Genomic DNA, 144,179 nt, shown 5'->3' on the forward strand with positions numbered 1-144,179 from the left:
GGTACCAAAAAGATTTTGCAGCATTGAAGGTCCCCAAGAACACAGTTTGCCTCCATCATTCCTAAATGGAAGAAGTTTGGAACCATCAAGACTCTTCCTAGAGCTGGCCGTACGGCCAAACTGAGCAATCGAGGGAGAAGTGCCTTGGTCAGGGAGGTGACCAAGAACCCGATGGTCACTCTGTCAGAGCTCCAGAATTCCTCTATGGAGATGGGAGAACCTTCCAGAAGGACAACCATCTCTGCAGCACTCCACCAATCAGGCCTTTATGGTACAGGGGCCAGACCGAAGCCACTCCTCAGTAAAAGGCACATGACAGCCCACTTGGAGTTTGCCAAAAGGCACCTAAAGGACTCTCAGACCATGAAAAAATAGATTTTCTGGTCTGATGAAACCAAGATTGAACTCTTTGGCCTGAATGCCAAGCGTCACGTCTGGTGGAAACCTGGCAGCATCCCTACGGTGAAGCATGGTGGGGGCAGCATCATTCTGGGGTGGATGGTTTTCAGTGGCAGGGACTGGGAGACGAGTCAAGATCAAGGGAAAGATGAACGAAGAAAAGTACAGAGAGATCCTTGATGAAATCCTGCTCCAGAGCGCTCGGAACCTCAGACTGGGGTGAAGGTTCACCTTCCAACAGGACAACGACCCTAAGCATACAGCCAAGACAATGCAGGAGTGGCTTCGGGACAAGTCTCTGAATGCCCTTGAGTTTCCCAGCCAGAGCCCGGACTTGAACCCGATTGAACATCTCTGGAGAGGCCTGAAAATAGCGACACTCTCCATCCAACCTGACAGAGCTTGAAAGGATCTGCAGAGAGGAATGGGAGAATCTCCCTAAATACAGGTGTGCCAAGCTTGTAGCATCATACCCAAGAGGACTCGAGGCTATAATTGCTGCCCAAGGTTCTTCAACAAAGTACTAAGTAAAGGGTCGGAATACTTATGTAAATGTAATATTTCTGTTTTTTATTTTATATGTTTGCAAAAATTTCAAAAAAACTATTTTTGCTTTGTCATTATGGAGTATTGTGTGTAAATTGACGAGGGGAAAAAATATTTAACACATTTTAGAAAAAGGCTGTAACGAAACTAAATGTGGAAAAATTCAAGGGGTCTGAATACATTCTGAATGCACTGTTATTTAGACTGCTAGCATGTTTACTTTCAAAAGACACATCATTGGCCCGAAAGGTGAGTCCAACGAGGCCAGGCTTTTCTAGTGTTAATCACTGGCACGGCGACCAATCAAAGTAGATCAGCTTTGTATTAGGTTACATGCTGCATATTAAAACACCCTAAAAGGAAATTTAGAGAATTGCCTAACAGTATGCTAATACACACAATAAGGTACGAGGTTGTGGTATATGCCCTATATACCACGGCTAAGGGCTGTTTTTGGCAGGACGCAACACGGAGCGCCTGGATACAGCTCTTAGCCGTGGTATATTGGCCACATACCACGAAGCCCTGGGATGCCTTATTGCTATTATAATCTGGCTACCAACATAATTAGAGCAGTAAAAATAAATGCTTTGTCATACCCGTGGTATACTGTCTGAAATACCACAGCTGTCAGCCAATCAGCATTCAGGGCTCAAATCACCCAGTTTATAATAATAATAATAATAATAGGCCATAGCCTATATAGACTAGAACATTGGTCACCAACCTTTTATTTGCCGAGATCACTTTATGAGTCAAAATGCAAAGATTATTCAAAGTAGCCACTTTTCCTTGATGACAGCTTTGCACATTCTTGGCATTGTCATCTTCTTTTACTTTCTTTGCTTCTAGCCCCTCCGGGAAGAGGTGGTATGGAGAGGGTTTTTCTGGGGAGGGGAGGCGGGACTGAAAAGCAACCCTAGTTGCTATTGAAGGGTTGGGAAGGGGTTGAAAACATGGTTTCTGGGTGAGGGGGTTATTGAAGGGAAACATGCTGGATGGGTGGGGTTGGGGGAATGGGGTAGCATGTTCTGGGTGAGGGGGTTATTGAAGGGAAACATGCTGGATGGGTGGGGTTGGGGGAATGGGGTAGCATGTTGGGGTGGAGGCTCACCTTTTCCTTTACCTACCTCACCTTTACATACTAAATGTGTTGATACTTTTTGTCTCTGTATGGTTACTTTTTTACTTATAATAATTTGTGTATTGTGCATGTGTGTAATGCAAGCAGAGTGCAATTCTCTGCTGGGCGCAAGAGATCAAGTGCACCTACCATGTATTGTGTGATATCAATTAAATTATCAATAGCCTATAGGGCCTAACTATAGTGCAAAAGCACTGGGCATATTTATATTTCCAATTTAATTACATTTCTACAAACTATGAGCTATTTACACTGACTGGAAATATTGTTTCATGCATTTGCCTATTTTCATTTACAATAAGAGGTCATATTTTCTTAATGTAGGCCTTCCCCTTAATATAACGTAGAGTTGCTTATATTTCAAAACTTGAGTCTCAAACTAGACGATATGAAAACACTGGTAATAGGCCATTTTTTTCACTGGACAGGGAGGGAGAGTGCGAATTGAAGTGGAGAAGAGTGTTTCATGATTTCTTAAAGTGCTGAATAAAAACAGCATTGTCGTGCTGATCATTGTCTCAATGTCCTGGAACTGAAAAAAATTGAAGTGAGATTTGTTTGCCCACTTGTTTTTGCTAGTTTTGTGAGTATAGCTAGCTAATGTGGAGTAACCTACACAGCAATAGCTACTGTTCACCGCACATGATACCATGTGAAGTGACAGAACCCAGATATTATTAAAAAAAGCATTTTTAAAATGTTATATTTTCCCTGTAAATAATAAAGCAACATTCTAATTCATTATAGGCCTAAATCAAATAGATTTAATATATAGTACCAGATTTGATGTAAGATATCCTTAAAATGTATTATGAGTGTCCTGAAAGGCATCTGCCCAATAAAATGTATTATTGTCAATATATACCATATCCCTTTCCCACCCCTCCTAGCTATGAATTTTACCAGACTGTAAATGCATCTTTAGGCCAGTGCTTGATTTGACCTGAAATAGGTGCCAGTACTCATTTATATTTAGTTGCAGGAATTCAATACCTTCGAGATATATGAGGTGCAGCAACTCAGAATTAAATCTGAGGTGCCTTTACTCAGTTCAGGTGACCTCCCGCCCAAGTCAAGTACTGTGCTTAGGTAAAAAGACAACAAATTACCTGTTTAACCACACTGCTAACCTTAAAGACCAAAAAGCTCTTTTGTTTTCACAAAAGACAATGTTGACTTTGTGGCTATGCTGTCTAGTGTAAACCATTCCTGGGTGCAAGAAGGTGAAACAGAGAGATGTCTGGTGTCATGAAGAGCAAGTAACAGTCATGCTGGAGGTAATAGAAAATGGTGCATGCAGTATTGGTCCATTTTCATAGCTCTCCCTGATGTGGTGCTGAAACCCTTTGGTTGGTTTTGATATGAATTTGAGACAGCATAATTACCATACATCATCCCATTTTACATTGTCAGAGCAGGTTATTCCCCCCCTCCACATGAAATGCCCCCCTTTCGTCCATTCAGCAGCTTCACTATAATTCATTCAAGACTTTCAGTTATTTGTATCCTACCAGTGCTAGCACTGGTAGGATACAAATAACTGAAAGTCTTGAATAAATATAAATATAAATAAATATAAATAAAATAAATATATATATATATACACACACACACACACACTATAATCACTATATCTGTCTATCCACAGATGAAACTGACAGCTGAAATAAACAAACATCAGTTAGCTAGTTTATTTGTTGAGCATTTTTTGCAGTTACATGTTTGAGAGTACAGTAAAATGTGTAAAGTAAAGAAACACAAAAAATGTCAGTCTAAAAAAAAGAAAGAAAAAAGTTTAGATTCGTATCCGTCAAGATGCAAGTAAGGGAAGTCATGAGGACATAAAAAGTGGAGGTGGTAGAGCGCTGTAGGGCAGATATGGACCCGGCTTAAAAAGCTTCCTTCTTTCCTCTCATCCCCTGTGTCATACTGACATACTTGGATAAAATAAAAGGTTCCACTTCAAAGCTTTCACCAATCCAGACATGTCAGATCAGTGATTACTTCAAGGGGAAGGAAGGATACATTTTCAAAGTATTCAAACAAGGCCAGTGTACTGCCAAGCAGGATGTATTTTTCGGGTTGTGCTGAAGCATGGGTAAAGCACGACTTAGGCTATAAATGGAGTCCCATCTGCTGACACCTATGGGTTTTTTAGGCCATGAGTGGAGCATCTACATGGCCAGATCACATCTTCCAGTTGAGCAGGCTGGATGACTTTACACACCCTGCAGCATCCAGTTTTCGACCACTGTTGCACATTTTCGCCAAGTTCTGTCGATTGCAGAGAAGACGCCAGTCAGTTAAAAGCAAATGACAATAAGATGAATATTATTGGAAATTCACACATTGTTATGCTCACATTAGTTGCCCTGGCAATGCTGTTGGGAGACTTTAAGGCAGCGAGCTCATTGAGGATCCTCTTCAGATCGTTGTTGTCAGGAGGTGCTGAAAGGAGATATAGAGGAAGACAAAATTACATTTGTTGCAATTCTTGTTCTTATTAAAAAAATATAATAAAAAACACTTGGTATTATGGCAGGTATAAATTAAAAATATGCATAATGTGTGGGCATTTATGTACCTGGCCCAGGTGACTGTTGCTGAGACTGAAGCTTTAGGTATGAATGCTCCAGCAGCTCTGCGATGGAAATCCGCTCTCTTGGGTTTCGTACCAAGCACCTCTGGTGGTAGAAAAACAAAACAAAAAAACATATCCCCATCATATCCATGTAATTCACAGTAAATCAAAACTCAACCAAAACGCCAAATACATAGCGGAATCACTCACCTTCAACACATCTAGCAGATCCTTCTCTGCAATGTCAGGGAACTCTATCTCATGGGTCGGGTCAATGATGGCGTGTAGCTTGGTGATCTGGTTGGTGATGGTCTGGAATGGAGTCTTCCCATAGGTCATGCAGTACATGATGCAACCAAGGGACCACACATCACCTTTAGTACTAATCTATGAATCAAAGAAACAAAAATATTTATTATACATCATTTCACATGCATATACTTCCAGCATTGATACAAATGAGTCCATAAGGAATATGCATGTAATTAAAAATACATTGTTTTGGAAGGACGGGACATCAGCTCACCTTAAAGCGTGCCTTCCCTGGCTGGGATGAAGTGTCTTTGATGGCTTCGGGGGGCATGTAGTTCAAGGTCCCCACCTGTGTTTCGGATATTTTTCTTGAAGATCAATATCCTTATTTTGGCAAGCTTCTGGTTATGCATACATACATTATGAACTACAGTTAGAGATGGGGGTTGTGCTCTTACCTGAGAATCTTTCATAATGCTTGTCACATCAGGCTGGATGCGGTTTGCAATGCCAAAGTCGATCAATTTCAGCGAGGCATTCACAATCACAAAATTGGCAGGCTTCAAGTCACTATGGACAATACCTACACACAAAAAAGTTACTGAAAAAACTAAAAAAGATTCTTATAGAGTGCAATGTTTGGGTATGAGGAACTTAGAAAACAATTGTTACTGATGAAGAGAGATAAGAGTTCAAGACAGATGGAGAGATAATAACCATGTTTGTGGATGGTCTGGACTGCCTCCAGCATATTCTTCCAGTAGAACTTCCTCTCCAGCGGGTTGACAGTTTTACGGTTCCGTAGCCAGGTGTTGAGGTCCAGGTTACCACATTCCATTAGCATGTAGATGTAGCTGTTGGTTATTTCACTGGAACACAAGAGAACTCGACTGATAAAATGTACTGCTCACTGGGAATCCCATGACATGTATAGTGGGATGGAACAGAGGACCACAATCAAAATACATTGTGTTGGGCCCTCCCGAGTGGCACAGCGGTCTAAGGCACTGCATCAGCAGTGTTGAGGCATCACTACAGCCCGGGGTTTAATCCCTGCAAGCTGACTTCACTTGTCAGTTGAACGGTGTTTCCTCTGACACATTTGTGCGGATGGCTTCCAGGTTAAACGAGCAGGTGTTAACAGTGCAGGTTAGCGGGTCATGTTTTGAAGGACGCACGACTCGACCTTCACCTCTCCCGTTTGGGAGTTGATACAACATCGATGAGACAAAAAAATGTAAAACTTAAATAATAGATTTATGTTGTTATCTTCCTTTTTTTTTTTTTTTTTTTTACATGTAGGCCATATGACTATGTATTTCATTTTTTATGTATGTATCAGTACCACCAGTTTTTGTGTTTTGGATGTATAGTGTATGCATTTTTATAAAAATCCAAATAATATATTGCTAGACCCTAGCAGAATAAGTCAGTAGCAAACACTGAACACTCACTAATCATACAGCTTGATGATCTGATCACTGTACTGCTGAAGGTGATTGAGATGCTCGATCTCATTCTTGTAGCTCTCCACTGTCTGGGGATCAGCCTCCTCCAGGTTCACATACTTCACAGCAAACAGCTGATTCCGTTGGTCCAGAACCTGGTACACCTGAAATGACAGAGGACCTACCATCAAACCAGCTGGCTAATCGGCCATCCAACCACCTGTAGTACTTCCCTGGTATCTTAAATTGTCCAACAAGTAACTGTCTTTCGTTTTCCGTTGCACAATGTTTGAGAACTTTTGTTACATTGTGCCTTAATGAACAAGACAACTGGACCCTACCTTACTGGATCCACCTCGGCCAATCATTTTCAGGACGAGGAACTGTTTGCCTTTTATCACGATGGACTCGTTTGAGAGAGCAGTGGTGGAACCCTGAAGTAAGGGACAAGTGCAGAGTCATTCAACCATCAAGTTCACATTTCATTTGACATAGGCCTTTAACTTAAACATAAAACTCACAAATAGAGAACATAACTAGCTAGGGACATGAGTTAGTTCCTCCTGACCTGACTGAGTCTCAAGTGATCAGGGAAATCCCATGGATGGCGTTTGTGGTTTACCTGGTGGGTCTGTTGGGCATAGGACACCTGGCTGAGGGGGGTGCACGGCTGCTGCTGGGCAGGGCCGGCTTTATGGGCTGCTGAGAGAGGGGCCGCAAACGGGGGGTTCCTCTTGACCACGGGGGTAACGTAACTGAGGAGAAAAGGGAATTCAAATGTCAAAGAAAGTCCTATTTTCTGCACCACTGCTTCCCATCATTCCTCTTGATTCCAAGACAAAACACACTCAGATCTCACCACACTGTCTGCCGTGACTGTTACTTAAGCCACGTCACAGGATGGATGAGTCTTAACTTTGCACTATGCCAGTTCAGATTAAAATATGCTCATTTTTCAAGAGGTAGTTCTCAAAGTAACCTTTTCAAAATATATATTTTTTTATTGAGGGTAGCTTTACTGTAGCGCAACTTCTTGCAGTGGAAAGTAATATTTTCAGGTTAGCTTCCCCAACACTGACAATACCATTTCCTAATATATCTCAAGAGCTGAAATAGAATCATTAGATTATGGTTATTAGGATCATTGCACAAGAGCTTTTATGTCAGATGTATGTCCACTCCAGCCCCCTCACCAGTTGGCCCTGGGGTCTTTGTAGTTGGGCGTCTGGCAGGCGACGGGTGGGTTTAGTCTGGACGGGAGAGGGAGGGATGGGGTGGGCAGAGAGTCCACCAGACGTGGAATGGGCCTGAGATCAGGAGGGGTGTGCTTCTCCTGATGACGACCAAACACACACACAGATAAACCCAAAGGTTAAAATAGAAGAATCCAAAAGAAAACAAAAAAGTGTTAAGTGTCAAAACAGAGGCAAAAAGAGAGACAGAAATGTAGTTAACTCCGCCATAAAAATGAACAAACTAAATTGGAGATTGATGCTAGCACTTTTCATGTTGATGACACAGTAGAAACACCAAAAATAAAATAGCAAGCCAAACCTCTGGAGACACGACTCGGCTGACACGGGCTGGCATTTTCCACCCTGAAGACAGCTCCATGCTAGAGGGTTTGGGCTGTGTCTGGCTCAGAGGTAAACGGGCGGGAATCTCCGGCTCCCTATCTCTACCATAGTTTGACAGACTCAATGACCCGTGGGACTGTGGCTCTGTAAAAAGAAACACGTATAAGGAATCTATTAACTAAAACTTACATCAGGTTTGCAAGCTTGAAGCCGTTATCACTTTGCAGTCAGGATGAACAGGGTCATGTTCATTTAGGTACCAAACAGGAGAAAACAGAGGGACTACATTTTCCATTGTATGCCCTAACGAACACCACCAAGACATACAGCATAATTGACTAAACTTAAATTAAACCTACCTGGGACACTCTCTCGGTCTTCTGCGGGGAGAAACTGGTAATTCCCGGCTTTTAGCTTCTGCATTGCCGTCTCAATTAGTTCAGTGGGCTTTGCGTTCACCTGAAGGGCTTTCTGTAGTATTGAGGTGCCTTTCTTGACCTGACCTATTGGAAGAATATGAACAAAAATCTCTTTAGTATCAGAACTCTATATTACGCACAATCGTTTATGTAAGATACAAATACAAATGGGCAATCTACCTTGAGCCACCTCAAACTGAGCATGTGCTATGTGCACAAAGGCAAAGCCTTTGCAGTTGGATCTCACAACGATGAAGTTGTCCCGAGCATCATCTGGGTCATCAATACTACAGAGGACATTTTTAGACAGCCATCAAACCAACAAACCAATACTAGAACACTAGAAACACATCTGAATACATGCATGTTTTTTAATTGACAAAAATATCCTTTAGTACACTCACCCTTTGAGTTCGGCAAATCGGACCAGCATCTTGGCATAGCTTTCGTTTTTGCTGTACATTCCCAATGGCAGTCTGGAGAAGACTCTGGAATAGCAGTCCTTCAGCTTTAGGAGAAGGTTGGTGTCCGTCTGAGGATTGCCCCTCTTCTCCAGCTTAGTCAGATAGAGCCGGCAAGCCTCAGGGGAGTTGGAACCGATTATCTGGTTTATATTGTCAGTGGTATCTACCATTGAAACAGCAGAGAACATATGAGTGAGGAACTTTTTTTTCTCACAAGTTTACCATTCGGTTAGTGAGCACCTCTTTGAATATGTGGGTGTGCACCAACTAATGCTTTTCACTAAACAAGCTTTTTGTACCGTCAACTACTAGGTCAAAATGGCTTCACTTCAATGTAAAAGGTTTTCACCTTCCACCCTAGTGGCATCTCTCCCGTCTTGCCTGTGCAGCAGTGTCGTGGTGGAGTCTACCATTCCCATGTCCTCCCATGGGCGTGGCTCAGGGCTAATGATCGGTGTCTGAGAGAGCACATCAACAACGATATGATTGTCCAATCAACTCATCTTTAAAATAGGATTATGTGAGATATCATATGCTCTTGCTCTCCATGTTATTTCAACAACCCCCCCCGCAATCTATAATTACAACTGAAACAGTGGGGATTTTCATTCACAGACCTTTAGATTGAGGAAGTCCCCATCTTCAACACGCTTTTGGGCTGAGGACAAGGTAAACATGGCACTTGAACCAGATGTTTGCCTAAAAGAAAGTTCCATTCATCAGTTTAGGCTTTGTAATCCTGTGTTCTGAACGCGTTTCCTTGAAATAGGGAAAAAATAAAGATGCTTACCTGGACAAGCTACTTGGGATGAGAGCCTCCCTCTTCTTCACCTGTCTTCCATCACTGTCATCATCATCCATTTCATAGATAGAGCGATGGACTACAGGCACTCTCCCTGGCTAGAAGGGCAGGATAATAACGAACAAGAGATGATTTAAAGCCAGAGAAGTGATGGGGGGAAAACGACTTTAAAACTAGGGCTCACGACATTATATTCTCACGATACTTAGGTACCGATACGACATGTATTGCGATATGTATGTATCTATATGTATCGCGATTCGATACTGCGATTTGACGTTCCTAACGTATTGCTCACTATATATGTCTGCTGCAGAGACAAGAGAGTCATAATGAAAACAAGGTTTGATCAGGCATGAAAATAAAAGTGCAAACATGTTGGCTAACAATTTAAAAAGATTGGAGAACAAGCTACAGGATGAAAAATACCCGGGTTTGGCGCAGATACAACCAACTGGAGCTAGCTAACGCTACCTAGCAAAAAACACTATCGATACTTGGAGTCAAAGTATCGATACAATATCGTCCATAGTAATATTGCGATATGCAACTGTATCAACACCCCCCCATTTAAAACTACTACTAATAAAATCTAAATGTAAATCTTTAAAAGAATAAAATCAAACTTTACTATGCCAACGGCTCTCTTTCGTTGAGACCCAGAACTCCAAGCTGGAGCCTGGTCCTCTAGGGGTCCATTCCGTGGTTCCATTGTTCTAAGGGAACGAGAAGAACAGTGTCAACAACAAAAATTTCATGAGACAGAATAGAAGAATGTAAATCCAAACAGAGAGAAACTTGGTGTGAGAACATGGCACTGTAAAAAACACACAAAAAAAACACACTTGTTTTTTACCCTGAAGAAAATATACTGGAGAGCTGCAAGTCGCCTGTACCGTCGGAGTTTCTGGAGACTTTGCAAAATTCTTTGCCATTTTTTGCAGATCCATTTATATTATACGTTGAGACTGAAAGAAAAATTGTTTTAACAACACATTAAGACAATCAATATACAGTACTAAAACCCTACAGTAGCATAATAGTGATTTCATTCAAATCTAGGGAGAAGAAACATGTTCATGTATTATATACTATTTTTTTGTTTTTGACGTAAAAAAAGAGTTTAAAAAAAAAAGAGAGAAAATGGGCTTCCGGTTAATACCGATCTCAAATGGGATTGGAAATTGGACATAACTAACCTGGTACATTTTCCTTATCCTCAGAGGAAAGAAGTTCTGCTTTGCCCAGTGTCAAGTTCTGCACAGCAGCCTCCAGCAGGTCATTGGGTTTGGCATTCAGTTCAATTGCCCTCTGAAGTATCCAAGTACTTTTCTTCGTGTTGCCTTTTGAGATGGGATAGTAAAGAAATAATAATCTTACTGACTAGATACCAATAATACTTTCCTGCAGCAGTATGGAGTTCCTGAATGGGAGTTTCACAGATTGGACTGATGCATTCATCATTGGCATGATACGAGTAACATGTTAGAGATTCAATAGTTGCTCTGTATTGGGTGAATATGAAAAAGCTTGTAAAACCATGGAGCCAAAGTTGAGTAAATAACCCAAATTGTGTTGCCTGTGTGTATAAATCATCTATGCCAGTCGAACCAAAGATAGTTGTACATCACTCTACCTTGTGACAGTTCAAACTGAGCGTGTGCAATGTGGACAAAAGCGAAATCCTGGCAGTGTGTAGTCGCAACATTGAAGTTGCCCTCCGCCCCACTGGGGTCTTGAATTCTGAAAGAAATTAAAGGACTCATTCGACAATGTGAAGGAAATAAATAAATACCAAAAGGTTGTCTGTTAAAGGGGCAATCTGGGATTGGTACATACATTTTTAGACGTAAATTCTGGAATAAGCCATTGATTTTTTTGAATAAAATAATTTACCGGTATAAATGCCTCCAGAGCTTAGTTCAACTGTCGGAATCCGTCAGAGACCCCCAACATCTAAACTTATTTCACTTCCATTATTTGTAAACCATGTAATTGTAAACAAACACCGAATAGCTTCAACTATTATTTTGAGCTCATGGATGGTCAGTCCTTGCATCCGTGAATTTGAGAATGGTTACCTTTTCCCTCAGCTGTTAACCAAAAAGTGGCAATGTGGCCACTTTGTAGTTTTCCCAAATCCTAGATTGCCACGTTAATATTATTAATACACACCACACTTTGTATTTAACCAATGTAGCGAAGTACAGTCAACAGAGGAACATGTTGCAAAACAAAGCTCAAGCCTCTCATGGTACAGCATGATCATGGTTCACTCACACATTCAGCTCTGCAAATCTGACCAGCATTTTGGCATAGCTCTCATTTTGGCAGTGTTTTCCCAGTGGCATAGTTGAGAATACACGGGTATAGAAGTCTGTAAGCTTTGTGAGATGACTAGCATCCAAGTGAGGGTCTCCTTTCTTCTCCAAGACCATCAGATATGCGAGACACGTTTCAGGCGAATTGGTGCCAATGGCCTGGTTGATATTATCAGTGTCATCTGCATGAAAATGGGAGAGAAAAAAAAGACAATGAGTGACCGTTTGCAAACTCTGTGGTCTTATATGGGCATATCATTATGTACAATATATGAGGCACGTTGTCTTCGCCATGGAACGAATGAAATGGTTTTATTACCTTCGATTAGACATCTTGTTTTAATTCGGTCGAGCTTCTGACACAACATGGCAAGTTGGTGCTGTCTGTCTGTATGTTCCTCCTCCAACATCGCTGCAAAGAATGTAGCTAACGTCACCGTCGATACGTTAGCTAATGGATATTGAGGCAGTTACTGACAGTAAGCCTAGCTAGCTATTCACACATATGACATCTACGCTATAATGCGATATATACTCCTGATGTGTGAATCAACAAGCATTACAACGGACCCTGATGTAAATAACCAGTTCGCTGGGATATGTGTTGCTAAATTAACGTCCTTAGCTAGCTAACCATTTGCATCTCGTCTAGCCAAAGAAAAGCTAGCTTAGCTAATAACGCGTTTGCTACTCGTTCTAGCTAGTTAGCTACCGGATTATGGCGTATGCCGTAGCACAAATATTTGCAAGGAAACAAAGCTATAAAGCAATCAAAACATTTTTTAAAAAGTCGTACATTAGATTAAATCGCATCTCACCTTTTTATCAAATGTAGTTTCACGTGAAATAATTACACTTCCCAGCTAAAAAAACAACAACAACGTCAGTCTGTCTGTTTATAACACACTTTCAAATCTACCACGTCCAAGTACTTCGTCAGCTCATTGGCCAGTTTGTATGGATGACTACGCCCCAAATATTCAAAATACTTCGCCCACTTCGATCAAAATTATTTTTAATTTTGTAATTATGGAATTGCTCAAATGTACTTAAGTATCAAAAGTAAAAATATAAACCATTTCAAATTCCTTACATGTTCTATTGACGGATAGCCAGGGGCACACTCCAACACTCAGTAATATGTGTTGGAGTAAAAAGTACATGATTTTCTTTAGGAAAGTCGTGAAGTAAAAGTTGGCAAAAAATATAAATAGTAAAGTACAGATAGCCCAAAAAACGACTTAAGTAGTAATTTCAAGTATTTTTACTTAAGTACTTTACACCACTGGTTAATGGTCCTAATTATTTACTCATAATAAATCTATAGTTTGCCTGGATGACATTTATACGTGTATTAACCAAATGCGTTAAATGCATTAAAAAATGCCTATAACATTTCACAGAACAGCTCAAATAAAGCCAAAGTCATATGATATGTTCTACCACTGGGGGGCAGAAGGCCAACGCCTACCATAGCCCAGAGATACTTAGTGTGCCTCTTGCCCCGGCTTTGGTTCCACATCCTCTCCCCAGTTTCAAGATGGCAGCCATGAGGCTATGAAGAAGCGACAAATATTTATGGAATAAATAATGAGAACGGATGCTAGGTAGCAGCTGTTAGACACATACGCTTGTGATATGACTGGTGTCATTATTACAAGTGTGTTGTTTCGAGAGTGAAATTTACAAGGAAAAATACGCTTGCATATCGGTATGCTGTTTAGCTAAGTTAGCGCTAACTAGCTAAACACATGAATTCTGGGGACGACATCTGATTCGCCAGCTGTCAGCTAAGCAAGTATATTGAGCTGTACGGTGAGTGTCTGTATTTTAGCAATGAAGACAATGAACTAACTGTCTATATCCGTTTCAGACCCCCCAAAAAAAAAAAATATATATATATATATATGTATATATCCAACGTTACCTAGACTTGATTAGAATGCCGCGTTCAGAACAACTGGGAACTCTGAAATCTCCGACTTAATTGCGTCCAAAACAACTCGGAATACAGAAATAAACGATCTTCAATGGAAAATCGATATGAACGGTAATCCAACTCGGATTTCCAACTCGGGAACTCGGACCTCTTTCTTGAGTTCCGACTTTCCGACCTGCATGATTTGAGCTCGTATTTGTATGAGTTCTCAGTGGTTTTGAATGGGTGCATTAGATGATGCAGAAATTGAGCCTCACGGTGGTCTCATAATATCCATAAAACCTAGCGTTCAAACAGGGAAATGGTTCCAATAGTTATTCAAACAGAAATTTTACCCATAGAGATTTTCGAAACAGTTCTTTCATTCTTTCGTGTAGGCTTACCCTGGCGTGACGTTTTGATAACCATGGAAGTCTCTCGGACAAGGTGACTTATCAAATACATTTATTTTTTAACCATTATTTAACGAGGCAAGTCAGTTAAACAAATTATTATTTACAATAACGGCCTACCAAAAGGCCTGTGTGGACGGGGGCTGGGATATAATTAAGACAAAACCCATCACGACAAGAGACAAAACTACATAAAGAGAGACCTTGCTGACAACAGCATGGTAGCAACATGGCAGCAGCACAACATGGCACAAACATTATTGGGCACAGACAACAGCACAAAGGGCAAGAAGGTTGAGACAACAAAATATCACGCAAAGCAGCCACAATTGTCAGTAAGAGTGTCCACGATTGACTCTTTGAATGAAGAGATTGAGATAAAACTGTCCAGTTTGAGTGTGTTTTTGCAACTCGTTCCAGTCGCCAGCTGCAGCGAACTGAAAAGACAAGCGACCCAAGGATGTGTGCTTTGGGAGCCTTTAACAGAATGTGACTGGCAGAACGGGTGTTGTATGTGGAGGATGAGGACTGCAGTAGATTTCTCAGATAGGGTGGAGTGAGCCCTAAGAGGGTTTTATAAATAAGCATCAACCAGTGCTTCTTGTGACAGATATACAGAGATGACCAGTTTACAGAGGAGTATAGAGTTCAGTGATGTGTCTTTGGGTACTCCCTTGGTGATGGGCAGTGGCTGAGACAGCAAATGTTCTGACTTTATACACTGCACTCTGAGAGTAGTTAGTAAAACCAGGCCAAAGACCCCTCAGATACACCAATATTTCTTAACCGGCCCACAAGAATGGAATGGTCTACCGTATCAAAAGCTTTGGCCAAATCAATCAAAATAACAGCACAACTATTTACTCTCAGATTTGAAAATGCTAAGTAGCATCAAAGTAGACGACATGCTAAACTACAAATCCCTGCAAGCTCCTGCACATCATCTCTAGCTGACACCTTTGCTAACAGGCATTGTCAATTTAAAACTTGCACAAGACGGTTCACATAATTGCCCATTTAAAGAAATGTAGCCAATTACTACATTTAGCTAACGTAGTTAATCCAGAGATGCTTACCTTTGCCTCGATTCGGCAGTCTCGTCCAGATCCTGGCATTTGTAGTTCTTTATGATGGCCACATTAGAAGCTAATTAGCATTTCATTTGTTGGTGTTAAATACAGGCAGGTATTTTGTTAGTCACATTGTCCTAGAGAGATTTACACAGTTATCAAAATGTCACACCAGGATAAGCCTACACGAAACGCAGCCCTTATTTTTCAAAAATATCTCAAATCCCTTATGGTAAAAATGAATGGTGTAAAAACAATTGGAACCATTCATTCCCCTGTTTGACTGCTAGGTTTTATGGGTATTATGACTCATACTGTGATACTTTTTAAATTGCCAGGAGGAAGTAGTAACCTGGAAGAAAATAGCTAGCTAACTTTCTAGCTATGCTAATGACAAAAGCTATTACAGCTAGAAAACGTACTCATTTATTAGATGGATGTTGATGACAGTCTTGCTTGACAATTCTGATTATAAATCAAATTAGCTAATAATGGTATGTCCTCCTTTTAGCTCAACTTCACCATGGCCATCTCTCAGTTTCGCCTTTTCAAGATTTGCACATGGCTTGCAAACTTCCTTTCATTCTTCAGAAGGTTAATATGCAGGTAAGGAACAACCATTATGTTGAATTGAAAGAAGCAAAACTGATCTAGAACCCTTTGCTGTGTCAGATTCGGTCAAATCTGACAGCCGTAGTCTGTAAGCTTTCCAGTCACTTTACTTAATGTTGAAATTAATGATATAGAATGCCATTCCTTGAGCACTACCAAATACATTAGCATATAAATCAAATGCTATTTGCATGTGAAAATTGCTTCCCATGGAATGCCTTTGCTCTAAAAATGTCTGTTTTTGTGGTGGCCCACAGTTTTGACGGTAAGCACATTTCCTGTTTTGACATAGATCTGGGAGGTTGCGTAAGCTAAGTGGGGATCAGATATCTCTTCCAACGACGGTTGATTTTTCATCAGTACCCAAACCGGTCAGTGATATACACGTTTATAAGATGCATCATGTTAGCAATAATGTGCTGTAAGTGCTTAGTCGATTCGCTTTACATCCCTAACAAACCTGCTTTCCCCCTATTGTCATTAATTACATCATCAAGCATTTATTGTGCAACCAACAGTCAATTTTTACTTTGTGGCACACTTAAATCCTTTCTCTTTATTTTCGTCATATTATTTGACCAAACCCTGTGCAGGCAGAGATTGAAGAATGGAGCTCGTGGGATGAAGATGGTCCCACAAGTATCAAGATCGAGGGTGGTAATGGCAATGTGCCACCACAGCCCGGCGAGGAAGTGGAACCAGACTACTTCAAAGACATGGCTCCCACCATCAGGAAAACACAGAAAGTAGGCTTGGTCTTCATTTAAAGCTGAAATCTGTGCCACTGTTCACCCCAGTGTCTTTTGTTGTTGTGTTTGTTTTGTTTAGTTGATGAAACTCAGGAGGGGAGTGTCAGACAGCATGATAAAAAAAATCGTAGTACTGCACATACTCTAGTATTATATGTGCATGCAATGATGTCCAAGGGGGAAAAGGTGTTTGTTGTGTGACTTAACTTCTTTGTTGAAATATCCCAAATGGATTAGGCATTTTCACAAATTATGGATTCCAACTTAAAGTGCTTTTCTCAACACTAATTAAAGGTAGACTCAGCAATATACTTTTACCAGAAGGGAGGAGCAGGGTAACTCCCAACACAAACATAAATTGTCTAAAGGGCGAGGCTGCACTGTACAACATTTGTTTTCACCGAGCTATCACATGGCATGAGAGGGCGAAGCAAACTCCCGTGTACATGCACTGATGCTTAACAGTATTTGTTTTGGTGATGAAGAGTGCAGCCTCTTGCCTCACACTCTGTCGACAATATCGCTGGCCACACTGCTGCTTGTTGTCGCGCCATATCATATTGTTGAGTCTTAGTAGATTTAACTTGTCTCTTTTCTCTCTGTCCCCACCCTAGATTGTACTGAAGAAGAGGGAGCCACTCAACTACTTGGTACCCGATGGCAGTGCGGGCTTCTCCAGCAGACTGGCAGCCACTCAGGACACCTCCTTCATTCAGCCATCTGTGAGTTTGTGTAGCATCGCCCAGAGTACAGTGCCTATAGAAAGTTTACACCCTCTTGAGCTTTTTTTCTCACATTTTGTTGCCATAAAATGTAATCTAAAATTAGATTAAAAAAATTCAAACAGCGCTACACAACCTAGTTCACATTTTCAGAGTGAAAGAAAGTTATAGAAAATGTTCTAAATTAAGAAAACACAAATGAAATATCATAGTTGGATAAGTCTCCTCCCGCCTGTGTTAATACTTGGTGGAAGCACACCTTTGCAGCTGTTAATAATTTGGAATGAGATTCCAACAACTTTACACAACTCTTAGGGCTACAAACTCAGCAAAAAAAGAAACGTCCCTTTTTCAGGACCCTTTCTTTCAAAGATAATTTGTAAAAATCCAAATAACTTCACAGATCTTCATTGTAAAGGATTTAAACACTGTTTCCCCATGCTTGTTCAATGAACCATAAACAATTAATGAACATGCACCTGTGAAACAGTTGTTAAGACACTAACAGCTTACAGACGGTAGGCAATTAAGATCACAGTTATGAAAACTTAGGACACTAAAGAGGTCTTCCACTGACTCTGAAAAACACCAAAAGAAAAATCCCCAGGGTCTCTGCTCATATGTGTGAACGTGCCCTTAGGCATGCTACAAGGAGGCATGAGGACTGCAGATGTGGCCAGGGCAATACATTGCAATATCCCTACTGCGAGACGCCTAAGACAGCGCTACATGACGGACAGCTGATCATCCTTGCAGTGGCAGACCGCCTGCACAGGATCGGTACATCCGAACATCACACTTGCGGGACAGGTACAGGATGGCAACAACAACAACTGTCAGAGTTACACCAGGAATGCACAATTTCTCCATCAGTGCTCAGACTTTCCGCAATAAGCTGAGAGAGGCTGGACTGAGGGCTTGTAGGCCTGTTGTAAGGCTGGTCCTCGCCAGACATCACCTGCAAGAATGTCGCCTATGGGCACAAACCCACTGTTGATGGACCAGACAGGACTGGTAAATGTGCTCTTTACTGATGAGTCGCGGTTTTGTCTTACCATGGGTGATGGTCGGATTCTCGTTTATCGTCAAAGGAATGAGCGTTACACCGAGGCCTGTACTCTGGAGCGGGATCGATTTAGGGGTGGAGGGTCCGTCATGGTTTGGGGGCGGCGTGTCAAGATTTTGACCCCCTGTTCATGGACACATTATTCCATTTCTGTTAGTCACATGTCTGTGGAAGTTGTTAAATTTAGTTATGCTCATACAAATATTTGCACATGTTAGGTTTGCTGAAAATAAACACAGTTGACCGTGAGAGAACGTTTCTTTTTTTGCTGAGTTTATATCCATTGTTTTTGTTAAAATTGCTCAAACTCATAACATTTGGTTGGGGATCCTTTACAGACAGCAATATTTAAACTTGGACTTATTTTACGCCGATTAAAGTTAGGACTGAGACTAGACCACACAGGAACACTCAGCACCTCTTGGAAAGCCATTCTGGTGTGTCTTTGGCATTAAAATGTGTGTAATTGTCTCGCTGAAAAAATGTATCTCAGGTTTAGGTTTACAGAAGACCGAGTCGTTTTTTTTTTATCCTGACAAACTCTGCAGTCCCTGCTGATGACGAGCATACCCATAAAATTTTGCCACCACATTACTTGAAAATATAGAGGGTTTCACTCGGTTGTATTGGATTTGACCCAATCCTGTAGTTTTTAATATTACTTATCAGCCCTGTTGCAAACAGAATGGATAATTTGGAGTGGATTATTTCTTATTTTTTAATTTTATTTTTTAAATACATTTTACACAGGTGTATTTATTTCCACTTTGCATTCATTCCATATTACTGGCCTGTATGACAATTGTTGTTGCGTTCAGTTTTCTGAAAACCTGACCGTGGGATAGACCCACTAGAAATACTTTTTAGTCCTGAATGAAATTTGCTTGAAAATCTGATACCAGTTTTTTTTTTTTGGATATTGCTGTCCGTCAAAGATTTCCAACCAAATGTGATGAGCTTGAGCAATTTTGACAAACAATGGATTTTTATTGCCCTAAGAGTTGTGCAAAATTGGTAGAATCTTATTCCAAGTTATTTACACAGCTGTAGTGGCTGCCAAAGGTGCTTCCACCAAGTATTGACTCAGGGGGGTGGAGAATTTCAGTTTTGCTTTCTTTCCCTTAATTTGGAAAATGTTCTATAACTTTCACTTTAAAACTATGGAGGAGGTTGTCTTAATTGAATCTCTATCTCCTTGTACGGTGGATTAGCGGTACTTATTATTTTGATAAATACTGATTTTTGCAGGGGTGGTGTTTGAAGTTAGGGTGGGGTTTTTAACTTGAATGTTCTAATGCACACTGCTAACCTCTGAAATTGTTGTAAACCGGTGTCTTTTGAAAGGGGACGGGCTGGTGAGGGGCTTTGAGAGAAGTGGTACTGCTCTATCCACTGTCCAGATTTCAAAACCTCAGCCACCAAAAAACTGTGCAGCTAGACAACACCTGTCCAATTTCCTGTTTCAAGGATTACAGACAATCTCTCTATGGCAATATAAGGAAGTCTGCGTCTCTTTTTAGTTCACCATCTCAAATGTCTGTTTTAGTTGGACCAGTGCTCTGACATTGTTCATTCCCAGGAGTGCACAAGTCCTCCAGGGCCACAGTTCTCTGTATTCATGTTGAATAAAGGTTTTATAGTGTTGTGAAGAAGAGTTGCTAATGGAGATTAGGTCCCACTGCCATCCTATACTGTGTCAGCGATCGTGTCCTGACTGCATTCCTGTCCTCCTCTGTGTCCCACAGTCTGAGCTTGGAGACATGGATACCTGGCATGAGGACGCCAACGCCTGGGAGGATGAGTCGTCAGATGCTGCCTGGGAGGCCGATTTGGTGCTCAGGTGATAGCACTTTTAATAATGTGAATAGCAAGGGTATTCAAATCTTACACTACAGGTCCAGAGCCTGCTGGTTTTCTGTTTTATCTGACAATGAATTTCACCTAACTGGTGTCCCAGGTCTAAATCAGACCCTGATTGGAGGGGAAGAATGGGGGGGGGAGCAGTGGAACTGGCTTCGATGTAGTCTGCGCGGGACTGATTTCTTCCTCCTGCTCCCAACTGCTATCCGCATAACTGGTTCTGAACCCAACCGCTGTCTTGTGATGTTATTTTAGGCGTATGTACGAAGCTCACTTGCCAGCCACAAGTGGCCCGTTTATATTAAGCTATCCGTATTAGTGGGCTATCGGCCAATATGCTAGACGTAGAGAGACTTGCACTTTCTCTTGAGCTATTTTCATAGCCTATCTTTTTAGGAGTGGGAAAATTTTCAGACAGAGACAAATATGGGTTATAAATGTCTATTTATAGGCAATGTAGTGAGATAGCCTAATCATATTCAGGTAGTACATTTCCTTGGAAAGATAACTGCCAGTGATTCTCCGCCCATGCATTGGCAGCCTACTCTATTTCAATGAGACCACACCTATACACTACATTACCAAAAGTATGTGGACACCTGCTCATCGAACATCTTTCCAAACTCATGGGCATTAATATGGGGTTGGTCTCCCATTTGCTGCTATAACAGCCTCCACTGTTCTTGGAAGGTTTTCTACTAGATGTTGGAATGTTGTTGAGGCTTCCATTCAGCCACGAGCATTAGTGTGATCGGCATTGATGTTGGGCGATTAGGCCTGGATCGCAGTCGGCGTTCCAATTCATCCCAAAGGTGTTCAATGGGGTTGAGGTCAGAGCTCTGTGCAGGCCAGTCAAGTTATTCCAAACCGATCTCAACAAACCGTTTTACTGTATGGACCTCGCTTTTTTGCATGGGGGTATTTTCATGCTGAAACAGGAAAGGGCCTTCCCCAAAATATTGCCACAAAGTTGGAAGATCAGAATTGTTTGGAAATGTCACTGTATGCTGTAGCGTTAAGATTTCCCTTCTCTGGAAATAAAGGGCCTAGCCCGACCAATGGAAAACAGCCCCAGACCATTATTCCTCCTCCACTAAACTACAATTGGCACTATGAATTGTGGCAGGTAGCTTTCCCCTGGCATCCGTCAAACCCAGATGGGTCCGTCGGACTGCAAGATGGTGAAGCGTGATTCATCCCTCCAGAGAATGCGTTTCCACTGCTGTGGAGTCCAATGGTGGCGAGCTTTACACCACTCAAGCCGATAGTGATCTTAGGCTTGTGTGGTGCTGCTTGGCCATGGAAACCCATTGCATGATGCTCCTGACGAACAGTTCTTGTGCTGCCGTTGTTTCCCTTGGCAGTTTGGAACTCTGTATTGAGTGTTGCAACTGAGGACAGACCATTTTTATGCGCTTCAGCACTCCTGTTCTGTGAGCTTCTGTGGCCTATCACTTTGCGGCTGAGCCCTGGTTGCTCCCATCATATGGCGGTGGCATCATATGGAGGTGCCACTTTGAAAGTCACTGAGCTCTTCAGTAAGGCCATTCTACTGCCGATGTTTGTCTATGGATAATGCGTGGCTGTGTGCTTGATCTTTTTATACACCTGTCAGCAACGAGTGTGGCGGAAATAGCAAAATCCACATACTTTAGTGTACAAGTCGTGCTTGATCTCACGTCCAACGAGATGAAGCAGCGAATTCTGAGTGTGTGTGAATGTGACAAAGATGTGCTTTTAATACAATAGGAAGGCTAACGCATACAAAGAAGAACGATGACCGTTTCCAAATAATCTGTGCAACAACAAAAATAATTTAATCCAGAAGTCATCTGTCTGCCTACTCCCACCCATAGCATGAAAAAGGCTGACCTCACCGCAATGATCTCTGTCGGGACCCACAGGCAGCCCTCTACTTTGAGGTTCAGATTTGAGTTTGAGGGGTCTAGAGAATATTTGAAATGCAATTCCGTTTTTGAAAATATTTTTGAGACCTATACCATGTAGATATGGCTCCTGATATATTTGTGTATTGGGAATACATAGACTCTCAAGGATACAGTTGAAGTCGGAAGTTTACATACACCTTAGCCAAATGCATTTACACTCAGTTTGTCACAATTCCTGACATTTGATCCTAGTAAAAATTGCCTGTCTTAGGTAAGTTAGGATCACCACTTTATTTTAAGAATGAGAAATGTCAGAATGATAGTAGAGAGAATGCTAATTTCGGCTTTTATTGCTTTCATCACATTCCCAGTGGGTCAGAAGTTTACATGCACTCAATTAGTATTTGGTAGCATTGCTTTTAAAATAGTTTAACTTGGGTCAAACGTTTCGGGTAGCTTCCCACAATAAGTTGGGTGAATTGTGGCCCATCCTGACAGAGCTGGTGTAACTGAGTCAGGTTTGAAGGCCTCCTTCCTCGCACATCCTTTTTCAGTTTTGCCCAAAACTTTTCTATAGGATCGAGGTCAGGGGTTTGTGATGGCCACGCCAATACCTTGACTGTGTTTTCCTTAAGCCATTTTGCCACAACTTGGAAGTATGCTTGGGGTCATTGGAAGAGCCATTTGCGACCAAACTTTAACTGATGTCTTGAGATGTTGCTTCAATATGTCCACATAATTTTCCCTCTCATGATGCCATCTATTTTGTGAAGTGCACCAGTCCCTCCTGCAGCAAAGCACCCCCACAACATGATGCTTCCACCCTGTGCTTCACGGTTGGGATGGTGTTCTTCGGCTTGCAAGTCTCCCCCTTTTTCCTCCCAACATAACGGTCATTATGGCCAAACAGTTCTATTTTTGTTTCATAAGACCAGAGGACATTTCTCCAAAAAGTATGATCTTTGTCCCCATGTGCAGTTGCAAATCGTAGTCTGGCTTTTTTTATGGAGATTTTGGAGCAGTGGCTTGCTAATTCCTTGCTGAGCGGCCTTTCAGGTTATGTCTATAGGACTCGTTTTTACTGTGGATATAAATACGCTTTTACCTGTTTTCTCCAGTAGCTTCACAAGGTCCTTTGCTGTTCCAGGATTGATTTGCACTTTTCACACTAAAGTACATTCATCTCTAGGAGACAGAAAACGTCTCCTTCCTGAGCGGTATGACGGCTGCATGGTCCCATGGTGTTTACTTGCGTACTATTGTTTGTACAGATGAACGTGGTACCTTCAGGCATTTGAAAATTGCTCCCAAGGATGAACCAGACTTGTGGAGGTCTACAATTGTTTTTCTGAGGTCTTGGCTGATTTCTTTTGATTTTCCCATGATGTCAAGCAGAGGCACGGAGTTAGTCGACTGGTCGATTGTTTGGGCGAGATTTCTTTAGACGACCAGTAGCAAAACAAAATTAATCATGGTGTACAAGACACCTGTCAGATTTGCGCCTGTCTGAGTGGACTGTGTGGAGGCTGTGGGGATGGCACAGTTCATCACTCTAAAATTTGTTCTACTGGAAATGTATATGGTTATATTACATAAGAACAGTGGTGCGACACTAATAACAATTATTATTTTATAACAAATGTGCTTTCTCCCGCAATAGCGGTCGCTCTCTGAGGAAACACATCAGTGCGCTGTTGAATTGGCGCCTTTTCCTCGACCATGTTGCTATGTGAGTAATATCAACGTTAAACAGCATATTGGTGTTGATAACCAGTGATGGAAAAACTACCCAATTGTAAAAGATAACTTAAACCTATTGATACTACCCATCCTGGGTCCGTGAGCGTTGTGTCCTCCTCCCAGAGCGCTAAGAACCTTGGCATGATCCTGGACAACACCCTGTCGTTCTCAACTAACATCAAGGCGGTGGCCCGTTCCTGTAGGTTCATGCTCTACAACATCCGCAGAGTACGACCCTGCCTCACACAGGAAGCGGCGCAGGTCCTAATCCAGGCACTTGTCATCTCCCGTCTGGATTACTGCAACTCGCTGTTGGCTGGGCTCCCTGCCTCTGCCATTAAACCCCTACAACTCATCCAGAACGCCGCAGCCCGTCTGGTGTTCAACCTTCCCAAGTTCTCTCACGTCACCCCGCTCCTCCGCTCCTCCGCTCTCTCCACTGGCTTCCAGTTGAAGCTCGCATCCGCTACAAGACCATGGTGCTTGCCTACGGAGCTGTGAGGGGAACGGCACCTCAGTACCTCCAGGCTCTGATCAGGCCCTACACCCAAACAAGGGCACTGCGTTCATCCACCTCTGGCCTGCTCGCCTCCCTACCACTGAGGAAGTACAGTTCCCGCTCAGCCCAGTCAAAACTGTTCGCTGCTCTGGCCCCCCAATGGTGGAACAAACTCCCTCACGACGCCAGGACAGCGGAGTCAATCACGACCTTCCGGAGACACCTGAAACCCCACCTCTTTAAGGAATACCTAGGATAGGATAAAGTAATCCTTCTCACCTCCCCCCCCCTTAAAAGATTTAGATGCACTATTGTAAAGTGGCTGTTCCACTGGATGTCATAAGGTGAATGCACCAATTTGTAAGTCGCTCTGGATAAGAGCGTCTGCTAAATGACTTAAATGTAAATGTATGCATGAAATCACAAGTGAAATATATTGAAACACAGCTTAGCCTTTTGTTAATCACCCTGTCATCTCAGATTTTGAAAATATGCTTTACAGCCAAAGCAAGACAAGCATTTGTAAGTTTATTGATAGCCTAGCATAGCATTATGCCTAGCTAGCAGCAGGTAACCTGGTCACAAATCAGAAAAGCAATCAAATTAAATTGTTTACCTTTGAGCTTCAGATGTTTTCACCCATGAGACTCCCAGTTAGATAGCAAATGTTCCTTTTTTCCAAAAATATTATTTTTGTAGGCGAAATAGCTCCGTTTGTTCTTCACGTTTGGCTGGGAAATCGACCGGAAATTGCGGTCACGACAATGCTGAAAAATATTCCAAATAAGCTCCATAATATCGACAAACATGGCAAACGTTGTTTATAATCAATCCTCAAGGTGTTTTACAAATATCTATTAGATAATATATCAACCGGGACTGGTGGCTTCTTAGTAGGATAGAGAGAAACAATTGCCACATTTGTCCTTTACGCACAAAACACTCTGAGAGACTTCAGCTGACCACTGACGCAATGTTGACGTTCAGGCTCATTTTTCTAAATAAAAGCCTGAAACTATGTATTGTGACACTAGACACATTCGGGAAGCCATAGAAAAAGGAATCTGGTTGATATCCCTTTCACTGCTCAACAGGGACTTATAGGAACGCAGAGGTTTCTAAATAAGAGTCACTTCCTGATTGGTTTTTTCTCAGGCTTTCGCCTGCAATATCAGAACTGTTATACTCACAGACAATATTTTTACAGTTTGGAAACTTTTAGAGTTTTCTATCCTAAGCTGTCAATTATATGCATATTCTAGCATCTTGTCCTGACAAAATAGCCCGTTTTACTTTGGGGACGTTATTTTTCCAAAAATGAAAATAGTGCCCCCTAGATTCAAGAGGTTTTTAATGGTACTTTTTTTGTTGTATTAAATTCTTATTTTTTAGGATAGCTAGGGCACACTCCAAGACTCAGACATCATTTACAAACCAAGCGTGTGTTTAGTGAGCCCACCAGATCAGAGGCAGTAGGCTGACCAGGGATGTTCTTCTGGAAATGCCTATCAGACAATAGTTCAATTAATTAAAACCCCATCTTAATGGGAAAAAGGATCTAACCAAGACATGCAGTATGGCCCGTGAGTTCTCAGACAAATGTCCTAAACAGTAGAATGGGTGGAAGTGTGTGTGTGTGTGTGTGTGTGTGTGTGTGTTAGACCATTTCCTGTCCTGCATTCAAAACGGAACAAGTTCTTTTGGGTGTCAGGGAAATTGTATGGAGTAAAAAGTACATTATTTTCGATTCGGATGTAGTAAAGTAAAATTTGTGTAAATATAAATACCCCCAGAAATGACAAGTTGTATTTTTACTTAAGCAATTTACACCACTGTTGAGAACAATGGTTGGCGACAGCAGCGGTGTTAGGAGACGAGAACAGCCCTTGCCTTAATTTTCTAAGAAAAGTGAGGCGAGAGGAAACCCCAACTTAATTAGGTCTATAATCAATAGCCTAACTGTTAAATGTGTATGTGGTAAGAATAAGTATGTGAACCCTTTGGAAATACCTGGATTTCTGTATCAATTGGTCATAAAATTTGATCTGATCTTCATCTAGGTCACAACAATGGACACAGTCTGCTTAAACTAACACACAAACAATTACACGTTTTCATGTCTTTATTGAACACACCGTTTAAACATTCACAATGCAGGGTGGAAAAATGTGAACCCTTGGATTTAATAACTGGTTGACCCTCCTTTGGCAGCAATAACCTCAACAAAAAGTTCTGTATTCAGGAGGAATTTTTGGACCATTCCTCTTTACTAAACTGTATCAGTTCAGCAATATTCTTGGGATGTCTGGTGTGAACCGCTCTCTTTAGGTCATGTCACAGCATCTCAATCGGGTTGAGGTCAGGACTCTGACTGGGCCACTTCAGAAGGTGTATTTTCTTCTGTTGAAGCTATTCTGTTGATGATTTACTTCTGTGTTTTGGGTCATTGTCCTGTTGCGTCACCCAACTTCTGTTGCGCTTCAATTGGCGGACAAAGAGCCTAACATTCTCCTGCAAAATGTCTTGATAAACTTGAATTCATTTTTCCGTCGATGATAGCTGGCTGTCCAGGCCCTGAGGCAGCAATGCAGCCCCAAACCATGCTGCTCCCTCCACCATACTTTACAGTTAGGATTAGGTTTTGATGTTGGTGTGCTGTGCCTTTTTTTTCCTCCACACATTGTGTTGTGTTCCTTCCAAACAACTCAACTGTAGTGTCATCTGTCCACAGAATATTTTGCCAGAAGCACTGTGGAACATCCAGGTGCACTTTTGCAAACTTCAGATGTTCAGCAATGTTTGTTTTTTTGGACAGCAGTGGCTTCTTCCGTGGTGTCCTTCCATGAACACCATTCTTATTTAGTGTTTTACGTATCTTAGACTCGTCAATAGAGATGTTAGCATGTACCAGAGAATTCTGTAAGTCTTTAGCTAACACTAAATCAAATCAAATTTATTTATATAGCCCTTCGTACATCAGCTGATATCTCAAAGTGCTGTACAGAAACCCAGCCTAAAACCCCAAACAGCAAGCAATGCAGGTGTAGAAGCACGGTGGCTAGGAAAAACACTAGCATCCTTCTTAACCTCATTGAGCATTCTGCGCTGTGCTCTTGCAGTCATCTTTGCAGGACGGTCACTTCTAGGGAGAGTATCAACAGTGCTGAACGTTCTCCATTTATAGACAGTTTGTCTTACAGTGGACTGATGAACATCAAGGCTTTTAGAGACACTTTGGTAACCCTTTCCAGCTTTATGCAAGTCAACAATTCTTAATCTTAGGTCAACTGAGATCTCTTTTGTTCGAGGCATGGTTCGCATCATGCAATGCTTCTTGTGAATAGCGAACTCAAATTTTGTGATTTTTCTTTTTATAGAGAAAGGCAGCTCCTAACCAACATCTCCAATCTCTTCTCATTGATTGGGCTCCAGGTCAGCTGACTCCTGACCCCAATTAGCTTTTGGAGAAGTCATTAGCCTAGAGGTTCACATACTTTTTCCAACCTACACTGTGAATGTTTAAATGATGTATTCAATATAGACAAAAATACAATTTGTGTTATTAGCTTAAGCACACTATTTTTGTCTATTGTTGTGACTTGGATGATCAAATTTGATGACTAATTTAAGCATAAATCCAGGTGATTCCACAGGGTTCACATCCTTGTGACTTCTTGCCACTGTAAATAATCCATATATATCAACAGAAATAAGACAGATCCTGCTTTTGATGCTTTTTTGTGTGTTTGTTCCATCAGCACCAAGCCTCACGCAACCTGTCGGATAAACAATTTCACATTCGTCTGTTTTTAATCTTAGCTATGCTGTCATAAAAGCTTTACACTTTTTCCCCCTGTTAGAACAGCCTCTGGTATTATTTTGTTTATACTGTTCCAAATTGTCAGAAGAAATAATATTTGTAATAACCCTCTTTTTTTTCTCTTGATCTCCTTATTGTTACTATTATTATTATTATTATTATTATTATTATCATCCTTATAATAATAAGTAATGTTATTATCATTAGTAGGTTTGTATAACCAAGCTGTAGGCCTAAGAGTGCATCCTGTTTAGGCTTAATACAGTAACTTACTTAGGCCTGTATTTAAATACTTCTGTAGGCTACTGTATCCATTAATCATTCATTCATGTCAACACACAGCATACGAGTCATTCATGATTTGAGATGCAATCCAGCATTTTCGTTTTAAAATAAAGCATTCCTTGAGTAATTGGCGTAAACAATAAATAAACAGTTTCATTTCGGAAATTGCATTCATGAATGAATGCGACTGTTTTTGAGTCTTTGCTCTAATAAAGGCTTCACAAAAAAAACTTTACTTGACCTCCAATATTTTCCACAAAAGGTTACAATTTATTCCACACATCTGACTTCTTCCTGAGCATCCATTAAAACATTTCCATGTTTCGAGTTTATTTGTCACGTCCTTAGCATCCAATTGGATGTCACGTGTTTGGAGTTTGTTATATATAATCATATTGATGTGATTATGGTATAGGTCAGTCCCTAGTGGTCACATGCATGCACTGCATACATTTGTCACGTAAATAGAGTAAGGGTTGAGGGAATAGGGAATGTTTTTGCTAAACAAATGAAGGATTTCGGTACCAGAACCTTTCAGCCAGAAATGGCTGTAATGTTGTAGCTTCAGCAAAAAAATAAACAATAGATTGATGTTCTGTGGTCACTGCAGCAGGGAGGTGAGAGACATAGTCACTCGCTGTCATTTTTAAAAAAACCAGTGCAGCAAGTCTGAGCCTGGCCCTACACAATCAAATCAAATGCGGTCATACTCCCTGTAGTCATTTGTGTGTCTTAACTATTTCATCAAACGGTGCGCTTAAAGCATCAGCCAAGCTCAGTACATATAGTTGATTTGATTAAAACACATAGGATGTCATTTTATGGGGAAAAAACACGTTTAAAAATTTGGACCAGACGAATTGTCGGGGACAGCCCTTGTTCAATGTGAAAATCCTGTCATGTTCAGTGTCATTACTGTCATATTGTCAAGAGATCTGCAAGTTTAGTTGTTATCCAGCAGGTGGCAGTATATTAAGAATGTTCAGCACAAAGTCTACATGAAAGAAAGGCATTGTTTGCACACAGAAAATTCAGGGACTTCAGGGAAACTTGGTTGGCAGTACTTTTTGAGTTTTTTTTTCTCTCTCTACCTCCTGAACGATCACCTTTGCTCTATCAAAAAGCTTAGTAATGAGGTTTGTTGCAATCCTTTTAAACTCACACCTTTTTGTGTTTCCCTGTCTACCAGACAACAGAAGATGGCTGAGAGAGAAAAGCGTTCCATGGAGCAGCAGAGGAAGAAGATGGAGAAGGAGGTTCAAAGGATGATGAAGAAGGACCAGAAGATTGCGGTTAAGCTCTCGTAAAATTTTTTTAGAACACTCACCCCGTGAGCCGGAGGGCAAGAAAAGGAACACTTAGACAAACGTCATCACTCTATCCTCTTAGTCATCTCCACACGAAGATCATCTACTCCACACAGCGGTCATTTAAAAAAATCTCTGTCCACCAGCCATCATTCGAGACATGGCTTGGCCAGTGTGATGTTTGTTCAAAGACGGTTGCATTTAGTTTCCGGAAAGGCACGGCATACCTGGGATGTGTTCATTAGGGCACGCAACGGAAATGAGCGTTTTTTTAAAAATCTAACAAGTTCAGGAAGTCACCCCCTGTATCAGTTCTTTCTTTATTTTTTGAGCCAAATTAACACTACCCTGATTTACAGTTGAAGTCGGAAGTTTACATACACCTTAGTCAAATACATTTAAACTCAGGATTTCACAATTCCTGACATTTAATCCTAGTAAAAATTCCCTGTCTTAGGTCAGTTAGGATCACAACTTAATTTTAAGAATGCGAAATGTCAGAATAATGGTAGAGAGAATGGTTTATTTCAGCTTTTATTTTCATCACATTCCCAGTGGGTCAGGAGTTTACATACACTCAATTAGTATTTGGTAGCATTGCCTTTAAATTGTGAGCTGGTGTAACTGTGTCAGGTTTGTAGGCCTCCTTGATCGCACATGCTTTTTCAGTTCTGCCCACAAATGTTCTATAGGATTGAGGTCAGAGCTTTGTGATGGCCACTTCAATACCTTGACTTTGTTGTCCTTAAGACATTTTGCCTTAACTTTTGAAGTATGCTTGGGGTCATTGTCCATTTGGAAGACCCATTTGCGACCATGCTTTAACTTCCTGACTGATGTCTTGAGATGTTGTTTCATTATATCTACGTAATTTTCCTTCCTCATAGTGCCATCTATTTTGTGAAGTGCACCAGTCCCTCCTGCAGCAAAGCACCCCCACAATGTGATGCTACCACCGTGCTTCGCGGTTGGGATGGTGTTTTCTTCGGCTTGCAAGCCTCCCCCTTTTTCCTCCCAACATAATGATGGTCATTATGGCTAAACAGTTCTATTTTTTTGTTTCATCAGACCAGAGGACATTTCTCCAAAAAGTATGATCTTCGTCCCCATGTGCAGTTGCAAACCGTAGTCTGGCTTTTTTATGGCGGTTTTGGAGCAGTGGCTTCTTCCTTGCTCATCCGCCTTTCAGGTTATGTCAGTATAGGACTTTTTTTTCTCCTGTGGATATAGATAGTTATGTACCGGTTTCCTCCAGCATCTTCACAAGGTCCTTTGCTGTTGTTCTGGGATTGATTTGCACTTCCCACCAAAGAACGTTCATCTCTAGGAGACAGAACACGTCTCCTTCCTGAGCGGTATGACAGCTGCGTGGTCCCATGGTGTTTATACTTACGTACTATTGTTTGTACGTATGAACATGGTACATTCAGGCGTTTGGAAATTGCTCCCAAGGATGAACAAGACTTGTGTTTTTGGCTGATTTCTTTTGATTTTCCCATGATGTCAAGCAAAGAGGCAGTTTGAAGGTAGGCATTGAAATACATCCTTGGATACACCTCCAATTGACTCATGATGTCAATTAGCCTATCAGAAGCTTCTAAAGCCATGACATCATTTTCTGGAATTTTCCTAACTATTTAAAGGCATAGTCAACTTAGTGTATGTACACTTCTGACCCACTGGAATTGTGATGCAGTGAATTATAAATTAAATAATCTGTCTGTAAGCAATTTTTGGACAAATTACTCCGAACCGACTTGCCAAAACTATAGTTTGTTAACAAGAAATTTGTGGAGTGGTTGAAAAACGAGTTTTAATGACTCCAACCTAAGTGTATGTAAACTTCCGACTTCAACTGCAATTGCAGTTCGTGTGACAATACTTTGAGTATGAAGGGTTAAATAAATACTCTGCAATGCCCTTTGGCATTGCCCTATATCAAAGACTTGCTATCAAATGTCACTCTGGCTAGGTATGACTCTGGATTCAGTAATTTAGATTTGAGTTACAGAAAACAAACTGTCCATTTGTATTTCCCAGGAATATGTGTAAATATTCTGGTATCTATAGTACAAGTGAACTCTCAAGAGACTTATTTCTCTGGCATTGTCTTATAACAAGAAGGACGAAGGTATGTAATTAAATGTAAGTCTCACTGTATATCAGTTACATACATCCCTTTCTTGCCTTGGTTATTGTGCTTTTTAATTATGTTTCTCGTCTTTGTTCAAAAACATTCTCTCATTGATGTTGCTTGATATTCCTGATGTACTTTTACTGTACAGCCTTCAATATACTGGAATTGCACTTTTTAATTGAAGGCTTAAAAATAAGTTTCAAACTGAGTGTGGACACTGTCAAAGGGATTTGGGAATTTAATTGAGCCATACTCAAGAGTTGACTGTGGGTTCCTATGGTAATCCTGTGGTTACTGATCTGCCTGGCTCAACATCTCTGATATCTTGAATAATCCAAATGTTCCTGCTTTTTCTTATCCCTGATTTTTAATACACCAACATAGAAGCGACTCCTCTTTAATGACTTATGCCTTTGTTATTATGTTGAATGATTTTTTTTTTTTTTTTTTACACTTTCAATGTAGCATAACACACACAAACTCTGTCTCTGTGTTATCTGAGACAACTTGGTGATCAGACTTGGATGGCCAACTGACATCCTTGATCGGTGATCATAGCAAATAAAAAGATGCAAAGCCTCGTGCTTCCCTCTGTCATTTGTGGACCGTTAATACCAGAATCGGTCAATAGATTTCAGAAGTCAAAGCCTTTTGCATTGACTGGACTAAACCTGTTATGTATCAATATGATTTTGGTATGGTCAATCAATGTCGAATCAATTGGAGCTTTTTGTGATGGAAGTGTGCGCTTTTGTGCGAGTTCCCAGCAGCCGGTGTATGAGACTGGAATGTCAAGCAGAAGGGTCTAGTTGCCATGGAAACATATATGCAGAGATGGAGCTATAAGAGCTGACATGCATTTGCAATTAAACAGACCTGTTGGATTAGTAACTGATAGTCCCTTTTTACACATTTGTGTTTTCCTTGTTCCGTCACTGGGGTATCCTGTATATAATATGGGGACTCTGGCAAAAATAGTTATATAGAATGTCTAAATGAACGATGCCTTTGAAACCGTGGTGTTTTCATGGTTATTTTAGGTGGGGCTTTGTGGTAAATGAGGGATTAATTTATGTTTTTCAGACTCTTGATATCGATAGTATTATATTACCCATTGCATGGAACATTGGATTGTGAAGAAAGAGGTTGTTAGCCACAGAGAATTATGAAAATAATACCGCTGACAATTGTCCTTTTTGCTTTCTTTGCAAATACTTCTTCCAATTGTTATCAAAGTCAGCATGATGGGGATATGTGCTTATGTTTATCTTTGTCAAATGTCTTTTTTTGCACATTCCTTAATTTTCTGTAATAAATCTCCGGGTCCCTTTTCAATTGTGTCTGTTAACCAATATTAGAGTCATGACAGAAACAAAGGTACAAAACCAGTTAAGCAAGTGGATTTTAAGATTAAATCTGCATTAAATTACTTTTTGTTTTTTTCAGACTTGTTTGTGATTGGACATCATTTTTAGTATTGGACTAAAATGTCCTCCCGAGGTTCACTCAAGTCATATTTCTCTGCACCACCCACGATTTATTGCATTAGGAAAAACTACCATTCTGAATAAACCTTTTACGTGCATGGAGCCCAGTGTCATTAGATATGCTTGTTCTCTTAAGTAGATTTAATAGGGCATTTTAATCTCGTGCAATGCAAATTCCTTTCAAATGCTTTTCAAACCCAAAACCTAGTTGTCCTGACTCTCTTCATTTCTGGCCATAACATGTAACAACATTGTCACAAAGTCACTATCTGTCTCCAAAAAAACACCACTGCTTGACCAAACCACTCAGACTGATCATGACCTACTTCTTGGAACAAAATGTCTCACTCGTCAGTTTTTCAGCAAGAGTTGGGGTAGAGGGATCGCTGAAGGATAATCTGCTCTGTTCCTGCAGAATTATAATTTTTCCATTGTAAAACTGAAATTGTCTCATTCTGTGTCAATAAGAGCCATTCGAAGTGAAGTATCCATAATTTATTCTGTTGGTATCTCAATCCATCTCTCCTTGATTCCTCACATCTTACTGCCTCGCCTCCTCAGAATGCATTGGAGAAGGTCAGAGGGGAGGGACCTTGGTTCATCATCTCCAATACAATTGAGAAGGATGCAGGGAGATAGGATGCATGGAATCAAAGAAAGACAAATTGAGGCAGCCCTGAACTCAGCTAATGCTGCATTCGTAACCAAGTGGGAGGTGGGAATTGACCAGTTGTGAAGTCATAAATAACAGTTGGATGCATTCACATGCTATGAACCCGTTGAGAAACGCCAGATGGCTAATGGCCAACCAGCTGAGCAAACCATAATCTAAAAGTTCAGCTATCAAGGATGTAAACAAATGACATTCAAAAACCATATTAATAATAGATTGCCTTTTATAAAGTTTTATAGCATTTAACTGCTGAAAATGCTGTTATCAAGGTAATTTCCTTAGTAGTTGATGTCAGAAGTCAGCAGGTGAGACAAATGAGAGAGCTCAGGAGGATAGACGAGTTCCCCACTAGTAATTACCTGTTGGAGGGCCATTCGTCTGTGGTAAATTCCCACTTCCCACTGGTTACGAACGCAGCATGACTCCATCCCCCCTCCCCATATTGATTCAACCTTCTCTTTTCTACCAGGCCTGGTTGCAGAGAGAGATTACAACAGATGGAATGATTCATCAGACTCCTTGCACTCTAATGAACAGAGCATCATGGTTATGTAATGCAACATCCCCATATGGCAGTAGGGGAAATGGGTTATTTAGCATCGCATGGGACTTCTCATTCCAACTCGTCTCATTTCATCAGTCTGCCAGCTGATTAGATTTACTTCAACCCTCACACAAACATAGATGTAACGTGACAAGTGAAAACATTGTGTGTGTGTAAACAGTCACTGCTGATCTGTGGCATGACCTTTCTTCGAAGATGGTCAGTCAATTGAATACATGAATTAGGCCCTAATCTATGGATGTCACATGACTGGGAATACAGATATGCATCTGTTGGTGACAGATACCTTTAAAAAAAAGTTAGGGTCCTGGATCGGAAGACCAGCCAGTATCTGGTGTGACCACCATTTGCCTCATGCAGTGTGACACATCTCCTTCGAATAGAGATGATCAGGCTGTTGATTGTGACCTGTGGAGTCTTGTTCCACTCCTCTTCAATGTGCTTAATTGCTGGATATTGGCAGAAACTGGAACACACTGTTGTACACGTAGATCCAGAGCATTCCGAACATGCTCAGTGGGTGACATGTCTGGTGGGTAAGCAGGCCATGGAAGAACTGGGACATTTTTCAGCTTCCAGGAATTGTGTTCAGATCCTTGTGACATGGGGCCGTGATTTATCATGCTGAAAAATGAGGTTACGGCGGCGGTTGATTGGCACGACAATGGGCTTCAGGTTCTCAACACGGTGTCTCTGTGCATTCTATAAAATGCAATTGTGTACCATAACCCCGTACGATAACCCCACCGTCACGATGCACAACACCGACATCGGCAAACTGCTCGCCCACTTGACGCCATACACGCTGCTATCTGCCCAGTATAGTTGAAACCGGGATTCATCCGTGAAGAGCACACTTCTCCAGCGTGCCAGTGGCCATTGAAGGTGAGAATTTGCCCACTGAAGTCAGTTACAACGTCAAACAGCAGTCAGGTCAAGACCCTGTTGAGGAAAAGACAATCCCGCAGGTGAAGAACCTGGATGTGGAGGTCCTGGGCATGCGTGGTTACACGTGGTCTGAGGTTGAGGCCAGTTGGACATACTGACAAATTCTCCACAACTACATTGGAGGTGGCTTATGGTAGAGAAATTAACATTGAATTCACTGGCAACAGCTCTGGTTGACATTCCTGCAGTCCGCATGACAATTGCATGCTCCCTCAAAACCTTATGCCACTGATGTGACAAAATTACACATTTTAGAATGGCCTTGTGTCCCCAGCACAAGGTGCACCTGTGTCATGATCATGCCATTTAATCAGCTTCTTGAAATGCCACACCTGTCAGGTGGATTTATTGTGTCAAAGGAGAAATGCAAACTAATTTGTGCACAAAATGAGAAGCTTTTTGAGCATATGGAAAATATTTGAGATCTTTAATTTAGGCTCAAACACTTTACATAATGCATTTTTATTTTTGTTCAGTGTATTATGCAGTCATATGGAAAGGCTCAGACAGAGCAGTTTATTAATTCATTTGAACTTGTTCCTTAGTTAAGAGCTGTTGTGCGGATGCAGAAACATGTACCCTCGTGTTTGGGGCCGGGAACATTGTGTTCTGCTGTTCTCAGAGTTGGCCTCTGACATGTGTGGCTTTGCAATTAAGGATTCCCCCTCTACTCTGGAGATTAGAAACGGTACATCCGAGAAGTCTCTTTAGTTTAATTTGCTCACTGAAATATCCTTCTTGTTGGAATTTAAAGAGAAACTATGAAAATAATCCATTGAAATTGGCACCCATGACAAGAGCTGAACGATGCATCTCAATTGGTTGTAGAACGAGACAACGGTTGTGTGCTGTTGCTAGGTATGGCATGTAGAATGTATGGTCACTATAGAAATGCTTGGGATGAAAGTCTGCTCAACCCTTCCCACCAGAAAATGCCCAAGAGGAATCAAACATGGATTGGATTATCATGCTTTAATAAATATATTAGGACATTTGATGTTATGAGGATTACACAAAGTAGCTCAGGCACAAACGAGTATGGGATGTTTCGAAGCATTGAGCTCATACTCCCATCAACAATTTATTACACACGTACGTAAAAAGCTCTACTCCCAGGTAGAAAAATAAACATTAAGAGTGAACGTTCACTAATGAAGCTTTGGCTGCAGGTTTAAGATTGGGGAACATAAACCATTACAAACACGGGCTTAAACTAACATTCAATTTCATCCCCACCCTCAGAAGTCCTAATACTTTCAGAAAAATAACATAGTTGCTTTAAGTAGGGGTAACTAGTGCCAGCCCAGGACATCAATGATGCATAACCACCTACTCAGATTATCCATTTAGACACAATTATGATAACAGAACAGATGGAAAGTAAATAAAATCCCTTCACCATAAATTTCACATAACTCACAACAACTGTACACAGTGCAAAGTAACTGCGTGGGAACCTAAATGAATAACTGTAGCTTTAATATTCACAAGTGTAGAAAAACTAAAGATTTTCACAAATACTCTTTGATTAACTGATGTTTAAGTGCTTCAAGTTGAGGGGTCGGGCTGTGCATGCAGGGGTCAGAGGCCGTTCGTTACACATCTGCCCCATGATGATGAGTGACATGACGGAGAGAGTGCAAGCCCATCATGCAACAGCCACGGATCAGTGCTGCGATGTTGTAGACTGGCGCCGCCCCATCCACGCCATGCCGGGAATACAGCCAGGCCACCGTGGGCAACACTGGTACGGCCACAGCAACAAGATCGACAAGGAAGCTGCTGCTCCAATAGCGTTTGTTGACCACGTCCATCTCAGGGGCCCTGCAGGGCTCCTCACTGCTCACCTCAAAATCCAGCTCCTCCATGAAGCGTATGGAGACCATCACCTCAGGGTCTGAGCAACACAGGCCTGAATCACTGGACATGTCAGGGCTCACTGGCAAAACTGGTGTGGGCTGGCTGGGGCTAGGCAGGCTTAAGGTGGACTGGTTAGGGCTGGATGGGATAGGGGCCGAGGCTGGGCCCTGCAGTGCTGGGATTTCTAGGAGGCTGGTAGAAGCTGGGAGGAGAGCATCTCCAACTGCACCACCATGGAGCTTCAGCAGCTGCAGCAGGAGGGTGTGCAGGTCTGGAGGGAAGGACACCACCTCGGTCTGAACGGCCTTGTCCTCTGGAGCAGGGAAGGGGAGTGTGCTGCAGCAGAACGTGTTGGAAGGTGGTGAAGGCAGTGGTGTGACCTTCTCCTCCAGACTGTGGAGTAGAGTGGACACCCCTGGACCAGCCTCTGGGTGGCAGCGCAGCTTACCGCTAGAGTCGTGGCTGGAGTCCACCGCCGTGGACATGAGCACGTGCTCCAGGTTGTCATTGACCAGCAGCCCACTGTCCGCCATCTCCTCCACCGCCTGATCACCCACCTCCCCCTGCTGGTCGTTGACAGGGGAGTCGGAGTCGCCACAGATGAAGTCCATGGTTGGCTCGTCTTGCAGCGTGGAGCCGCTCTGGGCCATCTCCATGCTGTGCAGCAGGGACTCCAGCTTGCGGTTCTGGATGTTGATGTCGACAAAGTACTTCTGGATGCCCTTGTCCTTCTCCATCAGGCTGCTCTTCATGGTCTCCACAACCTGCCGGAGCTGCTTGATCTCCTTTCGTGCCTCCTTTAGGGCCAGCTGTGCCTCAACGCGGTGGCACTCCTCCTCGATCCAGTCCTCCCTCATCCGTCCCAGCTGGGATTTGAGATTCTCAATCTCAGACTCCCTGAGGGAGAAAAGACAGGGTCAGCTAGTAGCTACAGCTGTGTGGGATTGCAATGTTTGGCTACACTGTAGGTGGAATGCACTCTATGGGATGAATTTAGGAAATAAGCGAAACATGTGATGTTCACTGAGAAGGTAACCTGTCGTGGACGGTGTTCTCCACCTCCCTCAGCTTGCTCCTCAGGTGGCGAATGGCCACCTCCTTCTGTTGCAGGGGGGTGAGGTACTGCTCTGGATTGGGGGGTCTGATGCCATGGTTGTCCCCACAGGAGTGGTATCTTCTGGGGGTCATCCTTCTGGGGAGACAAGACAGGAAATTACACCTTTGCCCAGAGTCACATACTGTATGTTCTACTGGTCAGACGCCATCTTTTTCTCAATATGGATACTGATGAAGAGGACACCACGTCTATTATACACACCATCCTGTATTGTGCCCCATCTAAAGTACGCTCCCTCAGTTCTGTGGGGAAGAAACTAGGCCATGCAAAAAAATAAAGGGATTGGTGCAACTTGCACGATGCAAAGTTCAAAGTCCGACTGGGACACAAGCTAACCAGCCAGCAGACTTCATGCTGCAAAAAAAAAAAAATTCTAAAATGCCAGGTTGGTCAAAAGCTTGCAGGGATAGATAGGAAAACAATAAATTGGGAGGGAAAGCCCAAATTACATTTGCTCTACAAGGTAAGTGTTTTTGCCTGAGAATGACCTGAAACTCCTACATGTATCACTACAAGCACATTAACCTTCAATTGTACATTAGCAGTTCTGGAATATCCCTGTGATCAGGGCTCAGGTTTTTTTTTTTTTTTTAAAGGGTTGATGAAACATTTGTTTCAGAGGATGGATTTGGCTAATATGCAGAGCAGCCCCTCTTACAGACTTAAAAGCTAGTGCTATATCCTAGCAACAACCTGGGACTTGTTCTTTGATGCGAGCTCTCTGCATCCCTGCCAGAAATAGAACAGGCTAGCAGAAGGTAGTGAGAGAACTAGGACGTCACACGAAACCCAGCCAGGCAGAAGAGAGCGGAGGGGAACAAGGACAAAAATCCTGTAGCAATAAAATGACTTGAGAAACAAAATGCAGTCGTGGACGTTTTCACGTCCGCATAAGATTCATAAGTATATAAGTATTCTGGGTTGCATAGAGAATGAATCACGTTAAGCCTGTGGGCTGAATTCAAGAGGACTCTGGTTAGTTATTTTTACAGTCCGAGCAGAAAGGCAAGGTTGAGCTTGTTTTAGCAGTGCTGCTGTCATGGCAGCACAGGAACCCTCAAGTGAATATTCTGCCACATAGCAACATGAGAACCCAGAAGCGCGACCACAAATGTCAGACAGTAAGTGAAAAAGGCAGGGATGCAGCCAGGCAAGCACGTCTGGCTAGCGACTGAAATAGAGTTCATTAATATTTCATCCTTCCTCTCCTATAAACCCAAGGTTGACACCCACACACCAAAATAATCCTGACTGTTTATAAAATCTAATCTAATCTCAGTATAGCCAGTATAGCCCAATCCTGACCGATATAATCCCTCAGGAGGGAGGGGAGACGACAAAAAAGTCCCAGCATAGAGCCTAATCTATCCAACCTTGCCCCACCTAAGTGAATGCCCACCCCTCACAGAGCAACATATGCGTCATTACAAATGGATCCCTAACCCCTTCTTCCTAGGGCATTTCATGTTGATCGGAAAGGATAGGAACATGGTAGTTGCTTGTGTCCTTCGATAGGCTAGGTGGAATTATTGACATGGCTGTTTACCTGGAGGGTACTGTGGGGCTAGAGTTGCTGCTGCTGTTGGTGGTGGATGAGGGAACTGTCCTGTACGGGGCATAGAGCTCTGCATCACGGGATGCTGAGGGGATCCCTGCCAGCTTGAACACAGGGAGGCTCCTGATGTGGGCACCCCGACTGTGGGGTTAAGACAGGCAAAGCTAGAGAAGACATTTTCCACAATACCAGTCTTGTAATGTTGTGCATTTATCATTGAAAAAACAAAATACCAATGGGGGCGGGGAAATATACAGCAATAAAAAAAAAAATAGCATGGCTATTATTGGAACAGTTTCCCAGACCCAATTACATTTTTTTGTTGAAAGTGCATTTTAGTTTAGGATCAGGCTGAATCTGGGTCAGGGAAAACAGGCCCTTTAAGTATAACACCCACTAGTGGGGGAAGATAAATGGCAAAGGCATATGGCGTGTCTGCTTCTACAATGGAGGCAGTAAAGAAACAGAGCCACCTCATACATCACCTGCGTGAGGAGATCTTCTTCCCTGTGGAGCTGTGGGCCAGGCTCCCCCCTCGCTTTAGGCTGCCAGTGCTGCTGGAGGAGCTGAAGTCTGCCTCACTACCTGCAGAGTCAGACAAACACATCAGGATATTACTACTGACCTGGCATCAGCAGGCAGGACACACTAAACACTCATGCCATACATACACACTTGCATTCTGCTTTTCCATGACTACACATCTTGCAGTTGTGTTCCATGTCTATTTCAAGAACCAACTTCTCTGCATTCAGATGTCAAAAACATCATATAATTTTTTTTAAACACCATGCGAGCCACTTTAAAACGGTAAACAAACCGAATAGCGTCATCCTGCTGCAAAGCCCTTCCTTGTTAGAGGCTATGGTGCGTTTGTGGTTGGAAACAATGGCATGATTCAAGCAGAGGCTATTAGATTACACAGCTGCCATAAAATAAGTAGGCCCGATCGGTACAACCTTGCACGAGAGGGTACCTAATAAATGCAGCCTCACCCGCTAACCCATTCATAGACACGAACGACCTTTAGCGCCTATTGACGATAGTGGCCGAGCGAGTTTATTATGAGCCCCAACGCTCGTACTTGAACGTTAACATGCGTCGCTTACGTACTGTAAAAGTTTGGAAACATAATAAGGAACGAATCTTTATTTTTTTCTCGCTGATATAAAGGTGTGTAGCAATTGAACCTTTCACAGATTTCCCACAAGGACATATTTCCATGTTATAGGGCTTGTTTACGGAGGACAGACAGAAGACAGCTAAGTAGCACTGGTAGTTGACTGAGTCTTCGAACACCTGTGTCATTGAACAATACTGTCAGCTGCAATTTAAAACAGTGTACAGCAAGTAGATTTTGTATTTGTGATATGAAATTAGAGGGCAAAGTTTAGAACCGAATCAATTTAAATATCGTATTTGGCTGGCAGAGCCAATTCACCTCTGAAACTGAACCTGTGAGTTGATTGGACTATAAGGAATAACATCGGGTTCCTTTAGTCCATTATCGGGCAAGGCCATTAGATCCGTCACTCACCTGTCTGGTGGCTGCAGGACAGGCTGTGGCATCCCTTGCCCTAACCTCTCCCTCCCTCCCTCCCTCATGCACTACAGTAATCTACTGACATGGAGGGCCGATACAATTTGTACGTATCGTTTTGCATCAACCACTTCATAAAAGACATTTTAAATCCAGTTAATCCCTAGAAAACCAAACATAGTACATTTAAGCATCATATCACCTAGTAAAGATTCAGACCAGATTATTAATGAAAAGAACAGGGCCAACCTAACGTACCTACAGTAGAGCTGTACCAAATCATGACAACCAATTTTATTCCATAAATAACCTCTGAAGACATGTTGCTAAATTAGTGCAAAAATACTATTGCAATATTGCATTCTCAAACAAAATAAACACTCTCAGAATAAGCCAGCGTGGCAACTCAATATGTGGGTAGAACATCATTCTCCCTAATCAGTGATGGGTAAACTCCTGAAATAAATGACATACCTGAGTAGCATCTCTTCCCATTCGATAAAACCATAATAAAGTGCTCACAGTGAATTTGTGATTAAATAACAACAAAACTGAACCTTCAACACTGGGTGGGTGAGTGAATCAAGTGCAAGTACAACGTGAAGTCTGACTACTACTCGGCCTAATTGGAAAACCTCACGTCCAACATTATTTATCCAATCAGCAGCCTCTCTGGATTTGAACCTTGATTAAGGCGTTTGGTCGGATTCAATTATGCTGAGCCTCGGGTTGCGTGACGTGAACGGGCAAAAGGAGTAAGGAAGGATGCCCATCTCAAATCAAACAGTAATCTTCGCTTCTCGGTCATGTCTTCAACAAGGCAGCATGGCGAATCGTCCAGAAACATGCATCTATTTTCCATACAGTATATATTTGAATGTTCAAACTTTTTTTCAAATTTAGCATGTGAAAACACAGAATCCTACTCATTACTCCACATGCTTAATTCCATCACTTTTGTTTTGAGCCAACTTCAATGTGGGCTTTAAACGGGATCCTCGGGCCAGATTAATCGAATCCCCTCATTGTTGGCATTCTTCTGCACAGACCTTGCTGACACATGCCAGATTTTACAAAGCCTAGATAAGTATTTTATACATCAGCTAACCACATCATATGTCAGCAATCTGGTGCCCAGATGCAATGTCTGAGCAGCGGAACACAACCATTGAGTGCATCCCAATAATATCTCCTTCTTCCTGCATTTGTTCATTATTCCCCAGAAATGTAAAAGCATTGGATTGGTGTAGACATGGGCTAGAGGAAGTTTCTATCATATGTCTTATACCAGTCAGTTCCTTTCAAATCCATGAAGGGAAGTGAACAAGTGTACACAGAGGTAGGAGAGATATTTGGGATGTAACCATAGGGAGAACCTCAATTGCATACTCATTAAAAAAAAGGTTTAGCGTCTCGCCTCCTACTCAAACCCCATTGGACGAGAAAGCCAGAGGTCCTGCAGCTCTGACTGTCTCCTCCTATGGATGTTTTGCAATTGAGATTCTCCCATTCTCCCAAGCAAATCATTGTTGCTTGTGTAACAGTTTAGCTTCCGTCCATCTCCTCACCCCTACCTGGGCTTGAACCAAGGACCCTCTGCACACATCAACAACTGCCTCCCATGAAGCACTGTTACCCATCGCCCCACAAAAGCCACGGCCCTTGCAGAGCAAAGGGAACAACTACTTCAAGGTCTCAGAGTGAGTGACGTCACCGATTGAAACACTATTATCGCTCACACCGCTAACTCGCTAGCCATTTCACATCGGTTACACTCACCCCCCCTTTTGACTTCCTCCTTTTCCACAGCAACCAGTGATCCGGGTCACGGCACCAATGTAACAGTTTAGCTTCCATCCCTCTCCTCACCCCTACCTGGGCTCGAACCAGGGACCCTCTGCACACATTAACAACTGCCTCCCACGAAGCATCATTACCCATCGCTCCACAAAAGCCACGGCCCTTGCAGAGCAAGGGGGACAACTTCTTCAAGGTCTCAGAGCAAGTGACGTCACCGATTAAAACACTATTAACGCTCACACCGCTAACTAGCTAGCCATTTCAAATCAGTTACACTTACTTTCTACTGCTAAAAATACATGAAAACAATACTATGCAGATAGTGTATACACACAAACCATGTAGAAATCAGGGTTGGGCTCAATTTGAATTAAAGGCAGTCAAGTAGGAAATTATTAGAATTTAAAATGCAGACATTTAAAAACAAAATGAAATAAATAGCTTCTACTTTTGAGTTTATTGAGAAGTCATTGAAAATAAATGCCATTTTTTTCTATTATTGGATTGTGATTTTTAGTTTACTTCCTGAATTGACTGCTTTCAATTCAAATTGAGCCCAACCCTGGTCTACAAGAAACCATTTCACATGGCTATTTCATATATATATTAATCTGATGTAGATGTATTTTGTAGATATATTTTAATTGACAGTTAGACAAGTACTGAAATCAAACAAATACACAGAATGAGCATTGAGAGAAATGCCTAAGACAGGGTTGCCCAACCCTCTTCCTGGAGATATACTGTCCTGTAGGTTTTCAGTTCAACCCTAATTCAGCGTATCTGATTCAGCTCGTTAAGGTCTTGTTGGGCAGCTAATTAGTGGAGTCAGGTGTGTTAAATTAGGGTTGGACTGAAAACCCACAGTACGGTAGATCTCCAGGAAGAGGGTTGGTCAGCCCTGGCCTAAGATCTACTAGGACAACGTATGTATGATCCTCCTAACCCCACCTACAAAAAAAAACTGAAGCCATTCCCTGCAGTAGCCTACCTCTGGGCAATGTGGACGATCGCTGCTCCCTCTTGTGCCTTGGCGGGGGTGTGTGCCACTCTTCCATCACCCTCACCCTCTTCACCTTGGTCTTGCACTCGGCGGTGGGCGTGGGGGAGCCATGCGGACTGTTGTCTGAGCCTGATGGGGTTTTGGAGGGGGACACAGACTGACTACTGGGGCAGCCGGTGTCATCTATGTAGACAGGTATAGCCAAGAATACGCATGCAGCATGGAACACACAGCAGTCAATCAATCATACAGAGCTCGAGGTTCACTCCCTCGTATCTGTTCATACTGTAACTCGTCCAACCAACAGTGTTCATGTTACCATCGCCACAGCACTGTGTTATGGAAGCTGAAGGGAGGCGAAGGGGGTGACGAGGAACTTCCATGACGACTTAATGTTATTCAATATACGTCAATATGTTGTAACCTCATTTTGGTTAGGTGTAACTGTTGTCAAAATAATGTCTATAGAGAAAATAATCTAGGCCTACTACAGACGGCTAGGTAATTTCTGGAATAATGCCAACTATTATGCAAACTCTTATGCTTGCCAACTTTGTTGTTTGTGGTAGGTTAGTAGCCTTGTGTAATTCAAATTTGTTGCAACAGTATGTTAGTTGTTTGAAACAACAGTAATCAACAAGCTTTCATGTGATATGATGAGGACTTCTCTTTACATAATTTGACTTGGCAACACTCACAAAATCTCCAATGCATGATTATGTAACCAACGCCCTGACTAGTATGTGATAAGATGTGGATTCGGCCTACTTGGCCTACCAATTCGGTCTACCATTGCCAGAACTGCCCTGGCAGCCATAGAAAATGTGACAATAGTGACAGGTGAAAGCAAATTCCTATCAATTTTATGTTTTCAGCTACATTTAGTGAGGTTAGAAGAGGAAACTACTTTAGACTTTTAGGATGTACCCTAGCCTCGATCTGAAACATGGGAACCACATACCAGAGCAAAAGCTGTTGGTGCTGATGGTCCGTTTGGAGTTGTCCGAGCTGATGTCACAGTCCTTACCCTCCTCCTCTGAAATGGGTGATTCGGACAGGGGCGACCCTTTCTCATTAGGCTGGAAAGGATGGAGGATCAAGCGTGGGATGCGGCTGCGGGGGCTCTCCTTCCCTGGCGACTTCTTTTCCTGAGCACCATACAAGTATCACAACTATGCTCGCCACTTGAATTTTTGCCACAAGAACAAATCAGATTCATATCAGAATCGGTGTGCACAAAATGCAACTTTGAGCATTTTGTTTTTGTCTCACTAGCTCTGTCACAGCAACACAGTCAGGAACTAATTTTGGTCTGCTATTGTGACTGTGACAGTCTAGATTAGATAACTATCATTCTCATGATGTGAAATTTTAACCAAAATATTAGCTGTTAAGATTCAAAATGATAGCCTAATATAGCAAGAATGATTGACTTTGAAAGTGTTGCAACGACACGCACCTCATATTCCTGGAATGGTCCCATGGTGCTTAACGCTGCCTTTTCCCCTTTGGATCTGTGAGAAAAGTAAAACTAGATGAGATGTATTTCTGTCCAAGGCATCAAGACGTGGCACACTGGCACTGAACCCTTTACGAACAAGGGGCGACTCTGTCTGGAATCTGTTATGTAAAATCATGTCACCCCCGCCCACGTCCACCACTGCCTGGCACAGATGGCACAGACACTGACCGGACATTGGTCATTAAAAAAGTGAGACCCACATCAAAAATAGGCTACCAGATGGAAAATATTTTTGTTTTACTTGAAAATACTCTGCATGTATTTCCTCAAACATGGAACAAAGGCATGAGACCGTTTCTTACATCCAATAAAACCAAAGCTTACTGTCCTTCACATGCAGGTGCCACAGAAAAATGCAACAACCTAAAAACGCATTATCCGATGACATATCGATGTAATTGAATGATGATTGAAATCTAGTTGTGAATGACGCTGCAGAAACTGGGTGGGGTTCTAACTCTTAATGTATTCATGTATTTCTAAATGATGTTGTCCCACCAGGTGGAAAACAGACAGCAGCATCTTCAAACGTCTATAAGAAAGAGGTTGACTAAGTGCCATGAGTTATTCTGCCAAGACAAAAAAAAAACACAGAAATATGACATCATTTCTTCCTTTTGGGATCCTGTGCCAAATAGCCTTTTTCCTGCCAAATAGATGACACCAGAGAGTAACACACCGGCAAACCGCTCACTGAATATTGAGATAAGAATTACAGAATAATAGTGTACAATGTTTTGGTTGTATATCGATTTTCACGGACCCTATACAGGTAGTTCAAGTCACCCTCTCCATTTTTGACTTAGACATGCAAAGGCCTCCAGGCTCCAGTACATGCACAAAAGTGTTTGTTTTATTGATGTTTGACGGCTTAATAATTCAAGGTTCACATAATGCCCGACTGCACATTATAACATACCTCCATTCTTTATCCATTCCCTCTCTCCTGTTGAATGTTGTGCCACTTAGCATCATCGCTTAAAGGAGTTGGTTATGTAAGTGTGTCCGTCTTTGGCCTTCTCCTTTTTTATATCAAGAATGACGTAATTGACCCCTAAGGTCGTTATCGCTTTCCTGAATCCAGACTTCTTCCCCCCCCTTACAGTTAAACCACAAAAAAATAATACTTGAAGGCAGGTTTTACACCAGATTGTATGCACTTTTAGTCTTCTTGGTCCCCCAGCCCTGATAGGAGAACACCCCAAATGTTCTCCTGAAATTAGTTCAGCTTTTTGTACCTCTTAAGGCAACTGAGAAGTGTGTCATTAGCATCACAATAAAACAGCAGTACGCCAGCATTCTATGCCTCGATATGTTTTCCTTTTGTTTCTACCCGCCTCTGGATAGCTGGCACACAAGCACACAGCTTCAGAGTGGAATCAGATTAGGCAGTCACAGAGCTACCCACCAAACAATGCCCTAGCAACAGACTTAGCAACAGAGGAAAATTACTGCAAGGAAGAAACAGGCTAAATTGGGCCAATTAAATTTGCAGACAGTTCTATGTTCAGCATCTTCCGAGAGTGCAATAGGAAGGTTTTCCTCCTGCAACATAAAACATGTCAATGTTGTTTACTTTGGGAGTGGCCTATGGCAGTGTGGGGGGAGTGTTACAGACTGGAACAAGGTCAGGTGTGCTCCCATATGAGCAAGTGCACGTGAGCCGTTGTCTCTGTGCACATCAACAGCAATCAATGTCAGGAAAATGCTATCAAGTTTGTGCATTGCTATACTCAATAGTTGTTATCGTATCATGTCCATACAGTGTCTCAATGCTGATTGAATCTCAGTAGTGCTTGTAAACCTCCTCCTGGGTCATGAGGAATGACCCAGGTAGAAGAAAAGGTCAAAGGAAATGGACTGAAACGGTGAGGGACTACCTGGACTTGTCAAATAACAAGCACATATTTTCGCTTTCCGTTACAAAATATTTTAAAACATTTCATTTTCCATGCAGGCAAATGTAACCCTGGTGGTCCCTTAGAAGATAGAGACCTGGGAGGAGGGTTGACAGCCTCAGATTCACGGAGAGATGTTTTCATCTAAGCCTTCCCATGCATGCTCTCGGTAGATAAGATGCAAAACAACATGAGCATCTCCACAGCGGGAGCCGTATGGCTGCAACAAGCTCTCACGGTCTCACGTTAGAATTAGAAATCTAACGCTTGAGAAAGATGGACGAACATGGACAAACGTTTAATTCTAACAACAGCCAGAGCGCCAGACGGCTCCCGCTGTGGAGATGGTTACGTTGGTCAACACCTCTCGGTGAATCTGAGGCTGTCAACCCTTCACCCAGGTCTCTATCTATCAAGGCACCTCCAGGGTTACATTTGTTTAAGGTTAAGTTCAGCCATTAACTCTGAATTTTTAAGGTTAGGGCCAGGTTTAGGCATTAACTCCAAAATCTTAAGGTTAGGCATTAACTCCGAATGGGCTAAGGGTTAAGGTTTGGGGGGAAAAAATCTAAAAAAAAACAACTTTCTATTGCGAGATTCAAAATTGCAACCTGGCACCAGAGGCAGATGCTTAGGCATTAACTCTGAATGATTAAGTTAAGGGACAAAAATCTAAAAAAACAACTTCTACAGCTGGATTTGAACATGCAACCTTTGGCACCAGAAGCAGATCCTTACACCCATCCCTGTCCACCTCAAAAACATAAACCTACTTGAAACTAACACCGCTCACTGTTGCCCCTTGTGGATGGTTTCCACATAATCCCCTGACGTCCTCAGATATGGATTTACGTCTACCACTGATTTGGCATCATGGGTGACCTGGCTGTGTTGTTCACAGTGTTCCTGGCTTTGGTCCTATGGCTGGAACTTATGCAATCAACTGGGTATCAAACCCGGGTGTTTTGCACAACACAAGATTATGTTAGCTTACCAAGCTAAAGTCTATAGACCTCAGCTCTGGAAGTTAACAGTAATTTTCTGTTCTGCAGGCAAGGTTACTCAGCGAGTGGTTTGCAACCGTTAATCTCAATATCAAATAATTTCTGGGTAATAATGATGTACCTTGCTGTAATTGTTTTAAATTAAAATGGTCAAAAAGAAACAAAAATAGCTTCTTAGCAAAGAGCAATTTCTTAAAGAAGAATTTTGCTAGGACTGTCTGGTAGTGGTCTGAGTGGGAAGGGGGAAACTGAAATTAGCTGTCATTGGCAGAGAGGTTTGGAATACTCTTTGTTATTGGTCTATGAACACATTTACCACCTGGTGGTGTCACCAGGCAGGCCAAAATGCCATCCCACCAAAACAGGCTGACATTTTAGGTGGTCTATTCAAACAGCTCTTACACTAAAAGGGCATTATAATAATTTTCACAATTTCACAGTATTTTTCTAACCTCATAGTGTGGAAATATATAAGACCTCTGGGCCTTTAAATAGCTGCACAGATCTGCAGGGTATGGCAAGCTCATATTTAACAAGATAACTCATTTAGTTATGAAAGCTCATTTAGTGGGTATGATGGTTTCATTTACTTCGTGTTGTTTTATTTGTTATTTGCACTACACTTTATTTCTGAGCTGGGAATTACTTCATGATACTGCATCCTCATTCTGTTCAATCTGTATATTGTCTGCCTGCTTGGCTTTGTTATATAATCCAATCTCTTCCTCTGAGTGGGTTGACATGTGGTATGGCACATAATAATTTATTGAAAGCCATATAAAAAAAGAGAACATAAGCTCATTGGACACGTTGTGTATGTGCAGGTATTGTGTATGGTTTGTGTGTGTTTGTGTGTGTGTGTGTGTGTATGTGTGTGTGTGCGTGCGTGCGTGCGTGCGTGTGTGTTTGTGTGTGTGTGTGTGTGTGCGTGCGTGTGTGCGTGTGTGTGTAAGAACATGCAAACGTGTGTGAGCATTCAGCAGGATGATAGAAACTACGTGTTTCAAGGTGTCTACTTTTCTGTCTTTTGAGGATGTTCTCAAACAAATACATTACAGTTTCTCCAATAAAACCACATCTAAAAATGTCCAGCTCTATAAAGTGCTTTGATAGATTTCCCCCAAATCCAACATAGATTTTCCTTATCATCCTGAACCTTATGGTGTGCATAAAATACCCATAAAAGACCCATAACAATGGCAAGGTTGCTTTTTGGTGGTTGATAACATTCAGTTATCAACAGTTATCCCATTCAGTGCACTCTAAATACACACATTATGTACAGAGAGAATACAGACAACCAATTTATGACGGCAAAACGTTCCTTAATATCCTTATAATATCTGTTTCTTCAAATGCTGACCATGTTTGTCCATGTTTAAGTTACATTATGTGATGTGCTTCATGGGTTTGGATGAAGGTCTCCCCCTTTTTAACATCAAAGGTAGGCCTAATATCAAAAGTTATCCGCCACATGTATAAATTCTTAATATTGACGGTTTGAAAATGATTTTAGACCATTCTTCTAAAATCCAACAACGAAGGCAAAACATATAGTCTAGCCCATAAATGTACTGAAATATGGCTACCAAAACATGCATTGTCGCTCTTGTAACCCCAGAAGAAAGATATCAAAGCATTGGGGGGATGGTCGCCCATGGGATTATCGTAATACGCAGTTGAAATCAGTGGCGCTGTCCACTGTCTCGTGGTGCTGAACATGAGTTCAAACTTAACCTGACCATCTTTTCAACCAGCCCCACCTTTAACATTTGGTTAGTGCGAAATGGGAAAGTAAACAACACCATAGGCCAGCTAGAAATCAGATTTACATGCGTATCGTTTTTCCTATTCATATTTTTTCCTAAATCTTTTCATCAAGCTATTTACATAAACATATAATTATACTTGCTTGGATGTTTGGTGTTGATTCCCCCAGTCGCAAAGGATGCGCGTGTAGCCTAAACCACGGACACCACAACGAGTCCCGCGTTACTCCAGTGTTCCTCACGAGTCTGACTGTGGAGCCCATCCCACTCTGTGTTTTGATATGAGGAAATTACACTGTGCACACAGGATTGGACGAGGATGAAGCTGCTAAACACTCACCACCAGTGACAGCGCGTGCTCGAAGTCAAGTATGACCAATGTTCCAGCAGTGTAGGGTTACATAACGCAGGCATGATTGTTCCGACCTCAAATTGCCTTCTTCCGCCTCCCATAGCCTATGTAGTGAGATTCAGATTTGAATTTGTTCCCCCAAAATGACACAGACAATAAGATCAGGATGTGTGACAACAACAAATGCATGAAATAACAACAAATATCTACATTTTGAAACAATATAGTCGCATCTCAGGCAATGTCAGTACGATTGAGGCGCAGCATGGGTTTCCTGTCCATGGTGCTGAAGTCACTGGGCGAGTCCAGGAATTGAGCAGTAGCATCATTAGGCCTGGGCTTTTTGCTCCAGCCCCCAACCTTCTTACATTTCAGTCTGATATGAGTTTCCATAACCACACATCACTTGCACTATGCAGTATTTATAAGAAAACATTTTACTGACACATTTTGTGTGACAAAAATAAACAATATAATATAATGCGCTAGGCAGAAGGCACTGAAAGGAGCCCCTAGAATGACACAGTGCCTGCTGTGATCGATCGAGATTTCACATCGCAATGGACCACTCACGTCCCTTGACCCCTTGACCACCCTTGCGGCACCGGTTAGATGTCAATCTCGTCACTCAGCAAAACGCCTGTCACTCAGTCAGAATCTGGATATTCGGAACTTCTTCCAAAAGAGTGCAAAACGGTTGAGCAAGTTGAGGTAGCAGTGAATGAGGTAGAGAGGTTGCAGAACAGCCATGAAGTCAATGTGCAGCAACAGCAGAGTTGTAGGTTTGTGCAGGGTTGGTAGTAGCTAACTGAATTGTCTCTCTCGGTATAAGGGTTGGCTAATGCTAAGAAGCTAGAATTAGCGCTATGCATCCTTAAGCTATTGGGTGTCAGTCAGAGTTATTTAACAGTATATGTAGTGAATGGGCAAGCAAATGATATTGATGTAAGTCGTGATGAAAAGTGTTCATTTTCAGCTAGTGTATTTGATGGGTTTTGTTTCTGTAGCTAGCTTGGCTGGCTATACACTTTGGTAGCTACTGGCTGGTTTTCATGGTTTGGGCTAGGCCCCTTAGTTCCAGTGAAGGGAAATATTAATGATACAGCATACAATGACATTCTGGATGATTATGTGCTTCTAACTTTGAGGCAATAGTTTTGGGAAGGCCCTTTTGTGTTTCAGTATAATAATGCCCCTGTGCACAAAGCGAGGTCCATACAGAAATGGTTTGTCAAGATCGGTGTGGATGAACTTGACTGGCCTGCACAGAGCCCTGACCTCAAAACCCATCGAACACACCCATCGAACACACACCCCATCAGTGAGCGACCTCACTAATTATCTTGTGGCTGAATGGGAGCAAGTCCCCGTAGCAATGTTCCAACATCTAGTGGAAAGCCTTTCCAGAAAAGTGTTATAGCAGCAACTCCATATGAATGATTTTTGATAATGTAGTGTACATAGACCCTTAAATGATGCATCTACGATTAGCTGGTGGAACTAATTAAATTAAATGAATAATATAGGTCTTATAACTTATTCCACTCTGCAGGTCCACGTTTTGGCTCATTTATCGTTATATCCATACACAGTGCATTCGGAAAGTATTCAGATGTCTTGACTTTTTCCACATTTTGTTACATTACAGCCTCATTCTAAAATATATTTTAAAAATCCCCCCTCATCAATCTACACACTATACCCCATAATCTACACACTATACCCCATAATGACAAAGCAAAAACTGTATTTTGCAAATATATAAAAAAATTCTCCCATTCTTCTCTGCAGATCCTCAAGCTCTGTCGGGTTGGGTGGGGAGTGTCCCTGCACAGCTATTTTCGGGTCTCTCCGCTCTGAATGGACCACACAAGGACATTCATAGACTTATCCCGAAGCCACTCCTGCGTTGTCTTGGCTGTGTGCTTAGGGTTGTTGTCCTGTTGGAAGGTGAACTTTCACCCCAGTCTGAGGTCCTGAGCGCTCTGGAGCAGGTTTTCATCAAGGATCTCTCTGTACTTTGCTCATCTTTCCCTCGATCCTGACTAGTCTCCCAGTCCCTGCCGCTGAAAAACATCCCCACAGCATGATGCTGGCACCACCATGCTTCACCGTAGGGATGGTGCCAAGTTTCCTCCAGACGTGAGGCTTGGCATTCAGGCCAAAGAGTTCAATCTTGTTTCTCAAGGTCTGAGAGTCGTTTAGATGCCTTTTGGCAAACTCCAAGCGTGTTGTCATGTGCCTTTTACTGAGGAGTGGCTTCCGTCTGGCCACTGTACCATAAAGGTCTGATTGGTGCAGTGCTGCAGAGAGTTTAAAAAATTAATTTGCAAAAATGTCTAAAAACCTGTTTTTCACTTTTTAATTATGGGTATTGTGTGTTGATTGATTATGACTTTTTTTATTTAATCAATTTTAGAATAAGACTGCAACGTAACAAAATGTGGATAAAGGGAAGGGGTCTGAATGCACTGCCTAGGACAGGGATGGGCAACTCCAGTCCTGATTGGTGTCACACTTTTGCCCCAGGCCCAGTTCACAAACCCGACTCCAATAATCAACTAATCATGATCTTCAGCTCAGAATGCATTTAGTTTAATCAGCTGTGTATGCTAGGAATGGGGGAAAAGTGTGGCAAGACTCCAGCCCCTGAAGACTGGAGTTGCCCATCGGTGGCCTAAGGGCCAGTTAGGGACCATTGGTAAATTACACAATGTAAATGGGACAATATGTTAAAATTCCAATAGCTCCGAATGTCAATGACTTAAAAACCTCAAACACACTATAAATTGTAGAAATTCATATACAATTATTGAAAGCATTTAATGAGTAAACTAAAATGTGTGCAACATGGAAATATTGTCTCATTTACATTGTGTAATTTAATGTCTGTCAAAGTCAGACAGACTGCTGTAGATAATTGGCAAAATAATTTGGCTTACTCTTCCCATCTGCGAACAAACACACCAGACACCTACATCACACTACACCCCAAAACCAACTCATGTTTGAATTCATTCATGGCCGCTAGCATTTCTTAACTTAATTAACCAAATCTAAAATGAAGCCAAATCAGGAAGTTCTGTCTCCTTAAAACTAACTAAGGACATGTTGCACCTCTACCTTCCTACCTTTCAGATGAGCCTAGAAGGAGGACAGATGAGAATTGGAGGCCAGTGGAGTTTTGGGAAATACACGGTAGATGTATGTATTCCAGAGTAAAGATTGTTCTATAGTAGAGAGACCCACAGCAGCAACTGTAACTGTCCTGTAAACTGTCTTAGTAGTCCTAAATCTCGATTTAGCCTGAGCAAATTTTAAAATAAATTATTGCTTTTTCTAAAAAAAATAATACAAATACAATACTACAATCTCATTGTCAGTTCAATGTGTTTTTTTTACTGTACTCTTCCATAATGTATGGTAAAGCATAAATACATTAACCTTGTTTTCTTTCTTACAACCTTCAACAGCACAGATAACCTTCCATCATCTTACAAAGAGAGAAAAAACTGTCTATCAGAGATTTTCTGTACTCCGACTTTCTATTAAAATATTGTCAAATCTGAGGGTAATTTGAAGCACTCGAAGCCTAGTTTATAGAAAACTAAAGTCTTTAGTTATTCTCGTTGACTTTGCAAAGGATTGTAAGCGTTCATTTGAAATGACGTCACATACTACTCTGCTTATCACCTAGCGTTCATTTGAAATGACGTCACATACTACTCTGCTTATCACCTTTACCTGCAGATCAGTTTCGCGCCTGGCGCGGTGGCGCATGCCTGTAACCCAAGTCACCCCGGGGCTGAGGTTGGCGCATTGTGTGAGCTGAGACGCTCTATGTCGAACGGGTGTCTGCACTAAATTCAGTATCGATATAGTGCTCCTGGGGAGGCCGGGCCCTCCATCTCGTCTAAGGAGGGCTGCACTGGCCCAGGTTGGAAACGAAGCAGGTCAAATCTCAGGTGAAGTCCAGTAGTGGGATAGCGTCTGTGAGTAGACTCTGCAGCGCATCCTTCGCAAGACTTCACAATCCAATTTGTATCATCCCCCCCAAAAAAGTGTTTAAAAAAATCTGCTTTATGGTGAGAATTGCTTCTACAGCATGTTTAGTAACCATTCGACCAATTTAATCAGGTGCTCTTCTGAGAACTATACTGACGAAAGAAGTGAATAACGTAATTCAGCAGGGCCCGTTGAGAGCAACATTTATTTGAGGACAAGTACCTGCCAAAGCTCTCCAAACTCAATGTTCAGATTGCAGAGATCAGCAGACGGAGGCTGTTAAAAAAACCCAGATCAAAGAGGTGGGGAATACTGAGTAGCTTCACACTTGTGGCCAGAACATTCACGTAGCCTACCCCTGTGACCAATGGCTACTTAATTGTGTGAGACATCAAAGGCCTATTCTCATGTGAAACATTTGGAGTAAAATACTGACCCTGCCCATGTGTCTTAGAGTAAACTTAAAGAGTGAAAGCTCCATGTCAAAGCGACAGATATCAGGAGGTGGTGGACAAATGCTGCCCTCTGCTGGAGTGTACTGCAACACAATGGAATAGTAAATCATGCAATTTCAACCACATGTTATTTTATGGACTGAATTAATCATGTTTATTTCTCCACATACCAATTTATAGAAATGCAAATAGATAATCATTCACATTAAAGTTTTAGATAATTGTAATAAACGCATTTAAAGGTTTTAAATCCTAATTTAAAACCTCAAATATGCCATATACACTACCGGACAAAAGTTTTAAAACACCTACTCATTCAAGGGTTTTTCTTTATTTTTACTATTTTAGTGAAGATGTCAAAACAAGAAATAACACATATGGAATCATGTAGTAACCAAAAAAAGTGTTAAACAAATCAAAATATATTTTATATTTGATATTCTTCAAATAGCCATCCTTTGACTTGATGACAGCTTTGCACACTCTTGGCATTCTCTCAACCAGCTTCATGAGGTAGTCACCTGGGATGCATTTCAATTAACAGGTGAGCCTTCTTAAAGGTTCATTTGTAGAATTTCTTTCCTTCTTAATGCCAATCTTCGTCTTTGAGCCAATCAGTTGTGTTGTGAAAAGGTAGGGTGGTTTACAGGAGATAGACCTATTTTTTTTTTTATTATGGCAAGAACAGCTCAACTTAAGCAAAGAGAAACGACAGTCCATCATTACTTTAAGACATGAAGGTCAGTCAATACGGAACATTTCAAGAACTTTGAAGGTTCCTTCAGGTGCAGTCGCATAAACCATCAAGCGCTACGATGAAACTGGCTCTCATGAGGACCACCACAGTAAAGGAAGACCCAGAGTTATCTCTGCAGCAGAGTATAAGTTCATTAGAGTTACCAGCCTCAGAAATTGCAGCCCAAATAAATGCTTCACAGAGTTCAAGAAACATCTGTGTGAATCAGGCCATCATGGTCGAATTGCTGGAAAGATACCACTACTAAAGTAACACCAATAATAAGAAGAGACTTGCTTGGGCCAAGAAACACGAGCAATGGACATTAGATGGGTGGAAATTTGTCCTTTGGTCTGGAGTCCAAATTGGAGATTTTTTGTTCCAACCGCAGTATCATTGTGAGACGCATTGTGGGTGAATGGATGATCTCTGCATGTGTATTTCTCACCTTAAAGAATGGAGGAGGAGGTGTTATGATGTGGGGGTGCTTTGCTGGTGACACTGTCAGTGATTTATTTAGAATTCAAGGCACACTTAACCAGCATGGCTACCGCAGCATTCTGCAGCGATACGTCATCCCATCCGGTTTGGGCTTAGTGGGACTATCATTTGTTTTTCAACAGGACAATGACCCTGTGTATGGGCTATTTTACCAATTTCCCCCGACCTCAACCAAATTGAGATGGTTTGGGATGAGTCGGACCGCAGAGTGAAGGAAAAGCAGCCAACAAGTGCTCAGTATACGTGGGAACTCCTTCAAGACTGTTGGAAAAGCATTCCAGATGAAGCTGGTTGAAAGAATGCTAAGAGTGTGCAAAGTTGTCATCAAGGCATAGGGTTGGCTATTTGAAGAATCTCAAATATAAAATATATTTTGATTTGTGTAACACTTTTTTGGATACTACATGATTCCATATGTGTGTTATTTCATAGTTTTGATGTCTTCATTATTATTCTACAAAGTAGAAAATAATTTAAAAAATAAAGAAAAACCCTTGAATGAGTAGGTGTTCTTAAACTTTTCACGGGTAGTGTAGATAAAAGCTAAAACTTTACATACCACAAAAAGAATCTGCATCCGAAATGGATTTTGTGGAGTTCTTCAAAACCGGGTAAAGTATTTGGTTGGTGAATCTTCTGTATGCAATCTTACCCAACTGTCATTAGAAATAGGGCCTGCATAGAGGTTGGCTATAGTCCTAAACATACACAGAGTAAAAACCATGGCAGACACACAATTCGTGAATGCATCAACACCTGCATGCATTATAAATCACTGTGAAGTTGTTTCCTGTCTCAAACTATTTAAAATCTTATCACTGTGAAGGACCTTGTCGGTTTGTTGACCTACTAACACCACAGTTAGTTAATATGTTACTGACAAGGCCTATGCACACATCTTATCTCTGACTAACCCGTTCAAGATCGGAGATTTCCACAAGGGATTTTCATTGTCCTTTATCTGGAGACATGATGGCCTTATCATGAACTGAATGACACATTTTTGAGGATACATTATTATCATGTCTTCATCAAGTGGGCCTAGATATTTAGAGAAGTACGGGTCGTATGATTTTGAAGCAACTTGCAGTTCATGGCAATGCCATTGGAGGCCGGTAGAGTACAGCAAAAAGAGAGGCTGAATAGCGTAATGAATAGTGAGAATTTATTTTATTGAACGGAACACATTCTCTTCTAGTACTTTAAGAATCTATTGATACCCTTTGCCAATTTGGTTTACGCACAGAAATACAATATATATAACCGAGGCCACTTGTCTTGAAAAGTAAAAATTGCACCTGTGACCTTCGTTAGGGATGTAGAACATCGCCCCAAATAGCTGAACTATTGCGAAAGGTTTTTATAAAGTAAAACAAGATGGCCCCAAATTCTTTGCATGTTTGAAATAAACAAACTGTTTTCGTGTCTAAAAGTTTATTGGGGGGTCTTAGATAATTGGTTACATCCATGAATATAGGCCAAGAGGCTACTCTCTCAACTGGTTAGGAACGTTCCATGACCTCTGCTCTGTTGAAATCTTTGTCCAACTCTTGACCCATGCCAACGTGTTATTGTACCTTTAAACTTGACTTCCTGTGGCGTTACTTATGGCGATGAGACACGAATCCTTGGCCGTCGGAGATGTCTCCTCCGTCTTAACGTCCATAGAAAGACTGGGAAAAGTTCTCCAATAAGTAGGCTACATGAGCGTCTGCAAGTGGGCGTGTTTCTCTAATGATTCAACAGTCTCCGCTCTTGTGTGAAGTCGAGGGCGCGAACGCACTTTTCTGGTGAGAAGGGAACGCAGAAGTCTAACTGACGCGCAGTCTATCTTCAGCTCTTGCTGTCTAAAATCGCTTCATTGTGGAGAGGGCTTCGAAACATCTTTGGGACACTATCACCATGGACGCATTTCAAGTACTATCGTTATATTTGTTACTCCTCTTCATTTGGAATATACCATGTTTTCAGTCAGCTGCCATCATATCCCCCTCTATGCCAAGGAGAAACAAGGGAGTGAAGATACTTCATGATGGACAAAGGTCAACCACATTTCTCAAAGAGATCTTCGCATCTTCCCCTATGTTAAGCCGTCACCGAGAAGACTTTAATAAGGACGCAATTGTGCCCCACGATTACATGCTCTCCATATACAGAACGTACTCGGCTGCAGAGAGAATCGGACTAAACGCAAGTTTTTTCCGCTCCTCAAAGTCTGCAAACACCATAACAAGTTTTGTGGACAGAGGAACAGGTTGGTCTCATCTAAAATGACTTAGCTATGTAGTCTACTACCGTTGCATACGACCAAGTAATAATAATATAATAATATATGCCATTTAGCTGACGCTTTTATCCAAAGCGACTTACAGTCATGTGTGCATACATTCTATGGGTGGTCCCGGGAATCGAACCCACTACCCTGGCGTTACAATCGCCATGCTCTACCAACTGAGCCACAGAAGGACCACAAGTAACAATCTTGCTACGTTTGTTCTAGATTTGCACACATCGCTGCAGCCATGGTATGCATTTTTTTTTAATCTAAAAAAAACCACCCCCTTTCACAATAGCATAAACTATTAATTTTACAATGGCTGTCTTATTGAAAGAAATGCTGGAGTTGCAAGTTGAAATGTGGAAAAATGGTGTGCCTGTTCTACTCTTGACCCATAAAGAGTGCCATAAAATAAAATAACCACATCAAAATAGAGTGTGCTGGCCAATCTAAATATGTAGAAGTTTGAATTGTAAAAGGTACTATTAATGAATGCATAAAACGATATATCACAAGCTAAAGTGCAATTATCTTGTCAGCCTCAAACTCGCACTGGAGCGTTATCACCGTTTATGAGGGACGCATTACGTTTTGTTGTCGCATTCAGTTCACTTTGAGCCCTTGGGACACATTTTAAAGAGCCATAGGCGTACGTCAGTTTTGCAAAGTAAAAAGTTATATTATACTTACATTGACCCCCAGGTAAGACGACAATAAAACACTAATTGAGGCCCTATCTAAATGAAGGTAGTAAATCATTCTCTATTGGTCCCCGCGTGCACCAAACCCATCCTGCTCAAACCTTGCCTTGTCGTCCTACTAGACTATCTCAAAACAGAGCCAATTGTGATAATCATAGAAAAAGTTATATTTCCAAAGAACTTGTGCATTCATTTACAAATTGGTGTAGGACTATGTAAATCAGTGAACACGTCAAACAGGAAATTACAGTTGGCTTGCATCAAGATAGGAATGAACAGTTTGTGTTACAGATCATCATGCAATCTGTATGGCCAACTCTGCAGTTAATAAACGGATATATTAGAATGGGTTAGGGTGGGCTACAGGTGATTAGGGACAGTTAACTGTGTAACAAGGTGATTTGACGGATTTGATTAGACAGACAAAGGAAGATAAACACCAACAAACCGAACACATGTACGTCTGCTTTATCATTAGAGGATACATGCAATCAGTTAACGTCATTGTTGCCATTATTCCCCATCTGTAACATAGAGATGATTTGGTGAAAAAGCCTCACTTTCCCCCTGATTTTGATTTGATGTGTCACTGGCTCTGACCCTTCTCTGGACTCTCTGAGGGTTGCTTAGCATCGAACCGCTGATTGGAGTATTTGAACTCGTGATCTAATTGAGTGTTCATGTCATAACATATCAAACACTGTCTATTCTCCCATAATGACCCAGCTCAGCCAATGGCACATCACCAAAAACGAAGGAAAAAAATGTAAGAGCACGTCCTTCGCTATGAAGTGGTTAGTATTTTACTGTGTACCTCCCTGAGCGACCGCCACTTTAATTACTGACAATATTTTTTCTTCCGTTCTCTTAGCACATTGGTAGTGGTTTCTGTTAAGATTCTACCAGGCCCTCGAGTGTTGAGTTGTATTGTTTAATAGGTTACAACATAATGTTTTTTTGCACTTTAAAAAGTCCGAAAAGTAATATCCATGCGACGGCGTCCGTGCGTAATATATGCATTTTGTGCTTTTTCAGCTATTACGCACATCTCTTTTTGGAAACACTTGTACGATAGACGACACTTTTGTATAAAACTGAAATATTTTATATTGTGTAGCCTTTCCCCTCTGCAGGTAAAATAAAAACAATTTATGCAAAACAGATTAGGAGACGTCCCTATGTTCGTTAAGGTCGCAAGGTCAGACAAGAATAAACCAAATGTATAAAAATTACTCTTGGCACTTGAAGTAACTCATTAAAACGCAGATGGTGCTTGCTGGCCTCGGAAGCCACAGCACTAGAAATCTCTCTCTCTCTCTCTCTCTCTCTCTCTCTCTCTCTCTCTCTCTCTCTCTCTCTCTCTCTCTCTCTCTCTCTCTCTTAAATTATATATATATATATATATATATCACTCCTCTCCTCTTCGGTCTCTTTCTCAACCTTCAGAAAGTTGTAGCCTAATAAATACATAAAAGAAAGCGTAACATCAATGTTATATGTTGTCCACAAACTCAGATAATACAACAATAGGCCTAACATAAATGAATGACGCCGTATCGTTCATATTTTGGACAGATAAATATGTAAATTACATATTATTTTAATTTGTCGAGTCTTATCTCCAAATCAACAAACTGTAATGTCTTTAAATGTTCTTTAAAACAGATTCCCGCTGTAACTTAAAGTCAGCATAATCAGGCCAAGCACTTTTGAACCGGGAGTGTTGTCGTTGGCAAGAGGAGATTAAATATAAGCGGGTAAGTATTTTAATGAGGAAGAGGGGAATTCAGAACTGTTAATTATTTGGTGACCTTGTATACGATTTGTTTGAGGTCTTATAAAAAACCTTAATGTAGACCATACGTGCAATGTTACTGAAACAAACACAAGGTTTCACTCTACTTTTACTATTAAACTCTGCAGGGTTCACAGAGGGGGGAAAGTTCTGGCAACCATGTTCAAATATCTATTTAGAATAAAATATTATTTTGATATATGGCATCTATATTGGAGTAATAGATTAATAGCCTACACACAGGGCGCAATTGTTTAGGCCTCGAACAGGCTACCAAGAGTTGTTGTTTTTATTCAATAAAATGTTTTTCAGTGCATTTAATTTGATGGACAAATGATAAACGGAATCACATTTGGTTGATATTTCAGAACACCACAGATTAATCTGTTTTATGTAGGCCGAGTATATTCCTGTTATCGTGAATTGCTAAAGAAAATCGCATTTAGTTTAGGGAAATAATTTGTTCATGGTAGCCTTTTTACTTCAGCCTATTTGAGTATTTACCCTATTATGAATAAGTATATTTATATTTGACTGATGAAAGATGAGGAAAATCAAAAGTTCTGTGTTTTAAAAAAAACTATAATGTATTTTATGAAATCTTGGGTTTTAGATATAAAAATAAAACACTGCATACCGCCGGTATACCCTTCACAGAAGAAATGAACAATATTCTAACTTATATGAGAGCACATTGACTCGCTGGGATCAAATATGTGTGGCCGTGGCCTCGTGGGTCTCGAGCAGGGAATAATGTATTAATTCAGTTGAGTGTACAGTAGCCTATGTCGCCTTTGGTCGGTTGAGTCTGGCAGAATCCCCTTCCGTCATGTCACTAGGCCCCTCGTTTCTTTGCTTCACAACGTTGATGATCGTTTCAGAAATGATTTTTCCCAAGCAAAGAATAATGAATAAACTTGTTTGATAAAATATTCACTAATTTAATCAGGATCTTTGTTTAGTGGTGATAGGCCTACATTGAAAAAGAAAAGTATTCTCAGAAGGGATTCATTTGGGGTGTTATTAGAAAACAATAGCCTAATATAATTAACATTTAAAATGAATGATACGATTCAATTGACAATTCAATTGAAGTTTGCTTCTGAATTTCACATTTCTCTCCCAATAATAATTACATGACATAGGCTATATTTCGATTATGTTCTAATAATAAAAAGTGACAACATTTAAAGTACAGGGCAAAAGTATAGGAATATAGGCTACTGAACGGTATTTTGCACATAGAGAGAGAGAGAAAGAGAGAGAGAGAGAGAGAGAGAGAGAGAGAGAGAGAGAGAGAGAGATGTAATTGCCTGTTGTTGTATTGTGATCATAGCCTTAGCCTACAATATTCATAATATATATACTGTCTCAACAATTATATCTGAGTTTCATGGAAATAAAGTTGATTCAAACAGGTGACACCTCATATATTAGGCATAATGGGCTAATCTAAATAATTGATTATTATGGTCGTTGTTTTGACAAGTTTGCACCTGTTGATTATTGATGTTAAGAGTGAAGATGGTTTATTGTACAGTACCAAAATGAAAATCACCCTTTCTGCTCAGAAATTATATCAAATAGCCTATGATGTTAACTACGAGACCTTTAAAAAAAATCTAATTTGATGACGTGCCAGTCGTAGTTTGTCTCAGCTCGACATTGGAGTGGGCACAGAAAAACAAGAGAGAAGGCCAGCGGATCTGGCCTCTTTGTGAGAATGTGAACCCTCCTCCTCCCTCCCTCTCTTGAACACTGTACACCCTAAGTGAATCTGACTGCAATTATTTCTTTTTATCTTGCAGACGATCTCTTGCACTCCCCTTTGCGAAGACAAAAGTATCTGTTTGATGTCTCAACCCTTTCAGACAAAGAGGAGTTGGTTGGAGCTGAATTAAGGATATTTAGAAAAGTGCCCGGGGATTTGCAAACGTCCCCGACAGGTCTCTATGACATTCAATTACTCTCCTGTCGATCAGAACGGCTACTGGATTCCAGATCCCTTGATCCTCTGGATTCCCGAAAACCAGGATGGGAGGTTTTGGACGTGTGGGAAATGTTTAAAAACCGGCATCACTCTGCCCAGGGGAGCCAGCTTTGTCTCCAGCTCAAGGGCACTCTTGGTAAATCAGAAATGGAAATCGATTTAAAACAGATGGGATTTGACAGAACCGGTCGAAACCAGCAAGAGAAGGCCATCTTGGTGGTTTACACCAGGTCCAAGAAAAGGGAGAACCTGTTCAACGAAATGAAAGAGAAGATCAAGTCGCGCGGATCGGGGAGCAGGTCGGAGGAGGAGAGGGGCCTGCGGTTCAAAGCCAGGCGCCGACGGAGGACTGCATTGAACAATCGGCATGGGAAAAGACATGGCAAAAAGTCCAAATCTAGATGCAGTAAAAAGGCTCTGCACGTTAATTTCAAAGAGCTAGGGTGGGATGACTGGATCATTGCGCCATTGGATTACGAAGCGTATCACTGCGAGGGCGTGTGCGACTTCCCTTTGAGGTCGCATTTAGAGCCAACTAACCATGCCATCATTCAAACTCTCATGAATTCAATGGACCCCAATAGCACACCTCCTAGCTGTTGTGTTCCCACTAAACTAAGTCCCATCAGCATTCTTTACATAGACTCGGGTAATAACGTTGTGTACAAACAGTACGAGGACATGGTGGTAGAGCAGTGTGGCTGCAGGTAGCGTCCTTTTCTTCTGCGACACTTGAACGTATTTAAACCCCTTAAAAACAAAGATTAAGTCAGTCGGCCCAGGTCAGGATATGAAAGCTGTGGCATATCTTAAGCATATAGACCCATGCGTTCTTGCCATATCATGGTGCACCTAAACTTCACTCAAAAGGGATCCACGAGAGACATTATTTGCAGTGTGGGCCTATGCAAGCATATTTGTGTTGGTCACATTTAAACTCAGTACAATCTCACATAGCCTTATCTGTCCAATTGTTGTGTTAAACTAATACATACTCCTAGTCTACATTGCCGTCCATATGATGTTTTTCAATTGCATAGTCTATTGTTTCGCTAGGCCTCGACATGGATAGACAGTTCGTTATAAACCATTAGTCCGCAGGGGAGGAGTGGCTATCGACAGGCTAGTGATAGGCTATCATTTGTTCTTTTCTGAGCAGACTTGGAATTGTTGGTCTCTTCCATCAGTGAATTACGTCCGAAATGGGCACAGTGGAATGCACCTGTTCAAACTAGGCCGCAGTCACGGGATAGCCCTTGTGCATTGTTGCAGCTCCCTGCAGCGGTCTTGCAAAGAGGACTCATTTGTAGCGGGTGTTTCCAGGCTCACTGCCAGCATCCAGCTGAAACTATCGAGCTCTTCTGATGCGTTATCAATCGGCCCTAGCACCCCCCCCCCCACCCTCTCTCTCTCCAATTTCTCTCTCTCTCTCTCTCTCTCTCTCTCTCTCTCTCTCTCTCTCTCTCTCTCTCTCTCTCTCTCTCTCTCTCTCTCTCTCTCTGTGTCTCTCTGTGTCTCTCTGTCTCTCCCTTTCTCTCTCTCCAAAAGGTGAATGTAATCTACCAAACACACAATGGGCTCTGAGGAAAAGAGATAACGCAGGTATGCCTACAAGAGATGTGTCTGTGCGCCCTGTTTCAACCGAATGGAGTGCGCGCTCGAGTCACCACAGCCGGCGGGAAACGAATGCAAGACTTTAACAGACGATTCTAAACATGGGCTCTGTGGACATAGGCATTCATATTGTGCCTGTCATTTTACAGCTGACTGTATCTCGATGACTTGCTGAAGGCAACACTGAAAGGCAGTTGTACCCGGTTGCGCACAGGAGCACGTGGGGACACCAGAGGCCACGATAAATAACCAAGACAAACATTTGCATCTCCAACGCATCTTACAAAAGGCACTTCCACAACTGACTGCGGCAATGTCATGTAGTCAGGAGGACGCCTTTTTTCGTGATAAATCGACTGACCTGAAAAGACTCGCAAACGAGATATTTAAATGCACATTAGCTTTGAATGCACTGCTGTTCGTTATTTGAGCTGTAAATATTTGTATAGTTAAAACTTTACAAGTGCAACGAATGAAGAAATGACAAAATGCATTTCTTTGTACATGTACATACTTTAAATGCACTCAAATCGTTATAATATCTATTCTATAATTATTTTATTAATGGTGATGTACAGAGTTTCATGATAATCATATATTTCTTACATTGATAAGAGTAATTTAAGCTGTATAAAAACTGTTGAGGGTGGAAATACCATTATTGATGTCTACCTCATAATTACCTAGGTTCTGAGTTCTGAGGTGCATTCAACTGTGTTAAATTCTTTTAAAATGATATATGAAATTATACATTTATATAGGCCAATATATATATATATATATATATATATATATATATATATATATATATATATATATATATATATATATATATATATATATATATATATATTATAGGATATTATTCCACACTATTACTGTACTAATAAAGTGAAGAAAACACATCCAACACTCTTGTTCTTCGGATGACTTAACTCCCCTTTCTGTGAGCTGATCCTTTGTGACAGAGAGAAAACATCGTTTTTAAGTGATTTATAACTCTGCTTGTTTCCAATGAAGTTACAGATATGAACCACACTAATTACAGTACCTAACGTTACTGTAAGTATAATGCTAACTCAAGTGGTCTACATGGATTTGATTTGAATAATGGGAAAAACTCACACTTCAATCGGCCCTTTGTGCATTTTTTCATGTTGACCAAAATAATAAGTGAGAAGAATGTCTCCTTTGATGATTGGATTATATTAACTATAGGAAAAAAGCATTTGTTTTACCCTTTCTTTCAAAGCCTGTATATAAGCAGAGATGCTATTTGTTTGTATAGTGTTCTGTTGCTCAACAATATCTATGCATATTTCAATAATATCAGTCTTATTGGATCACAATGAATCCATGATGTATTTCCAAATTTTAACCATTAAATGTGCTTGAATGACAAAACTAGCTTATAGCAAAGCATGGTGTTTTTTTTCTAGTAGGGGATACAGGACATTCTACCCATGTAGGATGTTAATTAGTGCTGCTGTTTACAGCACCGAAATGCCTGACTTTGAGAGTTGTAGTTGTTTACAAACTTTTGCAGTAGAACTCTTTGGTGGTGACAATGGAGTTCAGCTTCCTTTTAAAAGTTTACGCAATGCAAACAAATCATTCATCTTTATTGGTAGGAGTTGATATACTGTGCCTTCGGAAAGTATTCAGACCCGTTGACTTTTTACACATTTTGTTACTCTGCAGCCTTATTCTAAAATTGATAAAATGGTAGTTTCTCCTCATCAATCTACACACGATACCCCATAATTACAAAGCAAAAACAGGTTTTTAGAAATGTTGCTAATTTATAAAAAATAAAATATCGAATTTGCATAAGTATTCAGACCCTTTACTCAGTACTTTGTTGAAGCATCTTTGGCAGCGATTACAGCATCAAGTCTTCTTGGGTGTGACGCTATAAGCTTGGCACACCCGTATTTGGGGAGTTTCTCCCATTCTTCTCTGCAGATCCTCCGAAGCTCTGTCAGGTTGGATGGGGAGCGTTGCTGCACAGCTATTTTCAGGTTTCTCCAGAGATGTTCGATCGGGTTCAAGTCCGGGCTCTGGCTGGTCCACTCAGGGACATTCAGAGACTTGTCCCGAAGCCACTCCAGCGCTGTTTTGCCTGTGTATTTTGGGTCGTTGTCCTGTTTTAAGATTAACCTTCACCCCAGTCTGAGGTCCTGATTGCTCTGGAGCAGGATTTCATCAAGGATCTCTCTGTACTTTTCTCTGTTCATCTTTGCCTCGATCCTGACTTGTCTCCCAGTCCCTGCCACTGAAAAACATCCCTACAGCATGATGCTGCCACCACCATGCTTCACCGTGGGGATAGGTCCAGGTTTACTCCAGACGTGATGCTTGGCATTCTGGTTTCATCAGACGAGAGAATCTTGTTTGTCATGGCCTGAGAGTCCTTTAGGTGCCTTTTGGCAAACTCCAAGTGTGCTGTCATCTGCATTTTACTGAAGAGAGGCTGCTGTCTGGCCACTCTACCATAAAGGCATAATTGGTGGAGTGCTGCAGAGATGGTTGTCCTTTTGCATTGTTCTCCCATCTCCACAGAGGAACTCTAGAGCTCTGTCTGAGTGACCATCAGGTTCTTGGTTACCTCCCTGAAAAAAGACCCTTCTCCCCTGATTGCTCAGTTTGGCCGGGTGGCCAGCACTAGGAAGAGTCTTGGTGGTTTCCTAACTTCTTCCATTTAGGAATGATGGAAGCCACTGTGTTCTTGGGGACCTTCAATGCTGGTACCCTTTCCCAGATCAGTTCATCGGCACAATCCCGTCTCTGAGACCTACGGACAATTTCTTCGACCTCATGGCTTGTTTTTTTCTCTGACATGCACTGTCAACTGTGGGACCTTATATAGACAGGTGTGTGCTTTCCAAATCATGTCCAATCAATTGTATTTCCCACAGGTGGACTCCAATCAAGTTGTAGAAACATCTGAAGGATGATCAATGGAAACAGGATGCACTTGAGCTCAATTTCAAGTCTCATAGCAAAGCGTCTGAATACTTACGTAGATAAGGCATTGCTGCTAGTTTTTTTGTATACATTTGCAAATATTTCTAAAAACCTGTTTTCCCCTTCGTCATTATGGGGTATTGTGTGTAGATTAATGATATTTTTTATTTATTTAATCAATTTTAGAATAAGGCTGTAACGTAACAAATTGTGGAAAAATTCAAGGGGTCTGAATACTTTCCGAAGGCACTGTAGGCTATGGTTTATCTAATGGTACTGTGTAGGTCATGAACTTATTGGAAGTCATAGGGCTCTCGGCTTCAAGCCACAGGATCATTTAGTGTTTTCACTAACATGTAAACAGACAATGAGTGTTATTGTTCAGTGTTTGGCTGGCTCAGCGCCGTGCTAAAACTATGTTAACATGTGGTGGCCATTCAAGTAGAAGGAAATGCATTGACTGTCACTGATATGGTACTGAATGGATGAACCACAGCTATTTCCCAATGAATTAGCCACCCCCCTGGGTCAAGTTTACTTAACACTTTAATGTTTCACAATCTGAGGATGAAAAAAAGTTTGAAAGCAGGGATTGCTTCCATATAGGCTATCGACCTTGGCCTGGAAACAATTAGGAAATGGCTTTGAAATGTTATATGTTGTCCAGGTTCTTGTACAGTATCATGTCACTCCCCACATGGTCGCTGTGGGAAAGAGAGGACACTAAGTGCGCTCTTTAGCTGCCCCTGCAAATGACTGACACAGCAACCACTCCCCTGAGCATAACCAAATGGCCCTTCAGGCTATGTCTGTGTGTCAGCATTGAATATAAGGATGCTATGTGGCTAATGCTAGGTCCACTAGCTAACTCCCCACAAGTGCAGCGCGTTGGTGACACCCATAGCCTGGTGATACCTTACTAGCAGACGTGCAGTGCAAGTGGAAAGGAGCAAAGACACAGGGACAGACAGGAAGTGTGTGACAGGTTGACTGCCATTAGCCAAATGTCCTCTACGCTCTTACCTTACCTGTGAGATTACGTATGCTGCTTCTGTGAAAAATGAGGGCTTGGAATTTCAATTCCCCGTACATTTTAGGTCCCTTTATTTGATTGGATACAGTGATGATATCTCTGGTTTTGACGCCCGGGAGGAAGTTTTGAGAATGGTTACATGCCGATGAAAGGGAAGGAATGCTTTAGTTTAGTCGTCTTAATCATTCACTCTTTAGCTTTAATGGTCTCATAAAGAATAACAGGTTCGTCCTCATAGTTGCATAACTGTCTTCGTCACCATTATGGCGAAGCCATTCCGAGAGACTGCTTTGTTTAACATTTCTACCTATCATCTATCATTTCTATCTATTTCTATTTATTTAGCCAGTGTTGTATTGGCAAAGGCACAGCTCCTTTTCATCAGAATATGTGGAGAATGTTTAACACAAATAGCCTTGACACCCCACATCTGTGGACCACTGGGTTGTGCCTGCCTCTTCATGGTCCGTGATGATGCCTGATAACAAGGTTAAGATCTACAATGTGTTTCTCCAAACCGTCCGGGAGTCTCTCCAACGTAAAAAACCCCCCACAAGTTGGCTCCTATAGAGACAGACATTTCCCCCATACCTAACCCCACTGTTATCAGTGATGTCCTCACAAACTGTGCAGTGAGGAGATAAATCGAACTCAACATTTAGGCTGCGAGCAGCTTTTAAGCGAGTATAAAGGGAAATGGGCATAGTGAAATATGATATGATTTATTGTTAACTACGAGAACTCTCATTGTGATTTGTTGAATGGCTGCATTTGGGATGCAGGGAAAGGGAATGCTTGGACAGTGCAAAGGCCTGAGCTCTAACTGTTCTTGAGACTATTGATTTCAAATTGGAATTTCTTTATCAAAGATTTTCAGTGTCTGTTTCTCCTCTCAGAGATTTTTTTTGTTAATCTCTGGAAAGAGATCCATCCTTTTGAATTCCTTGCATCTAATAGAGCCTGGCTGGGTTGTGGCTCATTCCCACAACCTCCCCTTTTACCTCACAGGACAGTGCAAGGGGGTTTCTGTCCCTATAATAGAAAATAAATACTCAGAACCCCAGATGTGTGTGCGGGCACACACAAATTGTGTTGGTTTGGAGTGTCCAAGTATATTTAAATGTGAGAGTGAACATGCATGTATATTGTATAATGTGTGTGTGTGAGCGTGAGCGTATGCTAGAGGACAGAAGGACAGCAGCATACACAGATGAGTGCTGCAGAGTAGCGGCAGATGCCTGGACTGACCCCCACTGCCACCCTGCATTGAACCACTGGCCTGCACACAAAGGCAGGGACGGATCCAAACATTAAATATACTTCCTTGTGCCTTAATGCCAGAGGTCCCATTTTGTCCATATACAGTTGAAGTCGGAAGTTTACATACACTTAGATTGGAGTCATGAAAACTTGTTTTTCAACCAAGTTTCTTGTTAACAAACTATAGATTTGGCAAGTCGGTAAAGACATCTACTTTGTGCATGACAAGTCATTTTTCCAACAATTGTTTACAGAGAGATTATTTCACTTAAAATTCATTGTATCACAATTCCAGTGGGTCAGAAGTTTACATACACTATGTTGACTGTGCTTTTAAACAGCTTGGAAAATTCCAGAAAATGACATCATAGCTTTAGAAGCTTCTGATAGGCTAATTGACGTCATTTCAGTTAATTGGAGATGTACCTGTATTTCAAAGCTTACCTTCAAACTCAGTCCTCTTTGCTTGACATCATCAGAAAATCAAACAAAATCAGCCAAGAATTCAGAAAATAAATTGTAGACCTCCACAAGTCTGATTCATCCTTGGTAGCAATTTCCAAATGCCTGAAGGTACCACGTTCATCTGTACAAACAATAGTACGCAAGTATAAACACCATGGGACCACGCAGCCGTCATATCGCTCAGGAAGGAGACGTGTTCTGTCTCCTAGAGATGAACGTACTTTGGTGCAAAAAGTGCAAATCAATTCCAGCAAAAAAGCAAAGGACCTTGTGAAGATGCTGGAGGAAACAGGAACAAAAGTATCTATATCCAAAGTAAAATGAGTCCTATATCGACATAACCTGAAAGGACACTCAGCAAGGAAGAAGCCACTGCTCCACAACCACCATAAAAAAGCCAGACTACGGTTTGCAATTGCACATGGGGACAAATATCATACTTTTTGGAGAAATTACCTCTGGTCTGATGAAACAAAAATAGAATAGTTTGGCTATAATGACCATCATTGTGTTTGGAGGAAAAAGGGGGAGGCTTGCAAGCCAAAGAACACCGTCCCAACTGTGAAGCACGAGGGTGGCAACATCATGTTGTGGAGGTGCTTTGCTGCAGGTGCACTTTACAAAATAGATGGCGTCATGAGGAAGGACATTTATGTGGATACACTGAAGCAACATCTCAAGACATCAGTCAGGAAGTTAAAGCTTGGTCGCAAATTGGTCTTCCAAATGGACAATGACCCCAAGCATACTTCCAAATGGCTTAAGGACAACACCGTCAAGGTATTGGATTGGCCATCACAAAGCCTTGACCTCAATCCTATAGAAAATGTGTGGGCAGAACTGAAAAAGCGTGTGCGTGCAAGGAGGCCTACAAACCTGACTCAATACACCAGCTCTGTCAGGAGGAATGGGCCAAAATTCACCCAACTTATTGTGGGAAGCTTATGGAAGGCTACCTGAAATGTTTGACCCAAGGCAATGGCAATGCTACCAAATACTAATTGAGTGTATGTAAACTTCTGACCCACTGGGAATGTGATGAAAGAACTAAAAGCTGAAATAAATAACTCTTTCTACTATTATTCTGACATTTCACATTCTTAAAATAAAGTGGTGATCCTAACTGACATAAGACAGGGATTTTTACTAGAATTAAATGTCAGGAATTGTGAAAAACTGATTTTAAATGTATTTGGCTAAAGTGTATGTAAACTTCCTACTTCAACTGTACTTCTTTTTTTCTGAGGCAGACAGTTGAGCGTGTTGAGCGGGACAACCATAAGGGAATGAGAGAGAAAAGAAGAAATGAGTGAACCCTTTTCTATCTATCATGATTTGAACCTTTATATGAGGCAGTGATGCTGTAAAGAAAGGTGGTTGCACTTGGCAGCTGCTCACTAAGTGAAAAAAAAAGAAGGAAAACACAGGAGTAGCATAACAATGCACTATGGTGTTCTCTCTGATAGGGCATCTGCTAGGCTTCTTTTTTTTCCAGCCCTGCGGAGGACCCTCTGTGGCCCTATGGTAGCCCACCTTACCCCACTATCAGGGATACCATCAGGCCATACGGGGGACAGACTGGCGGACGCCTCCACTTCCCTGCAGATCATCTGCTAATTGTATTAAATCACACCCTTTGAGGCCGTCGTTACTTTATTATCTATCCTATCTCAATATTCCAAATCGAATTGGAGCATGGAGAGATTTTTGCGAGGGGTGCTTGTAAATTGGGGCGAGGGAGTAGCTTTTGGGACACATGATACTGGGGAAAGGTTTTAAAATAAAAGCACTGACTGAATACTGGGTAGCCCCAATTCTGACTGGTGCTCTGATATCTGCTTCACTGCTTTCTGCTCTCGTAAAAGCCTGGGTTTTCTGAACGTTAACACGAGAAGCTTATTACCTAAAATGGATCAATTGAAAGTGTGAGTTCACAGCTCCAATCCAGATGTGTTGGTCATTACTGAGACATGGTTAAGGAAGAGTGTTTTGAATACTGATGGTATCCTATCTGGTTATAACCTTTTTTGGAAAGACAGATCTTCCAATGGTGGAGGAGAGGCAATCCTTACCAAGGATCACCTTCAGTGCTCAGTTGTCTCCACCATGTCTGTCCCCAAACAATTTGATTTGCTGGTTTTAAGCATTAAACGTTCAAATAGCTCTTTGTTGACTGTTGCTGGATGCTATTGTCCTCCCATTAGCATTGGCCTGTACCCTACCTGCACTAAGCTCTCTCCTGGCCCCTTACACTAAGTCTGAATTTGTCTTGCTAGGTGATCTAAACTGGGACATGGTTAAATCACCTGATCAAGTCCTAAAGCAATGGGACTCCCTAAATCTTTCTCAGATTATTACCAATCCCACAAGGTACAGTATGACTCCAAACACCCAGAAAAAGGCTACTCTCCTTGCAAATAATCATGATAGGTATCAGTCTGGTGTTTTCTGTAATGACCTTAGTGATCACTGTTTACAGCCTGTGTTCGTAATGGCTGCTCAGTGAAACAACCTGCCCTGATTTGTCATGGACGCTTGCTAAAAAACTTTAATGAGCAAGCCTTCATTCAAGAACTGTCCTCTGTAAAATGGTATAGAATCAGCTTGATCCCCTCCGTCGAAGATGCTTGGACCTTCATTTTTAAAAATATTTTCAGTGGTATTGTTAACATACATTCCCCCATAAAGAAATGAGAATTAAAAATAGGTTCAGCCCCTGGTTCAACTGTGATCTTGCAGTTACTCCACCTCAAGAATTGCATTTGGCGAAAGCCTAGGCACACGCATACTCAGGCTGACTGGCTATCGTTCAGGCAAATGAGAAATAAGTGCACTCAGGCTATCCGGAAGGCCAAAGTTAGTTACTTTATGGAGCTGTTCTCTCTCTGTGGGTCTAACCCAAGAAGAAAATGGTTAAAGGCCTGGAGAATAAACCCTTCTCCTTACAGCTGCCCATGTCCCTTAACGTTGATGGTGTGGTTGTTACTGACAAGAAGCACATGGCTGAGCTCTTTAATCACCACTTCATTAAGTCAGGATTCTTATTTGACTCAGCCATGACACCTTGCACGTCCAACATTTCCTCATGTCCCACCCCTTCTAATGTGGCTATCCCCGATGCTTCTCCCTCGTTTTTCCCCTGCCCTGCTACAAAGTTTCTCCCTGCAGGCAGTCACTGAGTTTGAGGTGCTAAAGGAGCTCCTTAAACTTGACCCCCCAAAAAGATCTAGGTCAGATGGTCTAGACCACATATGTCAGAGTCAAGGCCCGCGGGCCACATCCGGCCCCGAGAAGGTTTTTTTACGGCCCCTGGGATGATCTTGATTTATTATTAGAACCGGCCCGCAGACCGCAGCAAGCCGGCAGCCCGCAGATCTTTTACACGCACCAATACTACATTTCCCACAATGCAACGGTGACGCACCGAGCAGTAGGCTGCTTCATTTCAATATTTATTGGCACAGCAGTTGTCAGCATCACAGTAAAATTAACTTTCAGATACCCATCAAAAATGGCAAAACGGAAGGTGGACACTGAGAACCGGGGTTTCAAACAAGGTGGGAGTCGGAGTATTTGTTCACGGAGGTAGCTGGAAAACCTGTGTGTCTTCTGGGTGGAGAAAGTGTGGCGGTACTGAAAGAGTATAATCTGAGACGACATTATGAAACGAAACACGCGGACAAAAACAAGAATATGGACATGGAACAAAGGCTACAAAAGGCAGAGGAATTAAAACGAGGCCTCAAATCTCGACAGGCTCTGTTCAAAAAGCCAAATCACAAGGCCAGGCTGCTGTCAAGGCCAGTTTTATTTTGGCAGAAGAGATCGCTAAATCAGCCCGGCCATTTACGGAGGGGGATTTCATCAAAAACTGCATGATTAAAGTTTGTGACGAAGTTTGCCCAGAAAAAGGCAACTCTTTTTAAATGTGAGTCTGAGCAGAAACACCATTGCCGAGAGAGTAGACCAGTTGTCCATCAATCTAAAAGAGCAGCTTGTGAAAAAGGGAAAAGATTTCATTGCATATTCCTTGGCTGTGGATGAGAGCACCGACATTTCTGACATTGCCCAGTTGTCAATTTTCATCCGCGGAGTGGACTCCAGCCTAAGCGTGACAGAGGAGTTTTTGGCTTTACGTCCTATGCATGGCACAACTACGGGGCATGATTTGTATGAAGAGGTGTCAAGATGTGTAAATGAGATGGAGCTGCCTTGGGAAAAACTCGTGGGTTTGACAACCGACGGAGCACCTGCGATGTGTGGACACAGGAGCGGACTGGTGGCGAAGATACGGGAAAAGATGCAAGAGGAAAACGCGACAGGTGAGCTGACAGCTTATCATTGTATCATACACCAGGAAGCGTTGTGCGGTAAAGCCTCGAAAATGGAGCATGTAATGAGCATCATCACGCGCACAGTTAACTTTATCAGAGCCAAAGGTTTGAATCACCGCCAGTTCAAGGCATTTCTGACGGAGTTAGAAACGGAGCATTGATTTGCCTTATCACACAGAGGTGCGATGGCTAAGCCAGGAAAGGTGCTTCAAAGATGTTTCCTTGTCTGTTCTTGGACAGCAAAGGGAAAGACACAACACAACTCCGAGACGAAATGTTTCTGTGTGAAATGGCTTTTCTGTGTGACATTACGAGTCATCTGAATGCAATGAACTTGCAGCTGCAGGGTCGGGATCGTGTCATCTCTGATATGTACAGTACAGTGAAGGCATTTAAAACCAAACTGACTCTGTGGGAGACGCAGATGCGGAAAGAAAATTTGAGCCACTTTCCCAGCTGCCAGACCATGAAAGAGAAGCTCTCTACCAGTGCGTTCCCGAGCGCACAGTTGGCTGATAAAATAGGTATGCTTGCCGCTGACTTTCGACGCCGATTTGCTGACTTTGAAGCACAAAAAGCAGGTTGGAACTGCTCGGTAACCCATTTGCTGTTGACGTGGAAAGCTCACCACCAAACCTCCAAATGGAGTTGATTGACCTCCAATGCAATGATGCACTGAGGGCAAAATATGCGGCAGTGGGTGCTGCGGAGTTCGCCCGTTTCCTCCCCGACACAATGCCCCAGCTGCGCATCCAGGCTGCTCAAACGTTGTCTATGTTTGGCAGCACATACCTGTGTGAACAACTGTTTTCTTTGATGAACTTGAACAAAACATCACACAGAAGTCGACTTACTGCTGAACACCTCCACTCAATTCTGAGGATTTCCTCAGCTCAGAGCCTTACCCCTCTTGATGAACTTGTGGAAAAGATGGGACACCACCAAGTATCACCCTCAACCTCAAACAAGTGAACATTACTGTGCAATCACATATTTAGAGTTTTTACTCAGTTCAAGTTTAAAAGTTAAAGTTTAATATTTGTTTTCACTGCATGTTACTTCTCCTTAAACAAAGTGTTGTTTTGATTAATAGATTTTTGCACTTTATTTTATTGTATTTCAATCCAATTATATTTTAAAAATATTTCAGTTGAGTGGATGATAGAAAATTGCTATTATTGTTTTTTTCTTTGAAGTAAATTTAGCCCACTTTTGCTAAAATAGAAAATATAGGCTACTGATGGTGCCTTGAATACCGGTTTCTTTCATTTAATGTTCATGTTATGGGGATTTTTATATAATGGAAATTTGTCTTTTGTGTCTGTTGAAAATTAAAGATTACTGACAGAGCCATAAGAAAATATTGCTTTATTTATCTGATCATATTGGAATATATTTGTTAGGTTTTCAGTAGGTTCAATTAGGTTCACTAGACTATATGCGTCATTTAAAAATTTTTCAATGAACATTCGAACAGTCCGGCCCTCGGCTTGTAGCTAAATTTTTTATTTGGCCCTCCGTCCATTTGACTTTGACACCCCTGGTCTAGACCCTTTCTTCTTTAAGGTTGCTGCCCCTATCATCGCCAAGCCTATCTCCAACATTTTTAACCTGTCTCTCCTTTCTGGGGAGGTTCCCATTGCTTGGAAGGCAGCCACGGTTCCTCCTTTATTTAAAGGGGAGATCAAGCAGATCCTAACTGTTATAGGCTTATTTCAATATTGCCCTGTTTATCAAAAGTGTTGGAAAAACTTGTCAATAATCAACTGACTGGCTTTCTTAATGTCTATAGTATTCTCTCAGGTATGCAATCTGGTTTCCACTCAGGTTATGGATGTGTGACTGCAACCTTAATGGTCCTCAATGATGTCACCATTGCCCTTGATTCTAAGCAATATTGTGCTGCTATTTTTATTGACTTGGCCAAAGCCTTTGATACGGTAGACCATTCCATTCTTGTGGGCCGGTTTAGGAATATTGGTGTCTCTGAGGACTATTTGGCCTAGTTTGCTAACTATCTCTCTCAAAGAGTGCAGTGTATAAAGTCAGAAAATCTGCTTTCTCAGCCACTGCCTGTCACAAAGGGAGTACCCCAAGGCTCGATCCTTTGCGCCACGCTCTTCTCAATTTACAACAACAATTTACAACAACATAGCTCATCTATTTCTATGCAGATTATACAGTCTTATACTTGTCTCTCTTGTCTCTTTTGTTGTGATGTATGTTTTGTCCTATATTTATATTGTATTTTTTAAATGTTTAATCCCAGTCCCCTTTTGCCTTTTGGTAGGCCGTCATTGTAAATAAGAACTTGTTCTTAACTGACTTGCCTAGTTAAATAAGGGTTAAATAAAAATGTCTACGCTAGTAGGTTACAGAAACAACCACATTTAGAGTAAGGTTTCCTTTTCAACCTATTAAAATGATTGAACGTTGGCTCCTAGTATTTCATCTATAGTATATTGGATGCTGGTTGAGATATGGTCCTATACAAAATATGATCAATTGAACATTTAATTGACTCTGTGCCAAAGCAGCGGAGAGCAAGAGTAAAATAAAAAAGACCAGAAACAGAATGTCAATTGGGTGAGGTTGATTGATCTATATGGGGGCACCTTTCAAGCTCCCGTTTATTTTCTCAAGGAATGTCCCAGAGAGCCATTTCATCTCTCTTTATCTTGTTGCTACTAACCAGGAGTATGCCTCTGATGGTGAACTGTCTTATTGAAAGCAATATTTCCTCAAATTGACAGTGTATCAAAGGCTTAAGCATAGGCTTTACCATAGACTATAAGCACCTGCAAATAGATGTACCTCACTGAGAGCTTTCCTGTGTGTGCGTACAGATAGTTTTTTTGTGAGGGCATGTGTCTGAGTATCTGTGTGTGAGACTGCCTAGTGTTTGTGTGTGTTTGTATGTGAATCTGAATGTGCTGAAGACCAGAGTAAATTTGCTCAGTAACTTTGACAATGCTTATGTTTGGGGGCAAAGCCAGGACATGGCCTCCCTGTCAATTCACATCTGTGATGGCAACGGGAGTGGTGGTGGCAGGAGGATGATGATTGGCCAGGGGGCTGGGCATGCCTTTCATTGGTCAAGACCTCCAGGACATACCATAAGGGGGGCTTGTCCAACCCAACAGTGTGATTTGGAAACCATACATCAGGTAGCCATATCAAATCATTTCAACATAGAACATTAACCAGGTTTGATTCGTATTTAGTGAGAACATAGCCCCTGATTAAACCAATGGACCAGATGGGAGAAACAGACAGAGGTCTTTGTTTTGTACTGTAAAACGAGCATGGGTCAGGGCCAATGAGGCAGGAAGACTAGGATCGCACTGAGTAGGAGATGGAGGGGCAGGGTGGTGGGGTGTTAGGAATACTTGATGGACAACTCCACAGCTCTGCGAAGGCAAAACTTTCACTTAAAAATGGTGCCTGGGGTATCTCAAAAGGTCAGGGCCCAGAACACCACCACACTACATTAATCATGAGCCGTTGCGGCTTACCTGTCTAGCGTTTCAGCCACACCGTACAGTTCACCTCAATTACGCTTGATTACGAGGTGTGGAAGACACAGTGCCCAGGCCCAGCCTCCAGAAAAGATCAGACATCAATAATGCAACTTCACATTGGATGAGCCTGTCTGTTACCAAAGCAACAAGGCAAGGGGAACATACACCATACACTTGCACGCGCATACACACACACACACGCACACACACACGCACACCCCTACACACACACACACACACACACACACAGTCTTTCTAGGCAAGGCTCAATAAGCATTTGGATGTGGAGTCTTTGAATTCTCCGACTGTGTCTGTTTTATAGCTCTTGTGTCATGTGGTGGTGGGTTGGGTAGCAGGAGAGCACACACACACACTGCATGGTGTACAAAAGAGAGTAAAAGGCTTCACGCTGTCCCAGCCCCCTCACAGCAATTACCCCATTACGCGTTGGTGGCGGATGGAACTGTTACAGATGTTTTATGATGGGGGCCCTTTTCATTTTGTCTTCCCGATGAGAGACAGATTTATGGTGCAACTCTGTCCTCCATTCAGGAATGCCATCCCCTTCCCACCCCCTTTTACACACATACACATAAGGATGAGAAGTTCCGGAGTTGTTATGTTTTTGTAGGCTTCTCCCCTGAAGTGGATGAAACATGGAAAAAAAAGCTCATATTCAAATTAGGAGTAGGTCAAATGTTTTGAGAACAGTTTTCTCCTCCTACCAGGCTGGCCTATATGGTCGCAGAGGTTGTTGGCAGCAGTCTAAAAGAAGAATAAATGTTTGATGGCCCCTCCAATAGGTAGGCTTCCAGGCTGGCCGACAGCCTCTTCTCACGGGAGGGAGTAAACTGTGGAGACCTCCTCAGAGAGCCCCTGGTCTGTGGACAGATAGCAGGCAGAGAAACAAACCAACTATGACAAATTCACACCAAATGTTATTCTACTGAAAGTAACCATCAAAAAAAGCCAACAGTAAAGACTGGTTCACTTTTTTTCAAGAGTAATCTCTTTGGATTCTCAGTGACGTGTTTGATGTGCTGAGGTCTCTTGCTGTGGTTTCTTTTCAGAGGCTGTTTTGGTGTGGTTCCCCCAAAGTTGGACTGTGAATCAAATCAACAGTTCAGTAGCTTTTATGCCTTAACAAAATATTGGTCATAAATTGATGGATGAAATGCAGTCTAATTACAGGGCTACATACTAAAAAGCCCCCCACCGAGTCTTGGCTACAATTATTAAGGATAACAAAATAGACTATATGGCAGGCAGTGGAGTCCCAAAAAGCTTTAAAGTGCACAACTTATTTCACAACTCATAACTAAGACAAGGAGGCATTTTGAAATGGGAGAAGGCTTGTGTTTGTCACCAATAGTTCCTCTTTCGAGAACAAACTGTGGAAAGTTGTCAGGTACAAGTCTTTTTAACAAACAAGGTCAGCAGAGGAACAGTCGATATGAATCATTTACCAGAGGGAGACAAAGAGGTCTGGCGAGACTAGATAGCCCAGAGGACCCAGAGGCCTTTGTGACCTAAACACAGGCTCATCATGTTACACACAGAGACATCACGGTGGCATATTTGACGCCACTCTCCAATCAATCCTGGGAAAAAACTTTCAGATTGCTGATTGATTTTTCTATTGTGACCTGATATTTGAGATGTCAGGCCTTTTTTTATGTCACTAAAAATGTCCCCATATGACATTACTTACACAGAGAGACTGTAGCACTGCTGTTCTCAGATCTTCTTTCTAGACGACATCATACCTCATGATCATTTTGGCTTTATGTTTTGACATCCAGCATGGTTCAAATTGTGCATTTATTCCAAGTTGAATTTTATGTTATGTAGTTGCCATAACTTTTGATTTTGATTTGGATAAATTCCTGAAAATGCCACTTTCTGTTGAGAGTGACATCAATTATTGTGGTCTTTTATGGCATGAGGAATGCAGTGAGTTTTGTTTGACCAAATGTAACCTTATCAGGTACTTACTCTTTTTTTCTATTCTTGTGTCTCTCACATCTCTTAGCTTAAGCAAACAAAGTGAGCTCACACACAATATTTCTGTTTGCTCTAGTCTGACCTCTTTGTGAACTGCGGTTAAGTGAAAGGCACTTTCAGCCGGTGGAATCAAATGGCAGTAACCATATGCCTTTCAACTGATACAAAGGTGGGATAAATGGGGTGGGGGCAGGGACTTGCATGCTAGGGTGAAAAGGAAAGTGCCGTGCCGTATCTTTTTGTGCTGGTAAAGTGGTGGTGGTGTTAGGGTGCGGGGTGAGGGGGGTGGTAAAGGGGCAGTGTTAGCTGGACATGCCGCGGAACAGAAGGAGAGAACAGAAGAGAATGTCCGACTGAGATGGACATTTCTCATGGGCGAGTGCAATGAGCAAACAGTGTGCAAACAGTGAGCAAACAGCATTCCTTTCTCGCTCTCTGTGTGTGTCTGCATATGTGAGCCTGTGTGTGTGTGTGTGTGTGTGTGTGTGTGTGTGTGTGTGTGTGTGTGTGTGTGTGTGTGTGTGTGTGTGTGTGTGTGTGTGTGTGTGTGTGTGTGTGTGTGTGTGTGTGTGTGTGTGTGTGTGTGCGTGTGTGTGTGTGCTCGTGTGTGTGTACATGCGTGCATGAGTGCTCGTGTGTGTGCGTGTATTGTGCCTGGTTTCAGTGAAGATGTTCAGAGCTCCAGGTTGGTCTGGATCTGATGTGTGATTTGCTCCACTTGACCCTGTGCTCACTGAGGTCTGACTGACAAACCTCATCCTGCTCTTGAAGACCACGTCTGTGTCAGACTGGGCCAATGACTCACCAACCACCTCGGCATCAACTGGAAGCTAGCTACTCAGTCACAATGCTGCTGTGATACAGAACAGAGTCTTAAGGTTATCTTTAGTGTTTATGTCTGGTAAAAAAAAACATTGGTGTATGTGGTACACCACTTGGTGTAGGCTTCTTGCATGGCAGGATAGCTACTTTTGATTGCATAAGTGACAAAATACAAGTTCTAAGGTGTAGTTGTAGTTAGAATGAACTGCCATTTGTTTCTCTGATACAATATACGATTTTGATGGCAAAGAGCCTCGCAAAACCCTGATGTGCTCAAGAGTTGATACACAGGGTTGATAAACGTGCCAAATGAAAAATGATTTGCTGCCCCATTACAATACAGCCCTATAATCTGTCTTTCAGTTCCATTATGAAAGGGGGATCAGACATTCTTTGTAGCAGGGGATGTGGAGGACAGGAAGTATGTTTGTACAGAAGCAACATTAATTCATTCCTCTCTGCGCTCTTTGAAGAGCACCAGCAGCTATGACAGGCTAAATGTTTCCAGAGATGTCACATTTCCACAAAATCTAAAAAGGCTCTCGTGAGCACTCATCCTTTCATGTTTGATCCTGTGTTGGAGATTGTATGATAAACAGACTGGGGGTGGTTGCTGGGATGTTGGTGGGGGGAGGGGGACGGGCGTTGGATGGGAATGTACACCATGGTATGGCCCTGTCTGGTCTGCCACAGGATCCAGATGCCTTCGCAAATTAGCTCTTTGTCTACTTCAGAGGGGGCTTGAAATGCAAGTCTGAATTAAGATCTGGAGTTTCTCTTCAACCTTCTAGGATTGCAAGAATATTGCACTGAATCAGATTAATTTGGGACTACTTCCACGTCACCCCACCTTCCCTGGCCTTAAACATGCACACACACACCCCACCCCTAACAGACAATTAACAGATGCTGTGGAGTTGCTCTACATTAAACCATTAGTTGTGTTACTACACTGTCACAAGCTAGTTTAGAAATATACATGTTAGTAGCTGGGTTTCCATCCAATTGGCGGACATTTTTCACACAAATATTCTAAGAAAATATGCAAATATTTTCACGAGTGGTGTGTTTCCACCAAATGGACTTGTTGCAGATAAAAAAAATCTGTGAGTTATGATGTAGTGCACACTAAGTTTTCATATAGAGAATTAAAATCTAAAGTTCAATGTGTTTCCATTGCATTTTTGACTCTACCTGTAGTTTTGTCACAAAACTGTAAATAGCAAATGTGCCTACTCTGGTTTTGGCACGTGTGCTCTGGTCAACAGCTCGCAGATAGCCTACACTTGCTAGTAGACTGTGCGGGTAGGCTAGTCTACATGATGAGCTTATTATGGATAAGAGCGAGAGTATTTGCATTTGTCAAACGGCAGTCAAGCGTCGATCATCATGTCACCAGAATAAGACCCGCAACATTTATTGGAAAGGAGCATCAGACTCATGCACTTTCACCTGTGAAGTTCATCATGACTTATTTTATCCGTAACCTAATAAACTGCATGTTTTCACAAGTCGTAGTGGGAGGACCACACACCATATCATTGTTTCTAACGCCATTTCTCACATACTTAATTTAACCTGCACAAAAAGATCCCACCATGTTGAACAAACAGGCATTTATAAACGTGTACCGAAACTTGCAGTTTCCATCACAGCTGCACCAAGCATAAAAACTGTGGATGGAAATGTGGTTAGTGATATGAAAACATCCAGTGGCGATCGGTGCTGTTTAAGATGAGAGAGGACGATTTTTTTTTTCATGAGAATGGCCTTATTTCTATAACAACATATTGGATGACTGTCGTTCATATTCCATTCACCCAGCTCAATGTAACATTGATAGGGTTAGGTTACTACATGATACACGAATTTGCCCTATAATCATCATGAGGTTGCTACAACCTAGCCTATGAATGAAAGTTTACAATGTAGGTGCATACAGGTCGAGAGAAAAAATTGTCCAACAGTTGCAAACTAGAGTTTCTATTAGACAGATTCTGGTATTTTTATCACTGTTTCGTTCCTTTTGCTTCCATTTAAGAAATGTTTTTTTCAACAGAATTGGCGGCATGAATACAACCCTGATCACACATAAAAACAGATCACTTTCATAGCAGCCACGTTGTGTTCCTTCTTGCATCTACACGCACTCCTTTTCCCTTTGCTTGTGGACTTAATGTCACGTTCTTTCAAAATCGAACCCAGAAGCAGACCAGGACAAGGAGAGTAGGAAGAAGGTGAGTATTTATTTACAAGTGAATGTGAATGGGTAGATATATCCAGGTGGCGTAGCGGGCAGCGGTGGTGAGTTGATGGGAGTAAATAGGTGGATCCAATGGGGTAGCGGAATCCTCCGACGACCAGGCGGGAATGGGGTAATTGATCCGGGTGAGTAACTGAAGACAGAACAAACGGAGGTAAGTTTAAGGCAAGCAATACGTAAAAAACAACAAAACTAATTCTATCCAACTTGAGGCTGATACTATGGCACAACATACTGTTCATGGCTAACGATCCGGCAGGGAATGGACGTCAGGTCAGAGCTTTTGATGGGATACAGGTGCGGGTGAACATCGATCTCCCAACAAGCTAATTCGCCCGGCCACCAGACAGGGTGCGTTCCAGGACACCGGAAACACACTCCAGGACAGAAACACGGTCAAACACAGACTCAGGAAGCGGGATTCGTGACACTTAAATGCACAACACATCAGCTGTATGTGAACAGTCAAAAAAAACTTTCCGAGCCAAACCATATCATATCCACTTCACAGCCTACATCATTGTCACCATATTAGCTAAAGTAACGTCATAGTTAACATAACTAATAGAACTAACACGTCAATAAACCCACTAGAATAATGCAGTACAGTGTACAGCAGTTTAGCAGTTACACCTGCGGGCTCCGGTGGCAATAAATTAGTAAAACCAAAAGCTTACCCTGACTTGGAAAAGTTCCAGTGTTGTGTTGGATAGTCATTGCCAGCTAACTAATATAGCATCCCTCTGGTTGAGCCGGGTGTTTGAGTAGTCTAAACTAGATAGCTGTATTTGCTAGTTAATTATGTGAAAGTTAAAAAACAACTAAATATATGCACTACCAATAAAACGTTTTAGAACACCTACTTATTGAAGGGTTTTTCTTTATTTGTACTATTTTCTACATTGTAGAATAATAGTGAACACATCAAAACTATGAAATAACACATGGAATCATGTAGTAACCAAAAATCTAAATATACTTTATGTTTGCGATTCTTCAAATAGCCTCCCTTTGCCTTGATGACAGCTTTGCACACTCTTGGCATTTTCTCAACCAGCTTCACCTGTAATGCTTTTACAACAGTCTTGAAGCAGTTCCCACATATGCTGAGCACTTGTTGACTGCTATTCCTTCACTCTGCGGTCCGACTCATCCCAAACGATCTCAATTTGGTTGAGGTCGGCGGATTGTGGAGGCCAGGACATCTGATGTAGAACTCCATCCCTCTCCTTCTTGGTAAAATAGCCCTTACAAGGCCTGGAGGTGTGTTGGGTAATTGTCCTTTTGAAAAACTAATGATAGTCCCACTAAGCCCAAACCAGATGGAATGGCGAATTGCTGCAGAATGCTGTGGTATCCATGCTGGTTAAGTGTGCCTTGAGTTCTAAATAAATCACTGACAGTGTCACCAGCAAAGCACCCCCACATCATAACACCTCCTCCTCAATGCTTTACGGTGGGAAATACACATGCAGAGATCATCCGTTCACCCACACCCTGTCTCACAAAGTCACGGCAGTTGGAACAAAAAATCTCCAATTTGGACTCCAGACCAAAGCACAGATTTCCACCGGGCTAATGTCCTTTGCTCGTGTTTTCCAGCCAAAGCAAGTCTGTTCTTCTTATTGGTGTCCTTCAATAGGGGTTTCTTTGCAGCAATTCGACCATGAAGACTTGATTCACACAGTCTCCTCTGAACAGTTGATGTTTTAGATGTGTCTGTTACTTGAACTCTGTGAAGCATTTATTTGGGCTGCAATTTCTGAGGCTGGTAACTCTAATGAACTTATACACTGTAGCAGAAGTAACTGGGTCTTCCTTTCTTATGGCAGTCCTCCTGAGAGCCAGTTTCATCATAGCGCTTGATGGTTTTTGTGACGACACTTGAAGAAACCTTCAAATTTTCTGTATTGACAGACCTTGATGTCTTAAAGTAACGATGGACTGTCGTTTCTCTTTGCTTATTTGAGCTGTTCTTGCCATAATATGGACTTGGTCTTTTACCAAATAGGGCTATCTTCTGTATACCCCCCTACCTTGTCACAACACACACTTTTTCAGTTACTACACGATTCCATATGTGTTATTTTATTTACATTTACATTACATTTAAGTCATTTAGCAGACGCTCTTATCCAGAGCGACTTACAAATTGGTGCATTCACCTTATGACATCCAGTGGAACAGCCACTTTACAATAGTGCATCTAAATCTTTTAAGGGGGGGGGGGGGTGAGAAGGATTACTTTATCCTATCCTAGGTATTCCTTAAAGAGGTGGGGTTTCAGGTGTCTCCGGAAGGTGGTGATTGACTCCGCTGTCCTGGCGTCGTGAGGGAGTGTGTTCCACCATTGGGGAGCCAGAGCAGCGAACAGTTTTGACTGGGCTGAGCGGGAACTGTACTTCCTCAGTGGTAGGGAGGCGAGCAGGCCAGAGGTGGATGAACGCAGTGCCATTGTTTGGGTGTAGGGCCTGATCAGAGCCTGGAGGTACTGAGGTGCCGTTCCCCTCACAGCTCCGTAGGCAAGCACCATGGTCTTATTTTATAGTTTTGATGTCTTCACTTTTATTCTACAATGTAGAAAATAATACAAATATACAAAACCCTTGAATGAGTAGGTGTTCGAAAACTTTGGACTGGTAGTGTATATCTCTCTCTCTCTTGCTTAGGTCTTTATTTTTGAAGAAATGAATTTGTTCAAAACTGTTCAACTATTGTCTTTCTCTCTCTTAGTGGCAACTACTCACCTGATTTTATGCACTGCAGTGCTAGCTAGCTGTAGCTTAATATTTCAGTACTACATTTATTCTCCGATCCTTTGATTGGATGGACAACATGTCAGTTCATGCTGCAAGAGCTCTAATAGGTTGGAGGACATCCTCTGGAAGTTGTCATATTTACTCTGTAAGTCTATAGAAGGGGGTGTGAACCATGAGCCTCCTGGGTTTTGTATTGAAGTCAGTGTACCCAGAGATGGATGGAAGTTAGCTTTCCTCCGGCTACACCATGGTGCTACCCTACAGAGTGCTGTTGAGGCTAATGTAGACCTTCATTGCAAACAGTGTGCTTTAATAAATTATTTGGTAACGTTTTATCTGAAAATGATAACTTTTAAAAGCTTCATTATTTTATTTTCATGAAATTCACTGAGGAGGATTGTCCCCCCCTTCCTCCTCTAAGGAGCCTCCACTGCTTAAGTTGGTACATAGATATATGTACATTTAACAGTACTGAACTCACCGATTCTGCATTTGTTTTTCTGCTGCTCATCAAGAAAAACAAGATATCAGTCTTCGGAGTATGGTTTGATGTGGGTGTGTTGTCATACCCTGGTAGTTACTTCGGTTTGTCCCTCTTGAGGAACCACTGCAACAACATAACCAGTACCACTTCATGAAAATAGTCAGAATTCATCTAATATAAATCAAGAAATCAGTAATTAATTTAGATGTTTTTCCCGTGGAGATTTTAGTCGTGCAATTTTACATCTAGCTAAGATGTTTGGTGAGGTATTTCTCAAGTAAAAACAATGTGTGACTTGTTGTCTTATGTGAACAAGTCCGAGGCGCAGAGCACAGACCATGAGACAGACCTGTCCACATTACACAGCATCTCAGAAGATAGAGAGCAATCACTGCAGCTGTTTCTCCGTGCATGACAATTCTCCCTAGGCATTGCCAACATGTGTTACTGGGCAAAAGGGGGCATGATTGTTGACATACTTGTATCCAACCCAACATTCAAGTGTAACCTTTTTCCTGACTTGCCCTTTTTTCATAACCATCTTGCAAATCTCAGTTTTGGACTATTCTGACTTTATGACCAAAATGATCCTATTTACACTTTTTAGTCAATTTTGATACTAGAATAAATGTTTCTGACTCATATCGATGTCACATAACTCGCGTTTTCAACCTAAGAAGTTGGTTCTTTGGTTCAGTTCCCCAACTTCTCAGTCAAGTTGTTAATTAAAACTTCTTTGGGATCGGTGTCCCATCCATGGGGTGGTTGAGCTAATGTAGGCTAATGCGATTAGCATGAGGTTGTGAGTAACAAGAAAATTTCCCAGGACATAGACATATCTGATATTGGCAGAAAGCTTACATTTTTGTTAATTAACTGCACTGTCCAATTTACAGTGAACAAATACCATGCTATTGTTTGAGGAGAGTGCACAATGTTGAATATGAAAAGTTATTAATAAACAAATTAGACACATTTAGGCAGTGTTGATACAAAAGTTTGAACAGAAATGCAATGGTTCATTGGATCAGTCTAAAACTTTGCACATACACTGCTGCCATCTAGTTGCCAAAATCTAAATTTCACCTGGGCTGGAATAATACATTATGGCCTTTCTCTTGTATTTCAAAGATGATGGTACAAAAGAAATACAAATGAACGGTTGTTTTTTTCTTAGTATTATCGTTTACCATATCTATTGTGTTATATTCTCGTACATTCCTTTCACATTTCCACGAACTTCAAATGGTACCAAGATTATGCATATCCTTGCTTCAGGGCCTGAACTAGTCACTTAGATTTAGGTATGTCATTTTAGGCGAAAACTGGGGAAAAGGGGGCGTATCCTTAAGCTCTGAACTGTATTTTACATCAGATCCTTCCCTGTTGCTGTCACTTGGGCGTTGATCTTGGTAGATCGGTTAGCATCTCTCTGCAGAGAGAGCCAAGTTCTCCATCAAGATACTGGATGTGGACCAGTTTGACATTTGACATTTTCATTGTTTTCATTGTTATGCTTGTGTTGTAATCCATTTGGCCCAATTTGTTACAAGCAGATTGTTTTTACAATGAAATGGAACACGTTATTGGTTTAAATGGATGGCTTTTTGCAAATCCAATCAGTTTCCCACGTTGATTCAACGTCGTCACGTTGAATTTATGGTTGAAATGATGTGGAAACAACGTTGTTTCAACCAGTTTTTGCCCAGTGGGAAGCTTGTTGAGTATTTTGAGTCCCAACACTCCGTTGGTGAGCAATAAAAGGCTCTCAGAGAAAACAGAGCATTTCTAGTTGAACTCCAGAACAGAGGCAGTAAAGTGAATGTAAACTGAAGCAAGTAAGAAAAGAGAGAGACAGAAAAAAAAAATCTAACTCTCGTAAAAATAGAACATAAAAATACCAGAACAGTAGTGAAACATCTTTTCATTTTTCTTAATAAAACCCTTAAACCAGCCTGCATTAATGGGTAAGGTTTCACAACACAGGTCCATTTAAATGTCTATGAGTCCCATTAAATTGCTCTGGTCATATGTAGGATGCTTAACTGCTAGCCTCTCAGACCTGATCAATGGAAGTATACATTTATAATGTGGGTGACACTTCTTGTGGGTGACCCATTTTGTCACCATAAACAACTATAACAAATCAATTCAGAAGCAGTATAATTTGTCAAATGGATGGTATATCACTGGATCATATTTCATTTTTTTTCCCTCCATGGGTCTCTCCTAGGAGGAGCAAGTGGACAGTGGCAGAGAGACAGCGGGTGTGTGGAGGAATGGATCTGTCAATCTCTAGTTCACAAACAGCCCAGAAGGAAAAACAGAAAGAACTTGTGTCAACATAACAAAATAATTCCCGTGGAAGTTCACATACTACATCCGATTACCACAGTTTATGTGTGCCTGGGTGGGAACGCTTCCTATTGCACAATACCTACACACGCACAGATGCCAAACGAACACATGCCTCCATCCACCTTGGAGAAAGCAGTGGTGGCTGTATTTTCCCAGGGGCTAGCTAGCCACAATGATGGCATAGGCTAAGAGCTCCTGGTGGGTTTGGTATGAGCCATCAGCGAGGAGGGCATTCCAGAGTTCCCGCCAGGCTGATCGGCAGTGGCTGCTCTTCTCGTCCCTCCAAGGCAATGCATCACTGCTGCCAGCAGGGTGCCCTCTGACGGGCACATCTCGTTAACATGGGGGGAGGTGGGGGAGAGATGGATAAAGAGAGGGATGGAGAGAGAAAGAAAAATGGGGGATGGAGAGAGCGAGTGAGAGAGGTCGAGATCAGTAGTACCGCCTTCCAATAGCTGTACACTGAGGAGCTTTGCACGTAGGCCATGTACGTCTAGTGTCTTCTTTCCCTGGCCCATAGAGATAGTGACATGTGGGACCACGAATGATGAGAGGTCTAATGATGAGACAGAATAATGTGACAGCATATTGGGAAACGTAATTCGAATCGGCAACGATTGATGTGGTTATGTGAGATGCCTTGCAGCAAACTGAAGCATGATATCCTGAACCATCATCGCTATTACACAATACGAGGTCACATCCTGAAGAGGATAGACCAGAGGGCCTGTGAGGACTTTGAGATACATTGTTAGCTATGACTATTTGGCTTGACTCCCTGACCCATGGGTGACCATTGCACTTACAGCTTGGAATTTCTATTCAGCGTTTAGCCTTCTCTCCACTTCTGATGGAAGATGTTGCAATTTGCTACCTCAAATAAAACTCAGCTCCAAAGCCAAAGAACCATTGCCAAAAATGCGACAAGCATTTCAGAATTATTAGAAAATAACAGTAAACGAACTGACAAAATCATTGGAGCCATTCAATTGTGTCAATAAAAGCGTGGATTTATAGACATGTCGATTTTACAACTCTTCAGTCCGAGGACCAACACTATCCACTTACTGCTGGTTGGCCACGTAAAATGGCTCAAGTGTTTATGCTATGCAGCCGGTGGCTTGTATCTGCTCTCAGTCAGAACAGCTAAGGCATGACATGTTTGCCTGGAGGATTCTATGTCGGGTAAAGAAACCATTAACATCAACTTGTGGGAAGTATGGCAAGCAGGGCAGGGTATAAGAGATGCTGCATGTGTGTGTTTGTGTGTGTTTGTGTGTGTGCGTGAGTGCATGGGTGTTTGTACAAGTTACAATTGTCCCATTAGAGCCAAGCTCAGATTGACAGCAAAGGATTTGTTTGGGTTTTTACAACATTACATTTCGTGAGTGTGTGTGCGTGCCGGAGTGAGTGCATACTGTATGAGAGTGAGTTTGCAAGTTACGAGAGGTGCGTTAAATCAAATCAGATCAAAGTTTATTGGTCGCATACACAATTTATCGTGTGCAGCGAAATGCTTGTGTTACTAGCTCCTAACAGTTCAGCAGAAATGTCAAACAGTACGCAAATAATAATCAAAAACTAGGAATGAGAGCTCAGTGCTCAGTGACAGCAATGGATTGTTATTTTATTTTTTGCAACATTCAGATCACACATAAAATTTGAAACATATGCATGCAGATGTTTTAGGTATTATCTTATAGAATTTAGATTTCTTTCTTCTCCAAAATGAGGTCACATTATTTTTCCCTTTATTCATCTTTATAAAAACAAAATTACACAAGTAAAGGAGTAATCAATTGTAAAGTGAGTTTCTCCAATATGGCAAATGTTTTTTTTACTGAGGCAGATTCATAGCTCTTATATACTGTACAATATACTCTTTATTTCCCTGTGAAGAGGGATAACTGCATGTTTTTCCCTACACAAAAAAAAACATATTTTGCTCTTAGCCAATCAGATTATGAGGTGTCTATTCGAGTTTGTGATGTCATGGGAGGGTTTGCAAGGGGTGGGAGAACAGTGAGACTGCAAAGGGGCTGTGGTTGTACTCGGGTGGGTGGGGGTGTGTGTAGGAGGGTTTCATCTTAGCCAGGCACTGGGTTGGATAAATAAACCCGGAAACATTAAAAGCCCTTTGCCCCTTGTGCATTAGATTGTGTAAACATACATTTAGAAACTACTTGTCCCGACACTGTGCTACACACTCTGACAATCATCTTCCTCCTCGCCATTCACAAGTCACCCTTTATGTTCAGAGTGCCATGGGTCATACGTAAAGCAACACAATAGGTATGTGCACACACACACACACACACACACACACACACACACACACACACACACACACACACACACACACACACACACACACACACACACACACACACACACACACACACACACACACACAGTTCTACTTAACTTCTCATAGAGATTTGGATTCAAAACTATGATTTTAAATACTGTTTGATTTGCATTTAGGTTGCGGTTAATCAAAGGAATCGCAGAAGTGCCATATTTGAGTGCACAGAAGACGAAGTTACCACGGAGTACTTTTGAATAACTACCTGGGTGGGCAGAGAAAACCCTGCACATGGCAGCAGACACACAAAGGGATAATGTAATAGAGACAGGTACTAGATTAGGAAAGTTGTTCTGAGATTCGGCTTTAGTGCTTAAGTTTTACGGATGGATTAAAGCATTACACTCACACACACATGCACACACACTCACGCACACACAGACGCACGCACGCACACACGCACGCACGCACGCACGCACGCACGCACGCACACACACACACACACACACAACCAACTGAACAAATCAATAAATGATCTGTACTAGACCAAGATGTTATCCCTCCCCAGTGGGCATGGGTTGTCATTAGCAAACATTTCCTTAACAACATATCCAAGGCGTAAAAAAACAAACAACTGTTGTGTGGTGTGGTCTTCCAGTTAACTAGGTTTACTGGAAACTCCATGTTATTGAAACCCAAAGGTCATAAATCCCATAGACTATGTACTTACTACCTGGATGAGTACGGACCATAGAATGTTCACAAACACAACACTATTTCTATACTTTTGAATTTGTTGGAGACTGTGTGTTTACATTTGTGTGTAAACACATGTATGTGTGTGTGCGTGTTTGTGTGTGTGAGAGTGTGTGTGTGTCCATGTGTGTGTGTCCGTGGGTGCATATGACCTGCATTATCCCCTTTTCTTTGGTTACAGAGTCTTCCACGTTTTTGACTCACGATCGGAGCCCTGAGGCAGACAGCAGGGGTTCCAAACTTAGTTTCCTGTAAAAAATACCTCCGCACTCCACATCCTAATTAATCTGAAGGGCATGCCCAAGATCCCTATAAAATCATACAAGACTATACCAATTTCCTGGTAGCTTGCTCGCTACATGTGCTTCTTGTTCTTCAACATAACAGTTTCCTTCCCTGCAACCCATACCAGGGAAGATTTATGCCCCCTCTTTCTTTCCATTTTCCTTCGGAGTGATTTTGACATTATAGCACGATACCGAGAAATTGTATTTTCTGTCCCCTTTACTCTGAAATAAAACATGGAGAATTCATGAAGATCGACCATCAGACAAACGTTGAAAACATGTGGCTGCCCCTGGTTTAATTAAGCAATAAGGCACGTGTGGGTGTGGTATATGGCCAATATAACATGGCTAAGGGCTGTTTTAGGGCACAAAGTATTGCGGAGTGCCTGGACACAGCCCTTAGCTATGGTATATTGGCCATATACCACAAACCCCAGAGGTGCCTTATTGCTATTATAAACTGGTTGCCAATGTAATTATAGGAGTACAAATAAAGGTTTTGTCATACCTGTGGTATACGGTCTGATATACCACAGCTGTCAACCAATCAGCATTCAGGGCTCGAAACACCCAGTTTATAATATCAAGTACATATCGGATAAGATTAAATCATGGGATAACATTGGCAGAGGCATTTCTGTGTGTGTTGTTTCTTTGCATGAGTGTCTGTGATAATGTCTGTCTGTGTGTATGTATTGAGTTACGGGGGGCCAACAACAGCCTGGCTCTAAAATGTAAAGAAACATACACTGATTGCTCACATTGCTCCACCCTAACACTCAAAATCAGTCACAAAGCCATCTGTCTGAGACACAACAGATCCCTTATTACAGACACACACACTCACATGTACGCACGCACGCACGCACGCACACACACACACACACACACACACACACACACACACACACACACACACACACACACACACACACACACACACACACACACACACACACACACACACACACACACACACACACACACACACACACACACACACACACACACACAAACACGAGCACATGCACGCACACAAACCCACACACACACACACATACTCAGATACACAGCCCACTGGGAACACCATGAGATTTCAACGTGGAGAATTGGGTAATATGTGGTTTATATGTTCACCAATGACATTACAACCTATTTTCACCAACTCAAAAAGACAGCCAAAAGTTTGTTGAATTTGCAATGTGTTGTCACTATGATTTATTATTTCAACAATTTAAAACACATCAAACTTAAAATGGGAATACAATGTGAGACATTGTGTTTATTTATACAATGACTTCATGTGTAATCATTGGGCTTCATCTAACAGCACAACCAAATGACCTGGATTGCAGATGAGATTACATTAAAGTACATGGTGCAGGTGATCAATGCCGTTGCAGATTATTATAGCATTTTGTGAATATTTCCACAGATCTCGACCTTTGCATGCTATATTGAACATGCACACTTTCTATTTATTTCGTGAGAAGACATTTGTTGTTACGGTAACCTCAAAATGTGTCCACGATCTGTTCCACATCTTAAGGTTGAATAAATACTGTTATATTAGTTTGTAAGATAGCCTTAACTGTAGGTAATATTGAGTTTGGTTGTATTTGGTTGACAATGCAATCAAATATCAACATTTAAAGGTGATGTATCTATTGCTTAAATAGTTCTATCTGAGTGACTGGCTTAATCCTATTCGTTAACTGTAATTTTTGGTTGAGATGGAGAAGTGAGTCCAATATAACATTTGTTAACTTTTCGAAGGTTAATAGGCTATTTACTGTATTGCCAAAGTGATATTGAATATTGTTTGGTTGTTAACGCAACCAAATATCAACATTTTGAAGGAGATGTATCTTCCTCTTGGATAGTAACGTCTTTTCCAATTACTTAGTCTGGCTTTAATTCAGTATGTCTACAAATTAATAATTGATATGTTGGATTCACATACATTTTAAATACAGATTGATTTGATTTAGTCCTATTCTTTCATTTCGATTTTTCGTTGAGATGAAGACTTGAATCCAACATATTTATTATTAACTTGTAAATTCCATTTGATATCAACCTAAGCTTGAAACGCTAGGCCTATATGTATTGTCTATTTTTAGTTTAATCCTGGGCTGAAAGGCTATAAAGGCCGAAATCGCATCATTGATGTTACTGTATATTGTTGAACAGTATGGTTACATTTAATTTGCTCTGTCAAACCTAGCCTTTGGAATGACTTTGACAGCAATAGTGCATCTATTAAGTGGAGATTTCTCAACAATCATTCTCACAATAGCATATACAGTTGAAGTCAGAAGTTTACATACACCTTAGCCAAATACATTTAAACTCAGTTTTTCACAATTCCTGACATTTGATCCTAGTAAAAATACCCTGTCTTAGGTCAGTTAGGATTACCACTTCATTTTAAGAATGTGAAATGTCAGAATAATAGTAGAAAGAATTATTTATTTCAGCTTTTATTTATTTCATCACATTCCCAGTGGGTCAGAAGTTTACATACACTCAATTAGTGTTTGGTAGCATTGCCTTTAAATTGTTTAACTTGGGTCAAAAGTTTTTCGGTAGCCTTCCACAAGCTTCCCACAATAAGTTGGGTGAATTTTGGCCCATTCCTCCTGACAGAGCTGGTGTAACTGAGTCAGGTTTGTAGGGCTCCTTGCTCGCACATGCTTTTTCAGTTCTGCCCACAAATTGTCTGTGGGATTGAGGTCAGGACTTTGTGATGGTCAATCCAATACCTTGACTTTGTTGTCCTTAAGCCATTTTGCCACACCTTTGGATGTGTGTTTGGGGTCATTGTCCATTTGGAAGACTGATTTGCGAACAAGCTTTAACTTCCTGACTGATGTCTTGAAATGTTGCTTCAATATATCCACATAATTTTCCCTCCTCCATGATGCCATCTATTTTGTTTACCCCCACAACATGATGCTGTCACCCCCGTGCTTCACGGTTGGGATGGTGTTCTTCGGCTTGAAAGCCTCCCCATTTTCCCCCAAACATGTCAATGTTAATTATGGCGAAACAGTTTGATTTGTGTTTCATCAGACCAGAGGACATTTCTCCAAAAAGTATGATCTTTGTCTCCATGTGAAGTTGCAAATCATAGTCTGACTTTTTATGGCGGTTATGGAGCAGTGAGTTCTTCCTTGCTGAGTGGCCTTTCTGGTAATGTCAATATAGGACTCGTTTTACTGTGGATATAAATACTTTTGTTCCTGTTTCTTCCAGCATCTTCACAAGTTCCTTTGCTGTTGTTCTGGGATTGATTTGCACTTTTCACACCAAAGTGCGTTTATCTCTAGGAGACAGAATGCGTCTCCTTCCTGAGCGGTATGACGGCTGCATGGTCCCATGGTGTTTATATTTGCGTACTGTTGTTTCTACAGATGAATGTGGTACCTTCAGGCGTTTGGAAATTGCTCCCAAGGATGAAACAGACTTGTGGAGGTCAACATTTAAAAAAATGATTTCTTTTGATTTCCCCATGATGTCAAGCAAAGAGAAAGAATAGAAGATCTACTTTGTACATGACACAAGTAATTTTTCCAACAATTGTTTACAGACAGATTATTTCACTTATAATTCACTGTTTCACAATTCCAGTGTGTCAGAAGTTTACATAAGCTAAATTGACTGTGCCTTTAAACAGCTTGGAAAATTCCAGAAAATTATGTCATGGCTTTAGAAGCTTCTAACAGGTTAATTGACATCATTTGAGTCAATTGGAGGTGTACCTGTGGATGTATTTCAAGGCCTACCTTCAAACTCAGTGCATCTTTGCTTGACATCATGGGAAAATCAAAATAAATCAGCCAAGACCGAAGAAAAAGAAATGGTAGACTTCCAGAAGTCTGTTTCATCCTTGGGAGCAACTTCCAAATGCCTGAAGGTACCACGTTCAATAGTATGCAAGTATAAACACCATGGGTGTCACGTTCTCACCTTAGTTTTTTTGTTTTGTCTCTGTTTTTGTATGGTCAGGGCGTAAGTTGGGGTGGGCAGTCTATGTTTTTCTATGTTGGTTTTTGTGTTCGGCCTCATATGGTTCTCAATCAGAGGCAGGTGTCGTTAGTTGTCTCTGATTCATACTTTGGTAGCCTTTTTCCACCTGGGTTTTGTGGGTGTTTATTTTCTGTCTTTGTGTTACGTGTGTATGTCACCAGACAGGACTGTTTCGTTTTGTTCGTTCATTTTGTTATTTTTGTATTGATTCAGTGTTCAGTTTTTCCTTTAATGTCAAATTATGAACACTTACCACGCTCTGCTTTGTTCCGATCCTTTACTCCTCCTCCTCAGAAGAGGAGGAAATCCGTTACAGAAACACCCACCACAAAAGCACCCAGCAGCGTGGTAACGGGCAGCAGCAGCAGAAGCAGCGATCGCAGGACTCCTGGACTTGGGAGGAGATTCTGGACGGCAAGGGACCATGGGCACAGGCTGGAGAATATCGCCGCCCCAAGGCGAGCTGGAGGCAGCGAAAGCCGAGAGGCGGTGGTATGAGGAGGCATTACGGCGGCGCGGCTGGAAGCCCAAGAGGCAGCCTCTTGGGTGGGGGCACACGGGGAGTGTGGCGAAGGCAGGTAGGAGACCTGCACCAACTTCCCGTGCTTACCGGAGAGAGAGAGGGACCGTGCAGGCACCGTGTTATGTGGTGGAGCGCACGGTGTCTCCGGTGCGTGTGCATAGCCCGGTGCGGTACATTCCAGTTCCTCATATCAGCCGGGCAAGAGTGGGCATCGAGCCAGGTGCCATGAAGCCGGTTCTACGCATCTGGTCTCCAGTGTGTCTCCTCGGGCCGGTGTACATGGCACCAGCCTTACGCACCGTGTCCCCGGTTCGCCAGCACAGCCCAGTGCGGGCTATTCCAACTCGCAGCTCTGTCCTGAGCTGCCAGAGCCGCCAGTCTGTACTGAGCTGCCAGAGCCGGCAGTCTGTCCTGAGCTGCCAGAGCCGCCAGTCTGTCCTGAGCTGCCAGAGCCGCCAGTCTGTCCTGTGCTGCCAGTCTGTCCTGAGCTGCCGGAGCCGCCAGTCTGTCCTGAGCCCGCAGTCAGCCAGGACCTGCCAGAGCCGTCAGACAGCCAGGAGCTGCCAGAGCCGTCAGTCTGCCAGGAGCTGCCAGAGCCGTCAGTCTGCCAGGAGCTGCCAGAGCCATCAGTCAGCCAGGAGCTGTCAGACCTGCCTTTCACGCCAGCGATGCCAGAATCACCCTTCACTCCGGAGCTGCCGGAGTCTCCCGCCTGTCCGGCGCTGCCGAAGTCTCCCGCCTGTCCGGTGCTGCCGGAATCTCCTGTCCATTCAGGACCCGTGGCGAGGGTGCCCAGTCCGAGGTCGGCGTCGAGGGTTGCCGCTCATAAGAGGCCACGGGGGCGGTTGAGGAGGCGGACAAAAACTATGGTGAAGTGGGGTCCACGTTCCTCGGACAGACGCCCACCCAGACCTTCCCCTATAGGTTCTGTCACGTTCTGACCTTCCTTTGTTTTGTCTTTGTTTTTGTATGGTCAGGGAGTGAGTTGGGGTGGGCAGTCTGTTTGTTTTTCTATGTTGGTTTTTGTGTTCGGCCTAGTATGGTTCTCAATCATAGGCAGGTGTCGTTAGTTGTCTCTGATTGAGAATCATACTTAGGTAGCCCTTTTCCACCTGGTTTTTGTGGGTGTTTATTTTCTGTCTTTGTGTTATGTGTGTATGTCACCAGACAGGACTGTTTAGTTTCGTTCGTTCATTTTGTTATTTTGTTTTGATTCAGTGTTCAGTGCTTCCTTTAATTAAAATTATGAACACTTACCACGCTGCGGTTTGATCCGATCCTTACTCCTCCTCAGACGAAGAGGAGGAAATCCATTACAATGGGACCACACAGCCGTCATACCGCTCAGGGTGGTGACGCGTTCTGTCTCCTAGAGATGAACCTATTTTGGTGCGAAATGTGCAAATCAATCCCAGAACAACAGCAAAGGACCTTGTGAAGATGCTGGAGGAAACAGGTACAAAAGTATCTATATCCACAGTAAAACCAGTCCCATATCGACATAACCTGAAAGGACGCTCAGCAGGAGGAAGGACGCTCATCATGTTGTGGGGGTGCTTTGCTGCAGGAGGGACTGGTGAACTTCACAAAATAGATGGCACCACGAGGAAGAAAATTTATGTAGATATATTGAAGCAACATCTCAAGACATCAGTTAAAGCTTGGTCGCAAATGGGTCTTCCAAATGAACAATGACACCAAGCATACTTGCAAAGTTGTAGCAAAATGGTTTAAGGACAACAAAGACAAGGTTTCGGATTGGCCATCACAAAGCCCTGACCCCAATCCTATAGAACATTTGTGGGCAGATCTGAGAAAGCGTGTGCGAGCAAGGAGGCCTACAAACTTGACTCAGTTACACCAACTCTGTCAGGAGGAATGGGCCAAAATTCACCCAACTTATTGTGGGAAGCTTGTGGAAGGCTACCCGAAACGTTTGACCCAAGTTAAACAATTTAAAAGGCAATGCTACTAAATACTAATTGACTGTCTGTAAACTTCGGACTGAATGTGGTGAAAGAAATTAAATATTAAATAAATCATGCTCTCTACTATTATTCTGACATTTCACATTTTTAAAATAAAGTGGTGAGCCTAACTGACCTAAGACGGGGAATTCTTACAAGGATTTAATGTCAGGAACTGTGAAAAACTGAGTTTAAATGTATTTGGCTAAGGTGTATATGAACTTCTGACTTCAACCGTATGTTATTTATCATTCTCTAGGAGTTAGAAGGTCCAGCTACAAAGAGACCTTCCCACTCCCCTCCCCGCATACCAGTGGTGTACAGGCTGTCCTAATCTGTGACCCTGCACCTTCCCCCTCACTGGGTGTCTCCTGAACGACCAGGACATTTTTATTAGCCTTCTGACCAGCAGGCAGGAAAGAGAGAGCAGTTGCCGGACCTTAGCAACAGACTGGCCTGTGAGGAAACAACTGTTGCTCAGGAGAAGTAAAGGGTTTTTACAGTGTGATTGATGAGGCAGCTGAAAGAGTATTGATAAGCAACTATTTGCGGGGGAAGGGGAGAGGGGACCCATAGAACAATGTCTGGGTTGGGCTCAAGGAGAGGAAGTGGACATTTGCAGCAATAAACTTGTTTTGGTGTGAAATAAGTGTTTGTACACGTCTCAGTCAGTTCAGAGGGTCGACATTATTTCTGATTGAGTAAGCATGGTTGTACAATTGCGTATTTATTTGTAGTAGTTTATAATATAAACGTACCTATATGTGCATATAGTATTTGTGCATGGCTATAGTATTTGTAGGCCAATCTATACCGAAATGAACAACCATTACCTACCAGCAAATGCACCCCTACCTCGGCACCCCTACCCAGGCAAATACTGACATGATACAAGTCAGTATTTGATGTCCATCCATGTCTGAGGATGTCAGGAGATTACATGAAAACTGGCCACTAGGGGCAACAGTGAGAGCTGTTACCTTCAAGTAGGCTTTGGTTTTACTAGGTAGTGGTGGACAGTGATGGTGGTTGGGTGTGATTATCTGCCTCAGGTTGCATGTTTGAATGCAGCAACATAAAGTTGCTTTTGATATTTTAGTTTTAAGCCTAACCCAAACCTTAACCCTTACCTTAACCATTTAGAGTTAATACCTAACCTTAAGAATATACGAGTTCAAGTCTAACCTTAAGAATTTGAAGGTAGTGCCTAAACTTAACCTTGGAACGATACAGAAAAGTAACCAAACACTTAGAAATATAAAAAAATAAATATAGTATTTGCATGCTCTCGCGGAAACAGAAGTTGTTTTGATAAGCATCTCAAATCTCAATCTGGGCGGTAGGTAGCCTTGCAGTTAAGTGTGCTGTGCCAATAACCAAAAGAACGCTGGTTTGACTCCCTGAGCCGACTAGGTGAAAAATCTGTAAATGTGCCCCGTGAGCAAACCCTAATTTCCCCTGTAAATCAATCTGGATAAGAGAATATAGTAAATGCAATATCAAATCAACACAGGGAAAATAGTCAGTCATGTGACTGGAAGTCCTCTCTGCATGTAGGCCTGTATGTGCTGCCGCTCAGACAACTAAACATTTGACCCTATTGTGTTAGTTAAAATGTTACGATTCTTTGCTTCCAAGTGGTAAAAAGCCCTTTTGTCTAGTGAACAACAAGACAGATATTGGCTATGTTTTTGGATGGTTAGTGAAAGTTTTAGTCTAAACTGAATAGGTGGGTATTGTTTATAGTAGGCCTACTATTTGTTTACTTAAAGGGATACTTTAGGATTACAAACAGCAAATATGTTTCAGAACCAATAAACTTACCCCTGATGTTTATTGAACTCTTATACAAGTATTCCCTCCCTTTTCCGCCAAATGCCCACTCCCATCTCCTACACACACACACACACACACACACACACACACACACACACACACACACACACACACACACACACACACACACACACACACACACACACACACACACACACACACACACACACACACACACACACACACACACACACACACCATAGAGATTTACCACACCACTGGGTTCCACTGGCATTTAATTTCAGAATAGTTTTTTCTCCAACAGCAGGGAATAGCTAGGTGCCCATACTCATCTCCCCTCCCTTGGGCAAATCCTTACATAATGCCTCAACTGAGAGGTGTAGGGTGGGTGACCAGTCCTCAGATTTGAACTAGAAAATCCTCTATTTCATATCCCTGACACAGATATCTGGGAACGCTGCAGTAAAACCACCAACAGTTATTCTGCAGGGACTCTTACTCTGCAGAGCGACAGGGCGGAGAAGGCAACATACTACACCTACACTGTGCTATAAAGTTAGACAATTTACACATGGACTGAGACCTGGGGGAAGCTCGTGGATACCATTTTTATGTATCTGTGTCCAGTTGGAAGGAAGTTGCTAACTTGCGCTAGCCCAACTGCTAACTAGTTAGCATTTGCTCACGAAACTAAGTCTAACTTCCTTCCTACTGGACACAGATTAATAAAAAAGGACATCTACGAGATTATCTGACACTGGGGATGTAAATAAAGAGCCTCATTGCCAAAATCCTGAAGTATCCCTTTAAGTTTTATACATTGCTCTATGCAAAACCAACCTTTTAATCTTCAGTCCACATTTTCATGTCGTATTTTCATAGAAAGAACTACCAAAGACAAAGTGCGATGTTCAGGTAAGCCCAATTCTCCCATGTCTCAGCCAACGTGCAAATTGTCTACCTTTATAGCACAGTGTAGGTGTAGTATGTTGCCTTCTCTGCCCTGTCGTTCTGCAGAGTAATATTATACACAGAATCATTACTGCCAGTTACCTTTAGTGGTTTTACTGCAGCATTCCCAGATGTCTGAGTCAGGGATATGATGAAACAGAGGACTTCCAGGTCAAATTTGAGGACCCGTCACCCACCCTACACCTCTCATTCCCCAGTGTACCCTTCATACACATGAATAGCCTGGCATATGATGCCTGGGCAGGACTGTGTTAAAGTGACTCTTAGTGCAGTCAAAGGTTAGATATTCCAGAGCTCTTTAATCAAGCAGTGTTCTCAATTTCTTCCCTCTGTGTTCCTCTCCCTCACCTCTCACCGTCACACTAAGCTTACCCATGTACTGTAACGCAGAACATAACATCCCTTTAATCTTCTGTCCCTCATTAGAATTGCAAATACCTTGTGGCCGGTGTGTGTGTGCGCTTGCATGTGTGTATGTGAGTGTGTGTGTGTGTGTGTGTGTGTGTGTGTGTGTGTGTGTGTGTGTGTGTGTGTGTGTGTGTGTGTGTGTGTGTGTGTGTGTGTGTGTGTGTGTGTGTAAGAGATGGGGGTTGGCATTTTGCTGAGAAGGGAGGGAATATTTGTATTACAGTCCAATAAATATCAGGGGTACGTTTATTGGTACTGAAGCATATTTGCCGTTTGTTGGGAAACACTAAACCAAGGAAGGTTCCTGGCGAAGTGGAAGGGTGGTGCTCTTTTCTGGGTTATAGAGAACGCAGAGGAAATTCGTTCTGACATTAACAGGCTGCTATAGGAAGTGTTGTTGGATTAAATTAACATGGTGTGGCCCGGGCGGCTGGTTGGTGAGGGGGTGGAGGCAGATTTTTTTTCGCGAGGTGGGGACAGGGGGTATCAGATTCAGGACAAATATGATTTGCCTGTGGTACTGTTGGTGCCAGTCGACAAGCAAGAGAATCAGAGCGAGAGAGCCTATTGGTGAACAGGAGATGGCTCAGAGTAAGAGAGGTGCGTTCTGTGTTGATGCAGCTGCAATCTCATTCACTATTTTGAAAACGTTATTTAATTATGCCCTGGGCACAGGGTGCGTCATTGAATGGAGATGACAGAGTTGAAGAATGAATCACTGATGGACTGACGCCGAGACTCGTTGTTTTTGAGTGGAGGCGAAGAAGGGTATTGGAAGGTGTGGCCGGACTGGTAGATATGACACCAGTTTTCCTGTGACTCCCTCATAAACTCTTAGCGAGTTGAGGCATTATGTAAGGATTTGCCCAAGGGAGGGGAGATGAGTATGGGCACCTAGCTATTCCCTGCTGTTGGAGAAAAAACAATTCTGAAATTAAATGCACTTCGTGAGAACCCAGTGGTGTGATAAATCTCTATGGTGCCTTAGTGCCGACCCTGTTTGTCTGTAAGCACCAGGTGCAGACTAACAGTGAAATGCTTACTTATGGGTCCTTTCCCAACAATGTAAAGTTAAATAAATAAATAAATGATATATTGAAATAGTGACACAGGTATTAAATACAAGGTGAATAACAAATCACAATAACAAGTAAAAATACTGTTATATACAGCTATATACTGTACAGTGAGTATCAGTAACATCACTGAGTCTTTGTAGGTAGGGGTAATGTGACTAGGAAACAGGATAGATAATAGACAGTAATAGCAGTGTATGTGGTAAGTGTGTGTGTGTGTGTGTGTGTGTGTGTGTGTGTGTGTGTGTGTGTGTGTGTGTGTGTGTGTGTGTGTGTGTGTGTGTGTGTGTGTGTGTGTGTGTGTGTGTGTGTGTGTGTGTGTGTGTGTGTGTGTGTGTGTGTGTGTGTGTGTGTGTGTGTGTGTGCATGTTATGTGTGTATTAGGATGTCAGTATAAGTGTGTGAGTGTGTGTCCAGTGTGAGTGTGTAGGCAGAGTCCAGTGTGTGTGTGTAGGCAGAGTCCAGTGTGAGTGTGTAGGCAGAGTCCAGTGTGTGTGCACAGTCAGTGCAAGAGAGGTAGTGCAAATAATGGTCAATGCAGGTGGTGTTTGGTTTCGAGGATATTATACAATGCATAGCATATGTCAACAACATACAGAATGTCTCGTGGTTAGATGACTGGCAGGATGAATTGTCCTCTGGTGGATGAGTTGCTCTCTGGATCTCTGGTGAATTTCCCAGAGCAGAACCTTGATTTCAAATTCAGCAGGCAAATCCAAAACGAGACGAGGCTAATAAAGCGAGCATGCTAGCTCCTCAGACTCAGCGTCACATCATACAGATCAATATTAGCCTGCTGTTTGACAGCATCCCCAGAGGATCGAGCTCTGGGTTCGAGCCCAGGCTCTGTTGCAGCCGGCCGCGACAGGGAGGTCCATGGTGCGACGCACAATTGGCCTAGCGTTGTCCGGGTTAGGGAAGGGTTTGGCCGGTAGAGATATCCTTGTCTCATTGCGCACTAGCGTCTCCTGTGGCGGGCTGGGCGCAGTGCGCGCTAACCAGGTCGCCAGTTGCACGGTGTTTCCTCTGACACATTGGTGCGGCTGGCTTCCGGGTTGAATGAGTGCTGTGTTAAGAAGCAGTACGGCTTGGTTGGGTTGTGTTTCGGAGGACGCATGGCTTTCGACCTTCGTCTCTCCCGAGCCCGTACGGGAGTTGTAGCGATGAGACAAGATAGTAACTACTAACAATTGGGTACCACAAAATTGTGGAGAAAAAGGGGGGTAGAAATTCAAAAGAAAGAAAATAAATATTTTCAGTCTTTCATCATTTTTATTTGCTCTGCAGTTGAACGTGATGTAGCTAAAGGTCATTAGGGGGTGATATCTGTGTGATTTATTTCTCCAATTAGTAACAATAATTCCTCATATAGGCATTCTCCATCACTTTGTGGAATCTCAAAGACTCGCCCAATTTTCCAGATGAAACATCTTGCATGAAACATCTGCAAGCCAGCTCTTCAAATATTGCCTGACAAAATATGACATTTCATTCCAGACTTTATTTCAGACTCACTGCCATGATATTTTGATATGGGGGGGGGGGGCATTAACCCCTATGATTCACGTGGTCTCCCTTACACCCTGTGACTAGGGGAGAAACTCCCCCTTCTTTCCCTTCTCCTTCTGAATCTTGAGGAAATAAGAAAGTGTTCTAGCTCTTTGTCCTTGAAGTAGGGTCACAAAAACCTGGAATGTTCAGGAAGGAAGTCACGGAAGCAAGGCTATCTGAAAGGGCCCCACTCATTCCCCCCTCCTCCTTCCTTTCTCTGAAAAACGGAGAGAGGAGGGGAGCACGGGCACAGGTGGTACCCCGTATGAGTGGGGCCATGGGGTGGGGGTTAGGAGGTTGGGTGGAGGGCGGGTGGGGGTAAGCGGTTCTGAGGCAGCCGTCTCCTCATGGCTGTCTCTCATCATGCCGTTGACCCCCCAGGAAGCTTTAGATGCCTGGCTGGGTTTATAATTCTCTTATCGAGGCTAATCTCAGAGATAAGGAAGGGGGAGTTGAAAGTGTAAATGGAGCACCGTGGCCCTGGAATCCTGTTGCAGGCCCATTCTTTCTTTACCTGCCTCCTGTGAGATTTGTTAACTGTTTGTGTCTACAGGCCAGCTACCTCTGCTCAGTGAAGTGTGTCCCAGCAGTTTATTTGTGTGTGTGTGTGCATGTGTGTGTGTGCGTGTGAGAGAGAAAAAGAGAGAAAGACAGATAGTGTGCAAAGGATGTGTGTGCGCGTATCTGTGTGTGAGAAATAGTTTTTAGTGGTGTGTGTGTCTGTTTAGTGGAGAGAAGAGTCTCCTCAGTCAGCTGGTTCTGAGGCTCAGTTCACTAACCCAAACCAACCCCATTAAGGGTCTGAACCCTGCCCTGTGCATCTGGGTCCTGGACTTCCTGACAGGCCGCCCCCAGGTGGTGAAGGTAGGAAACAACACCTCCACTTCGCTGATCCTCAACACAGGGGCCCCACAAGGGTGCATCCTCAGCCCCTTCGTGTACTGCCTGTTCACCCATGACTGCGTGGCCACGCATGACTCTAACTCAATCATCAAGTTTGTAAACGATACAACAGCAGGAGACCTGATTAACAACAATGACGAGACAGAGAGGAGGTGTGAGCCCTGGGAGTGTGGTGCCAGGAAAATAACCTTTCCCTCAACGTAAAAAAAAAGGACCTGTTCGTGGACTTCAGGAAACAGCAAAGGGAGTACCCCCCTATCCATATTGACGGGACAGTAGTGGGGAAGGTGGAACGCTTCAAGTTCCTCAGCATACATATCACTGATGAACTGAAATGGTCCACTCACACAGACAGGGTGGTGAAGAAGGCACAATATAATCTCTTCAACCTCATGAGGCTACATTTCTTTTGGTTTGGCTCCTAAAACCCTCACAAACCTTTACAGATGCACAACTGAGAGCATCCTGTCAGGCTGTATCACCACCTGGTACGACAACTGCACCGCCCACATCCGCAGGGCTCTCCAGAGGGTGGTGCATTCTGCCCAACTCATCACCGGGGTCAAACTTAATCTGAAGACAAAACTCCCTAAATTCTATCAGCATATCAATTGTGCTCGGCGATGTCATACCCACAGCAACTATTAAAACAGTCCCAAACCAGAAACCGTGGATTGATGGCAGCATTCGCGCGAAACTGAAAGCGCGAACCACTGCTTTCAACCAGGGCAAGGCGACTGGAAACATGACCGAATACAAACAGTGTAGGTATTCCCTCCGCAAGGCAATCAAACAAGCTAAGCGTCAGTATAGAGACAAAGTAGAGTCACAATTCAACGGCTCAGACACAAGAGGTATGTGACAGGGTCTACAGTCAATCCCGGATTACAAAAATAAAACCAGCCCCATTGTGGACCAGGATGTCTTGCTCCCAGACAGACTAAACAACTTCTTTGCTCGCTTTGAGGACAATACAGTACCACTGACACGGCACGCCACCAAAACCTGTGGACTCTTCTTCACTACAGCCGACTTGAGTAAAACATTTAAACGTGTTAACTCTCGCAAGGCTGCAGGCCCAGACGGCATCCCCAGCTGCGTCCTCAGAGCATGCACAGACCAGCTGGCTGGTGTGTTTACGGACATATTTAATCAATCCTTATCCCAGTCTGCTGTTCCCACATGCTTCAAGAGGGCGATCATTGTTCCTGTTCCCAAGAAAGCTAAGGAAACTGAGCTAAACGACTACCACCCCGTAGCACTCACTTCCGTCATCATGAAGTGCTTTGAGAGACTAGTCAAGGACCATATCACCTCCACCCTACCTGACACCATAGACCCACTCCAATTTGCTTATCGCCCCAATAGGTCCACAGACGACGCAATCGCAACCACACTGCACACTGCCCTAACCCATCTGGACAAGAGGAATACCTATGTGAGAATGCTGTTCATCGACTACAGCTCAGCATTTAACACCATAGTACCCTCCAAACTCGTCATCAAGCTTGAGACCCTGGGTCTAAACCCCGCCCTGTGCAACTGGGTACTGGACTTGCTGTCCAGTATTCTCATTCATATTTTTGTATTTCGCAGTAACACAAGCATTTCGCTATATCCGCAATTAGATCTGCTAAATATGTGTATGTGACCAACAAAATTTGCCATGTCAATAAAGTCTAATGAATTGAATTGAATTGAATTGAGAGAGAGAGAGAGAGAGGTACTGGTCACATCCTGGGCTATATTTGATTTCCTCTGGCTTCAGAACAACACCGGTGTTAATCATAGGTTCAGTGTCATGTTTGTATATTTTCAAAGATCACTGCTAAAAAGGAGGGTGGTCAGAGGGTATTGGAGCAGGGATTCAACTTGAGATGGAGGGAGAGAGAGAGAGAGAGGTAGAGGAAGGGGGAGAGAGGGAAAAAATGTCTGAAGTTACAGCACCCTCTCCCAGGCATAAATCTTTGTCAGACGAAGCGGATGTAGCTACTGAGGGAAAGTGCTAATTGATCCACAGAAGTCAAGCGGTTCTGAATCAAACCAACAGATGTGTATATGATTCTGTCACCGACAGGGGCCCCATTTTGATGTAGTGTTCTCTCTCTTTACCGCAAACACAGTTCTCATGTTTCCTCCCATGTCTGTATGATGAGGCTGTTGATCATCATTAAGCATTCCCTCCAGTATTCTACCATTCTGTGATTGCAATTTTTCTTGCAAAATCAACAATTCGCTGTGTATTATGTGAGGGCTTACAAATTGGACCAATCACCACAGTTTTTCTGCCTAAAAGAGTTAAATCATCGCAATATTATCACATAAAACTGACACATCACTGACCCATTACCGCATAATATGGGTCAATCAAGCCAAACCCCAACAAACTTTTTCCCTCGTCAGCGCAATTGGACAAATCAGCGCATATCACCATGCAAAATCTCAGAATTGCCTCAGCAAAATCAAGGATTTTTGCCTGCAAATATCACATGAAATCTCTGCAAAATCCCGGAGGGACTGGTTAAGATAGTTGTTACACAATCTTCCTGCCCTGGTGTGATTTCTCAGTGTAACCCGTTTCCCACGGCACATGGTTCTGAATCACTGAATGAGCCAGTCCATCACCGGACGACGTGGACACAAAATTGGTGGGTTCCTCTTTGGTAATTCATATTTAAAGATGTAATTTAGATGTTCCCGGTTTACGAGGCTTTTAATAAGGTTCGATCCTCCCACATGCTGCATGAGTCATTCTCTCAAAAGTGATATTTGATTGTTAACCTGATCTGACTGTTATATTAACCTTTGTTTACATTTAACTAGTTCGTTTTAGATTTTTTTTTTTAAACTTGTGTGTGTAACTGATGCTGTCATCTTCATATTTTAAGGCTCTTCATTATTTTGGTTCTCAATGGCTTTTATCACTCGCAAGCTCTGTATGAGGGGGTGGATGTGTGTGTCAGGGGGTGTGGAAACGGTGTCACTGGAGCCTCCTATGTTCCCTTTCGGGCAATTATATCATGTGTACACTACTTACAAAACTCTCTTGGTGTTGCGGTATGCTAGTGTGTTCTAGTGTGTACCACTCACACAATTCTTTCACTGAGTTCCATCTACTCACACAACTCTCTCAATCTATCATAATAGTATGTACTCCTGACAGTGTGAACTCTCTCAATCTATCATAATAGTATGTACTCCTGACAGTGTGAACTCTCTCAATCTATCATAATAGTATGTACTCCTGACAGTGTGAACTCTCTCAATCTATCATAATAGTATGTACTCCTGACAGTGTGAACTCTCTCAATCTATCATAATAGTATGTACTCCTGACAGTGTGAACTCTCTCAATCTATCATAATAGTATGTACTCCTGACAGTGTGAACTCTCTCAATCTATCATAATAGTATGTACTCCTGACAGTGTGAACTCTCTCAACGTACTGTGTCTGTTTATCCCTTAGTTCCCCTCTTTCCCGCCAGTGTTTAGCCTGGCCAGATTATAGACCTGGCCTGACTGTAGCATTTCTTGGTTATCACAAGAATAGAGTAATCACGTGACATGACAGGATTCTCCCCTCTAATTATCTCCTGGCAATTTTGACTGGGCCAGTTTTTCCCCCCTCCTTTTCTCTCCCTCTCCCTCTCCCTCTCCCTCTCTCTCTCCCTCTCTCTCTCTCCCTCTCTCTCTCTCTCTCTCTCTCTGCGGTTGCTGTCTCACTCCTTTCATCTCCGTTCCTACCTGATTCTGGGCCGGTGTGAATTTGAGGGTATGGCACACTCAATGACCAAATGACACATCGTCAGTGCTGGGCTTTGACACGCCACTCTCATTATGTAATGAGACTTCAAACCCTTCCTGTTCAGTCCTTGCAGGCATAGATGGGATGAACGATCCTCCATTCATCCCCAGTGATTCATATCTGACATGTCAAAGCAGACACATTTTAAGCTGGTAGCTAACGGGATCTCTCCTCTGAGTAGATCGTAGGTAACAGTAAAAGGGAATGTATTATTATTGATGTACTGCCTACGTCTAGAATTAACTTGCAATCTGTGTCATCTAAAGGCTTCCCATGAAGTTTAGTTTTGAGGAATAAGCAGTATTTTGGGAGTAGAGCCCCTATGTGTTGTGAGGAAAGGCATTTGAGGATGGGAAAGTGGAAGGGTGTTTCATATTAAGATGACTTTATTGGTCATTTGCAAGCAAAAGAAAGACTCACATGCATGCTTTTGGAAAGGTGCCCAGTGCTGCCACACTGGTTACCTGGGGGAGCTGTTCTTTTGAAGGGTCAAGTACCATCCTCAAGGGTGCAACTGTTGCTGGCTCGCCTCACTAACTGCTAGGCTACCGGACACCCATATTAGTGACGCTCCCCACCCTGCTTAACTACAGACGGTCTTCCCATGACCAGTTTTCCCCCTGTCATATACTGTACCTTCAGACTGATTGTTAGCTCAGTAGGTGTTTGGAGAGAGTGTGTGTTTGTACATGTACATGTGTCTGTGTGAGTCTTTGTGTGTGTGCATACATGCGTATGTGTTCTTGGCGTCTCTATGGTCAAGTATCTACATGTTTCCCAGGCTTTCAGGCCAAGCCTAGTCCCCAGAGCGAGACCCTTGGGGCCCCAACCCATTTTGAGCTCATACAGTATATGATGAGGCAATGCAGGACCAGGGGAGGCTTGCAGAAGCAGACACTCTTAGTCATAGTGAGTAGGACTCTCTCACACACACACAGGCACAGACTGGGGAAATGCCCCAGACTTACTGGCAGATTTTGGACTGGATTCCTCCTGTCCTTTTCTACCATCCATCCCAGCCAGATGTCGTATACTCTTTAGACCACACAGAGAGACGTGATCATTATGGGACCATGCCTGATACACGCCTCGAGACTCATAGCAAGAGCCTTTACCAGCCCTGTCTGTGCATTGCATTGAGGTCACTTCTGCTAAAGAAGTCCCATAATACTGATGCATGATCTATAATGCATTCCCCAGTTCTCCTGCTGATCAGCATGAACAGCCTGAGTTTGAGAGAGGGAGAGGAGGGGTGTGAAGAGGAAAGGAGAGAAGTAGGAAGAGGAAAGTAAATTAGAAGAGAGGAGAAGAGTGGAGAAGGTGGGGAGTGGAGAGGAGAGGAGAGAGGAAAGAGGAGAGAAAATCTCTGCTGTTGTCTGTCCTCTGACAGGCGGCTTGAGGGACGTGTATCCCTCTCATTAGCTCAACGAGTCCCACGGGGGGCAGACTTAAATCAGATCTTTCCCCCTTTCGGTCAGTCTGCAGCAGAGGGGCCTCTGCCCCACCTCACAGCACAGGCACATTCCAGCATAGCCCAGCCCAGCTCAAAGCAGTGTAAAGCAGGGCCTGACTCTAACAGCCACAGCCACAACCACCAGACTGTCTCTCTACATGTGACTGAAACCAGACTCGGTCCCTGCTCCCAGGAGGTAGGGGGGCGGGGGAGAGAGGGGAGAGAGGGGGGAGAAGGAAGAGTGGGGGGGGGCAGACTTCTCAGAGGATCCCTGGGAGTCACTGCCCTCCAACAAAATGCCACAATTAAGGAACTGCGTCCTGGATTGCATCACAGTGGCCTTTTGTAATTGTTGAGGAGTAAAACGGTCTGGGTTTCCAGACAGACACAGGAGGAAAAAGGGGTTGTTCCTCAGTGGTCCAATTTGAATTATTTGACCCCTGTGTGCATGCATTATTTTTCCATGTCTTGCCTGATTACATGCCTAGATAAACACTGCTGCTGCAGCTTATTGTACAGTGTGGAGAGACGCAGTCTTTCTCTGTTTTGTAATTGTACTCTCCCACCGAGGGCCTGTGCAGTGCACTGGGCGGTGTCTGACGACATGTCTTCCCTAATATCCAAGGTCTTTTACCTTTGAGACCTTTGTACATCTGGTGCACAGAGGCTTTGTTAATCTCTCTCTCCGCGGTGACCTAGGCAGATGAGGATCTGCTCTGTTCTTAATCACACGTCCATCTTTATAAGCTCCTTGTCTCATTACAGACACTTCACCGCTGTATTTAGGGGCTATAAATCATATTTTGTAATATTGGTTCTGTTGGCTCAGAGTGGAGTGGCTGATATGAGGCTTCTCAGTTACATCCCAGGGGAGAGGGCAAACACAGCCCTGTCTTCTCTCTGGCCAGGGAAGGGATGGAGCGAGAGGGTGAGAGAGAGTGGGGAGGGAGATGGAGAGGAAAAGAGAGAGCGAGAGAGAGAGGCAGAGCGCGCTAGAACGAGAGCGAGACAGTCTTGTCTGTTTGTGAGCCGTGGATAAGAGATTGGATCCTATTTGATCAAAGAGCAGGTGGGGATATTGAGGTGTAGTTTACTATATCATAATTTATTCTGGGATAAACATTTTCATGTGGACTTTTCATATGGTCAATGTGTGTGTTTAAGGGGTGAGGGCCTCAGGCCTCCAATACTAGAAGATAGCTCCACTTGCTATGAACCTGCTCATGTACGTGAGCGTAGCTATAGGATTTTCTGGGGAAAGAGGGGTTTCAGTTCAGAGAACTGGGGGCGGTAACTGGAATAGTTATGGTATCGTCAGCTTAGCTCTCCTCCTTATTACTCAAAGTACTATTCCTTCCGGTGATCCAGCCTTTTCTGTTTGCTTTGTGGAGTGGGTCCATATGGAAGCTCAGTCACTCTGGGATATAGCGTATGTCTCTTGAGCCAAGAAGGACAAACAGAGGACCACAGCTATCTCGGCTGCTCTCCATACATACCCACACCCTACACGCTCTCACATGTGCACAAGCACAATAGATCTTGGTGTGAATAGTATTCATTTTCTTTCTGCTACTTTGAAGATTGTATTGAGCCACTTGAAGTGCCAGATTGGAGGGACTTGCACTTTTGGGAGTATTCCATTGATTCCATGATGCCAGACAACCTCAGTCAAGCACAGCTACAGCATTCGAAAAGAAAAGAAATACTGAAACCCACGTTTGAAGCTCACATCCTTTGACCAGTTCCACTCTGATCATTGGGGTGAGCTAAAGTGTGGTTCCATGTTGCTCTCCTCCAGTCTATTACGACACTATGCCGACCTTAAGTACAGCACAGATTTCACTGATGGCTATACTTTCCATGGCATAAGTAAATGCCTAAAAACAACACAGGCTACACCAGAAAGGGTTAACTAGCAACGCAGGCTGGTTCTGCCGAATGCTTCACAACTGCCTTGCATCACCTGGGAAATGCACTGCATCCGTATTAAAGAGAGCTTATTAACACTTCCTCAGACTAGGGGAATGTTCCCCGCAGTATGGAAAAGGGCTTTTAATAACCTTCCCCACTCCACACACGCAGGGCTCTCTGGGAACCCCCCAGATTTAAACAATTATCAGGCTACTGTACGTCCACAGCACACAAAGATGCGCTCTAAATTACAGTGCTTAAACTGTCCGAGGAAATGTGGCGATACCTCAAGGAAGGAACATATTGTGCGTGTTTGCATCCCAAATGGCACCTTATTCCCAACATAGTGCACTACCTTTGAACAAACTCCTATGGAGTTTGTTGACTCATGCCAAAACTAGTGCACTAAATAGCGAATAGGGTGCCATTTCAGACGCAACCCAATACATAAATAATGTCTCTCAGCTCCTCTCTCCTTGCGGGTCAACAGGAACGCAGTTTCCTTTCCACCATGTTGGTTCCCACTGGGCACAGACGTCAGTTCAAAGTCTAATTTTGATTTACATTTGGTTGAGTTATAAACTAATGAGAATTTAACTTGAAATCAACAAAACATTTCACCACCATTGGATTTAGGTTCAATTTAGGTTCAGAATCCTTACGTTGATTACTTTTTGCAAGTCCATTCAGTTTTTCATGTTGATTCAACGTCTTCACATTGCATTTTTCTGGTTGAAATGATGTGGAAACAACGTTGATTCAACCAGTTTTGCCCAGGGGGTTCTCTGTCTCACTAGGATGTTGCTGTTTATATGGTTGTCTATGCTAACGAACAAAATATGTGGGAGAGAGTGTACAAAACACCTTCCTAGTATTGAGTTGCACCCACTTTGCCCTCAGAACAGCCTAATTTCATCGGGGCATGGACTCTACAAGGCGTCGAAAGGGTTCCACAGAGATGCTGGTCCATGTTGACTCCAATGCTTCCCACAGTTGTGTCAAGTTGCTGGATGTCCTTTGGGTGGTGGACCATTCTTGATACACACGGGAAACTGTTGAGCGTGAAAAACCCAGCAGCGTTGCAGTTCTTGACACATTCAAATCGATGCACCTGGCACCTACTACCATACCCTGTTCAAAGGGCTCTTCAATATTTTGTCTTCGCCATTCATCATCTGAATGACACACATACACAATTCATGTCTCAATTGTCTCAAGGCTTCAAAATCTTTCTTTACCCTTTCTCCTCCCCTTCGTATACACTGACTGAAGTGGATTTAACCAACATCAATAAGAGATCATAGCTTTCACCTGGATTCACCTGGTCAGTATACAGTACGGGTCAAAAGTTTGGACACACCTACTCATTCAAGGGTTTTTCTTTATTTGGACTATTTTCTACATTGTAGAGTAATAGTGAAGACATCACAACTATGAAACAACACATATGGAATCGTGGTAGTAATCAAAAAAAGTGTTAAACAAATCAGAAAAATAAAAGAAATTGAACAACTAATTGATAAACATCGGTTCAATTACTTGAATTCCATTTAGTTCAGGTTTTTGTGAGCCCAACGCATCTCCATTTCTCCACATTTTCCCATAAGATAAATCAAGTCAAGAACTATGTGGGACGTTATGTGCATGACCATGGACATTGGGCCTGTTTTTTCCGTCTCGGGTTAGCGATGGATACACGTTTACGCTTACTCTCTTAGGTTAGTTACACACAGACTGCATAGACCAAACGAAGAGAGGAATATACACAACATAACAATGAGAGAGAGGGATAGAGACAGTTCGTGAAAGTAGGCTGTATCTACGTTGAAGAACAAGTAAAATGATTTAGTCAGACAGCTAGCCTAGCTAAGTAGGATGACTGAAGACAGTACAGTATGGGGATCATGGAGATATAACGCTGTCTGGCTGTTCGGCTGCTACTGCCTAAGCGGATAAGAGATGATGACTTTAAGGAATGAAAAATAATAAGTAACAGACACAACTGAAATATTTTATTATTTCATAGTCATTTCCTATTTTTCTATTGATGTCTATCCAATGTGGAATTGACACAGACAATGGAATATGTTCAATGTTTTGGTAATTGAATGTTCAAAACTTTGGGATTTGGACTTTATATTAAAAAGCTCAAAAATGATTTTTACGTCATAATGCATTTAATGTAAAAAAAAACTATAATTGAAAAATGAAAACCGTGATTATGTTTTAATAATCAAACCCGAAACCGAACCGACCTCAAAAAGCACTAATTTGCTCAACAAAGCAAATGAGGAATACAAAGTACACTGAACGAAATATAAACGCAACATGCAACAATTTCAACGGTTTTTACTGAGTTACAGTTCATATAAGAAAATCAGTCCATTGAAATAAGTTCATGAGGCCCTCATCTATGGATTTCACATGACTGGGAATACAGATATGCATCTGTTGGTCACAGATATCATAAAAAAAGGTAGGGACCTGGATCAGAAAACCAGTCAGTATCTGGTGTGACCACTATTTTCCTCATGCAACGCGACACATCTTCTTCACATAGGCTGTTGATTGTTGCCTGTGGAATGTTGTCCCACTCCCCTTCAATGGCTGTGTGAATTAGCTGGATATTGACAGGAACTGGAACGCACTGTCGTACATGTCAATCCAGAGCATCCCAAACATGCTCAATGGGTGACATGTCTGGTGAATATGCAGGCCATGGAAGAACTGGGACATTTTCAGCTTCCAGGAATTGTGTACAGATACTTGCGACATGAGGCCATGCATTATCATGCTGTGAAGCATGAGGTGATGGTGACAGATGAATGACAATGGGCCTCAGGATCTCGTCACTTTATCTCTGTGCATTCAAATTGCCATCAATAAAATGCAATTGTGTTAGTTGTCCATATCTTATGCCTTTCCATACCGTTACCCCACCTCCACCAGAGGGCACTCTGTTCACAACGTTGACGTCAGCAAAGCGCTCGCTCAATGAAGTCGGTTACAACACCAAACTGCAGTCAGTCAAGACCCCAGTGAGGATGACGAGCATGAAGATGAGCTTCCCTGAGACGGTTCTGACAGTTTGTGCAGAAATTCTTTGGTTGTGCAAACCCACAGTTTCATCAGCTGTCTGGGTGGCTGATCTCAGACAATCCCGCAGGTGAAGAAGCCAGATGTGGAGGTCCTGGGCTGGTGTGGTTACACTTGGGCTGCGGTTGAGAGGCCGGTTAGACGTACTGCCAAATTCTCTAAAATTATGTTGGAGGTGGCTTATGGTAGAGAAATGAAGATTCAATTCTTTGGCAACAGCTCTGGTGGACATTCCTGCAGTCAGCATGCCAATTGCACACTCCCTCAAAACTTGAGACATCTGTGGCATTGTGTTGCGTGACAAAACTACACACTTTAGTGGCCTTGTATTGTGGCATTTAATTGTCCCCTGCGCAAGGTGTACCTGTGCTTTTTGGTATACCACAACTGTCAGGTGGATGGATTATCTTGGCAATGGAGGAATTCTCACTAACAGGGATATAAACACATTTGTGCACAAAATTTGAGAGAAATTTGCTTTTTTTGCATATGGAACATTTCTGGGATCTTCTATTTCAGCTCATGAAGCATGGGACCAACACTATATGTTGCGTTTATATTTTGTGAACTGTATATTGAAAGCAGTTGCTTCCATGTAGTTGTGGTTCCTGAGTTAATTAATCATTTAACATCCCATCATGCTTAGGTTCATGTACTGCATAAAAATGGTGGACAGGCCATTACTTTGGACAATGTTTTGGCTCCCATGGCTATGCCCCATAGGATGCCAATGCCCCCATCCACGGGACATGAATGGTCACAATGGTTTGATGAGCGTGAAAACAATGTAAACCATTGAAGCTGTTCTGGAGGCTCGTGGTGGCCCAACACCTTATTAAGACACTTTGTGTTGGTGTTTCCTTTATTTTGGCAGTTACCTGTCAAAGGGGGTTGGGGTTGGGCAAAGCAAAAATAATGACACTACAGCGATGGACAAGAGCAAATTGACATATCAAGTCACATGACTATACTCGAGCTCAAGCACTTTGCTTATTGTAAGATGTCACGTCCAATCAACTCGTCTTGGTAGCCCTGTAATGTGTGTCATTGAAACATTGTTTCCCTTCCTCATTATGTTCTCTTCACTACATGTAGGCCACAGCCTTCTTTCTGGGCGTGAAGACTAAGGTTTTTGTGGGGGAACTGGGGGGGGGGGGGGTACTGTTGTTAACCCTTGTTTCACACCAGCTGCTCAATGTGGGAGGGTCATAGTTCAGCCTGTTGCAAACTTAATTTATCTCAGGTGTTCTTCATTTCCACACACACACACACACACACACACACACACACACACACACACACACACACACACACACACACACACACACACACACACACACACACACACACACACACACACACACACACACACACACACACACACACACACACACACACACCAGGTTGTGACCATGTTTCTGTAACGCAAAGGTCAAATCAAATAGGCCTACATTGCTGTTTTGTTACAGAGGCGAGGGAATGCCATGAGAGGAGAAGTCGTCGTACATTTTACACGTAAAAAGTAGGCATTAATGTATAGTCAAAGCTGTGTTTTTACAACTGTATTTATTTGGCAAAACACCAATAGAGCAGAATCAGGTTAGATGTATTTTTTAACTGCCTTATGGTTTTGGGTTGTTACGTAGTATTTCTTGCTTTTTTGTAACACCAGTACCTTAACTCTTCTATTGAATTACAAAAGTTTTAACACAACCAAAAGCCATGTATGGTAATATGGTAGACTTTCTTTCAACTGTAGGTTTGAATTGTCAATCAAAACATGAATTGGGTGTTTTTTAATGCTTAAATCAGATTCTGAACCCCCTGTGCCTCGTTCACTCACACTTACATCAGTCCGATGAGGCAAGGGGAGAACTTGGCTCGCACGTTTCTGTCTGTCGTTAAAACAGAAAAGAGGAGTTTTGTTTTTTGCTGTTGTTGTGTCAAACCGCACACATACAGAACATCTTTAACTTCCTTCACAGTCATTATTTTGTTGGTGGTGATAGAGGGAGAGGGAGCAGCAACATAAAAGGGGAAGAGAGAGGGAGAGAGACCGTGTCTAGACATGGCAGTTCATGCAGCTATTCCGATCATAGAGTTCTGATCGTGGAATTCCGAACGCATCATCTACACCTACATTTAAATGTGTCTACCGTGTCCACAGTGTGTCCGGATTCCCTTTTCCCACACTATATTTAAATGCCAATATGCATTCTACAAACGGTGGAATAGGCTAAATATGATAATAACACAACAATCACTGATGGCAGTAGCTAACTACTGTAGCTAACTAGCCAGCTAACTAGCCAGCAAGCTAGCAAGCAACACTAAAGGGATTGCAAACGGTTAGCATAACTCTAGCCAAAAAGAAAATGTTCTAAATATTAGCTAGCTGGCTAGCATTTATGAGGCCAGCAAACACGTTAGTCACACACTAGGAATGTACTTCCTGCATTGTTATAATGGAAAGGTGCCTCTCGGTCCCAAAATGCACGTTTTCTGGAGACTTGTGGGAGGAGTGCTGATGATGTTGCCCACCGCATACACTTTCGGTAGCCTGATTGCGTCCAGACTGAGAAGAAATCCACACACGCATCCCTGACCACCTCCTGAAGTGGTCAGCCAGATCTGAACATAGTCAGACCAGAAAGTGACTTTTGTGGATCTAGACCTGTCTTTTCAATGCGATCTCTGTATTCTGATAGCAGAAGTTGCATGTAAGTGTCAAGTGTAGACACGACCAGAGAGACAAAGATAGAAAGAGAGAGAAGTGAAGAGAGAGTGGGAGAGAGCGTGTAGGAGAGAGAGAGTGCCTATAAGAGAAAGGAGTTTGAGGTAGAAAAGAGAGAGAGAGACTGAAAGAAAAAGAAAAATAGATAAAGAGTAGAGTTCAATTATTGACCTTGGAGATAGGGGCTCCATTATCTCACCTCTAATTGGTGATTGATCTAAGGGGGCCCTGGCAGGATCCAGGGTCTTTTTTCCCATGAAGATTAAAACAAACTGTTTAAAGTTGTTTCAAACAACGCGCTCGCAGGGGGTCAGAGGGCAACCACATAGTATTGGCTAATGGTAGCAAATAATGTCAATCACACCAAATGACCCACTGGTGAGACTTGCGCCTGCCTCTCACTGGAATGCAAGGAATGAACTCGCCGGGTGAGTGCCTGATTGGGGGACCACAGCACTCAGACAATCTTGTTCTTTCTCTTTCTCTTTCTCTTTCACTTTCTTTCTTTCTTTCTTTCTTTCTTTCTTTCTTTCTTTCTTTCTTTCTTTCTTTCTTTCTGTATCTTTCTCTCTTTCTCTTTACTTGCTGGATCAGAGAGTCACAGCCTTTGAGCCAAATTTGAGCATTTCCGTGTATCTCCCCTTTTTCTTTCTCAAGCGCTTTCTTGTTGCTGTCACTGTCCTTATTCGTTTACTTCGGTTTTCTCTGTGTTTCGTTCCTTCCCCCTCCTTCCGTATGCCTGTGTTGTGAGACAGACAGAACAGAGCATGGAGCGAGTCACAGTTTCATAGCCCTGCCTGTCCTGAGACTGGTCTGTGATTATTTGCTTTTTCATGAGACTGAGTTAGTGGATGACGAGCATTAGCTGTAACTGCCATGACTAACCCACAGCACCACAGCAGTGGACCCTTTTCACCTGATATCATTGCTGAGGCCATGTCTACTGCACTCTACTGTACTGTAACTCATCCAAGGTCAAGTCAGTTCAACAGAACACTCCTTTTAAATAAGCGTGCACGTCTGTGTTCTCTCAAACGAACAACTATAACCATGATAGCTTCGACTTGCTGTGCCTTACTTGAACGTGTGTGTCTGTGTGTATGATGAATTCATGTGGAACATTACATTTCTAATTTATATAGCATGTCCGTCTCCCTATTCCCCTGCAAAGCCAGAGAAGCATGTCCACCATACAGTATATTGCTCACAAAACAAATTACATCACCCCAAATGGCCAAATTCCATCTAAAGGTCTTTCTATTTATTTGATTTCCTTCAGTTTTCTTATGCATTAACTCCTTGGAAGGATTCATGGGAGGTAAATTGGAGCAAGACAGATTTTCTTGGCCCAGGTTCTCTCTCTAGACCCCCTCTCCCCTCCCTTCTCTCACCTCTCCTCTGTGCAGCGCACTCAGATACCCCATGTGGTTACAGAACCTGCCTCACCCACCCATCTCACCACTCTCCCCTCCCCTTGCTCCAGTCTTGTCGGGGGCTCAGGGTTTGAGCTGAGGGGCTGAGGAACCCAGGCCGGGCCCAGGCCCACTGCTCCCCGATGGCCTGGGTGGAGGGTGATGTGGAGCCCGACCGATTGGGAGCGACGGCTCGTGAGCCGTAATCCACACAGAGATGTCAGGGAGCATATCCCACATTCCCACAGTTCAGCAGCAATCACCCCTTGGGCCTGCCAATCTCCCCCCACGCATAGAACACCCCCACTGGTGCCCCCCAGGCCGCATGACTGCAGGGGTGAAACAGCAGGAGGTGAGGGGTGGAGAGTTGAATATTCTCCTCTCTGAGTTGATACTTGTATCTTTAAGAATATGGGTATATGGGTATATGGGTATATATATATATGGGTATATATATGGGTATATACCTAAAGGGTCAAAGAATGGCTAGAACTGAGATTATTTTACACACATTACCTTATTACCTTCAATCCATCAGCAAATGATCTAGAAATGTCTGGAAAATACCTCAAGCAAAAATAACAATGTCTTTCTGTCAGGTGTGTTAGTAAAATGGACTTTGTGTGTTTAGGATGGGCGATAGAAGGAAGGTAGGTTGACGATTCTCCGAAACAAACCTCAGTCAAATTTCCTCTGTGGCAAATACACACCAGTCAGTGTTTGAGCAGTTTAACGGTGGCCTTTGCACCCTGATACATGGGAGAGATTGATGTTCTTCCCTGTTAGGACAACCTGCTATGACCGTGTGGGTAAGGGGCTGTCCAGCACGCTCAGCACACAAATAAACCCGCCTGAGCACAAAAGTGCGTAAATGTGCATGTGCATACAATCATAATTTAAAGTCCTTTTCCAATGCTTTTTCATGGAAGCCTCTGTATAACAAGGCATTTTGATTCAGTCATATCAAGATGTTTAGCTGTTTGTGAAGCAAATTACATAAAGCCATAATTATTATGCAACAAATACTGGATTGAATTGGTTACAAAATAGCTTGTTTGATGGGATAAGTTTAATGTATATACACTGAACAAAAATATAAATGTGTTGGTCCCATGTTTCATGAGCTGAAATAAAAGATCTCAGAAATCTCTAAAATGTTGTCCACAAAATTGCATACATCCCTGTTAGTGAGCATTTCTCCCTTGCAAAGATAATCCACCCCCTGACATGTATGGCATATCAAAATCTGATTAAACAACGATCATTACGCAGGTGGGAAAAATAAAAGGCTACTCTAAAATGTGCAGATTTGTCACACGATACAATGCCAGAGATGTCTCAAGTTTTAAAGGGAGCGTGCAAGTGGCATGCTGACTTCAGGAATGTCCACTAGAGCTGTAGCCTGAGAATGGAATGTTAATTTCTCTACCATAAGCCGCCTCGAACATCGTTTTACAGAATTTGGCAGTACGTCCAACCGGCCTCACAACCACAGACCACGCGAATGGCGTTGTGTGGGCTAGCGGTTTGCTGATGCCCACATTGTGAATAGAGTACCCCATGGTGGCGGTGGGGATATGATAAGGGCAGGCATATGTTACGGACATCGAACACAATTGCATTTTATCGATGGCAATTTGAATGACAGAGATACAGTGAAGAGTTCTTGAGGCCAATTGTTGTGCCATTCATCCACCACCATCAGCTCATGTTTCAGCATGATAATGCACAGCCCCATGTAGCAAGAATCTGTACACAATTCCTTGAAGCTGAAAATGTCCTAATTCTTCCATGGCCTGCATACTCACCAAACATGTCACCCATTGAGCATATTTGGGATCCTCTTGATCGACGTGTACAACAGCACATTCAGTTCCCACCAATATCCAGTAACTCTGCACAGCCATTGAATAAGAGTGGGACAACATTCCACAGGCCACAATCAACAGCCTGATCAACTCTATTCGTAGGAGAGGTGTCATGCTTCATGAGGCAAATGGTGGTCACACCAGATACTAACTGGTTTTCTGATCCTCGTCCCTACCATTTTTGAAAGGTATCTGTCACCAACAGATTCATATCTGTATTCCCAGTCATGTGAAATCCAGAGATGAGGGACTTAATTCATTCATTTCAATTGTCTTGACATGAACTGTAACTCATTCAAATCTTTTAAATTGTTGCATGTTTTTGTTCAATGTATATACGCATATATTTAGTATTCTAGTGTTTTACCGGTATGTATAATATTCTGATATGTGGGTGGTCACCCCAACAAAACTGTTTAATAATGCAGATTTTTAGCAACAACAAAAATCCCCAGAAAACATCTAGAAAAAAACATGTATTTTTGTGGAGGCTATGCTGGCTACATCTTGGCTTTACTATTATCCACCTTTTATATTTGTAACAGGCCTTCACATCATAGCTAGCGATTGATCGTGTTCCCTGGAAGATTTACATGGCATGATATCTCCCTTGTCATCCTCCCACTAAACCCTCTGATGTTTGCCCTTGTCCCGTAACTTTCTCGAAATATCCCTCATTGTTCCAAATGACAAGACGGCTACTATATCACCGTAAGTCACAATGACACTCAAAAAGCAAGTATTTTTACAACCTGCAAGCATCAGTGACCAAATCTAAAAGATTGGTTAATTCCGCTGTTGACCTGATTATCTGCCAGTGAATGTGTCTACGAGAGGCAGCCAAGCCTTTTCAACTCAGCAAGGTGCCGGAGAGAGAGGTTAATGAGCTTTAAGCTGCACCGCTATGTATGCTATTCTCTGTCCACCTTTCAAGTCCTAGGTTATTTGGAAGTGGAGGACCCAGACTATAAATCTTGATATTAGCCTGAACCCTCCCGAAAGGCTGGCTCTACTGTTCAGCTCAGTGTTTCAACTCCACCAGATGACTTGGAGTGAACTTAAATGCTTTTGAACTACACTGTTGTGTTCGGGATTGTTGCTTTTTTAATGGGGGGGGTGCATGGTGTGGTGTGTATGGAAAGCCATTCTAGAATCATAAACATAAGCCCCTTCAGTTCCCTTTCCAGCCATATTCCAATGAGCCAACTGAAAAAAAATCAGGTTCAGTTGAATTTGTCACTCCAAATTGACCCTAAAAACAATTAAGTTGTAGGGATCATTAAGTATGCATAACCATCATAAAACATGTCCCTGAACCAGAAGAGAAAGGGGGTAAAACCCTGGTCACAGGAAATGAGGTAATAAGGACTACACAGCAAGTCAACCTGTCTTGCTGTTGCACTGTCGCGCTGACCTGAGGCGAGCCAGATTAACTTTATGGGGGGGGAGGAGGAGAAGGGCCAGCAGGGGAGAAGGGGAGGAGGAGAGGAGAAGGCGGGCGGGCGGGTGGGTGGGATGGGGATTTGGGTGAAGCACGCTCTCTAATCTTGCACTCAGCCAAGTGAGCTCATGATGCAGGAGGCTTAGCCACTGCAGTGAAAGCAATCTAATGGCCAATGAGTAATCAACACTATTGCCTGTCCCGACTAATATGCCTGTGGCCCACACTCAGCACTGAGCCAGTGCATTGCTCCCCAGTTAGGTTTCTGCTGTGGCTGAGATGGCAGCTTATGAGAACAAAAAGAGACAAATGCAGACACAAACACTTAGTAATAACACTAACTAGTAAAACTTTATTTTTTCCAGTTTAAGATTTGTTGTATATTTTAGTCTAATGAAGCAAAATCAAGACTATCACTTATTTGTGTCATTTCCCCCCATTTTGTTAAGTATTTAGCTGCTTAAGACTAAAGTATATACCGAGTTTACAAAACAGTATGAATGCCCTGACAAATTTAGGCTTTTCAAAATCGAATCAAATCAAATCAAATGTGTTTTTTTACACATGCGCCAAATATCAAATCATCAAATCAAATGTATTCATATAGCCCTTCATACATCAGCTGATGTCTCAAAGTGCTGTACAGAAACCCAGCCTAAAACCCCAAACAAGCAAGCAATGCAGGTGTATATCTTACCGTGAAATGCTTACTTACAAGCCCTTAACCAACAATGCAGTTTTAAGAACATAGAGCTAAGAAAATATTTACCAAAGAAACTAAAGTGAAAAAATAAACAAGATAAAAAGTAACACAATAAAGCTGAGGGCAAAAGGGGGTGCAACTCAATATTAGGAAGGTGTTCCTAATGTGTTGTACACTCTGTGTAAACCTGTGCGTGAAGCTATGCTTCACTTGAACTTTAAATTAACCTACATAAAGATAGTAACACTTCAGCAACTCATAGAAGCATGCTCTCAGCAAAGTATACTGTATCTGACTCCATTTTTAAAAGTCCAGGGATTGTCTTTGGTTCCAGTTCCTGATTTTTCAGCTGTCCTGGCATTGGACACAATGCATGGCATAAGGGAGCGCTGGTGAATCAGATGAAATAATAAGAGAGAAGGCCATGTTTGATTAGATTTATGTAAGTGCATAAAATTGCATTTATTTAGCTGGAAGGGTTAGGTGGCCAGGGAGCTGTGAAAGAGCGCTTTGCCCAAGCCGTAATTTAAGTGCCCGCCCCACCCCTTCCACTGTGATGGTTAGGTCCACCTGCCAGGGCACTGGCTGAGCCAAGACCCAAGAATAGGGGGACACGGGGGAAGGGGTTGGACTTCAAGGTTACCCGCTTTTCACAAAACTAGCTAACTAATGCACTCACTCACGCACACACACATACACACACACACACACACACACACACACACACACACACACACACACACACACACACACACACACACACACACACACACACACACACACACACACACACACACACACACACACACACACACACACACACACACACACACACACACACACACACACACACACACACACACACACACACTGTTGGCTTGCTTTACCACATGATTTCTTTATGGATCCCCACATCCCCTGTGCAATGCATCCCCCCCCATCCACCTGAGGGATTGTGAGCCAGGGGAAACTCACTCCAATCTCTAAAGTCATTCTGTTGGCTACATGGCTATATGAGTCATTTTACTCTTGCTCTGTGCTGCTTTGGCACAGCTAAGAGTCAATTAAATGTTAAATTGAAAATATTTTGTATAGGATCATATCTCAACCAGCAACCAATAAACTATAGATGAAATACTAGGAGCCAACGTTCAATCATTTTAATAGATTGAAAAGGAAACCTTACTCTAAATGTGGTTGTTTCTGTAACCTACTAGCATAGACATTTTAATTTAACCCTTATTTAACTAGGCAAGTCAGTTAAGAACAAATTCTTATTTACAATGACAGTCTAGGAATAGTGGGTTAACTGCCTTGTTCAGGGGCAGAAGGACAGATTTTTACCTTGTCAGCTCGGGGATTCAATCTAGCAACCTTTCGGCTACTGGCCCAATGCGCTAACCACCTGCTGTCCACGATAGTTATAGTTTTTCGTAATTGGTTCAGCTGATGTTTTCCTTGATTTATTCCACTTTAACAGTGATATTCATTAAGATTAGTTGCTAAATGGTTTGACATGGACATTAATACTCTCCTGCCCCAAAAGTAATTTCAAATCTCTGATAATACAGTTGAATTTCATAGAGGAATTTCTATTTGACATGTTAACCTCAAATTCAAAGAATAATGCCCCAGACACTGTGAAGTATGTGAACACTCCTTGCTAATAGCTATCTTGTTTTTCTTAATTCAGGTTTTAATACTCACCTACTGATTTGACTCAAAGTGGCTTGGAGGGTTTGGAGGGTTCGGAATGGGGGTCTCTCAGTGGATCAGTCTACTAAAGCAGTGACAGCAGCCATCTCTCACAGAGAAGAATTGCAGTGAAAGCGGAAGCGGCTAACCTCTGTCAAAACTCCCATCCATCACTCAGCGTTTTAACCCCGGCCACACTGAAAGACGGCCAATTACTTGGGCCAATGGATGAAATAAATACGTCCTCACATTACGAGCCATTACCATCTCGCTCTAATGTTTTTTTCCTCGTTCACTCAGGGAGCCTGCTCCACATCATTATGGCCCCCTCAGACCTACTGCCTCTCTGTTGAGAGCATGCTATCTTGGCAACCAACAGACCAATCCAGTCACATATCACACTGACTCCTAACCTGTGAAAATGGCCCAAACCACTCATTCTGACAATGGGAGAAATTAACTATGGTCCTGCAGCTCACTTGTCATTTTTCCATAACTCAATCCCCACTGGTCTCGATAGAAAGGTATATAAAGTGATCATAGATTGGTTATTGTTTTAAAGATGGATTTCTTGCACCGGTAGGTATGCGGCGCCCTTAACAGAAATGGCTGGGTTTAGATCACTTACTGCCGTGAGTCATTCTACTCCGAAAGATGCTTAATCATAAAACTGGTTATCCTGTGTCTAACCATACTCTATTCCAACCATCCCCGTGGTCCAACAAACATTGAGGGGACAGGGGGAATTTCCCTACTATTACGACAGATTGGCCTTGAAGAGCTAAGAGGTGTTTGGCTGGTACCATTACAATGTCAACAGAGAAAAGCTGACCCTTATGGCTCCTCATACCTGGGTCACCTCCCCTTATTAAACTACAGCGTAGAGAGGTTGTTCATTAGCCCATTAACCGCCTACAGTACTTCACTTTTTGGGTGTGTGTGCCCCTGATCACTATTTTAGTTGATTCCAGGTGTTCGATGTTTATGGGTCATTCTTTTTGCTTTAAAGCTCAATAAAGTCCGAGAGGCTTGATTAAGGGGACAAGGGAGGGGAGAGAGACATGGAGGCCTGTTTATTAGACAGCAAATAGACAGCAAGTGGCTTAACGGCGTGGAAGGGTGATGTTGGTTAATAAATGGCAACATGAGTGCGGGCAGGTGTTGTGTTAACACCTCTTAACTCGGATTTCCCAGCAGAGGCCATTCATCAGGCCAGCGTTAACGAAGGCCACATAATGAATAGGTGGGTGGCAGAGAAAGCCCCCTGAGTTAATCAATGCAAGTCTGTTTGAAGAGCTGTGGTGAGATGGGATACCATGTTCTGATAGGGGTCTGGGAAGGTGGAGGCTTTTATGAGGGATAGGTTTGTTGCTGGGAACCCTGTCCTTCACTCGAAGGCTTTGTGTTGTTCAAGTGTGTGTGCGTGCATGTATGGGTGTGTGTGTGGTAACATGACTATGAGGGAGTAGGCTTTTTTTTTTTTTTTTTTTTTTAAAGTTCCTCACCTCCCCCATGCAGCAAGCATAAGAATCAGAGAAGAATTTATCGGACATTTTAAGAAAAATGTATCAGCTCATGTATACTCAGCAAAAAAAGAAACCTCTCACTGGCAACTGCGTTAAATTTCAGCAAACTTAACATGTGTAAATATTTGTATGAACATAACAAGATTTAACAACTGAGACATAAACTGAACAGGTTCCACAGACATGTGACTAACAGAAATGGAATAATGTGTCCCTGAACAAAGGGGGGGTGTCAGAATCAAAAGTAACAGTGTGTTCACCAGCTGCATTAAGTACTGCTCATGGACTGCACCAGATTTGCCAGTTCTTGCTGTGAGATGTTACCCCACTCTTCCACCAAGGCACCTGCAAGTTCCCAGACATTTCTGGGGTGAATGGCCCTAGCCCTCACCTCCGATCCAACAGGTCCCAGACGTGCTCAATGGGATTGAGATCCGGGATCTTTGCTGGCCATGGCAGAACATTGACATTCCTGTCTTGTAGGAAATCACGCACAGAATGAGAAGTATGGCTGGTGGCATTGTCATGCTGGAGGGTCATGTCAGGATGAGCCTGCAGGAAGCGTACCACATGAGGGAGAACGGTGGCCCGTTCCTGTAGGTTCATGCTCTACAACATTCGCAGAGTACGACCCTGCCTCACACAGGAAGCGGCGCAGGTCCTAATCCAGGCACTTGTCATCTCCCGTCTGGATTACTGCAACTCGCTGTTGGCTGGGCTCCCTGCCTGTGCCATTAAACCCCTACAACTCATCCAGAATGCCGCAGCCCGTCTGGTGTTCAACCTTCCCAAGTTCTCTCACGTCACCCCGCTCCTCCGCTCTCTCCACTGGCTTCCAGTTGAAGCTCGCATCCGCTACAAGACCATGGTGCTTGCCTACGGAGCTGTGAGGGGAACGGCACCTCAGTACCTCCAGGCTCTGATCAGGCCCTACAAACAAGGGCACTGCGTTCATCCACCTCTGGCCTGCTCGCCTCCCTACCACTGAGGAAGTACAGTTCCCGCTCAGCCCAGTCAAAACTGTTCGTTGCTCTGGCCCCCCAATGGTGGAACAAACACCCTCACGACGCCAGGACAGCGGAGTCAATCACCACCTTCCGGAGACACCTGAAACCCCACCTCTTTAAGGAATACCTAGGATAGGATAAAGTAATCCTTCTCACCTCCCCCCCCTTAAAAGATTTAGATGCACTATTGTAAAGTGGCTGTTCCACTGGATGTCATAAGGTGAATGCACCAATTTGTAAGTCGCTCTGGATAAGAGCGTCTGCTAAATGACTTAAATGTAAATGTAATGTAAATGGAGGAGGATGTTTTCCCTGTAATGCACAGTGTTGAGATTGCCTGCAATGACAACAAGCTCAGTCCAATGATGCTGTGACACACCGCCCCAGACCATGACGGACCCTCCACCTCCAAATCGATCCCACTCCAGAGTACAGGCCTCGGTATAACACTCATTCCTTCGGCGATAAAAGCGAATCCGGCCATCACCCCTGGCGAGACAAAACAGCGACTCGTCAGTGAAGAGCACTTTTTGCCAGTACTGTCTGGTCCAGCGACGGTGGGTTTGTGCCCATAGGCGACGTTGTTGCCGGTGATGTCTGGTGAGGACCTGCCTTTACTGCAGGCCTACAAGCCTTCAGTCCAGCCTCTCTCAGACTATTGTGGACAGTCTGAGCACTGATGGAGGGATCGTGTGTTCCTGGTGTAACTCGGGCAGTTGTTGTTGCCATCCTGTACCTGTCCCGCAGGTGTGATGTTCGGATGTACCGATCCTGTTACCCCAGGTGTTGTTATACGTGGTCTGCCACTGTGAGCACAATCAGCTGTCCGTCCTGTCTCTGTGTAGTGCTGTCTTAGGTGTCTCACAGTACGGACATAGCAATTTATTGGCCACATCTGCAGTCCTCATGCCTCCTTGCAGCATGCCTAAGGCACGTTCACGCAGATGAGCAGGGAGCCTTGGCATCTTTCTTTTGGTGTTTTTCAGAGTCAGAAGAAAGGCCTCTTTAGTTTCCTAAGTTTTCATAACTGTGACCTTAATTGTCTACCGTCTCTAAGATGTAAGTGTCTTAATGACCGTTCCACCAGGTGCGTGTTCATTAATTGTTTATGGTTCATTGAACATGCATGGGAAACAGTTTTTAAACCCTTTACAATGAAGTTCTTTGGATTTTCACAAATTAACTTTGAAAGAGGGCTATTTCTTTTTCTGCTGAGTTTAGTTCTGTACAAACAATACAGTTTTGCATGACTTAAATAGGATTTATTCAGACTGCAGATGTTTTTGTCACACTGTGTCCTGACTCCCTGTTTTGGACATCCCCGACTCCCTGTTTTGGACATCCCCGACTCCCTGTTTTGGACATCCCCGGCTCCCTGTTTTGGACATCTCCGACTCTCTGTTTTGGACATCCCAGACTCTCTGTTTTGGACATCCCCGACTCTCTGTATTGGACATCCCCGACTCCCTGTTTTGGACATCCCCGGCTCCCTGTTTTGGACATCCCCGGCTCCCTGTTTTGGACATCCCCGGCTCCCTGTTTTGGACATCTCCGACTCTCTGTTTTGGACATCTCCGACTCTCTGTTTTGGACATCCCCGACTCTCTGTTTTGGACATCCCAGACTCTCTGTTTTGGACATCCCCGACTCTCTGTATTGGACATCCCCGACTCCCTGTTTTGGACATCCCGACTCTCTGTTTGAACATCCCCGACTCCCTGTTTTGGACATCCCGACTCTCTGTTTGGACATCCCGACTCTCTGTTTGAACATCCCCGACTCTCTGTTTGAACATCCCCGACTCCCTGTTTTGGACATCCCTGACTCCCTGTTTTGGACATCCCCGACTCCCTGTTTTGGACATCCCCGACTCCCTGTTTGAACATCCACCATGACTATCTTCTGTGTCATCGAACTGAGTCTAAAGAGTGCCGACTTTGTTTCTATGTGCATTTGTGTGAGTTCACAGAGCCTCAAAGACCGCAGAGTATTTTCCCCAGCCCACCCATGCACAGTCCTTCACCTCCACCTTATCTTCTGAAATGGATTGTTGAGTTACCTCTCTTCAAAGTAGGAATATTGGTCGCCTTCTGCTAATGGGGATTTTGGAAGGCTACTGTTCTGGGGCTTGTCAAGCCCTGTCTAATCCGTCATCCTCGTCCAGACACTGCGTGTGGGAGCTGTTTGCTGTCCCCCCTCTCTCGCTCTCGCTCTCTCTCACTCTGTCATTCCCTCTATTTTCTCAATCCTATTACTCCCCATGTGCCCTTGCTTTGCACCTGGTTACTTACACAAAACACGTCCTTGTGATTACCAAATGTAAATACACCAGAGTTTTGCATTGCTGTTGTATAAATAATAATAGAAATACTAATGAATTGAACGCTAACATTGTCTCTCTTCATCTCTCTGTTGACAAAAAGGCACAGCATTGATGTGGCAGACTTTGGGATTAGCCTATTCTTGTTTTTCCCACTCAGAGAACAGCTACGAGTGAATGCGTCTCCTTCCTGGACTAAGTTCAAGCATTTCCACTGTGAACGAGACGCTCTTTCTGGTTGGAGGGTTTGATATTCATCATTGGGCTCCCCTATCCTCCTTATTCATAGTGTGGGGGAGTAGAGGGGTTAGGGGGGCTTTACAATGGTCAACTGAAAAGAACCATTCTTTTATTCAGCAATTAACCCATTCTGGGTAAATAATACGGTGTTGTGCAATAGAGCCGTCACTCTTATGCGCCGAGCCCAGAACCCGAGAGCACTTCAAAAAGTACCCCGCTCACCCAAACGATGACAAGATGCTGCAGAAAACCACTTTTCACAAAGTATATAATGCAAAGGATTGTGTTTCACTGTACAGTACTATGGAGAGGGGACATACCCAAAAAAGAAGGGGAGATGGAGAGAGGGACAGATGGAAGAGAGAAGTAGAGAGGGACTAAACCTCCGGTGATATCACAGATAACATGTCTGGATGCACTTACCTGCCTGGAAACTCGATCTTGATATTTAAAATTCTGGGGCTCAGGCACTTATAAACAGAGAGGAGAAAATTCGGCCTGGGGGGCCCTCTAGTGTGTCCACGGGGGTGGCTGGAGGACGGGAGGGGAGGGTGGATGTATATAGGCCTATGTGTGAGAATTTGATTTGTTCATCTTCTGTTTTCGTAACCCCAATTCCCACCAGCACATACATCCACATATGTACGCATGCATTTAAGCACACACCCATTTGGTCTGATCCATTTTTGTGGCGTAGAGGAGAACAGTAATTAACGTCGATCAAGCCGCTGCGGGTCAGATTTACAGCAAGGCGGAAGAGAATGTGATATGGTGGACGTGAGAAATGCAGAGGGGAGGAGAGGCTGGTGGTGTGGAGAGGCCGGGGCCTCATTAAGAGGGGAACTGATCTTCCCAGAGAGACAGAACCCATCAGGATCCAGATTATGGCCGTGCTCCTGGGGGTCCCGTTAACCCAGCTCCCCCCAAGGCCCCGTGCTGCTGAGCTGCACTCTGGAATGGGAAGTGAAATGTAAGTGGGGAGAGAGGTAGCCTCTTATGGCTGCGCTGTGGAATGCACAACACTAAGGACTAGTGGACTGGACACACTCCAAACCACTCTGGGATGCAATATTGGTGTCAACTGTGGTGTCACTGCATCTCGTTATTTCCCTATGTATCTACCTGTCTTTCTCGTAACTGTAGTGTTTCTGTTCAAATCAAATCAAAGTTTATTGGTCGCGTACACATTATTTTAGATGTTATCGCAGGTGCAGCGAAAATGCTTGCGTTTCTAGCTTCAACAGTGCAGTAATATCTAACAATACAAAACAATTTACACATAATACAAAGAGTAAAAGAAAGAAATGAAGAAATATCAGAACGACCAATGTCATAGTCCGGTGTATGAAAAAAACGTCCTCTCACTGGCAATTGCGTTTATTTTCAGGAAACTTAACGTGTGTAAATATTTGTACAAACATAACAGGATTCAACAACTGACACAAACTGAACAAGTTCCACAGACATGTGACTAACAGAGATGAGATAATGTGTCTCTGAAATAAGGGTCAAAATCAAAAGTTACAGTCAGTATCGGGTGTGGCCACCAGCTGCATTTAGTACTGCAGTGCATCTCCTCCTCATGGACTGCACTAGATTCCCAGACATTTCTGGGGGGAATGGCCCTAGCCCTCGCCCTCCGATCCAACAGGTCCCAGACGTGCTCAATGGGATTGAGATCCGGGCTCTTCGCTGGTAATGGTCTGCCACTGCGAGGACGATCAGCTGTCCGTCCTGTAGCGCTGTCTTAAGCGTCTCACAGTACTGACATTGCAGTCTATTGCCCTGGCCACATCTGCAGTCCTCATGCCTCCTTGCTGCATGCCCAAGGCACATTTACGGAGATGAGCAGGGACCCTGGGCATCTTTCTTTTGGTGTTTTTCAGAGTCAGAAGAATGGCCTCTTTAGTGTCCTAAGTTTTCATAACTGTGACCCTAATTGCCTACCGTATGTAAGATGTTAGTGTTTTAATGACCGTTCCACAGGTGCATGTTCCTTAATTGTTTATGGTTCATTGAACAAGCATGGGAAACAGTGTTTAAACCCTTTACAATGGGGTTAGGGTGAAGTTATTTGGATTTTTACAAATTATCTTTGAAAGACAGGGTCCTGAAAAAGAGCTATTTTTTTTGCTGTTTAAATATACTACCGTTCACAGGTTTGGGGTCACTTAGAAATGTCCTACATTTTGAAAGAAACGCTATTTTTTTGTCCATTAAAATAACATCAAATTGATCCGAAATACAGTGTAGACATTGTTAACGTTTTAAATGACTATTGTAGCTGGAAATTGCAGAATTTTTATGGAATATCTACATAGGCGTACAGAGGCCCATTATCTGCAACCATCACTCCTGTGTTGTGTTAGCTAATCCAAGTTTATCATTTTAAAAGGCTAATTAATCATTAGAAAACCCTTTTGCAATTATGTTAGCACAGCTGAAATCTTTTGTCCTGATTACAGAAGCAATACAACTGTCCATATTTAGATTGGTTGAGTATCTGGAGCATCAGCGTTTGTGGGTTCGATTACAGGCTCAAAATGGCCAGAAACAAAGGACTTTATTCTGAAACTCGTCAGTCTATTCTTGTTCTGAGAAATGAAGGCTATTCAATACGAGAAATTGACAAGAAACTGAAGATATCGTACCACTCTCCTTATTACTCCCTTCACAGAACAGTGCAAACTGTCTCTAACCAGAATAGAAAGAGGAGTGGGAGGCCCCGGTGCACAACTGAGCAAGAGGACAAGTACATTACAGTGTCTAGATTGAGAAACAGCCTCACATGTCCTCAACTGGCAGCTTCATTAAATAGTCCCCGCAAAACACCATTCTCAACGTCAACAGTGAAGAGGCGACTCCGGGATGCCGGCCTTCATGTTACCTACTCTTCCCCACACTCTTTGCTTGACTTCTCTCTATTTATGTTACTTGTAGTCCTAGGGCCGCATTTATCAACCGTTTGCAAATTTCATACAAAAATCTGTCATACGTGGAGATTTTCGAATTTGCTTGCGCAACAAAATATTGTGATTTATCAAACTGTTGCACGCAACACATACGCACGTTTTCATTGATATATCGAAGCCATACTATATTTGTGCACTCGTGGAAGAGTGCTACAACCCAACCTCGTCATCTGCTGTATGATTTGGAGATGTTGGAACTGGGCCATGACAATTTCTCAAAGAAAGTGCAATGGCAAATTTGATCGTATTTCTGTAGAGGTGTGGGAATCTTTTTTGTGATAAACACGGGCTATGCATTCTGCAAGGTGGATTGTCTATTCAAACAATTTGAAAGTGAATGCTACAGGCCGCATTTCCATGAAAAATACAAATTGTCGTTACATATTTTGTTTATCAATAGACTATTGGGTTTCTATCTCCTGCCTTGGTATAAGCTATGAGATTAAATAGGTCATGATGCCGCAATCTCATACAGCCTCAACACTGCCTATCAACACTGTCAAATATTTTTCGTAGACTACCGGTCTATTTACTTTCAAACATGCTTGACTGTTGAATGAGCGATGGAACAAAATGGTGGCCTAATATTTGTTGTGTGGAGGGAATACACCGGCCATGTCAAAAAGGAGACGGCAAAAAGCATCTGTTTTACCATTAGACCTAAGTTTTATCGTTTTTATTTGCCTACCATTATTATAATTCCTGTGCATCAAACACCCAAAATAATAACATTTGCTTGCAATACAATTGATCAACTAACTACTAGATGCTGTGCGTATGCATGGTCTAAGATTTACATGGATATACTGTACGCACACTTTCCCATCACGTAAAACATTTCTAAATACCAACCTTTGCTGGAAAACTGGTGCACGCAAGGTTTAGAGGATTTTTGTGCACACGCACCTTTTCCACTAGACCATACCTATCAACAAGTTTTGAATTGTGTTACTTCTGAGATTGGGGCTGAAGGAATGCCACACACACACACACACACACACACACATGTACATGGCAATGCAATGCATGCGAACACACACACACGTGCGGAGGCACACACACACTCACACACACACATGCTATCGATGCATAACTTACTGTACATTTGTCATTTGACAACAAATACACATACTTGTAATTGAACGGGGAACACAAAACCAAGGGGAAGGAGAAGAGGACTATGTTACATGCAGCAGGGGAAGCGTGAATGACGCAAACAATAAGAATCCGAATGAATTTGTCTTTAATGAAAAATACTTCACACCGAGTTTAGACACGAGTAATAAAGAACGCGGAGAGAAATGTCGGCGAGCTCTCGGAGTAAGCCCTCAGCTGCATGTCTGTGTATTTCTCCCTGCCAAAACAACACGCTGAGTGTTAGCTATGAGGTTGGAATCTCAAACTTGTAGCTATTGCGGAACACGTCTTTTAAAAATCAAACATCCGTTTAAGTTACCAATGGTTTGTAGTTTTACTTTGGAAGTTGCACAAACTGCGGTCGACCCAAGTGTTGTAATGGCAATGTAAACCCGTAAACATCCTGTGTAAAAACAAAGCAAAACTGAACAACATCATTCACATTTGTATATTATAATAAAATAAGAGAGACAATAATACCCGGGGATGATAGACACACACAGAATCAGATCATATCCAGGTGGATGTCAATTCATTCTCTAAAGATATACGGCACTTTGTGTCATGTCTGCATATGCGGCCCACCTCTCTGTTTTCTATCGGGCATCAAGCTCTTTAGCAACCTGACAGGATGATGCTGCAGTAAAAAGAGAAGGCATGGTATTCTGGCCCTATCCCGTTGGACCTCTCCCCTCTGTAGTTTATTATCTAATCACTGAGCCCTCGTAGAGGCGGCCATGGCCAATGGACCCAAACCACATGGCCAATAGAGCACCCAACAGACTGTGTCATCTCAGCCTGCACAATCAAAAACAAACACTAAGCCACTAGTTTAGCTTTCTGGGGAGATTTAGGGGTGAGACACAGAGCCCCCGGGATCAAACGGAGAGGTTTTCTCACACTCTTTTTAGGTACTTTGGAATTGACTAAACGTTAGAGGAGATACAGACAGGGAGCCTGTAGCACGGTGTCCATATGAGGAACCTGTAGTGCGGTGTCCATATTAGGACAGATTCAGAGATGGATTTGTTTAGCTTTTGGATACGTTGTAGGGCTCCGGCTGTGTTCATTGCTCCTGGTCCAGGTGCCCATCTATGTGTAGGCTTTTGTCCCAACTCAGCAGTAACACACCTGATTCAGCTAATCAAGGTTTTTATATGTCTTTAAATCAGCCTTGTCCTTTCAGGCTTTCGCCAATGCTTGGTACTCTATATTCTGTACATTCTTAGTTCTTTAACCTGGTAATTAGGGATAATTCAGTTTTTGGAACTGTAGTGTTATGCTGTGTTGTATCATCAGGCTATTCTACTGTCGTGCAAAATGCACTCTAATATCTGTACAGAACTTTTTATTGAAATCAACATTTCCTGAAAGCTTATGTCTGTACAGAATTTAGACTTTAAAAAAAAAAATTCTTCAAAAGCTATTTCATGGGGTGCTGATTTTAAGCCCTGTCCCACACAGAAGCGATAATCTCCCAATTAAACCTTTGCAGTTCAGACCAGAGTGGAGGACTGTTCCAGGTGGCCATGTTCTGGCACATGTCTGCATGTACATAAGTATACATTCTATAGCTTCTAGAGTACATGAGCTACTGTACTTCATGAGCCACTGTACTTCATGAGCTACTGTACTTCATGAGCTTCTAAAACAGTGCCACAGCTGCCTAATTTATATGTATTTAATGATCAAGAGAAAATCACTCGGGCATTTGGCAATGTAACAGGAAATAAGTGCTCTGATAAACACATCATAAGGCATAAAGGAAGGGTTTATAGCCCCTTTATAACACTGTCCCTCGAGCAGGATGATCTGCAAGTGATAGTACAGCAGATACAAACACTGGCATTCACACGGACGCAAACACACACACACACACACACACACACACACACACACACACACACACACACACACACACACACACACACACACACACACACACACACACACACACACACACACACACACACACACACACACACACCTCAGCAGTGATCCTCAACGGGGCTGAGCTCAGGCAGACGTCACAAAACAAGACAACAGACAATTAAAGAGCAGCCTGGAGTTAATCCAGGGCTTTAATGAAAGTCCGGTTTCCCCTGCCCCAGGTAACTGCTCGACGTGATTGTATCTGTGGAACAATTACACTGTCACAATCAAAGGAAACTGACTTGAAATAGTCTGTTAAGTCCCATCGTGGGGCTAATAACCACTCATTTCTTTCCCACAGTGTTACAAAGGCCCTGAATCCTCCCTTTGTTCTGCAGATCATCTGCCTCTAAATAGATTGCTTGGCGTTACTCTTCAGGCACTTAGATGGCCGTGCTTCTTAAAGGATCCCAGCCCACCACAGCCCCGAGGGCATGCGAGGAGCACAGGCAGCAGAGTTGATATCCCTCTCCAATAAGCGTTTCCAAATCACCTCACTCAGTCTCGACCCCTAATGTTGAATTATTGTGTAAACCATTCTGTTATGTATTGCAGAGTCTTTGTTAGTCCCCAATGTCTTTGTTGTGTTCCCAAATTGTAATCCTGAAAACAGTCTGTGCCGCAGGAGGCTAATCCCTTTAATTTATAGAGTTATTACATAGCCTCGTTCCAGGATAAAATGTATCCACTTAATTTTAACGCTCTGCAGATTTGGATTTTCCTTTTACCTTATATGTTAGTACCTGTTCCATGTTTAACATCAATTCAAGGTACAAGGGTAATTAGAGAAGACACAGGAGAAAAAGACAGTGTCCTGTAGTTTCTCTTCCCTAGTTTAATGATTTGCCAGCCTGCCCAACATGTGGCATGCCTGGAATGTTTGTTCCCTCTATTGAGAGCATGAGAGTTATTGTGTCAAGAGGAGGAAGAAAAGGATCTACGTGGCCTATCTCAGTACATACAGATGCGCATGCACAAACGCACGCGCACGCACGCACGCACACACACACACACACACACACACATACACACACACACACTGTTTAGGTGAGGTGCCCACTGATCGATGTTAGTGGAGATATGAGTGGGTATAAGGATTTGAAATGATCAGCTAGTTGATCCATGTGGCAAGTCTAGTTTGAGAGAACTCCTTACTGCAGCTGGTTTTACTTCACCTGATTCATCACTGTACAGAAACACACAGTAATGGGTTACATTCATTTTTTTCTCTTCCTCCTCTCGCCTACTTTTTAAAGTCTCCCCCCTTCTCTCTCCCTCTCTCTCTTACTCTCTCTTCCCCCCTCTCTTCATTCACTCTCTCTGTCCCTGGGACACCCCATTCATTAATTTTTTTATTAAACTTCAGCGCTCTCTGAGACTCATTTCCTCTCTCAGACCCTTTCCTGTGGCTTGTCGCGGAACACAGAGCACGCTCTGAGTTTCCCAGAGGCTGGCAGGGGTCGGGGTGGGGATGGTGGTGGGGGATGCGGTAGGGTTTGGTATGGGATGGGGAGGGGAGGGAAGGAAGGAAGGAATGGTGGGATATGATTTGGGGAAGTTCTCCCACTTAGCCGACTCAGCTGTTCCACTGTTCATACCAGACCCTATTCCTTTGCTCCATAAGCGACCAAAATGGTGCAGGCATAGATGCGGGAGACAAGGTGGAGTCCTGGTTAAAATTGGGACAAAGAGAAAACCGAACGTCGCTCCCCTCTGTTCTATTGGCAAATATCCAGTCACTCGAGAATAAGATTGATGAGCATCGTTTTTCAGTCTCCTATTAGAGATTACTTACTCAGTGGAGGCTCCTCAGAGGAGGAAGGGAAGGACCACCCTACTCAATGAATTTCATAAAAATAAAACAGTGAAACATTCAAAAAGTTATCAATTTTAGATAAAACTAGAATAACCATATTCACATGCCACCAAATTATTTATTAAAACACTCTGTTTTGCAATGAAGGTCTACAGTAGCCTGAACAGCACTCTTTAGGTTAGCATCATGGTGTAAGCGGAGGACAGCAATTTTCCATCCTCCTCTGGGTACATTGACTTCAAGACAAAACCTAGGAGGCCCATGGTTCTCACCCCCTTCCATAGACTTACACAGTAATTATGATGACTTCCTGAGGATGTCCTCCAACCTATAACCAATTAATCTAGTACTGTAATCAGTCGCTACAGCTAGTTAGCGCTGCAGTGAATAAAATGTGGTGAATAGTTGACTCAAAAAATTAAGGAGAAGCAGCAAGGAGAGAGAGATTTTTTCACTTTCACTTACTTAGCTAGCTAGCTAATGTAGCTAGCTAATTTAGCCTATTCAAACACCCGGCTCAAACAGAAAAGGAATGCTATTTAGCTAGCTGGCTAAGGCTATCAAACATTGAATCATTGGTTCATGACAAGTGGGCGCTCATCCGGGATATTTGAACGTATTGGTTTGGGAGACCATGGAGGTACGTGTTTGGTTTGCATATTTTGTTTGAGTTAGATAGGTCCAGTATTGGTTGCCTTTGTTGTTTGGTTTGTGTGCTGCGTTGGAGAGAGTATAATGGTTGGTTTCCAGGCTCTGCCCAGCCTGGAAACTCTTGTTCTACTTTCTGTTGGGACATCGGTCTGAGGAGGTGAGTAAATCGGCTGTGTACCTTGGTGGGAGATTTGGGTAGGGTAGTGCAACTTGCTACCCGGAGCTATAGCCTTTCCCCCCTGATAGAATTAGCAACGTGTTTCAATTTAGGACATGTTGGGCATGGTTAAATGTTTGTTATTTTTGTGTGGTGTCTGTGGACTGAGCAGTTGTCTCGGGGGCACATCCGTGGCTTGGTGGAATTTGCCAGCATGCTGGGGAGTTCTATTTCCTTGCCAGCAGGCTACAGTGCGTAAATTCCCACCGAAAATCTGCACGAAGACTAGGGTTGAATGATTGAAATTAGTGAAATTCTGTTACAATGGAAGTGACTATGAATGGTTGGAAGTGACTATGAATGGTTGGAAGTGACTATGAATCATTGGAAGTGACTATGAATCGTTGGAAGTGACTATGAATCGTTGGAAGTGACTATGAATCGTTGTAAAAATTAAGAATTAAGAGTTGTTGTAAAAATTAAGAAGGACCCTGATGTTCTTTTCGTTGGAGTTTGTAGCTGTTGTGGTCTTTTGTGCCAAGTTCCTGAATGTTTACGTGACTGACCATTGTTTGGGGTTGTCATGTTCTATCTTTCCTGTCTGTTCCCTCCTGGTCTTGTGTTATTCTTTCCTCTTAAACATTGCTTGCGCAAAGGTTGCTGAGGTCTGGGGAGGAGGAGGTTGGCTGGGGCAGGTGGAGGTGTGAACACATAACCCCTCATCAATTTGGGATGCAGGGGCTGTGTCAATTTGGGACGCAGAAGCTGTGTCAATTTGAGATGCAGAGGCTGTGTCGTTGTTCCGGGGCCCTTGTTGGTCCCTGGTTTTATGGGGGGGGAATGTGACGACCCTCCCACTCTGTCTGCCGTATTCTCTCTTTGTTCTTGTTTCCTTATTAGGATGCCGGTGGGCGGAGTTGGGAGGGTCGTCAGCTACATGGGAAACACCTGGGCCAGGTGTGTCCCAGGATAAATAGACCTCTTCCACAATCATGGAAGAGACTCTCTCCATGCAGACACCTTTATAGATTTTGTTGTGTTTCTTGGTGGTTTTTTGGTTGTTTGCTTTAGCATCTTTCAACCTGCATTATCACATTCATGCATGCAAAACACTCACTTACACTACTGATTACTGATTACACACACCATTGTTTATTATACTTAGTTACTTATTTAAATAAATATATATTTTGTTACTCCTTATCTCCACGTTGTCTCCCTTTTGTTATGGGCTTTGAGCCGGTTTGTGACTCCAAGTCACTGTAAACATTTGGTTTTATTCATGCATTGCCAAACTGCTTGCTGTACACTGTACTACTGCATGATTGTAGCTGGTTTACTAAAGCGTTAATTCTTGTAGATATGTTGACTTTGACTTGAGCTAATATGGTGACATTAGCAACGATGGAGGCTGTGTGTCGTGGTTAGCGGATATGGCATGGTTTGGCTTGGAAAGGTTTTTCACCTGGCAAAAGAGAAAGGTGAGCGAAAGAGAGAGATGAGAGAAGGCATTATACAACAAGCAAAGTGATGAGGCTGTTTGTATGTGGCTGCTATGAAGGTGATGCAGCTAGATGCAGGCATTGGTGTGCAAGGCAGTATTGAATGTGTCACTGTCTGTCATCTTGATTACTCCGATTTGATTAGTCTCCTTGTCCCCGTCTTTATTACCAACATGTTTGAAGCCGACCACCATTGTCCCTGCTCCCAAGAGCTCCAAGGTAACCTACCTAAATAACTGTTTCCCTGTAGCACTCACATCAGCTTTGAAAGGCTGGTCATGTCACACATCAACACCGGCATCCAAGACACCCTAGACCCACACCAATTTGTATATCACCCCAACAGATCCACAGATGACGCAATCTCATTTGCACTTCACACTTTCCTCTCCCACCTGGAAAAGAGGGGAAATAACTATCTGAGAATGCTGTTCATAGACTACAGCTCCGCTTTCAACACCATAGTCCCCTCCAAGCTCATCACCAAGATAGGGACGCTGGGACTGAACCCCTCCCTCTGTAACTGGATCTTGACGGGCCAGCCCCATGTGGTGATGGTAGGTAACAACACTTTTGCCTCGCTGACCCTCAACATGGGGGCCGCTCAGGCTGGTGTGCTAAATCCGCTCCTGTACTTCGGATTTAGCCACCACTGCATGGCCACGCACGCACGTCTCCAACACCATCATCAAGTTGGCTGACGACACAACGGTGGTAGGCCTGATCATCAACTGTGATGAGTCAGCCTACAGGTAGAAGGTCAGAGACTTAGCAGCATGGTGCCAGTACAACAACCTCTGTCTCAATGTAAGTAATACCAAGGAGCTGATCGTGGACTACAGAAGAAAGAGGGGAGAGCGCGCCCCACCCACATCAACGGGTCTGTTGTAGAGCGGGTTTGAGAGCTTCAAGTTCCTTGGCGTCTAAATCACTAAGGACCACACACACCCCACACACACCCACACAGTAATGAGTACCCATCAGGAGGCTGAAAAGATTTGTCATGGGCCCTCAGATCCTCAAAAGGTTTTACAGCTGCACTATCAAGAGCATCTTGGTATGACAAAAGCACCGCCCTTGAACGCAAAGTGCGACAAAGAGTGGTGCGGAAAGCCCAGTACATCACTGGGGCTGAGCTCCCTGCCATCCAGGACCTCCATATCAGGCGGTCAGAGGAAGGCCCGAAAAATTGTCTCAGACTCCAGCCACCCAAGCCATAGACTGTTCACTATGCTACCGTATGGAAAATGGTGCCAGAGCATTGGCTCTCGTACCAACGGGCTCCAAGACAGCATCTACCACCAAAATTACTACTTTGCCAGACTGCTGAATAGGATATTAAATGGTACCGGACTTGCACTGACCCTAAACAAACTCAGTATACTATATACAGTGCATTCGGAAAGTATTCAAACCTTCAAACCACATTTTGTTACATTACACCCTTATTCTAAAATTGATTAAATTGTATTTTTTTCTCCATCAATCTACACACAATACCCCATAATGACAAAGCAAAAACAGGTTCCTATCACATTTATATAAGTATTCAGACCTTTTACTCAGTACTTTGTTGAAGCGCCTTTGGCAGCGATTACAGCCTCGAGTGCATTCGGAAAGTATTCAGACCCCTTCCGTTTCCACATTTTGTTACATTACAGGCTTACTCTAAAATCGATAAAATATATTTTTTAAATTATCAATCAACACACAGTACCCCATAATGACTAAGGTAAAACAGGTTTTTGGAAATTGTTGCAAATTTATTACAAATAAAAAACAGAAATACCTTATTTACATAAGTATTCAGACCCTTTGTTATGAGACTCGAAATTGAGTTCAGGTGCATATTTTTCCATGGATCATCCTTGAGATGTTTATACAACTTGATTGGAGTCCACCTGTGGTAAATTCAATTGACTGGACATGATTTGGAAAGGCACACACCTGTCTACATAAGATCCCACAGTTGACAGTACATGTCAGAGCAAAAACCAAGCCATGAGGTCGAAGGAATTGTCTGTAGAGCTCAGAGACACAGATCTTTCAAGGCACAGATCTGGGGAAGGATGCATTGAAGGTCCCCAAGAACACAGTGGCCTCCATCATTCTAAAATGGAAGAAGTTTGGAACCACCAATACTCTTCCTAGTGCTGGTCGCCGGCCAAACTGAGAAATCGGAGGAGAAGGGACTTGGTCAGGGACGTGACCAAGTACCCAATGGTAACTCTGACAGAGCTTGTGAGTTCCTCTGTGGAGATGGGAGAACCGTTCAGAAAGACACTCCTCAGTAAAAGGCACATGACAGCCTACTTGGAGATTTCCAAAAGGCACCTAAAGACTCTCAGACAATGAGAAACAAGATTCTCTGGTCTGATGAAACCAAGATTGAACTCTTTGGCCTGAATGGCAAGAATCACGTCCCTACATCCCTACGGTGAAGCTTGGTGGTGGCAGCATCATGCTGTGGGGATATTTTTCAGTGGTAGGGACTGGGAGACTAGTCAGCATTGAGGGAAAGATGATTGGGGCAAAGTACAGAGAGATCATTGATGAAAACCTGTTTCCGAGCTCTCAGGAACTCAGTCTGGGGCAACTGTTCACCTACCAACAGCACAACGACCCTAAGCACAGAGCCAAGGCAAGGGAGGAGTGGCTTCGGGACAAGTCTCTGAATATTCTTGAGTGGCCCAGCTAGAGCCCGGACTTGAACCCAATCGAACGCTCCCCGGGATCTTCAGAGAA

At 42.7% G+C, this 144,179-nt stretch overlaps 4 protein-coding genes across 12 annotated transcripts; 2 read left to right on the forward strand and 2 right to left on the reverse strand.

Annotated features, from left to right (window-relative positions):
• Positions 1-3,756: 3,756 nt before the first annotated feature.
• Positions 3,757-13,899, reverse strand: ttk (ttk protein kinase). 4 transcript variants are annotated; one of them, XM_035750594.2, is made up of 25 exons: positions 13,881-13,899; positions 12,273-12,365; positions 11,913-12,135; positions 11,269-11,375; positions 10,832-10,975; positions 10,489-10,600; positions 10,264-10,348; positions 9,621-9,730; positions 9,448-9,529; positions 9,180-9,288; positions 8,771-8,993; positions 8,547-8,653; positions 8,307-8,450; positions 7,925-8,091; positions 7,564-7,703; positions 6,993-7,125; positions 6,712-6,804; positions 6,377-6,534; positions 5,640-5,791; positions 5,381-5,505; positions 5,197-5,271; positions 4,881-5,057; positions 4,674-4,773; positions 4,452-4,537; positions 3,757-4,363 (listed from the first exon to the last, which is right to left on the reverse strand). In XM_035750594.2, the coding sequence occupies exons 2-25, from the start codon at positions 12,361-12,363 to the stop codon at positions 4,277-4,279; spliced, it is 3,030 nt and encodes a 1,009-aa protein (XP_035606487.1). In that variant the 5' UTR covers positions 12,364-12,365; positions 13,881-13,899; the 3' UTR covers positions 3,757-4,276. The 4 variants fall into 4 exon arrangements, with proteins under 4 accessions (XP_035606487.1, XP_035606484.1, XP_035606485.1 ...); XM_035750591.2 differs by lacking the exon at positions 13,881-13,899 and adding an exon at positions 12,772-12,920; XM_035750592.2 differs by lacking the exon at positions 13,881-13,899 and adding an exon at positions 12,772-12,905 and having other exon boundaries at positions 12,273-12,380.
• Positions 13,462-33,487, forward strand: LOC118367286 (receptor-binding cancer antigen expressed on SiSo cells-like). Its single transcript, XM_035750595.2, has 7 exons — positions 13,462-13,768; positions 15,866-15,960; positions 16,259-16,337; positions 16,560-16,712; positions 17,330-17,437; positions 20,249-20,343; positions 29,786-33,487. The coding sequence occupies exons 2-7, from the start codon at positions 15,878-15,880 to the stop codon at positions 29,901-29,903; spliced, it is 636 nt and encodes a 211-aa protein (XP_035606488.1). The 5' UTR covers positions 13,462-13,768; positions 15,866-15,877; the 3' UTR covers positions 29,904-33,487.
• A 3,179-nt stretch (positions 33,488-36,666) lies between these two features.
• On the reverse strand, positions 36,667-51,052 carry sybu (syntabulin (syntaxin-interacting)). 6 transcript variants are annotated; one of them, XM_035750599.2, is made up of 8 exons: positions 50,925-51,052; positions 46,048-46,102; positions 45,550-45,736; positions 44,577-44,771; positions 40,731-40,830; positions 40,237-40,386; positions 38,610-38,762; positions 36,667-38,470 (listed from the first exon to the last, which is right to left on the reverse strand). In XM_035750599.2, the coding sequence occupies exons 2-8, from the start codon at positions 46,069-46,071 to the stop codon at positions 37,309-37,311; spliced, it is 1,971 nt and encodes a 656-aa protein (XP_035606492.1). In that variant the 5' UTR covers positions 46,072-46,102; positions 50,925-51,052; the 3' UTR covers positions 36,667-37,308. The 6 variants fall into 6 exon arrangements, with proteins under 6 accessions (XP_035606492.1, XP_035606495.1, XP_035606489.1 ...); XM_035750602.2 differs by having other exon boundaries at positions 44,577-44,717; positions 50,925-51,050; XM_035750596.2 differs by having other exon boundaries at positions 38,610-38,765; positions 50,925-51,049.
• A 7,394-nt stretch (positions 51,053-58,446) lies between these two features.
• LOC118367288 (growth/differentiation factor 6-A-like) lies at positions 58,447-65,971 on the forward strand. Its single transcript, XM_035750603.2, has 2 exons — positions 58,447-59,084; positions 63,413-65,971. Exons 1-2 carry the CDS (start codon positions 58,733-58,735, stop codon positions 64,303-64,305), a joined length of 1,245 nt encoding a protein of 414 aa, XP_035606496.1. The 5' UTR covers positions 58,447-58,732; the 3' UTR covers positions 64,306-65,971.
• Positions 65,972-144,179: the final 78,208 nt, after the last annotated feature.

This window comes from Oncorhynchus keta, chromosome 34 (assembly GCF_023373465.1).
Source record: "Oncorhynchus keta strain PuntledgeMale-10-30-2019 chromosome 34, Oket_V2, whole genome shotgun sequence".
Classification (NCBI taxonomy): Eukaryota; Metazoa; Chordata; class Actinopteri; order Salmoniformes; family Salmonidae; genus Oncorhynchus; species Oncorhynchus keta.

Coding starts and splice junctions, on each gene's coding strand:
- LOC118367288 (XM_035750603.2), top strand. CDS start 58,733: ATGGACGCATTTCAAGTACTATCGTTATATTTGTTACTCCTCTTCATT. Junction 59,085..63,412: donor TTTTGTGGACAGAGGAACAG/GTTGGTCTCATC, acceptor TTTATCTTGCAG/ACGATCTCTTGCACTCCCCT.
- LOC118367286 (XM_035750595.2), top strand. CDS start 15,878: ATGGCCATCTCTCAGTTTCGCCTTTTCAAGATTTGCACATGGCTTGCA. Junction 16,338..16,559: donor TTTCATCAGTACCCAAACCG/GTCAGTGATATA, acceptor AACCCTGTGCAG/GCAGAGATTGAAGAATGGAG. Junction 17,438..20,248: donor CCTCCTTCATTCAGCCATCT/GTGAGTTTGTGT, acceptor TGTGTCCCACAG/TCTGAGCTTGGAGACATGGA.
- ttk (XM_035750594.2), bottom strand. CDS start 12,363: ATGTTGGAGGAGGAACATACAGACAGACAGCACCAACTTGCCATGTTG. Junction 9,530..9,620: donor ATCCCAAGTAGCTTGTCCAG/GTAAGCATCTTT, acceptor ACTTTCTTTTAG/GCAAACATCTGGTTCAAGTG. Junction 6,535..6,711: donor GCCGAGGTGGATCCAGTAAG/GTAGGGTCCAGT, acceptor CTGTCATTTCAG/GTGTACCAGGTTCTGGACCA.
- sybu (XM_035750596.2), bottom strand. CDS start 46,071: ATGGGACCATTCCAGGAATATGAG. Junction 45,737..46,047: donor GACCATTCCAGGAATATGAG/GTGCGTGTCGTT, acceptor TATGGTGCTCAG/GAAAAGAAGTCGCCAGGGAA. Junction 40,831..44,576: donor ATCGTCCACATTGCCCAGAG/GTAGGCTACTGC, acceptor CTGACTCTGCAG/GTAGTGAGGCAGACTTCAGC.